Source organism: Tamandua tetradactyla, chromosome 1, assembly GCF_023851605.1.
Source record: "Tamandua tetradactyla isolate mTamTet1 chromosome 1, mTamTet1.pri, whole genome shotgun sequence".
NCBI classification, from domain to species: domain Eukaryota; kingdom Metazoa; phylum Chordata; class Mammalia; order Pilosa; family Myrmecophagidae; genus Tamandua; species Tamandua tetradactyla.
In genome coordinates, this window is record NC_135327.1 from 79,500,248 (window position 1) to 79,644,426 (window position 144,179).

The 144,179-nt window shown below is 38.2% G+C and overlaps 1 long non-coding RNA gene and 1 pseudogene across 4 annotated transcripts; one reads left to right on the forward strand and one right to left on the reverse strand.

The window, feature by feature from the left end:
• Positions 1-22,035: 22,035 nt before the first annotated feature.
• Positions 22,036-112,758, reverse strand: LOC143684986 (uncharacterized). 4 transcript variants are annotated; one of them, XR_013176313.1, is made up of 4 exons: positions 112,619-112,758; positions 105,109-105,225; positions 104,709-104,761; positions 22,036-22,144 (listed from the first exon to the last, which is right to left on the reverse strand). It is a non-coding gene; the product is annotated as an uncharacterized LOC143684986 (long non-coding RNA). The 4 variants fall into 4 exon arrangements; XR_013176312.1 differs by lacking the exon at positions 22,036-22,144 and adding an exon at positions 24,885-25,164; XR_013176311.1 differs by lacking the exon at positions 22,036-22,144 and adding an exon at positions 89,887-91,365.
• LOC143678521 (10 kDa heat shock protein, mitochondrial pseudogene) lies at positions 53,432-79,582 on the forward strand (annotated as a pseudogene).
• Positions 112,759-144,179: the final 31,421 nt, after the last annotated feature.

The following is a 144,179-nucleotide window of genomic DNA, read 5'->3' on the forward strand; positions in this document are numbered from 1 at the left end:
CACCTCATGCTTTTTCTTTTTTAAGAAAAATCTTCCATCTGAAATCTTGAAGGGATGATTGATTAAGTGGTTACTAGCTATCTCCAGATTAGAAATGGTCCTCAAGCTTCAGAGTGCATCAGTGCAACCTGGGGGTCTTGACAAAACACAGATTGCTGGGTCTCACTCTGATTTAGTAGATTGGGTCGGCGTCCCAGTATTTGCATTTCTAACAAGTTCCTAGGTGGTATGGATGCTGCTATACTAGAATCACATTTTGAGAACAAATCCATTAGAGAATCTTTTTACTGTTTCGTTTATGGAGTTAGTCATCTCTACAAGGTAATGGAGAGCATGGGTGCCACAGAGAAGTTTCCTTCCAAGTGAAGAAGATAACTGGTTAATATGGTGACTAGTAGAGTAACTAAAGATGACGGCTATGAAATGGGATTGAAAATTAAGGAACAATCCCAAACAAGGAGGCACATTACCAGATTTTATGTGTGCTTTCAGGAATGTAGTGGACATCGGTTCATTGTTTTGCCTGCCTGGTGTCTTTCCTTCTGTGTACTGTTTAAATAATTCTCTTATCAAAATTCTATTCTGTGTAGTTTGAATGCAAATGCCGTCCTTCCCCCTTTTACTTCCACTACGGGGTAGACACGTGACCCAGTCCTGGCCCACTATAATTCTGCATTCCCCTGTCCACGGTATCTGGATTGCGGATGGATCTATCACCCAAGTGGCCCAGTGAATGCTCTCTTTGGGTCTTGTTAGGATTCCTAGAAAAGAGGCCCTCCTTCCCTCTGAAATTACAGATTTGCCACCTTGTAGAAAGAGCCTGCTTGGGAAAGAAAATAGCATAAGAGGAAACAGAGCTGACAGGTGGAGGAAAACAAAAAGAGAAAGTGGCTGAGAAAAAGTGTGAGTGAGACTAAGTCCTCTATTTGAGCACCTCCTCATTTGTGGGCAAAGTTGTACTATGACAGCATCTCAGTGACAAATGCCAATGCATTTTTTTTAACATTTTTTATTGTGTAGTATAACATATATACAAAGCAAAGAAATAAAAAAGGAAAACAGTAACTTTCAAAGCACTCTTCAACAAGTAGTTACAGGACAGATCCCAGAGTTTGTCATGGGCTATCATATGATTCTCTCATATTTTTCCTTCTAGCTGCTCCAGAATATAGGAGGTTAGAGGGCTTAAATATTTTTTTATATTCACAATCGACTTTTTTCTTCTTTTTTGTGAAAAATTACATATATACAAAAAAGCTATAAATTTCAAAGCACAGCACCACAATTAGTTGTATTTCAGAGTTTGACATAGTTTACAATTCCACAATTTTAGGTTTTTACTTCTAGCTGATCTAAAATACTGGAGACTAAAAGAGATATTTAATGATTCGGTGTTCATATTCATCTGTTAAATCCTATCTTCTCTGTATAACTCCACCATCACCTTTGATCTTTCCATCCCTCTCTTTAGGGTGTTTGGGCTATGGCAATTCTAAATTTTTCATATTGGGAGGGTCTGTGACTAATGTGGGGTAGGGAGATTGAACTATCTGATGTTCTGGAGAGTCTGGACTAGTTTTCAGAACTTAAATGGACGAGGGACCCATCTGGAGGTTGTAGGTTTCTGAAAAGTTACTCTAGTTCATGGAACCCTTGTGGAATCTTATATATTGCCATAGGTGTTCTTCAGGATTGGCTGGAATGGTCCTGGTTGGGGTTGGCAGGTTATGATAGGTAGCAAGATCTAACCAAAGCTTGTGTAGAACAACCTGCAGAGTAGCCCCTCAACCCTATTTGAACTCTCTCTGCCATTGATACTTTATTAGTTAAACTTGCTTCCCCCCAGTGCATTTTGTTTTGACTTAAGCTATTTTATGTTGAATTTTGTCATCTTCAGCTTAAGTTTTCAGGCTAATACAATGCACATGATGAGATTTCTACCATCTTAAGAAGATTCTCTCCTCATAATAAGTTGAGCTTTTAAAACATATAAAGAACGAGGGTGATTTGTATAATGTGCAACAAATAAATGTTCCATTGGTCATATACTTTTGGGTAATACTTCAAATTCCTCTCTTGGAAACACATTTCACATATTGGCATATTTAAGAAAATAAGAAGTCTTGAAGTAAATGAACCGTTTAATTTCTCTGACCCAGCATTTCCCAAATATATTTGACATAAAGACCTTTTTTTTTTTTTTTTTTGGTGGAACTGCATATTCAATACTCAGAGTTTTCATTTTACTTCTGGATGAACTTGAGGCTACTTCAAGTTGTCTATAGATGAAATATAGCTATTAGCTACATATCGTTCCTCCAGAAAACGTATCATGCCTGCTATAGAACAAACACTTTGTGAAATTAAAAGTCATGCATCATCTTTCCTGGAAGGGTCTCTCTATAAATATTACTGTGTTTCAGCTGAGAATATGTAAGGTAAGTGACATGGTCACTCAAGTTCTTCTCATGTCTCTGTTTGCATCACTTTGCTCTTATCACAATGGCCAGAGCAAGTCACTAGCCAAGCCTACGTTCAAGGGGAGATGATGACGGGAGAAGCTTCAAAGTCACATTGCTAAATGTCATGCATACAGGGAGACATAAACTCACTGGGGGACATTTTTGCAACAATTGACCCCAGCCAACCGTATCTATGATGATATACATTCTTTCTGTAAAGAAACATACACACACATACCCATGCAGACTTCAGTATGAAATACAAAGTAACACATTAAAAAAATCATTGCACTCTCTTTGAATATGAGTCATTGTCATGTATCAGGGCAATGCTGATGGAAGAAAATCATAATTGCAGATAGAAACTAACAATTCATGCAAAAGAGAAGAAAAGAATTGCTGTAAGGAACTTCTGGAAGAAGAGAGGCACTTATTAGTTTGTTAGGGCAATGTTAATTTTATAACTATGAAATAAAGAAAGGAACAAGGGAAAGAGACTAGAGTCAAAGAGAAAAGAAAAGGGATAAAGCGTTGACTATGATGGGAACTGAAAAGGGGGAAATATTTAGAGGAACAGAGGGCCAGAGTGAGCAGACAAGAAAGAGAGAATGAGAGCACTAGGGGGAGAGAGAACCCTAGTCAGAGGTCAGACACACTAGAGAGCGTTTGTAAGCATTCAGACCTGGAAGGGTGGGAGGAGTTGGATTCTGGAACTTGCTTTCCTTCATTAGTTAGCATATCGTGGTTGAAATCAAAACCCAGAAGCAAACTCCCCATGGACCACAGCCTAATAAGTAGGTCTTTGAGGTCTTTTCTGCAAGCCACTGAATGAATATCCTCCCCTCTTTTATTATTTCCTCCTAAAAGAGAATTAGAAAAAGATGCTGCCTGCACATAAGCCCACAGTACAACTGATGGTAGCAAATGAGGTGAGCTGCTGCATTGCCAGGTTGTCAGTGATATAATCCAGGGCCTTTGCAGAATGACTCTGCCTATTATAGTTGGGTGGAATTAGGGCTTTTTTTTTTTTTTTTTAACCTTGTCTAGCTGTTCCATTAGGAAAACAATGAATAAAAAGTAATAGAAAAAAATACTACTCTCCCTGTACTTACTATGGGCTTCAAAATGATCTTGCGTTTAAGAACTGAACCCGTTATTTGGGAAATGTGTTTTCTTTCTTGAGACTTACTTTAATAGGAGAAAAATTTACTTTCCTCCCCATGCCCAATAGAAAGTCAGCACACCACATACCCAGGGATACCTAAGAAGGAAGTTTCAAATGCACACTGTTATAAAGATAATGTAGTGAACATTCTAATATACTCTGGCATATTCCTAATAGGCATATGGGATCTTGTGGAACAGAAGAACCAAGAAAAGAATAAGATGAATATTGCCCTGATGTGAGGAAACAAGTAGAGATTATGTCATGGGGATCAGACCCGTATGGCCAAGAAACAATGAACTCACGATGGCCAAAATCTTGTGGCTGATTTCATTACGTTTGTGGATTTTAACTTTTTTTGTTGGAAATAGTCCTTCCAGTTAGATTTCTAGTACAGCCTGCTTCTAGTTAGTGTAGGCATGAAACCACAAAATAAGATAAAACAATTCTACCTTCAGAATAGGGAGGGAGGGACGGAGTGTGAGAAGTGCTCTGAATGTGGGTTCATCCAGGAAAGAGGAAGCAACTGCGCATCTTTCCCCCTGAGGGGATTTAATTCATGGAATTGGTTATCCAAGTGATAGAAGAGCTGGGTGGTCAAACAGAGCAAGATGATTAACAACAGCTGGAAGCCTCCCTCGCTGCACAGTTGTAGAGCCAACGAGAGGCCAGCGGCTGGGGTTGTGCAGTGAAAGCCGGAGCTGATCACTGCTGGTAAAAGGAAGAGAAGTTGGGGTTGCTGTGTACCTCCTACCACTTGGCTAATGCTTTCTGTGTTAGCCGTGGAGATGCGCCATTCGCACCCCCCTTGGAGAAAGTTCCTGAAAGGAACCTCCAGCTGTCTGACCTTCAGATCCCTGTATCCACAGCAGTGGTCACGCCTCAGTGTCCTCTCCTACCGGGCTGTTCCCTGTCACTGACTGAACATATGGGGTTACTAGGGGATGGGCCATTCTTGCATGATGTAGGAATACCTGTAATGGGAATTCTTTGCTTAAGGACTCTCCATCACCCTACCCAAAACTTTCCTAGAGATACACTGGAGTATAGAGTTCCCCCTATTCAAGCCTCCTTCCAGCCATCTGCTCTTTCACTTGCGTCAGACTTGATCACAGTGGAAGTTTCTCCCAATCTACTCTTTTTTTTTATCAGATAAGTTGTAGGTTTACAGAACCTACAGAGAAAGTACAGAGTACAGAGTTCCCATGTAACACCCCTCACACAAAGTTTTCCCTATTAATAATAATTTTCATCAGTGCGGTACTTTGACACAATTGATAAAGCAGTGTTATTATAAATATACTGTTAATTATAGTCTACAGTTTAACATTAGGGTTCATAGTTTATGTTGTACAGTCCTTTTTTTTATTTTTACTGCAGTGACATATAGGCAATCTAAAATTTTTCCTTTTAAACCACATTCAAATATATAATACAGTGGTGTTAATTACATCAACAACGTGGTGCTACCATCATCACCTTCTATTACCAAAACCTTTCCATCACCCCCCAAAATCTCTGTACCAAATAATAATCATTAACTCCCCATTCCCTACCCCCACCTCAGCCCCTGTAACCAGTATTCTAGTTGGAAATCTTGATTGGGATTTTGTGTTGATCTGTAAATTGCTTTGGGCAGAACTGACATCTAAACAATATTTAGTAATGCAATCACAGAATATCGTTTCATTTATTTAGCTCTTCTTAGATTTTTTTTTAGCAGTGTTTAATAGTTTTGCATGTACAAATCCTTTACCTCTTTGGTTAAATTCATACCTAAATATTTTGTTCTTTTGATTGCTATTGTAAATGGAATTTTTCTTGATTTCCTCTTCAGATCGCTCATTATTAACATTCAGAAACAGTAATGATTTTTGCATGCTGATCTTGTACCCTGTAATGTTGCTGAATTCACTTATTAGCTCTAGTAACTTTGTTGTGGATTTTTCAGGAATTTCTCTATATAGAATCATGTCATATGCAATAGGGAAAGTTTTGCGTCTTCATTTCCAATTTGGATGCCTTTTATTTATTTTTCTTGCCTAATTGCTCTGGCTAGAACTTCTAGTACAATACTGAAAAACAATGGGGACAGCAGATGTGATCTTAGGGAGATATGTTCCTGATTTGAGGAAGAAAGCTTTCAGTCTTTCACCATTGAGTATGATGTATCAGTGGGTTTTTCATATATGTCCTTAATCAAGTTGAGGCATTCTCCTTTTCCTGGTTAACTGAATATTTTCACCAAGAAGAGGTGCTGGGCTTTGTAAAATACCTTTTCTGTGCCAATTGAGACAATCATGTGGTTTTTATTCCTTTGTTCTGATAATGTGGTGTATTACATTAATTGAATAGTAAGTCTCTATTAATGCATAACTGTCTACTTCTCCTCTCAAAGCTGTCAATATTTGTTTCTTATCTGCTTCATATATTTGGGAGCTCTGCCATTAGGTATATATATATATATATATATTTATAATGATTATGTCTTCCTATTGAACTGACCCATGTACCTGTATATAGTATCTTTCTTTGTCCAGCTTTTTACTTAAAGCCTATTTTGTCTGATATCAATATAGTTACTAATAGCTTTCCTTTGGTTACTATTTTCACAGAATATTTTTCCATCCTTTTACTTTCAGCCTACTTGTATCTTGAAATTTAAGGTGAGTCTCTTGCTAGCATTTACTTGGTCATGCTTTTTTATCCATTCTGCCAATCTCTGCTTTTAAAACATTTTTATTTTGAAATATTTTCAAACTTACAGATGCTACAAAAATAATACAATCTCCATACAAGTAATGCCAGTATATCCCTGCCCCTACTTTTCTTTTCTCCCTCTTTTTTTCTCCTGTTCATCCTTCTCTTCCTTCTCCCCCAACCCCCATTTCAGGTCATGTATAACTAATTTCAGTTTTCTGAACATGCCATTTCTCTTGTTTGCAAAACTTTATCCTGATAATCCCCTTCTTGGAAGCATGTCTTCCACACAATTCAACTTCAGCTTTGCCACCACAGCACCACCGTGACCCAAATCCTACAAACACTTGCGATCTCAACTTCCGTTGACATCTGCCTTCCTTAGCTCCAGATTTATTTAGAAGTTTGTCCTGTATTTCCCCATAGAATTGCACTTATCATTTTACTGCCTTTAACACACTGTACTCTAATTTACTATTCTGCCATTTTACCCAAGAATAGCTCCTTGAAGGTGTAACTAGCTCTTGTTTACCACTGTACCCCAAGACAAAGCACAAAGAACTGTTTCATTCATCTTCAGATTGAATGAAAAGCTATTGAATAAAAAAAAATGTTATTCGTCTGTAAAAATAGTAACTATTTGTCTATGATAATAATAATATTTTGCTCAGGAATTTATTTATTGAAGATAATTATTGACCATTTAAAATGACTATGCTTTTTAAAATCAGCTTTTTAGTTTGGGAATTGGAATCTTCCAAATTAAATCTTAAGCTTATTGAAAACCTTTCTAATAATGTTTGACATGGAAAAGTATCACCATTTCAGATAGAAAATTTGATAGAAGAAAAAGTGACTCAAAATTTTACAGTCTTTTCATTTGATGATTCAACTTAAATGTTTGGTCTATTCAAGTCTCCTAAGACATGATACCTGAGTTTTAAATATTTTAAAGGAAGAAATGAAATTGTTTTTGTGCACCCAAGGCCTAGACCCAAGATTAATGGATGGAAGATATAAACAGATTGACTGAGAATAAAATAGTTCCTAAGAATGAAGTGTATCTCAAGACGGAATGAGATGAGTCCTCTATCATTATAGTCATCCAAGGATAGATTAGAGCAAAAATCAGATAAGAGGAGGAATCATCAGATGATATTTAAGATCAGATGAAAATTAAGATAAGTTTAGATGACATCATAGACATACAATTTTAGATACGGAAAATATCTTAGATGTTGACCCTGAACCTTATGCATCGAAACTGGGGAAGAAATAACCCATAAGCCTTTGAATCTCTCTAGGTATGTAAGTTTGGTTAATAGCTAAAAGTTTTATTATTTTAAGACAAACAAAAATAGCTTTTACTGAGATTAACTCGTATTCCATTTAAAATAGTTTTAAATTATTTTCTTTAATATATTAAAGATAAAATGGATTTCACATCATGTCAGTTTTGCCTGCAGCTATTGAATGGGTGGGTGTCCTGTGGACAATTGGCAATGCCTACAATTGGGTCTTTGTCAGCCTGCAGCAAATTCATGGCTGAAAAGTTCATCTTCTTCCTGGTTGTTGCCCCTCTTTTCAAGCCTTGTGCCCACCCAGTCTCTCAGTGCTTTCAAGCTTTCACTATGACCCCTTGATGTTCCTACCGTTTCTCAACAGGCCTCTTTCCCTTCCACTACTCCATGAGAACAATTCCTGGTAGTCACTTTTCTTTTGTACTACAATTTACAACACCAGCAGTCTGGGAAATAATGACTAAGACATTTCCAAGTTCCAGCTGGGCTCTCCATTCCTGATTTTTTACTCTGTGGTATTCTTACTTTTGGTCCACCCTGGCTTCTTATTTGGAGAAAAGTACATGAATATAAAAAAGAATGTGCAGACAAAAAGAAATGAGAAGTGGTTTGAAATGGCCCATTACAACAGATCATCTAAACAAAAAGCAAGACAGTAATGGAGGAAATGAGGGACCCAGAAAAGTTATGTATATGACATACAAGTAAAAGGAGATTATACAACAAAGCCTGGGAAAATTTACCAAAGATAAATTGGTAAATAAATTACTTGTAAGATGTCAGACTAAAATTCATTCTTTGGAGCCCCAATGCTCCAGATCTTGCTCCATCACTCTTTCTCATCTAAACCACCTGTCTTATTCAACCATATCCTCCAGGCTCTACAAATGAATGGCTACCTAATTTCTGGCAAATCACTCCAGTAGAGTATTAATGATCACTGGTCCCTAATATATCATCCTCTCCCAGATAATATTTGCATTTTAAAAGGTACCTTCAGTGACTTAATCAAAATTCTAGGCAAATCTTTGGGAGACGTATTTGTGCCTTACATTTTGGAGGAAACTATTCACACTTAGGACTATTCTAATTTATGTTTTAGTCTTTAGGCAGTTTTTGAACCTAGAGCTAGGGATAAAGGTCGAAAATGTTCAATCCTAGATACGGTTGCTGGAGGGTGGCTAGTTAGGGATCTATTTTGTGTCCAGTGGTCACAGTTTAGCTTTCAGATTTTACAACCAATAATTTTGTAACCTTGGACATATTCTTGGCCCTTTCTGTGTCTTTGTTTCTTTCTTTAAATGGTTCTTGCCATAACAAAAAAAACCATTAGTATTTGCCATAAATTATTTGCTTCAGGTTGGAAATGTTCCACCGAGAAACACTATAAATCTGAAATATTTATTTACTAAGAAAGGCTGGCATTGTTCAGCTACTCGTTATGATGAAATTTAGAGAAATCGTCCTTTTGTTGATGACAGGGGCAGTGACATACAGAATGGCTAACAACAAATATTAGTGAGGGCTGAGCTATTTGCGAGTTGGCTTAGCTCTGTTATTTGGCAAGCTCTTTTTTTTTTCCTAACTGTTTAAGTCATCTTCAGTTTATAGAATCTTGAGCCTCTGTTTGTACTGTAGAAGCAACAGAATTTTATTTAGGTTCTAAGAAAATTGTGTTTTGAATAAAATCAGAAGCTATCCTGAATATGGCATTCAATTTTAAAGGATGGATATGCCATTTTAAGAGGCTCAAAGGGTGAATGCTGCAGTATTTTATTTTGAAGTGGGCAGCATAGTGTACTTTAACATAAAATAAAAAATAGCAAGTTATTTGCTCACTACCAGAGCAAGTTATTTGCTCACTGCCAGAGCAAATCTTTTAAAAAGAGACAATTGCCTGTTTAAGTTATGATTTGGAACAAGTTACTTATTGCCTGAAAATGTCCATTGGTAGAGCCTGGAGTTTTTAAATTAAAGTACACTGTAATTTGGCTCACAAACTTTCATTTCTTAATTTAATCACTCATTTTCCATTTTTAGCTCAACAAATTTTGATTGAAGATATACAAATATATTTAAAATAGCTCCTTTCCCAACTTTTTAATAAACTATTTATTGAAAACCCAGAAAACATAAACACTCATTATAACAGAAAAAACTGGAACTTATATACAGACCATTGCCACAATCTAGAAGGAATTTCTACCAATTAGAATGATATAATAAATAGTTTGAAATAAGGGACAATTGATTAGGCCACCAGCCAAGAATAGTGAGTGTCAGAGATTTGGTTCCATGTGGCTAGAACTACAACAAGGAGTGAATCCTGTCTAAAGCAGCACAGAACATCAAGAAACAAAGAAACACTCCAAGTCATAACTTTTTAAGGAAAATTGAATTTTGTACAGTACTGACAGTTGGTTTTGAATAACAAATACATTCACCTGATATTTGGTAAAGTATTTAAGAATTGAACATATTATCCAGTCTTAACTAAACAGATACAATTCACAAACTGCAATGAAAGTATTTTTTTGCTTTGCTTGGAGAAAGTCAATGAAATCGATTTGAAATTTTACTCATCTTGTCAACTGTGCCATTATTGCATTAAAATGAAAGCAGGTTACTCTGCAAAGGAGAAGCTAAACCTACTTATAATTATGCCTAGCAATCACCCCCAGAGAACCTCTTGTAGCTCAGATGTGGCCTGTCTTTCTAAGCCAAATTGGCAGGTGAACTCACTGCCTACCCCCTTACATGGGACATGACTCCGAGAGGGGAGTAAATCTCCTTGGCAAAGTGGGACATGACTCCCAGGGATGAGCTGGGACTCAATCATGGGATTGAGAAAGCCTTCTCAATCAAAAGGCATAAGAAAGAAATGAGACAAAATAAAGTTTCCATTTTGTGGAAATTTATCCTCCTTATTGTTTTATCCTCCTTATTGTTTATTTAATTTTTATCCTTTTTTTTATTCATCTGTCCATATCCTAGATAAAAGGAGCATCAGACACAAGGTTTTCATAATCACACAGTCACACTGTAAATGCTACATAGCTATACAGTTGTTTTCAAGAATCAAGGCTACTGGAATACAGATCAACAATTTCAGGTAATTCCCTCTAGCTACTCCAATACACCATAAACTAAAAGAGGATATCTATATAATGGATAAGAATAACCTCCAGGATAACCTCTCGACTTTGTTTGAAATTTCTCTTTAAATTTGTGGAAATTTAAAGATTTCACAGTAAAAATATTTTAAAAATAAGAAATAAAAATATAAAAGCATGCCTAGAAAGAAAAGGTAGCATATTCCTTTGTTTAAAATAGTGCTAGAAAGGATGAAGCAGCTTCTACAGTGACACATGTGATAGGTTAGGTTATAATATTTTCAAATTTTATTCTAATTATCATTATGAAATGTTGCCATAACAGGTTAGAATAAAGAGTTTTTAAGGTTTCTTCTTTTAAAATCATGTCATAAAATTCTGAGTTTAAATTATCTCTATGGTGATCCCAGACAAATCTTCTCCTAAATTCCTACTAAATAATTTTACAGAGAAGTTCCACTTACAGTGACAGCTATTTAGGTAATTTCAGATCAATACTTAGGCAGCAAACCAGCAAAAAACAGTGGGCAAAACAGTTGAAATTCTGTTTGAAAATATCGAAGGCTATCTGCATAATGTGAATTAGTGAGTTCAAAATCCAGAAAAAGAAGGAAATCAAGTGATTGCCAAATTCAAAACCAATGGCTAAAAAAGCTGAGAAGCTGAGAATGTCTCTTGGTAGACTCACTGAGACAAAGACTCAGAAAGAACTTCTTGAATCAGGACTCAAGAAATAAAGGCCCTGATAAAAACCCTAAATTTCCAGTTGCTCCCCTAAAGGGCCAACCCCCAGAAGTAATGGCATTATGTAAACAGTCTTTGAAGGACTGAAACCAAAGTTCAAATCTTCTGAATTTCTGTCCATGTAATCTGAGTCTGGTTTAGCTGCCACTCATCAAAAGGCTACATTAAAAAATAAAATGTAAGGTACAGACTGAAAAAACCTAGCATATATATGACAAAGGACTTCTACCTAAAATATAAAGAACTTACAGCCGAATAATTAAAATACAAGCAACCCAATTAATAAGCAAGCAAAAATTTAAATCAATACTTTGCAAAATAAGGAATACAAAAAGCCAACAGGCACATAAAAATGCTCAAAATCATGAGTCATTAGGGGAAATGCCAACAAAAACCACAATCTGATGCAATATCACAGCTTTTGGAATAGTTAAAATTAAAAAAAAAGATGGTGAAGATCTAAAACAACTGGAACTCTTCTGTGTATTAACTGGAAAACTGGACTTTTTAATAAATTTAAACATACATTATCCCTATACTCCAGAAATTTTACTTCTAGATATTTTCTCAAGAGAATTAAAACATATGTTTTCAAAAAGGCTTATATGGTGATAAATAAATCACGGTATATTAAATAAAAGTGAAAAGACATGGACAATTTCACCAGACTCTAAATCCTTAAAAACATATCTAATGTATAGCTTAGTATTAAAAAATACAATGATTTAAATTATGAATTAAATAAATGGGTTGAGTAATTGAAGATCAAATAGAAAAATAAGATGAAAAATACAGAGAAGGGGGTGAAAGATAGAGAAAAGTCAATGAAAAGGTCTAATATATATAAATTGAAGACCTAAGGGGAGAGAGAATGGGTCAGAAGCAATAATTGAACAGATAAAGGCAGAGAATGATCCAGAAGTATCAAAAGATATCAAGCTGCACATTCAAAAGCTCTATGAATTCCAAGATTAAAATAAATTATATGTCTTAAAATAAATTAATAAAAGCAAAAACAAAGAAGTAATCTTAAAAGTAGTCAGAGGGGCAATGACTTTTTGCTTCCAAAATAGCAACACTAAAGCTTATGGGTATATTCATAACAAAAACAAAAGATGGGAGAAGAAAATAGAACTACAACTTAAAAATTCTGAAGAAAAATAACTCTGTCTATATTTCCATGCTCAATAAATGTCATTATAAATAAAAGTAAAATAACAAATTATACCAATTACCAAAATCTATGGCAATTCACCACCAACAGATTTGCACTAGAAATAACGCTAGAGCTCCTCAGACAGAAATATCACAATCTAAGATGGAAGCATTGTAATAAAAGGTGTGGGAAGAACACTGGAAAAGGGTAAATATGTGGATAAATCTAAACAAATGCTGTTAATAATAATAACACCCAATGAGATTTTAAATATACATAGCATCAAAGTTTATGACATCAGCAAAAAATGTGGGTCATGGCAGGTGGGCAGTGAGTGTCAGAAGGCAGTAATGCATTTTATGTTCTTGTTTTGTCCGAAAATGAGGCATTTTAATAAATGTGTTAGTAAGAATTGTGATTTAATAAAAATAATTAAAGGAAAGAAATGAAACACTAAAATATTCCATATTGATTTTATTAAAAATAAGAAAAGAGAAAAACCAAAAATGAACAAAGAACAGATGAAACAAATTGGAAACAGAATTACACTAAATGTAACAGAACTAGGCTAGTTCTATTTAAAAGAAAGATTTTTCAAACTGAATAAAATAGCTCGAGATGCATTTGATAACAAGATATTCCCACTTGTTCCTCTTGTCCTTACGCCTCTGTTGTCGTATAATACACGTTTACATGTGGCACAAATGCCTGATATTTTCTTACTGTAATACTTTAAACAGTTATTTCTGTTTATGTAAAGGATTATGTCTTATTTTCAATTATTACATTTCTGATAATGTTCTTTTTTGTGTTATGTCTAAGTTTCTGACTTTAATCATATTTCTTCTTCCTAAGAACTTTCTCTAATATATCTTGTAGGGTAGGTCTGATGGCGAACAATTTCCTCTATTTTGTTGTTTATCTAAGTCTTTATTTTTCTTTCAATTTTTTTTTTTTTTTTTTAGCTTGGGCAGGCACTAGGAATCAAACCAGCGTCTCTGGCATGGCAGACGAGAAATCTGCCTGTTGAGCCACCATGGCCTGCCCTATTTTTCCTTTACTTTTAAAGGACATTTGACTGGACATACATTCTGTGTCAACTGATGTTTTTCCTTTCCTTGAAACACTTTAAAATTGCCACTCCAGTTTCTTCTTGCATTGTTTCTGACAAAAAGGCTGCCATAATTCTTGTCCTTCTTCTTTTGTGGGGAAAGTGGATTTTTTTTATTCTGCAATTTGAATATGATACTCCCAAGTGTGCCTTTTAAAAATTGTTTATACTGTTTTGTCTTCTGTGAACTTCTTGTATCTGTGGTTTGGTGACTGACAGTAATTCTAGAAAATTTTCAGCCATTTTCTCTTAAAATATTTCTTGAGCTCCTTTCTCTATTTCTTGTCCTTTGGGGATTCCAATTACCCGCATATTACGTTGCTTGATATTGTCCCACAGTTCTTGGGTGCTCTCGTGTGTCTTATTAATTGCTTTTTGTGCATTTCAGCTTGTGCAATATCTTTGACTTAGAAAAGTAAATTAAACAAGTAGAAGAAAAGAAGAAATAAGTGATCGTAAACCAATAAAACAGAAGGAAACGTTTAGTAAAGAAAATCAACTAAATCAAAAATTAATTCTTTAAAATGATTAATAATATGAATAACCCCCTAGAATGGACACAAGCACAGGGCCAAGATCCAGGCATGAGAGTGGTGCCCAGCACTTCCACTCTATGCTGTTTCCGAAATGAGTAGCATCATCAACCCACCTATAAGGGCAGCTGGGCAAGGTGGAGGAGCACGTGGATATGAGTGAGACTGAATATCTGCTCTATCTTCTCAGAGCCAACAGGGCCAAACTACATACAGCTTACTGGACAACAGGAATTAAGCCAGGTGATGTGTCCACCCATAACTTACCCAGCATCAAAAAACCAGAGACAGGACAGCAGGAAATTCACCTGCTGATCTACCTATTCCTGAGTACAAGTCTATTCAGGTCTCTTCAAATCACATGATCATAGAACCCATATACTAATACTGTGGAACCACAGAAGGAGATAGTATTCCTAAGATTCAGAAGCACAGACTTCTGAAATTCAGTTATTACTGAATTTAGAAAAATATTTGGCATTATCTCCATGGAATAGGAGTCAAAGACATGCTGAGATGTAAAGAAAGGATGGTGTGCTGGTTTGAAAGGAAGTATGCCCCCTAGAAAAGCCATGTTTTAATCAAAATCCCATTACATAAAGGTAGAATAATCCCTGTTCAATGCTGTATGTTTGAAACTGTAATCAAATCATCTCCCTGGAGATGTGATTTAGTCAAGAGTAGTTGTTAAGCTGGATTAGGTGACGACATGTCTCCACACATTTGGGTGGGCCTTGATTGGTTTATTTGGAGTCCTATAAAAGAGGAAACATTTTGGAGAAAGAAAGAGATTCAAAGAGAGCAGCACCACAAAGTAGAGAGTTCACAAGCCAGTGACCTTTGGAGGTGAAGAAGGAAAATACCTCCCGGAGACCTTCATGAAGCTAGAAGCCAGGAGAGAAAGCTAGCAGATGATGCCATGTTCACCATGTACCCTTCCAGCTGAGAGAGAGAAACTCTGACTGTGTTCAACATGTGCCCTTTCCACTTAAGAAAGAAACCGTGAACTTCATCGGCCTTCTTGAACCAAGGTATCTTTCCCTGGATGCCTTTGATTGGACATTTCTATGGACTTGTTTTAATTGGGACATTTTCTTGGCCTTAGAACTGTAAACTAGCAACTCATTAAATTCCCCTTTTTAAAAGCCATTCTGTTTCTGTTATATTGCATTCCAGCAACTAGCAAACTAGAACAGATGGGAATGTGTGAGATGAGAATGACTTATTGTACAATCTAACATGAAATAGCAAAAATACAGTTCTTACTGGAGTTAATAAGAGCAAAATGACACTGCAGAAAATCATGTCAGTAATGTCAAAGGCAACCATTAGCTCTCCTAGAATAGAGGAAAGGGACAAAAGAAGAAATAATGAATATGATAGATACAGAGAACAAAGATCAGAGATACAAACTAAAGAGTTATAGATATTCCAAAGGAAGTCTCTAAATCAACTGCAAAAGAGCTAAAGATAATACAAATGAAGAAAACATTTATAAACTGAAAAAACTCACAGACACAAATTTAAAATCTTGAATATAGACAAGATAAAGGCAAAGGTAATCACTGTGAGGTAAATACTTGAATTTTTAAAATAACTTACAACAATAATGAGAAAACTTAGAAAAAATAAAACCCACAAGAGAAAAAAAAAAGTCGCCCCATATTTCCCTTAACAGCAACAATAACAACAGCAAACACCAGAAAAATAACCAGAGAATTTTAAACATAGTTTTTATGGTTAAGCCTTAGAAAAATACTAAGACCCACTAATACCACAAAGAATTGATTTTTTTCTTTGTTACGAGAAATAGATGGAATTTATAGATTGTGACCATTGCTTTAAACCACTTATACAAGTATCTATGTGATTTCTCCCAAGAATATTTAGCTACAGGTTGCAAAAAAGTGGGGAAGAGGAAAAAGAAACAGAAACACACAAAATGCTTGCCAGTTTCCTGTTAAAAATTCATCTTTGTGATTCATTTTGCTAGCTTGTTTTATGTATTTGTTAGACAAGAAAGGGAATTTTGCCCTTTAATGCCCCCAATGAAGTAAACTCAAAGTAATTGCATATCTGTGCCATTGAACTCTCCCAAAGTATAGTTTTAAACAAGTTGAAGCCTAATTGAGAAGTTGACATTTGAGAAGAAGACTTGAAATGAGGGAGCAAGCCATGTAGATTGCAGACAGAACTTTTCTAAGTAGAGGAAAGAGCAAGTGCAAATGCCCTGAGATGGGAGCAAAATGGTGTGTTTAATGACATCAGAGATGAACGTGGCTGGAGTAGTAGAAGGAAAAGGGTAGGAGATGAGGCCAGAGAGGCGGGGGTGGGGTTGCAGCCCATGTTGGGCCTTGTAGGTCATCGTAAGAACTTTTATCTTTACTCTGAGTGAGAAGGGCACTTTGGGGAATGTACTGAGAAAAAGACATGATCTGTTTTATTTTTTAAAGGAATTACTCTGGACATTGTGTGGGAAATAATGGAGTGGGATGCAAGTAGGGCAACAGTGGATGTAGGAAGCTCAGTTAGGAGGCTTTTGCAACAATTCAGCTGAGTGATGATGAAGGTTTGGGCGAAAATGATAATGCTGAGGAGGGTTGAGAAGTGTCCAGATTCTGTATTTGTTTGGGAAGTGGAGTCAACAGGCTTTGATGGCTTGGATGTGGAAAATTAAAGGGGAATAAAGCTCCATACCTCTATTCAACAGTTCATAGACAACCCCACAAGACCAACAATAAACTGATCCCACTGTGTTTTTAAACTTTTAACTCCTTTATGCTTGCCTTTCCCTCCTTGCATGGTAGAGTTTCCATGGCCATCACTGTAAATGCTCTTCCTTGTCTTACACTCCCTTCATTGTACTCACTTGTTATATGTACATACTAAAATGTATATACTAGAATCCTATAGCCAGCCAAAGTATTAATGGTTGATAAAATGGAGTAAAGATATATTCACACATGTAATACTTCAGAACATCCATTTCTCATATAACCTTTTTCAGAAAGCTCCTGGAGGATGTGCACTAACATATTAAAGAGTGAATTCATTTGACTCACCTGGTTATATTTCATGCTTTCCCTAATGCACACCTGTACCCAAAGAGTTGACATGGCTAGAAAAAAACATGTGACAGTGCTTACTGATATCACTTTAAATTCATTACCCTCAACCTCAAGCTAGATGTTAGAGATACCAGCAAGCAGTCTCTCAATTCTGCGAAATATTTACTCTCCTATTTTCCTATATTTTTTAAACTTGACAACTTCCCTGTCCTCAAAATTCCAAATCCTCTGCCATGGCCTTCCAATTCATGACCTTGCTTGCTATATTCATGAGAAAAGAGAGGTGATATGAAAAGAATTTCCACAGGCTTCATCTAACACAAGTACCCAACTACCCATAAGGATGTCCACAGTCTCTGCCTTACTATTACCACAAATACACAGTTTGATTTCCTAACCAAGGCCAGATCTTACCCTCATACACTGACTCCCATCTCCTTTTGTCTATTCAAAGACTTCACTCATCTTTCTTTCCAACAACATCAAATTTCCCTCTCTATAACAATATTCCCACCAGCATACAAAGAAATTTTTGTTATATACCCTCCCCTCTCAAAATTCAATTTCTCTGTTCCTCCTCACAGCAGATCTCTTCAAAAAGTTGTCTCTTTCCTGTCTCCATGTCTTCTTTTCTCATTCTTCTTGAACTGACTTCAATCAAAATTTCATAGCCATCACTCTACCAAAATGGCCTCTCAAGATCCTCAGGGACCCCTACCACTTTGTCAAATACAGTGGTTAGTAGTCAGTCTAAATCCTAATCATTCCTGACATTATCAATAATCAACATTATTGAACACTTTTGCCTTGTTGAAATAGTTTTTCCACGTATTTTGGAGGATGCACTCCCTCTTGGTCCTCCTCATCTTTCATAGACAGGTCCCTGTCTCCTTTTTGGATTCTGAACTCCCTGACCTGTAAATGTTGGAGCACTTAGGATTCAGTTCTTTGGCTTCTTCTCCATCTGCATTCACTTCCTTGGTGATAGTATCTAGTTTCATGACAATGAATACTAACTATATTCTGGTGTCTATAAAAGTATATCTTAGACCTCCTCCTGGAGCTTCATATTTGCATATTCAATTGTCTACCTGACATCTCTGTTTGGTTTGGATGTCCAATTGAATTCTCAGACTTAATATGGTCCCACTCAAATTGCTGGTGTCTACTGCACCACCAAACCTACTTCTTTCACATTCTTGCCCATCTCAAGTGAAAATACCACTTTTCCAGTTGCTATGACAGGAAATTTGGAGTCTATCATAACTTCTCTTTCACAACATACTCCACATTCCTGAAAAAAACATGCTGTTGTAGCAAATGTAGATCCCACCATCTCAAAATATCTCACTTATCTCACTTACTATTATATCATGATTCAGCCTTCCTCTTCCAAATCCTCTTCACCATTCCCTCGATTGGAGAAGGAATGCAAAAGCATCATCTGCAGATCCCTTTTAAAATACAGAGGCTTGCTCCTCTGCCATCTCTATATTTAAAAAGCATTTGATGGTCATATTAGTTTGAAAATATCTCAGGTCTTTGAAAATCCTGGGAATGCTGAGGGAGGCAGTATCTATAAAATGATTGTTTTTGTTACAAAAATAGAGAGCTAGTTGTTGATTTAAGTCTTTCATGTATTGGTGTGAAAATCAGATGTTTCCACCAAACATCTCAGGTGAAATAAAAACATGAATTCATTTGCTCATACACATGTCAAAACCTTCCAACAAATATTTATTGACCACTCATGTGCCAGGCACTCTAAAAGAAGGTCTTTGTTAAGCTATAAGCAGGGAATGATAAACTGTGGCCCATAAGCCAAATCTGGCCCACTGCCTACTTTTGTAAAGAAAGTTTTATCGGAACACAGTCACGTGCAGTCATTTATATATTGTCTATGGCCTACTTTCACACTAGAACATCAGGGTTGAGTGGTTGTAACAGAGACTATATGGCCCACAAACAAAATATTTACTATCTGGTCCTTTCCAGACAAAGTTTAGTGATCCGTGTTCTAGGGAACATACCGTAAAATGAAGGCATTGGTTCCAGGACAGAGATATATTAATAACATTAGGAAAAATGCGAGGAAAGAAGCCTTGGGTGGCCGAAGAGTGGAGCAAAAGAGGTAAGAGCATGTTCATAGGGAATCCTGGTCAGACGAGTGCAAAAAGAGGATGATTGGCAATGAACGGCCCATCTCGAAGGAAGATGGTGACTAAAGACAAGCAACCATGAGGTGGCAAATATTGCATGCCTGTTGGAGGGGAGTCTTTTGAGACAGTCTGCCTGTAAATCATGTGGAAATCCTTGACAGAAAGAGACCTGCAAAGGAACAAGAGTGATACTGTAGCTGGAGAAAAATGTTTACAAGGGAGAAGCAGAATGCCTCATTTTTCTTCTGCTTGAGAAGAAAAACAGGTTGTCAGTAGCACAGTGATCAGAGGAGAGAGACTTAACTGCAAACCACAGCCTCTTGTTTCTCTGTCAGGGCCTGCCACTGCTCACTCTGTCCAAATCTGAGAGTAAACATACGTGTTCGTACTGGTCTTTAGGGGAACTAATCCTTTTGAGGATTATCTATTGGGGAAATGCTTAGGTTTGAACAAAGGGAGGTGATATTAAAACATAGCAGTGTCAATCATAAGTAGGCAGTATTGGGTAGGTTCTGATATGAGAAGAAACATGTAACACATCATTCAGACAGTAGTTTTCACAGGTGCAGGGACAAAGCAGAGGGACCTAGGGCCACTGAGGCAGTTGGTGCTCATCTATAGCCCACTGTGCCTTATCCTATAATACAACAGCCCAACTTCTACTGCCAGAGGACTCTTTCTGGAATTTGCAGCCTGCCCTGTCCAAGAGCATAACAGGTTGGAAGTTCCAGAAAATACCACCACCACCCCGCCCCCAACCCTAGTCATCCAGCTATGACTGAAGGAAGTAGGCCAATGCACTTCTCAATTCCTGTAGCCCTTAGGTGGAGTGACTCTGGGGTAGGTACTCCATGTTTCCCTCCCAGTGTTCCCCTGTGGGATTAATCTCCCATTTGTAACTGGCTTGAGAGCATGCCCTTTCCTCTTCCACTTTCATACCAGTGTTGGGATCACTTCAAATCATTGTCTCCAGGTCTCCTTCTGGGGAAATCCAAATTAAGCCTACAATGGAGGTGAGAGGCAACATGAGATAGGGCATCTGTATGAGGTTGTGTCTGAATTGTATTCAAGAAAGAATATTGAGTTTGTACTGAGAAAAGTCAAATTCAAGGTTATTGTTTGAGGAGCAAGATGAAGTCCTTAATATAAGAGCAAGTAATGAAGATCAAAGTAAGAAAGATGGAAAGCACTTGGAATGTTGTGGCTGAGCTGGTTGGGCTAATAGTTCAGTTTTGTGACTAACAGGCAGCAGTTTATTGGAGCTCTATCATCCTTTGGCCCTGATTTACGAACTTCTAAATAACTCATATGGACAGAAAAAGCTAGCCACCCATCACATGTAAATTCAATTCCAATAACTTTTTAGAACACAAAGTGAACACTTTGTATTGTTCTAGGAACTTAGCAGATAAGAAGTTGGATAAGTGGAGGTTTCTGCCCTCAAGTGACATAACAATCCAAATGGCTTTAGAATTTCAGTATCTTTTTGTAGGCATTAAAACACTCCTGTGAGGAAGCCAGGGGTGAATTATGAACATAATCCTGGAGAAGAGAATTGCTGAGAAGCAGAGTGTTGGAATGACCAACATTCACAGAGCTCATAAGAGGGAAAAGCAGGGCAAGAACCCAGGACTTCTGAGAATTGGTCCAGATCTTAATTGTGTTTTTATTTTTGTTTCTTTGCTACCACTTTGCTCCTTTGCAATTTTAGTGTTTAATTGAAGCACCAGAATTTCACAAGGCTTTAAATGGAAAAAACTTTCTCTTCCTAGTCAGTAGTGTGTGACAATTTCATTCCATCCAATTCAACATGTATTTCTTGAGACACCTATAGGCTAAATGAGGTGTTTCTAATCTAGGTGAGGGTAGATTAGATTCCATAAATTGCACATATTTATGGAATAATAAAGAAATAAAGTAGCAGCATGTATTGCATTTTATTTATAATGCCATGACAATGACAAATATAGATGTAGTATGATATGTGTCTCAGAGAGTTAGGACTGGTATTAATGAGATGGTACTGAGCCTATATGTCAAAAGTGACCCTAAGTGTGAATTGGTCTCCAGAAAAAGCTCACTAGAAGACTGACATCTGAGAAGACATGGATGGGTGGGTGGGATGTGGCTGGACATAGAGGAGAAGGGAGAGGGCTCCAAAAAATGGCAAGGAAGAAGGCAAAAATGTGAAGGTGAGCATCAAATTGGTGGAGGAAAGTGGAAAGTAATTGAAGAACATTTTTATAGCTATACTGCTGGATTTTTCATGGTTTTATATTTTTAACTATGATCAAAAATGTAAAAATTAAAAAAACAAATAACCATAAGTAACAATAATAATAAGGGAGGTCTTATTAGCAGGATTGGGTTTGAGGAGTGACATACCATGGAAATAGTTCAAAAATTGTGTCTGTTGGAGATGACCAGGAAATTTATATCTATAATTGTGCAATTTAAACATCTAATGCTGTAGAGAATGTACAAATTGATCATGAAAGTCTTTACCTTTTCAATCCTGGTTAAATGAAAGAAATACAGCATTTAGTGTAACAAAGTCTTCAACTTTGTAGATACAATATAAATCTTTTCATGTTTTATTGGAAATGGTATTCATCCTTTAACATAAAGCATTCTAAAAGACAAGAAAAAAATGCTGCAGGTTAATCTTTTGAATTAATTTTTTCTCAACAATTGGTAAAAGTTGGAGTCAGATATCAGAATAGAATTTATCTTCAAAGGAAGTTAAAGTTATTTATATTTCCCCATTATTTATTATAACTTCAGAAGTGAAAATTTTCTACTACTGTTTTAACAGAAAAATAATAAAACAATAATCATTCAAGAGAATTATAGACTCCATCCTCCATAACTGGTATCCATTTTTAAATAAAATGTTTTAAGCTTAAAAACATGTTTTGGAGGTGTACCTGCAGGATAATTCCCCTTATGTGGGTTTGCAGAACCAAAAGGTAAATACATGTGAAGTTGTGTTAATTATTGGCATGTTTCCCTTGATAAATTTTATGCCATTCTGCTCTCACATAAAAACTGTATAAAAATACGAGTGTGTCTTTTTTCAGCTCTTTCATGAGAGCGTGATGAGAACTTCTGATTTTGGATAGCTGGATATGTGAAATGATTTTTCAGTGTAGTGTCAATTTCAATTTCTTTTGGTATAAGTTCGGTTGAAAATATCTTCATGTATTTAAGGGACATTTTAATATCAACTTCTGTAAATTGCCTTTTTATGTCTTTGGCCATTTTTCTATTAGCTATTGATCCTTTTCTCAAGATGAAAGTTGTTTACATACTAGGGAGATTAGCTCTACATCTATGATACACACTGTACATCTTTTCACCCCACGTTGTCCTCTGTCATTGATTTTTGCTCTTATTTTTGGCATACAAAGTTTTTCTATTTTGTTTTTACGTAGTAGAATGTATCTGTTTTTTATTGCTGATTTTTTTTTTTAGTCATTATACAAGATTACTCACTGTGGCATTATTTGTAATTACAAAAGGTTAGAAACAACCTAAATGATTATCCTTAGGAGACTGGTTGCAAAAAACAACAATGACATAGCTATGCAATGGAGTACTATATAGTCCTAAAAAAGAATAAAGGCAGTCTCTATGCACTCCAAGCACATATGTAATGATCAGGAAGGTTTACTGCTGAGTGAAAAAATGCAACATGCAAAGGATTGTATATAGTATATTTTCCATGAAAGAAAAAGAGTAAACATGTATCAATATATTTTAAAAATAAATATTATATAAATATGTAAATATAAATGGTGTATATGCACAGACCACATATAAACACACATATACATATTTATCTTTGCCTACAGAAAACATGAGAAAGATGAGCCAGCTACTCATGCAAATGTTTACTGTTAAGAGGTGGGTGGAAACAGAGTGCAAGAGACAGGGATGGGCATGAAATTTTCTAGTGTATTTTTTATATAATTTTGAATTAGAGCCGTTTAAAAATTTACATAGTCAAAACAATAAATTTAATTTAAAAAGGAAACTTAATAGAACAAAAATAGAAAAAAAAGAACTTAACTCTGTTTCAAACAGATGTCCTAACTCTACCAGAAAAAAATTAATTCAAGTGACTTTAATTACATGGCTCTGATGGTACACCGTTAGGAGAATACATTCTAGGGACTTAGCAAGAAATCTGGAACTTAGCTAAGTAGATTTGTTGTTGGTAAATGTAATGCTGAAACAATTTTGCATGAATCATCAAATAGAGTAAATGAATAGCATATATTGAGATTTGGGGGATCAAGTTGTCAATGCCAGAGTATTGGAACATACACAGCCAGCATCTCCCTTATAGTATGTGACCAGATATGTTGACACAATTAGACAAATTCAAATTATGACGCATTCTACAAGACAACTGACCTGGACTCCTCAAAAATGTCAATGTTATGAATGAAAAACAAACAAATAATATAAGTGAGGAGAATAGTCCTAGAGCAAAGAGGACTAAAAGGACTAGACAACCCAAAACATGCATCGGCTCTGATTGGATCCAGAATTTGAACAAGAAAAAAATCCAACTCTAAAGCTGTCACGTCAACCATTAGAGAAATCTGAATGCAGACTCTTTTAGATAATATTATTGTATTGAAGTTAAATGTACTGCGTTTGAGAATGCTACTCTGGTTATGTACGAAAATGCTCCTATGTCTTAGAATATACTCATTGAAGTATTGAAGGGATAAGTTTCATAATGTCAAGAACTCTCACGCACATTTTGTGTGTGTGTGACTATGAGAGAGCAAGAGAGAGAATTTAGCAACTGTTAGCAATTTATGAACGTATAAATCTAGGTGAAGGATATATATGTGTTCATTGTTCTGGTTTTTTGTTTGTTTGTTTGTTTTGTTTTCCCAGCTTTTCTGTTGGCTTAAAAATGTTCAGAATAAAACTTAGGGATAATTTCAAAGAAGGCTGAGATAGTGAAGGCATGAGTTACTTTTTGCATATGCTGTTTTAATTCTTCTTGTCTTATGAAAGTGTTTTATTTTCATATTTACCCATATCAATCTTCATTTTTCCCAATAAAATGCATTTCCTTGGGTAAGTTTGTACATTGGAAAAGAAAGCTAAGTTACCACAAAAGCCTCTTAAGAAGGCTCCTAGTCTGTTATTGTATAGTAGTCCCCACCCACCTAGGAAATCAGTTTATGAGGATTCAGTACAAAATAAAATCTGAGATTTCATTAAAAACTTTTTAAGTTGATTCATTCTGATTTTCTGCACAAGATAGTCCACATTCCTTTGAAAATGTAAATTATTTTCTTTGAAAGAACTCAGTCTTTATTATTTCAATTTTAACAGCATTTCAGCTCATTCTTAAATTGCACCACATTCTTCTCATCTTTTGAAAACATTTTATCTTTGCTATCTTTTTGCATGCACGTACTCCGATACCTACTGCAGTGTCTCTTATTTTCCAAAGTTCTCTCTGACCCACTCTCTCATGAGGTAGGCCAAGAACGGTGAGACAAACTTTTTTTCCAAGACTCCTCCCCAGTTAATGATAGATTTAAGGGGGTAGGAAAATTCCTATTAATCAGTTTTCTCCATGAAGATTTCTCAGTTTTAACTTTTTCGTTCTTTCTTAGCCATCTGCAATTAGAACAGAGGATTACATATTTTAGGTAACTTCAATGTAAAATATTATTGGCTTAAATTTTTCCAATCAAGATTTTCTCTGGTTTTCAGACTTACATAGTCATATTTCAGCAATAGTCCTACCACAATAAATTTACTGGTAGAAGTCTCAATATAATGCATGTATTTGTTTAGACTTTGGCACTTCAGAACAGTCACCTGACCCGAAATCAGGGAACCAGTCATTGAAGCTAAAGATGGAGGATACAGCCTACCAGAATAGGATATTGAATTTTGTCAAATGATTTACAACTATCCTGAGCTTCTAATCCATTGTCTCTTGCTTTTTTAGATCAAATATATTGAAACATAATTTTCACACAATAAAACTCACCCGTTTTAAGTGTACCATTTCATGAATTTTGAAATATGTTAAGACTCATGAAACTACAATTAAAACCAAGGTATGGAAACTTTTCATCATTTTGGAAATTCCCTCATAGTGATGAGCCTGTTTAATCAACCCCTCTTCTCCACTCCCAGATCCTGGTCACCAATCATGTGTTTTCTGTCCCTACAGTTTTGTGTTTTTCAAAATGTCATATAACTGGAATCATGTGGTACTGATTTTGCATCTGGGTTCTTTTACTTAGCATATTTGAGATTCATCCATGGTTTTGCATGTTCCCATATTTCATTCCTTTATTTTACAGAAGAGTAATCCATGGTATGGATGAACCCCAGATTGTTTATCCATTCACCAGTTAATGGACAATTGGGTTGTTTCCAGATTTTCAGTTATTTTGAAAAAGCTGCTATAAACATTCCCACACGAGCCTTTGTGTGGACATATGTTTTCATTTCTCCTGGATAAATACCTGGGAGCAGAATGACTGTCACATGGTGTATTTGTTTCCTATTGCTGCTGTAACAAATTACCACAAATTCAGTGGCTTAAAACAGCCCACATTTATTCTTTTACAGTACGGGGAGCCAAAAGCCTAAAATCAGTGTTGGCAGGGCTGTTTTTTTCTGGAGGTTCTTAGGAGAGAATCCGTTGCTTTGCTTTTTTCAGTTTCTAGAATTGCATTCCTTGGCATTTTCAAAATTCTTTTTTGCTTCTGTTGCCACATGGCCTTCTCTCTTCCAAAGCAGTATCTCTCTCTTCGTTTCTCTTATAAACACAGTTGTGATTACATCATTGGGCTGACCCAGATAATCCAGGATAATCGACCCATCTCAATAGCCTAAACTGAATCACATCTGCCAAGTCTCCGTTTTCATCTCCAGTAATATATTCAGTGTTTGTAGATCAAGACTTGGACATCTTAGGGGGCTATTATTCAGCCTATCACCTATTATAAGTATGTATTTAACTTTAAAGAAAATTACAAACTCTTACCCAAAAGTAATGAAAGAGATTTTCAGTTGCTCCACATCCTTATCACCATTCAGTGTTGTGAGTTCTATTAATTTTATGCACTCTAGTAGGTGTGCAGTGTTATATCATTGCAGTTTTATTTTACATTTTCTCAGATCTAATGATGTTGAGCATCTCCTCATGTACTTCTTTGCCACCTACAGATGTTGGCTAAATGACTTTTCCAATATTTTTCAAATTATTTAATTTGATCGTTTGAATGCAAATGTTTTAACATTTATTTTGCAGTTATTACTCCAACCTGTGGCTTATCTTTTTGTTTTCTTAACAGTGTGTTTCAATGAGCAGATGTTTTGAATTTTGTGGAAAACAATGTTGCTATTAATTATTTTTTAGTTAATTTTTTAGTGATGTGAGGTGTGTCTCAAAGTTCATCTTCCTGCAAATATATATCCATTTGCTTCAGCATCATTTGTTGAAAATGATGCTGAAGCAATGGTAGCACCATTGAATTACCTTGGCTCCTATATTAAAAGTTAATGAATCAGGGGGGGCCGCGGTGGCTCAGCGGGCAAAGTGCTTGCCTGCTATGCCGGAGGACCTCGGTTCGATTCCCGGCCCCAGCCCATGTAACAAAAAACGGAAAAACAAAATACAATAAAACAAGAAAATGTTTAAAGATGTTTCCCTTTCTTCCTTCCTTCTATCCTTCCTTCCTTCTCTCTGTCTTTCCTTTAAAAAAAAAAAAAAAAAAAAAAAAAGTTAATGAATCATATATATGAATATCAATTTCTGAACTCTATTCTATTCTATTGATCTATATGTCTAGCCTTATGTTAATATATAGCATTATAGTGAGCCTTGAAATCACTTAGCACGTGTCCTGTAACTGCGCTTTTTCACGTTTGTTTTGGCCATTTTAGATCACTTGCTTATTTCTATAAATTTTAGAATATGCTTATAAACTCTAAGTCTGCTAACCTTTTCATTGGAATTGTGTTAAGTCTATAGATTATTTGGGGAAGAATTAACATCTAAGTCATATAGAGGCTTTCAAACCATGAAATAGCATATTACCCAAATTATTTACCTCTTTTAATTTTCCTCAATGTTTTATAGTTTTAAAACTCACACTTTTGTTAACTTTGTTCTTAAGTATTTCATCTTTTGGACACTATTTTAAATTGCATTGTTTTCTAAAGTCTCAATTTCTAATTGCTTACTCCTGCTACATATAAACACTCTCTAATTTCACTTACTAACAAGTTTCTTTTCTGGAGATTCCTTAGGATTTTCTATGTACATAATCATGACACCTGCAAATAAAGACAGTTTTATTTCTTTGTTTCCAATATGTATACTTTTTTGTTGCTTGCCTTGTTTCATTGGTTAGAAGCTAAAGTAAATTGTAGTACAAAAGTGATGAGAGCAGATGTTTTTTGCCTTGTTGCCTACCTTAGAAGTAAAGCATTAAGTCTTTCACCACTAAATATATGGCTAGCTGTAAATACTTTTAAAGATGCCCTTTATTAGGGTGAATAAGTTCCTTCGTATTTCTAGTTTCTATACCTAATTCTCATAAGTGAATATTGAATTTAATCAAATGTTTTTTTTAATTTTAAAAATTTATTTATTAATTAATTTAAAAAATTTAACAAGCATACTAAAACATTAACATGTGATCATTCCATTCTACATATATAATCAGTAATTCACAATATCATCACTTAGTTGCATAGTCATAATTTCTTAGAACATTTGCATCAATTCAGAAAAAGAAATAAAAAGAAAACAGAAAAAAAATTACACAAAAACAGAGAAAAAAAGATTATACATACCATACCCTTTGCCCCTTGCTTTCATTGATCACTAGCATTTCAAACTAAATTTATTTTAACATTTGTTCCCCCTATTATTTATTTTTATTCCATATGTTCTACTCGTCTGTTGACAAGGTAGATAAAAGAAGCATCAGACACAAGGTTTTCACAATCACACAGTCACATTGTGAAAGCTATATCATTATTCAATCATCCTCAAGAAACATGGCTACTGGAACACAGCTCTACATTTCAGGCAGTTCCCTCCAGCCTCTCCATTGCATCCTGAATAACAAGGTGATATCTACTTAATGCGTAAGAATAACCTCCAGGATAACCTCTTGACTCTGTTTGGAATCTCTCAGCCATTGACACTTAGTCTCATTTCACTCTTCCCCCTTTCGGTCGAGAAGGTTTTCTCAATCCCTTGATGCTGAGTCTCAGCTCATTCTAGGGTTTTTCTCAATCACTCGATGCTGAGTCTCAGCTCATTCTAGGATTTCTGCCCCACGCTGCCAGGAAGGTCCACACCCCTGGGAGTCATGTCCCACGTAGACAGGGGGAGGGTGGTGAGAATGCTCTTCGTGTTGGCTGTAGAGAGAGGCCACATCTGAGCAACAGAAGAGGCCCTCTTGGGGGTGACTCTTAGGCCTAAATTTTAAATAGACTTGACCTATCCTTTGTGGGGTTAAGTTTCATATGAACAAACCCCAAGACTGGGGGCTCAGCCTGTAGCTTTGGTTGTCCACACTGCTTGTAAGAATATCAAGAATTCAACTTGGGGAAGTCGAATTTCTCCCCGTTCTCACCATTTCCTGAAGGGGACTTTGCAAATACTTTTCCACTCACTGATCGAATCACTCTGGGATTCATCGGGGCATCACTCTGGACAAACCAACAAAATCTCATGTCCTACCCAAGATTCCAAGTACTTATGGTGTTCAATCAAGCTATCTACATAAGTTATCTTAGGAAATGCACTAGTCAAAATACAAATTTTGTACCAAATAAACATTTTTTGCTTTAGTCTCACACATAAGGTGAAATTTTAAAATATTAATTACCATCTATTTTCAGTACCTTGCAGTAATGACATTCCTTTGTTCTTCCACATGCATAAACATTTTTAAAATTTGTACATTTAGTCACTATTATTATACACTCTAGGCATTCCTAGATTTTACCATCTCAATCTTTAATGTCTTTCTTTCTTTCTGATTTCATTTATGCCCCCAGCTCTCGCCCCCCCTCTATCATTCTCACATGCAGCTTCATTCAGTGTTTTAACATAATTGTATTACAGTTAGGTAGTATTGTGCTGTCCATTTCTGAGTTTTTATATTCAGTCCTGTTGCACAATCTGTATCCCTTCAGCTGCAGTTACCCAATATCTTACCCTATTTCTATCTCCTGATGGTCTCTGTTACCAACAAAATATTCCAAGTTTATTGACTAATGTCAGTTCATATTAGTGAGACCATACAGTGTTTGTCCTTTTGTTTTTGGCTAATCTCACTCAGCATAATGTCCTCAAGGTACATTCATGTTGTTACATACTTCATAACTTTATTCTGTCTTAAAGCTGCATAATTTTCCATCATATGTATATACCACAGTTTGGTTAGCCACTTGTCTGTTGTTGGACATTTTGATTGTTTCCATATCTTTGCAGTTGTAAATAACACTGCTATAAACATTGGTGTGCAAATGTCCATTTGTGTCTTTGCCCTTATGTCCTTTGAGTAGATACCTGGAATGGTATTGCCGGGTCATATGACAATTCTATATTCAGCTTTTTGAGGAACCACCAACTACCTTCCACAGCGGTTGCACCATTTGATATTCCCACCAACAGTGGATAAGTGTGCCTCTTTCTCCACATCCTCTCCAGCACTTGTCACTTTTCTGTTTTGTTGATAATGGCCATTCTGGTGGGTGTGAGATGATATCTCATTGTGGTTTTGATTTGCATTTCTCTAATGACCAGGGAAGTTGAGCATCTCTTCATGTGCCTTTTGGCCATTTGTATTTCGTCTTCTAAGTGTCTGTTCAAGTCTTTTTCCCATTTTGTAATTGGATTGGCTGTCTTTTTGTTGTTGAGTTGAGCAATCTCTTTATAAATTCTGGTTACTAGACTTTATCTGATATATCGTTTCCAAATATTGTCTACCATTGTGTAGGCTGTCTTTTTACTTTCTTGATGAAGTTCTTTGATGTGTAATAGTGTTTAATTTTTGAGGAGTTCCCAATTATTTCTTTCTTTCTTCAGTGCTCTTGCTTTGGGTGTAAGGTCTATAAAACCGCCTCCAAATATAAGATTTATAAGATATTTCCCTACATTTGTTTCTAACTGTTCTATGGTCTTAGATCTAATGTTTAGGTCTTTGATCCATTTTGAGTTAACTTTTATATAGGGTGTGAGATATGGGTTCTCTTTCATTCTTTTGCATATGGATATCCAGTTCTCTAGGCACCATTTATTGAAGAGACTGTTCTGTCCTAGGTGAGTTGGCTTGACTGCCTTATCAAAGATCAAATGTCCATAGATGAGAGGGTCTATATCTGAGCACTCTATTCTATTCCATTGGTCAATATATCTATCTTTATGCCAGTACCATGCTGTTTTGACCACTGTAGCTTCATAATATACCTTAAATACCGGCAGCATGAGACTTCTGACTTCATTTTTTTCCCTCAGGATACTTTTAGCTATTTGGGGCATGCTGCCCTTATAGATAAATTTGCTTATTGGTTTTTCTATTTCTGAAAAGTAAGTTGTTGGGATTTTGATTGGTATTGCATTGAATCTGTAAATCAATTTAGGTAGAACTGACATCTTAACTATATTTAGTCTTTCAATCCATGAACATGGTATGCCCTTCCATCTATTTAGGTCTTCTGTGATTTCTTTTTACAATTTCTTGTAGTTTTCTTTGTATAGGTCTTTTGTCTCTTTAGTTAAATTTATTCCTAAATATTTTATTCTTTTGGTTGCAATTGTAAATGGAATTTGTTTCTTGATTTCCTCTTCAGATTGTTCATTACTAGTGTATAGAAACACTACAGATTTTTGAGTGTTGATCATGTACCCTGCCACTTTGCTGTAGTCGTTTATTAGCTCTAGTAGTTTTGCTGCAGATTTTTCAGGGTTTTCGACATATAGTATATCATCTGCAAACAGTGAGAATTTTACTTCTTCCTTTCCAATTTTGATGCCTTGTATTTCTTTTTCTTGTCTAATTTCTCTGGCTAGAACTTCCAACACAATGTTGAATAACAGTGGTAATAGTAGACATCCTTGTCTTGTTCCTCACCTTAGGGGGAAAGTTTTCAGTTTTTCCCCATTGAGGATGATATTAGCTGTGGGTTTTTTTATATATTCCCTTTATCATTTTAAGGAAGTTCCCTTCTATTCCTATCCTTTGAAGTGTTTTCAACAGGAAAAGATGTTGAATTTTGTCAAATGCCTTTTCTGCATCAATCGAGATGATCATGTGGTTTTTCTGCTTTGATTTGTTGATATGTTGTATTACATTAATTGATTTTCTTATGTTGAACCATCCTTGCATACCTGGGATGAATCCTACTTGGTCATGATGTATAATTCTTTTAATGTGTTGCTGGATTCGATTTGCTAGAATTTTGTTGAGGATTTTTGCATCTATATTCATTAGAGAGATTGGTATGTAGTTTTCTTTTCTTGTAATATCTTTGTCTGGCTTTGGTGTGAGGGTGATGTTGGCTTCATAGAATGAATTAGGTAGCTTTCTCTCCTCTTTAATTTTTTGGAAGAGTTTGAGCAGTGTTGGTACTAATTCTTTCTGGAATGTTTGGTAGAATTCACATGTGAAGCCATCTGGTCCTTGACTTTTCTTTTGGGGGAGCTTCTTAATGACTGATTCAATTTCTTTACTTGTGATTTGTTTGTTGAAGTCGTCTAGTTCCTCTTGAGCCAAAGTTGGTTGTTCATGCCTTTCTAGGAAGTTGTCCATTTCATCTACATTGTCGAATTTATTAGCATAAAGTTGTTCATAATATCCTGTCATTACTTCCTTTATTTCTGTGGGGTCAGTGGTTATGTCTCCTCTTCCATTTCTGATCTTATTTATTTGCATCCTCTCTCTTCTTCTTTTTGTCAATCTTGCTAAGGGTCCATCAATCTTATTGATTTTCTCATAGAACCAGCTCCTGGTTTCATTGATTTTCTCAATTGTTTTCATGTTCTCAATTTCACCTATTTCTGCTCTAATGTTCATTATTTCTTTCCTTTTGCTTGCTTTGGGGTTAGTTTGCTGTTCTTTCTCTAGCTCTTCCAAGTGGACACTTAATTCCTTGATTTCTGCCCTTCTTTTTTGATACAGGCATTTAGGGCAATAAATTTCCCCCTTAGCACTGCCTTTGCTGCATCCCATAAGTTTTTATATGTTGTGTTTTCATTTTCATTTGCCTCAAGGTATTTACTGATTTCTCTTGTAATTTCTTCCTTGACCCACTGGTTGTTTAAGAGTGTGTTGTTGAGCCTCCACATATTTCTGAATTTTCTGGCACTCTGCCTATTATTGATTTCCAACTTCATTCCTTTATGATCTGAGAAAGTGTTTTGTATGATTTCAATCTTTTTAAATTTATTGAGACTTGCTTTGTGACCCAGCATATAGTCTATCTTTGAGAATGATCCATGAGCACTTGAGAAAAGGTGTATCCTGCTGTTGTGGGGTGTAATGTTCTATAAATGTCTGTTAAGTCTAGCTTATTTATTGTATTATTCAAATTCTCTGTTTCTTTATTGATCCTCTGTCTAAATTTTCTGTCCATTGATGAGAGTGGTGAATTGAAGTCTCCAACTATTATGGTAGATGTGTCTATTTCTCTTTTCGGTGTTTTCAGTGTTTGCCAAATGTATTTTGGAGCATTCTGGTTTGGTGCATAAATATTTATGATTGTTATGTCTTCGTGCTGAATTGTTCCTTTTATTAGTACATAGTATCCTTCTTTGTATCTTTTAACTGTTTTACATTTGAAGTCTAATTTGTTGGATATTAATATAGTTACTCTTGCTCTTTTCTGATTGTTATTTGCATGAAATATCTTTTCCCAACCTTTTACTTTCAACCTATGTTTATCTTTGGGTCTAAGATGTGTTTTCTGTAGACAGCATATAGATGGGTCCTGTTTTTTAATCCATTCTGCCAGTCTATGTCTTTTGATTGGGGAGTTTAATCCATTAACGTTTAGTGTTATTACTCTATGGGTAGTACTTTCTTCTACCATTTTGCCTTTTGGATTTTATATGTCATATCTAATTTTCCTTCTTTTTACCTTTACTCATAGTCTTCCTTTCTACACTCTTCTCCACACCTCTCTCTTTTGGCTTTTCATATCTGTCTCTAGTGCTCCCTTTAGTATTTCTTGTAGAGCTGGTCTCTTGATCACAAATTCTCTCAGTGATTTTTTTTATCTGAAAATGTTTTAATTTCTTCCTCATTTTTGAAGGATAATTTTGCTGGATGTAGAATTCTTGGTTAGCAGTTTTTCTCTTTCAGTATTTTAAATATATCATCCCACTGTCTTCTCACCTCCATGGTTTCTGCTGAGAAATCTACATAGAGTCTTATTGGGTTTTCCTTGTATGTGATGGATTGTTTTTCTCTTGCTGCTTTCAAGATCCTCTCTTTCTCTTTGACCTCTAACATTCTGATTAGTAAGTGTCTTGGAGTACATCTATTTGGATCTATTCTCTGTGGGGTACACTACACTTCTTGGATCTGTAATTTTAAGTCTTTCATAAGAGTTGGGAAATTTTCAGTGCTAATTTCCTCCATTAGTTTTTCTCCTCTTTTTCCCTTCTCTTCTCCTTCTGCAACACCCACCACAGGTATATTCATGCACTTCATATTGTCATTCAATTCCCTGAGTCCCTGCTCCTATTTTTCCATTTTTTCCCCATAGTTTCTGTTTCTTGTCAGATTTCAGATGTTTTGGCCTCCAGTTCACTAATCCTATCTTCTGCCTCTTGAAATCTACCACTGTAGGTTTTCATTGTTTTTTTTTCATCTCTTCTACTGTGCCTTTCATTCCCATAAGTTCTGTGATTTGTTTTTTCAGACTTTCAATTTCCTCTTTTTGTTCATTCCTTGCCTTCTTTATATCCTCCCTCAATTCATTAATTTGCCTTTTAATGAGGTTTTCCATGTCTGCTCGTATATTCTGCACTAATTGTTTCAGCTCCTGTATCTCATTTGAATTGTTGGTTTGTTCCTTTGACTGGGCCATATCTTCAATTTTCCTGGTGCAATTTGTTATTTTTTGCTGGTGTCTAGACATTTAATTATCTCAACTAGTTTATTCTGGAGATTGCTTTCACTACTTTTACCTAGGGTTTTCTTGCTGGATGAATTTGTTGTCTATCTGTTCTTTGACATTCAGTTCAGCTTTTTCTGAACCTCTAGCTTAGGTTTTGTTTAACAGAGGAGAATTTTTCAGTTCTTGTTTTCTTGTCTCCTGCCCTGCTTGTATGGTGCCTTTCCCCTCCCCACCCCCCACCCTTAGGAGGGTCTACATTGGTATTATAGACACCACCCAGATTTTCCAAGACCAAACTGGCCTCCTATCAGGCGAAAAGAGTCACCTGCATCGGTTTTCCCTGGGGATGAGACCCAGCAAGTTGAAAGACTTTCCTGTGAAGTCTCTGGGCTCTGTTTTTCTTATCCTGCCCTGTATGTGGCACTTGTCTGCCTTCAGGTCCCACCAGCATAAGATGATGCAGTACCTTTAACTTTGGCAAACTCTCTCTGCTGGGAGACAGAGGAGAGGTTATAGACTAGTTTTAATGGCTTCCAATTACCAAGCCCTGGTGTCTGAATTCCTTGAGGGAGGGATTCCACTTGAGTTGGGCTTCACCCCTCCCCTGGAGAAGGCACAGGCTCCAGACAAGCCCTCAAATGAGCTTGTTTCTGCCTATACCTGGGGCAGTTGCAGCCTGACAAGTCCTGCCACTGTATCCAAAGGCAGTCAAGCCTTTGTAGAAACACAGCCACAAAAACCTCTGTTTCTTTTCTTTTTTTCTTTTTTCTGTCAGCCCAATGAGCGACCTCCACTTTGACCAGGTTCATCTGAGCTGGGGGCCTATTTTTACTAGTCAGAATTTGTTAATTAATTTCACAATTGGTGTTTGGTTGGGCTCAGCCCCTGCTGCTGTTAAAGTCTCTTTCCTTTCCCCTCTGGGAAGCAGCCTGTGGGGGAGGGGTGCTGGCCACTGTGGCTTGGGGAACTCACAGTTCTGGAGAGGCTCACAGCAGGTCCAACTGATCTGGACTGGGGTACGCTGTGTGTCTGGTCACTGATGTGTCCCCAGGAGCTGTTCTGTACTGTTTCTGGTTATTTAGTAGTCGTTCTGGAGGACGAACTAAAAAGCACACATTGCTAAGCCACCATCTTGGCCCCTCTTCTCTAGAAGTCTAAATTAATCAAATGTTTTTGACCTTGTATCCTTTTTGTTTGTTTGTTTTTTTGGCATAGGCAGGATCCAGGAATTGAACCAGAGTCTCTGGTATGGCAGGTGAGAATTCTGCCACTGAGCCACTGTTGTACCCCCAAAAGGAAGGTTTTTGTTGTTGCTGTTGTTTATATTTGGCATGAGCAGCCTCCAGGAATCAAATCTGGGTCTCCTGCTTTTCACACCAGAATTTAACCATGGAGCTACCCTTGCCTTCCTATATACATTTTTTCACATTTTTATTATTAAATATAACATACATATACAAAGAAAAGAAAGAAAAAGTAATAGTTTTCAAAGTATGCTTCAACAAGTACTTACAAGAACAGATTTCAGAATTTGTTATGGGTTATCATTCCACTATTTCAGATTTTTCCTTCTAGCTGCTTCAAAATACTGGAGGCTAGAAGAAACTTTTTTTCTTTTTTGTGAAATTAATATATATACAAAAAAGAAAAAAATTTCAAAACACATCACAACAATCACTTGCAGAACAGATTTCATAGTTTGTAATGGGTTACAATTCCACAATTATAGGTTCTCACTTCCAGCTGCTCTAAGATACTGCAGACCAAAAGAAATACTAATATAAGGATTCAGCAGTGATACTCATTTGTTAAACTCTACTTCTCTGCATAACTCCACCATCACCTTTGATCTTTCTTCCACTCTTTAGGAGTATTTGGGCCATGCCCATTCTAACATTTTCATGTTGGAATGGGCTGTTGATAATAGAGATAGGAGGATGGAACTAGTTGATGTTCTTATATACATATATTATTTTTAATTATTGCTGTGGTGAATTAAAGTGATTAAAATTTTTGAATTTGGAACTAAACTTTAATTTCTTGGCTAATTCACATTTGGGTCATGATGCATTATCATTTTCATGCAATGCTAGATTTAAGTTGCTAATATTTGTTAATTTTATGCATCTATGTTCATGAGAGGTCCAAATCAATGGTTTTCTTTTTCTGAAATATCTTTGGCTAATTTTGATATCAGTATAATCCTAGTCTTACAAAACAAGTTGGGAAGAGGTTCATCCTCTTGAATTTTCTGAAAAAACTGTATTAAATTGGTACTATTTCTTCTGTAATTGTCTGATAGAAATCACCAATATTGCTGTCACAGTATGGGATTTTACTTTTGGGAAGGTTTTTAAGTACAAATTCAATTTTGAAAATGGATATGGGGTCATTCAGGTTATCTTGTCCTTGATTAGCTTTCAATACTTTATATCTTGTAAGAAATTTATCTATTTCAGTTAACATATTTGTTATCAAAATGTTATTCATAATATTCTATTATTAACCTTTTATCATCTGTAATATCTATAGTGATGCCTCTTCTTTCATTCTTGATACTAGTAATTTGTGTCTTTTCCCTTTCTTGATCAGTCTGCCTATGTATTTATCAATTCCATTAATCTTTTGGAAGAACCAACTTTTGCTTTGGTTCATTTTCGATGTTGTATTTTTGTTTTCAATTTCATTGATTTCTGCTCTTATTTCATTGTTTTCTTCCTACTTCTTGCTTCAGACTAATTTGCTCTTCATTTTTTAGATTCTAAAAGTGGACACTTAAGTGATAGATTTGAATGCCTGGTGATTTTTTAAAAATTATATGAAGCTATAAATTTCCCTCTACAAATTTGGTGATAATTGTTACAGCAGCAATAGGAAAGTAGTACAGCTACATAGAATTACTTTGAAATAGATATGTACAAATATCAGGATGACTGCATTCAATGAAATCTCTCTCTCTCTCTCTCTTTTCACACACACACAAAGACTTCTTTGTGCCATGGATTTTCATTACAACTATATAATTCACTCAGATCAGGATACAGAACATGGCTTTTTAAATAGCAGGGTAGAGAACAGTATGTGTTTTATAATCCCAAACTATGAACACATGCTTATTTCTGAAGGTGCATAAAATATATTTATATAGAGAAATGTTTGAGGAAATGGTCACCAAACTGTTATTAGTATACAGCTCAATAGTGAGAATTTAGGTGATTTTTTCACTTTTACTTTTCATATATTGTTCATTTCCAATGAACCTGAATATATATGTATATAAAAATGTATCCATCCTCACACTAAAGATTTGGATGCTTTATTGTGTAGGTAATACAACAATGTTGTTTCATGTTGTTTAGCATTAAAAAGTTGCCTTTTATTAGTTTGTACAGTAGAACATTATAAATTGAAAAATGCTTTATCAATATAAGTTTTTATTATTATTACAATTATTTATGGCCAGGCAGAATTTAGAATAGGGAGACTTCAGAGCAGCATATTTAAAATGAAATTTGGACATTTTGGCTTTCTACCTCTCTTAAGAAGTTTTTATATGATGGCATGTCCTGATAACTATAGCCTTAATACCCTATTTTCTGGGTGACTCTTCTATTTGTATTTTTCTTAACTTCGAAGGTCAAAATAGAAATGTGTGGAGAATAAAATATTACACTTTTTCTTTTGTCAGCAAAGTCATTAAACTCGCTAGGACTTTTCTAATGAGTAAATATCACCTTGTAAACAAGACTTTAAATTAATTTCTTCTCTTTTCTCATTTTCAGTACTCGTTTGATTTTAATCTTTTGACTTATTTTCTATTGAGATTATAAAACAACCTTCCCAAATGACTCAAAGATGTGTTTTCTCTACTCAAAATCCTTTAAATACAATCATTAAAACTTTACACATTTAAAAGATATTTAGAAAACGGTTTCTGATTTTCACTATAGAACTGTTTCAGAATTTTTTCTATGCATTTGGTGACTGCACCAAGACAAAAACTATAACTGGTTTCTTCTATTCAAGAGATTTTAAAATCACCTAGCCAGAAATTCAGTACCTCTCTGCCTTGACTTACTAATGAAAAACATGAAATTATATCTGTTCTCCAAATATATTAAAAATAATTTGGGTATCAAAAGATATCAGGGTCTTCTTTTTTAAGGTGCTTTTGAAAAAGGTAGTCTACTCTATTGTTCTTACCTAGAGTTTTACTTCTTCGTTCTTTTTCTTTAGATTAACTTCCCCTAAGCTCAAGAACTTTTTTTATTTTTAAGGATTCTAACTACTTTAAGGCCTTTTACATTTTCTTAGATTAAAAAATTTTAAGTTACTACAACAGACAATGTGTTTGTTCTTATTGCTTCTGCTCAGAAGTGACGCACATGCCATCACTTCCTCTCATTTTTCTAGGGCAAAGCTATTCACACAAACATTCTTGAGTCCAATAATATTGGTACATATAATTCTCCTGCTGAAAAGGGATTGCAACTTTGTGCTGGGGTTTTCTCCAGTAACCTTACTCGGTGTCACATGAACAATCTTGGGAAAGTTCACTCTGTGGTACAAGCTAGTGGAAGGAAACCACAACCGCCAACAAATCTCCTCCAAACTCACTTTCTCTACATCCCAGGTGGAATAAAAGACTTAACTGCAAGGGGAAGGGTGACAGAAACTAGTGAGGACCTGCCTGAGGACATTGGCTGAAACTCACTGCAACTGTGAAATGCAGTGGCAGCCACCCCCGAAGTTCTTCCAGACCATTCCCAAGATCTCCCTCCCCTAGGGAACAAAAACTTTTATCTACCTGGAAAAAGGTAGCCAACCAGAGCCTGAAGGAATTTACAGAAACCTTCTGCAACTGATGGAGAAAAGTGAGAAAAATAAGCTCTCTCCTAGGAGTGGGAAAGGAATCTGTGCTAGATGCAGCAATGCATCCGGAAAAGAGGCCAGACCCTGAGAACCAGAATCACAGTGCTTGCCTAAGGCTGAGGCTTGGTCAGAACTTGAGAGTTTGTCCACTTCCTATTCCCAACCATCACACTAAAGTAAGAGTCAAGTACAAGTAACAGTGGAATGCACCTGGGAGAGCTGCAAGAGTCAGATTTTTTTGTGGAGCAGTGCAAAGGGATGATCTTTTGAAAGCCAACATTGAAAAATAAAAACATGCAAGTTCACCCACATCACAACATAAGGCATCACTAAGGGAATTCTCAAGACTCTGTGACACTGAGGCTAACCATTGCCACAACCAAACTTCAGCCCAAGCTAACTCTTGACTATATTAACACAGAACCTCATACTAAAGGCCTAGCAGTTGGAAAAGTTATGCTCATCTCCAAGTATAAAAAATACCTACTTCATTATCTTTTGTCCTACCCAACATGTCAGCTATTCAACAAAAAAGTACAAGCCAAAACAAAGCCAAGAAAAAAGCATAAAGAGGCAATGCAATCTTTAGTACCAGACCCAGATGTGACATGGATGGTGAAACGATTAGACAGGGAATTTACAATACTAAGGTGAATATATTTAAGGTGCAAATAGAAAAGGTAGACAATGTGCAAATAGATAGTTTCTTAGAAAAACTAAAAGAAAAGCTCAAATGGAAACTAGAAAAACACGGAAAGATGGATGAAGAATGTCTTTGATGGTCCAATCAGTGAATTTAACATAATCAAGTAAAGAATCAGTGAACTTGAAGTGAGGTCAATTGAAATTACCCAAACCGAAACACATATTCACCTAGAGTTGCAAAAAGGAAAAAAAGAACAGATCATCCAGAGATTTGGTATAATACCAAGCAGTCTAATATATGCATAACTGAAACATCAAAAAGGAAAGAAAGTGTGAAAAAAATTTCAAAATAATTGAAAAAATATTTATGGAGAATTTTATGAACTTAGTGGCAGACATCAAATCTTTGAATTCAAGAAGCTCAGAGAACCTCAAACTGTACAAATATACATATCAGGTGTGCAGCATAGCACCATTACAAGTTCTAGAGAGTAGTCCATTTTTTAGCCTCTGATCATGTGTAAAATCTCAGCTGACCCTACCTGTTTCAGCACCTCCCCTCTCTTATTGCTTCTAAGCATAGTTTTTGCCATGTGTGCTGCTGCTTAATTTTAGATCCTTGGAGATATATATTTTGTTCAACAACGTGTTTCAATTAAAAATATTTTATCTGTCACTGTTATGTGTATGTGGGGAAGAAAGAAGTGAGGAGCTCACTTTACAGTTGCAAGTAAACAAGCAATTACAATACAAAGTGACAGAATAATGGTGTATAGGAGTCTGAGGGAACCTACGCTATTCTCCAGCTAGGAAGCCATGAGGTAAATCTGAGAGAAGCTGACATCACTGCTTAAAAACTGATTAAGTGTTTTACCAAGGCCCAGAGAGTTAGGAGAAAATATCCAATAATGGGAAGCAGTTGGAATGAATGTCCCAGAACAAGAGATACTAAAGGCACATTTGAAGACCTGAAGAATGCTTAATATGGCTTGAGAAGAAAATGGGTGGGAGCTGGTAAATCGCTAAAGGTGAGGTGGAGAAGTAAACAGGCTCCATATCAATAAAAAATCTTGGAATTTTTCTTACAGATTTTCAGACTTATTCTGAAGTCATTAAAGGATTTTTGGCATGGTCAGAATTTTAGGTTAGGAAAAGTGTGGCTGTAGAATGGTTATAGAATGGAGGCGGGTAGAGCTGGAGGCAAAAATAACAGCTTGGAGGCTGTGTTGTGAGCTAGGTAAGAGGAGAGGGTTTGCACCACTCAGAAGTAGGCAGTGGCTATAAGGAGAGGTGGAATGATTCAAGATATTCGGAAGATGAAACAAGAAAACTTGAAAACTGATTATACTCCTGGGATGGGAAAGGATAAATCAATGGGCCATGAACAAGTTGTAGGTGTTGTTTGCTTGTTCTTGTTTGTTTGTTTGTGTGCATGGTCTGGGAATTGAACCCAGGTCTCCTGCATGAAAGATGAGCATTCTACCACTGAACCACCTGTGCACCCCAAGTTGCAGATGTTGAACAATTGGGTAGCATGCGGTGCCGTTCATTGAGAAATAAAACAAAGCAGAAGTTTACCACATTGGGTAAATTTTATAGGGGGTAGAGAGAGATGGAAAAAATAATGTTTTATTTTGATTATGTCACAAATAGAAATCACTTGGGAAATATATCATTTTAATTGGCTCTAGCTTCCATACTCACTTGTCATTCCTTAGGTTTCAGCATTCTGACCCTCCCTGTGTATAGCTATATCCTTTAACCAGGAAACTCCTCCCAGCCTAAATCTCTCTCAGAGGTCCTCCAAATGGGGTTTTCCTAAAATTGTTAAAAGTCCTATGCATATTCAATGAACTCAGGCTCCATTTCTCTTCAAACACACTATCAGCCCTATAAAAGATTTGTCAACACTATTCCTGGTGGTTGTGGGTCAATTTTTCCTTAGATAAGAGGTCAAGTGAGAAAAATAGAACATATTTATTCCTCTTGAAACAAAGGACAAAAGGGTCGGAGAAAATGCTTTTTCTGCTCCGTTTAACCATTCTGTTATGAGAAAGTTGTTCTAAGCCTACCTTGGCTCCGTCCAAATCCCTGTTTAGATACCAGAGTCATATCGCCCTGATCCAGCTACTCCCAGCCTGCATTAGCTCTACCCTCCACCGGTGTCTTGTGGTTGGGAAATGAATCACTCAGTCTCAGACCATTTTGACAGAGAGCTTAAAAGCAGTTCAGCAAGGCAAGTTGGGCGAGGTGTGTGGGGGCAGCCCAGGTCTGCCACGCTAGACTCAGGCCTGTGCAGCTGAACTGCCTAATTGGGTTCTTGCTCTCTGCAAACCTCCAAATACTGCTTGAGTCCCAGAGTTGGTGGCTGAATATTTTTTCTCATCTGGCTAATAAGATATTCCAAGACTCCAAAGCCAGAAGAGTTTGAGGAGGTGGGGGCGAGCCTCCTTCATTAACAAAGCGAGTTCTCTGGGACTTTTCTGCCTTTGAATTTAGGGAGACTATCCAAATTAAACTGTGAAATGGTTGTGAATATTGAAGGATCCCAGTGGAAAAAGCAGCCTCTCACCATGATGCACATGGGATGGGAATATCAGTATTAATGCAAATCCTTTCTTTGAAAGATTCAGATGCTGGGATTTTGTTCCAAAGTTTAGAGAAATATCACAGAATCAAGGGCAGCAAGAGATTATTCAACAAATCTCAGGATTTTAAGTGTGTTTGTTTTTGTTTTTCCAGCTGTCATGATACAGCTTCTTCTTCTTCTTCTTCTTCTTTTTGTATAAAATCAGGAAGTAGCTAGCATTGGCAGATGAAGAGAATTTGGGGAAATTTTCTTGTAAATCCTTAAATAAGGCATGCATTAGATAACAGTTAAGACTTCTATGCCAAGGTAGGGGTCTTGAGGTATTGTTTTCATCTTGAATAATATATTTCATGTCAACTAACAGTAAGCTCAATTTCTTACAATAATTATCCATGCTTAATGTTATTTCATATTAAATATACTTACAAAAAAATAGGAAATGACCTTCACTCTAGCAAAGGTTCTTTGAGCGCAGCAGTAATTGAAAGAAAAGTCCTAAATGGTTAGTTGCCTAACACCAAAAATATTTTCAATGAGCTTTGAGTGTGTCTGATTTCTTGAGAATTTAGGGAGCTTGAGGAAAAAAGTGAAGTAAGGGGGATGGGCATAACTGTCTAATGGAGAGAGTAGCTACCTCATCCCAAGCAGAGTGCTACCATGTGGAAATGCATGCCCATTCATGCCAATTATTCTAATACTTCTAAAGAAGTTGGAAATCCAGATTTACGTGTGAAATCTTCTATTTAAGAACATGCTGGCAAAATGCTCAAAAATTGATTTTTGTAATGACAAATGTACAGCTATATGATGATATTGTGAACCACTGATTGTACAATTTTGATGATTATATGGTACGTGAATATATAATACACCTCAATAAAATTGCATTTAGAAAAAAGAGTATGATGGCATCTATTTAAAATTGTGAATAATTTGCTTATGGCAAATGAGTTCCTGACATCTGATTCACAGGATTGAGGGTCGAGCTACATAAAATCATAAGAAAAAAAACTCACAAATCACATTTTCCAAGATTTCCTCTTTCTAAACTAAAGAAGCAATCAAAATTTTTTAGAACTAAAGGTTGAGAGTAGAACACCTTAAAGTGAACTTATGACATCTGTGCTGGTTTGAAAGGCTGTATGTACCCTAGAAAAGCCAGGTTTTAATCCTATTCCAATTTTGTTAAAGCAGCTGTTCCTTCTAATCCCTATTCAGTGTGTATGTTGGAAACTTTAACTAGATTATCTCCATGGAGATATGACTCACTCAAGAGTGGGTGTTAAACTGGATTGAGTGGAGACGTGTCACCAGGTAGGTCTTGATTAGTTTACTGGAATCCTATAAAAGAGGAAAAATTTTGGAGAAAGTGGGAGATTCTGAGAGAGCAGAGGATGACATAGTCATGAAAATCAGAGAGTCCACCAGCCAGCGACCTTTGGAGATGAAGAAGGAAAATGCCTCCTGGGGAACTTCATGAAACAAGAAGCCAGGAGAGAAAACTAGCAGATGACACTCTGTTCACCATGTGCCTTTCCATATGAGACAGCGTGGTAGTTAGATTCAGGTGTCAACTTGGCCAGGTGAAGGCACCTAGTTCTATTGCTGTGGACATGAGGCAGTGGCATGTGAACCTCATCTGTTGCAGGATACATCTGCAGTCACCTAGGAGGCCTGCCTGCTGCAATGAATGATGTTTGATTTAATTGACTGGTGCTTAAATGAGAGAGCTCAATGTAGCACAGCAAAAGTAGCTCAGCATACCTCATCTCAGCACTCACAACTCAGCCCCAGGCCTTTGGAGATACAGAAAGGAATCACCCTGGAGAAAGTTGTTGGAACCCAGAGGCCTGGAGAGAAGGTCAGCAGAGAGCACCCTGTGCCTTCCCATGTAAGAAAGAACCTCAGTTGAAAGTTAGCTGCCTTTCCTCTGAAGAACTATATGTTAATTAAATAAATCCCCTTTCATTGAAAGCCAATCCATCTCTGGTGCGTTGCATTCCAGCAACTAGCAAACTAGAACAGATTTGGTACCAGAGAAATGGGATGCTGCTGCAGTTTGCAAACATCAGACATGTTTGACCAGTTATTTTGATGGATAAGGGGAAGATTTTTGAGGAACTGTGAAGAGAATGACGGAGAAGTCTTGAAGTGCTTGAAGAGACTGTTGGTGTAAATGGAATCACTGCCGATCTGGGCAAAGGGGGACCCAAAAGTGACAAATTGGAGTTTGCAGAGTGAGAACCATGGAAGATCGGGTCTGAAGCCAAGAAACCTCAGCCAGGAGTGTGGACTCACCCATATACATGGAGAGGATGAGTCTCCCACCTCATTGCAGTGGAAGAGTTGTGCTGCCTCAGGCCTTGGAAAAGGTACAGGACACTCTTTGGGGACTGGGGAGAGCCTGGCTGCCACTACATGTAGGGGTTGAGTGTGTGCCCCAGAAATGGCAGAAAGCCCAGGTGCGGCCCCAATGCCTGGACAGGGTAGAGCTGAGAAGGAGGTGGTCTCCTCAGTGTCCCTCAAGGTTGATTCAGAAAAAGGTGGCCCACTGCATAAGCCCTTGAAAAGGGTGATTCTGCCACTTTCTAAGCTAAGGATAAATGACTTTCAGACTTTGAAATCCAATGGAGTTACCCTGCAGGTTTTCAGAACTGTTTGGGTCTTGCGACATCTGTGTTCTTTCCAATTTCTTCCTATGGAAATGAAAACATGTATCCTGTGACTGTCCCTCCTTTGCATATTGGCACCAGATAACTTGTTTTGAGATTCATAGGTACACATCTAGAAGAGAATTTTTTGTACTTTAATATTGTTTAAGGTGGTGCATGTAGTTGCCAAGTTAACAAAGGGTGGACATGTGGTAGTTAGGTTCAGGTGTCAACTTGGCCAGGTGAAGATGCCTCGTTCTGTTGTTGTGGACATGAGCCAATGGCATGTGAACCTCATCTATTGCTGGATAAATCTGCAGTTGGCTAGGAGGCATGCCTGCTGCAATAAATGATGTTTAATTTAATTGGCTGATGCTTAAATGAGAGCGCTCAACATAGCACAGCCAAAGCAGCTCAGCATACCTCATCTCAGCATTTGCAGCTCAGCCCCAGGCCTTTGCAGATGCAGAAAGGAATCACCCTGGGGAAAGTTACTGGAACCCAGAGGCCTGGAGAGAAGGCCAGTAGAGATCACCCTGTGCCTTCCCACTGAGTTAAGAAAGAACCTCAGTTGTAAGTTAGTTGCCTTTCCTCTGAAGAACTATACATTAATTAAATAAATCCCCTTTTATTGAAAGCCAAGCCATCTCTGGTGGGTTGCATTCCAGCAGCTAGCAAACTAAAACAGAGAGAAACCCTAACCATGTTTGCCATGTGCATTCTCACTTGAGAGAGAAACCCTGAACTTCATCAGCCTTCTTGAACTGAGGTATCTTTCCCTGGATTCCTTAGATTGGACATTTCTATAGACTTGTGTTAATTGGGACATTTTCTCAGTCTTAGAACTATAAATTTGCAACTTATTAAATTCCTCTTTTTTAAAAGCTGTTCCATTTCTGGTATATTGCATTCAAGCAGCTAGTAAACTAGAATAGCATCAAACTCAGAGTGGCCCCAAATCAATGAGAAGCCTATATAAGAAAAAAATTAATAACAATAAGCTTTCATAAACATAAACTCATCTATGCATACATCTTTCATTTCCCAGAGTCTTATTTCTATCATGCAAAAGTCAGAAAGAAGGTATTATATTTTGCAACATAAAACATTCAGGTTGGAAAGGCTATTGGCATTTGGTTAACCTCTCAAACTTATAGATGAGCAAACCAAGGCCCAATTTTGCTGAATGATTAGTCTACTCTGTCACTGAAACACTTACAGAGTTTCCCCTCAGTAACTCTCACTTTACTTGCTCCATATACTTGTAGAGTCCTTGAATCCAATCTATCTGCTTTCTCTGTACCCATCAATTCTCTCTTGTCTTCATTTTCTTCACCAAGTTTTTATTCCCTAGGTCATCGAGTCTGGCCAGATACAGTAATACAGCAATGTAATACACATTCAATTACTTCTCACCCCAATGCCAACTGGCTTCTGCCCCAGTACTCCACCAAAATTATTTTTACTAAGGTCACCAACGACAATCATACTGCCAAACAGAAGGCTACTTTTTAGGCTTTGTTTTTATTGATTTCTTAGCCACATTTGCCCCTAGTGATTACTTCATTCTCACTGATACACTTTATCCTTTGGCTTCTGTGATTTTCCCCTACTTCTCTTGGTACTCCTGCTCAGTCTCTTTTGTGGGGTTCTCTTTCTTTCCTTGGTCCCTAATTGGTGTCCTCCCATGTTCTGTCCCAAGACCACTTCTCTCCTCACTTTATAAAGTCATCCACTCTCAAGGACTTAGGTATCATCTATACCAGTGGTTCTCAACTTGGGGGGATTTTGACACACACCTCCCCCACACTTGAGGATTTTGGGCAATGTCTAGAGATATATTTGCTGTTAAAATGGGGGGGGGGGGAGGGCACTACTGGCAACTAGAGAGTAGAGGCCAGAGTTGGTGCTAAATATCCTACAATGTATAGGGCAACATCCCAAAAGAAAGATTTATCTGGCCCCAAATGTCAGTAGTACTGGGGTTGAGAAGCCCTAGTTTTCTTGATGGTGAATCTCAACTCTATTTCTCTAGAACAGAGCTAAATGTTTCCTGGCTCTCCTGAGTGTCAAAAACATATCTCTAACTGCCCACTAGGCTTTTCCACTAAATATACCACATGCACTTTGAACTCAAAAGTCAATCTAATTGTGTCCTTTTCCCCTAATAAGCATTTCCCCATTTCCCTCTCTTGTGCTCATTTTTTTTTTCAGTAAAGAGCTCCACCATCTACTCCAGTTGCTCACGCCAGAACTCTGAGTACTACCCTTGATTCATCCTTTCCCTCACCCTTGAAATCCCATCTTGAATAAAATTTTGACAAACTGGTTCATAAACCTGTATTTTGAATCTATCTACCTTTCTCTTTGAACTAGTTTCTGCTTATTTCTCCAGTCTTCTTGCCACTCATGCTCATGCCCCGTCCCCTCCTATTACAAACCTGCTTGAGATGGCCTATATTTTACTTGTACTAAATAGAATACAAATGAAATGTGTCATGCTTCTCCAGACTATAGAAATGCTGCAGATTCTGTTCTCTTCATCTGCAACAGCTTGGACTTGCCTACCATACCTTTCCCAGGATACACTACACCTGATAAACTCAGTTAGGTCTCTGTGCAGTTGTCCTCTCCTCCAGGAGGCCTGGACATCCGCTAATGACCCTCCTTCCTCTCCCCTCCTTCCCTAACAAAGCTTGTGCTATACTGTTTTGGATGATATATTAGTTTCCTAGGGCTTTTGGTAATAAAGTACCACAAACTGAGCAGCCTAAAACAACAAAAATGTGTTCCTCCACAATTCTGGATGCTAGAAGTAAAAAATCAAAATGTCAGCTGGATCCTGCTTCTACTGAAGCTCTTAGGAATAATCTTTTCTCATCTCTTCCAGTTTCTGGTGGCTCCAGGCATCCCTTAGCTTGTGGAAGCAGCCCTTGGGTCTCTGTCTGCATCCTCATATTAGCTCCTCCTCTTCTGTGCCTCCATGTCCTGTCCTCTTCTTACGAAGACACTGGTCATTAGACTTAGTGCCCACCCTAAATCCAGGGCGATTTCCTCTCAAAATCCTTAATTAATTATATATATTAATTATATATATATACAATACAGATACATTAATTAATTGTATATTTCCAAACAAGGTCACATTCTGAAGTTTCAGGTAGACGTGAATTTGGGGTGACACTACTCAACCCAGCACAGATACTTGACTATTGTGACCTTTGCATTACTGATGTCAGTGTCCCCTGAACTAGAGGGTGCTTTAATAAATGTTGAGTAAACAGGTGAAAAAATGAATATTTCCAAATTTAGGTCTTCAAGATTGCTCTTTCTCAAAAAATTTTAGAACACCTAGAAAATGTCTAAGAAAAATGAATTTAATTTAGGCAGGCCACGGTAGCTCAGCAGGCAGAGTTCTTGCCTGCCATGCCAGAGACCTGGGTTTAATTCCTGGTGCCTGCCCATGTGAAAAAAAAAAAGTAAAAATAAATTTAATTTAAGAAAAAAACATTTAGCATTCATGTCACACTTACTTTACCTATGTGGTTATTTATAGATATAGAATATGCAAAGATCTTGTGAAGAATTGAGTTTACACTTGAAATTGAATAAAATGTAACTGATGCTTGCTTTTAATCCTTGAGCTACAGCTCATTCCTAGGCTGGCATATAGCATATGCATTATAACTGAACTGCTATAAATTGTAGAATAATAAAAGAGAAAAGTTGACAAAACATTTTTATCTGATCCCTTAGCTCAAGAAAGGCACACAAACTGTTTACCAGCACATGAATCTGATCCTCATTTCTTAAATGTTCAGCACTGCTTACACTTAGCCTTCCAGATAGGATCATTCTAAAGCCACCCCAGAGAGCTTTCCTTGCAAACTGCGCTTAAGGGTGATATTCATACAAAAGTGCTAAGTCTAAGTAACTTCTACAGTTGAAAAAACAACACCCAAGGAAAGTGAAAAATGCAGAGTTAATGTGAATCCCTTCTACTGCAACCATACTCTTTGGATCTTCAGTACTGTGACCTTCTTGCCACACAAAAAGAGGTTATTGATGAGTTTCAACCTCTGCTATACTGGATTACATGTTTTAAAACAAATCCACTACCAGGATGTGGGCAGAGGGGAGGCAGAGAAATGCTACTCTACATTGTTTGAGTACCTCTATGGACTTAAGCTTAATTTTCTTGTCTTTGAAATATTTGGATTTAGACATTAGTAATTATTTGAATCTTTGTGTAATCAAAATCCCTCCATTGCAGTGTACCATATAGGTGAGATGAACTTCTTTCTGGTACAGAAAAGAAAGTTAAGTGGTCTTGCTTATGTCCCTTCATAGTCTTTACACAATGACTCTGAGAAAATCAAATGACTTCCTCTCTATAATTGATATATTTTCAAATTGCTAGACCTTCTAGATGTGCCTACTGGAATTTCTATTATTTGGCCTGCTGTCAAAGTGCAACATGCTCTGTGACATCATTAGAAAGTAGTATTAAAAAGGAAACTGTGAGATGCATATAGAAATATAATAAAATGTATTTAAACTGACAAAAAAAAAGGAAGCTGTGGGACTTTCATTGGCAGGTGCCACTGCACCCTTCTCCTCCTTTGAAAATGATCCAAAATGTTACATCTCCATAGTTTTCCAGAGCAAGAAAACAATTCCGTGAGGAGGGATAGGCTTCATTGATGGATTCCTCAAATTCTTTGATTGTGAGCCATTCCAGAATTAAAATAAAATACATTATTCATTCAAAGAATTTAAGCAAATCCATATTATATGTCAGACCCTATGCAAGGCTCTGTGTACATACATGAATTAAAGAATTCACATCATGTAGCAAAAGCAGACATGAAAAAATAATTATAATGTAGCATAACAAACACTATAGTAAGAACCAACATTTACTGAGGCTTTGTCACTTACCAAATACTGTTCTAAATGCATATGCATGTATAAGCCCATTTGTTCCCCATAATAGCCTTATGAGGTAGGTTCTATCACCTTCTTTCCACTTTATAATAAGTGCGATAGTATTTTGATATAACTTGGCTAGTACCAAATTATTCAATCAAACACTAAACCAGATATTGCTGTAATTTTGTAGATGTGATTAAAGTCCATAGATAGTTGACTTAAAAGATTATCCTATATAATTAGGGTCAGCCTAATTCAGTCAGTTGAAAGGTCTTAAGAAAAGAGCTGAGGCTTCCCTAATGAAGAAGAAATCCCACCTATGGACAGCAGTTTTCGCTTATGCTAAGAGTTCCTTCCAGACTGCCTGCAATCAAATAAACCAATGCTCACAGTAAATTTCTTAATATATATCTCCTATTGGTTCTGTTTCTCAGGTTGAACCCTGACTGATACAATAAGTGAATAAACAAAGCCAGAGTGGTTAAGTGACTTCTCAAAGTCATAGAGCTAATCCATGGAGGAGGAACATTTCAAGCTCAGGGAATTTGAGTGCAAAGCTCCTGTGCTGCACAACTTATATCCATGTTGTCTGAGAAATACAAGTTCAAAAGAGACCCAAAGGAAAGAGTTCTTAATTCTGATTAAAAGGGTGGTTAGTAGAGTAGGAAGCATCTCACAAGAAGATTTAAGGTGGAGGAAATGCTTGGCCTGGACTTTGATGGATAAACTGGACTTCCTGGGGTGACTAATATAGGCAGAGGCATGCAGGGCAGTAGCCCTGTGACTCAACAGGGCCAGAAGGCCATGCTGAAGAGTTTGGGTTTGTCCATAAGATAAATGGGATAGATTAAAATATACATACTTAAATGTACATCCATAAATAGGGACATTTCATGCCACCACTTGGAATTTTTCCATCCCATTTTTCATCTGTGAAAAGTCAGGTTCAATGATCATTAAAGGTTACTGTAAAGAATAAACTGACAATATGTATAAAGTATCTTGAAGTGAACTAGCAAAGATGGGTATTCCGTAAAACTCCAGTCCCTCTCTTTATCACATCAACTCTTCTCTCCCCTATAAAGTACCCTCCAACTGTTGCATGCTCTGATCCTGATGATAAATTAATACTCTTAGGAGATATTTCATTATAGTCAACCCCTTCCACTATGGATTGAACAGATAATGCAGAGAATGACCACCACATGCCAGGAACTGGCCTGGGCATGGGGGATATAACAATGAAGGCAGCAGACATGGTCTCCATGCTGGTTTGAAGCTGTTATGTACCCCAGAAAAGACCTTGTTATTTTAATCCTTTCTTCTGGGTGTAGACCTCTTATGGGTGGGATCTTTTGATTAGGTTGTTTCAATTGAGATGTGACCCACCAATTCCAGGTTGATCTTAATCCTTTTCTGGAGTCCTTATGAGAGAATAAAAGGTAGAAAAAGTGGAGAGGGCTCAGAGAAAAACACTGAGAGAACTGAGAGAGAAAAGCCCACAGAGTATCTTAGAGAGCCATTGAAAGCAGAATCCAGAAGAGAAGGACCAGCAGACGTCACCATATGCCTTCCCATGTGACAGAGGAACCCTGGCTTAGCTTTTCCTCAGAGAAAATTTCTTCCTCTTGACACCTTAATTTGGACAATTTCATGGGCTTAGACCTGTAAATTTGTAAACTAATAAATACCCATTGTGAAAGCCAACCCATTTCTTGTATAATGCATTCTGGCAGCTTTAGACAACTGAAAGTCTCTAACCTCAAATTGCTTATAATCCGGTTTGAATAGCCCAGTTTTAAGTAGGCTATGATACAAGATATGAAGGGAAGAATACATGGGACTAAGAAAGCAAACAGGAAGGGACCCTAACTCAGGTTGGAGTTGGCAGGGAAGTCTTCCTGGAGGAAGGAACAACTCAACTTGAAAGTGAAAATGCATAGGAGTCAGCTAAGTGATGTTCTATCTTCACTATCTATCTGCTTCTGGTTTATTCATGTCCTGGAGACTTGTTTTCTTCTGGCTGACCATTTTAAAAATAATCTGAACTTAGGCTCAGATGCTTAGCCAGTTGTCTCCAAAAATAGCATGTCTCCAATCAAAAGCCCCTCTCTTCCAACTGTCCTGAACCAGGTGGGCAAATTCCATCTAATAAAGTTCTGAGAGCAAAAAAAAAATAGTCATGAGAACTATTTTAAAGGGTAGCATTTACTGGGTGGAACTTTTGATTAAGTTATTTCAATTGAGATGTGACCCACCCGATTCAAATGTATCTTAAAGGTGATGGTGGCATAAGCAACCTCTAAAGAACCTCCAGTTATATATCCCTCAAAGATTGTCTGTGGATGAAAAGTTAGTGTTATTGGGCTTTTGGCTGGCAGTGCTCAGACAGTGAGAAGGGCCCATATAAGGAATCTGCCCCCTGCACAAGCCATAAGTCATAATAAACATGCTTGGACTCAAATTCACATCATTTCACATTTGACTTTGTATCTCCTGAAGCTGGGAATATGAACCCACTTGGTGTTTCAACTAAACTCCAACTCTCGCTTAGCTGGCTAGCTTCCAACTATAATTTGTTGTTATTTGGAGTGACAACAATAGTTTAGCTTCTGTAATAAAATGGAAGGCAATAATTAGAGTGGGAAGAGAAAGTGCAGTGATTTTCCTGTTATTTTCTAGCCACATTTATCCATTTAAATCTTGATTTTTTTCTTCCATGTGTCTTCTACTTTTTCTGTTTTGCAAAAACCAAATTTGATAAGGAGACTCAGATACTTTATATGTTCTTTGAACTAGAGTAGTGCTAGAGATTTATGTAAAATCCAGGTAGTTTTGATATTTGCAACAACATACCATGAATAAATAGTCCAAATGAAACTAAATATGCCAGCTCTTCAGAGAAACGAACAGAGGAAGGTCATAATCAGAGTGTCAAGGTTCATTCAATTATGGGGCCCAGGCCTTCAGGAAAAGCAATAGAAAATATTTTGGAGAAAGGATCCCAAAGATTTCCACTATTTGGTTTAATGAGCCTCACCTGAATGAGTGGGTAGGCCTGGGCCCCACTGCATGCACACAGGGAGACATGGCATTTATGGAGGTGCAGGTGAGTGGCCTTAAACATATGTTCTCATTTGGAGTTTCGGAAGTCCATAAAGGGTTGACACTCCTCAGAGGTGTCAATAGCATGTAACATTGCATCAAGTTGAGTGAAGATAAAAAGGAAATGTCCTTAAGTTATTCATCTTTCAAACAGGGCCAGAGAAGAGACCATTACTCCTTGATGGAGTCTGATCATCCCTGGGCATGACAGGCCCTCTAAAGACCCAGAGGCAACCAAAGGTGTCAGCAGAACTAAAGCAGAGATCCTAAATCTGCAGGAAGTCCTGGGAAAACATGCCTTTGAGGACACAGAATATCAGTAGGGCCTGGGGGGAACTTGCGAAGGGCTTGAGCAGAGCTCTGCAGAGCAGTGGTAGTTTCAGAAGAAGACGCAGCCATGAGAATCTGGAAGGACATCAGGACCGAAGAGTATGGAATGAGGGTTTCATTTGTATGCAATGAAGGGGTCCAGAGCCTGGATGCATGTGCACCTAAGTACATATGTGGGTATTGGGGGGTTGGATGATACAGAAACCATTTATACTTCCATCATTTCAACAGAGATAGATGAGGTAAGAGCCTGAAGGTCATGAGAGCTGACGGTCAAGGCTCTGAACAAAGGACAAGGGGACAATTTTTGGCTGAGCTTTGTCAGAGTTCTTACCCTCTCCATGGCAAACTTGTGCCTGGCAACATCAGAATAAAAACCCCACCAAGGGAGGGACAAGATTTTTCCTGGGGATAGGAAGTCAATCCTGCTCTAATCATATCTGACCTCAGAGGAAAAGAAACTAAAGGTAAGAGCCTCTTTACAAGAGGAGGAGAAAGAGAATCCTCCACTTGGATAAACCAGGAATGCACGACTTTTCTAAATCTCAAGGATATTTAATCAACAGTAACTCTCTTATTCCTACTACAATTGGGTCTTTCTTCTTGCAAAGGACAGAGAGAGACTCTGGTGACATCTCAGCTGAAAGAATGTAGGAGAATTAAGCTAGAAGTTGAAATAAATGCAGCATCTTTAGAGCTGGATCTCACAGAGAACAGGCACATCTGCAATAGGAAATCAGGTCTTACAGAGAACTAGAACATCAAGAACTATTTAGCCAGTTCCAGCAACCTAAATCTTGGGTTGTCTCTTTAGCAAAACATGTCACTGAATCCTGCTCCGGGCTCTTCCAAACTAGCATGTGGCTACTCAGGTCGCATCAGTATGTGTGAACTATTTCTTCTCACCTCAGGGTTGCTGCTTGCTTGTGGCTGTTACTAGATCATGATTTCTATGTATTAGCTTTTAAACTGTTTATAACTTGTTCTCCAGCTGTCTTCTAGAATCTGCTGTTCAAACTTCCCAAAGTGAAGATCTGAACACTCAATGGGGAAGTTTGAGAACCATCAGCAACTAATCCGAATCCATTCAGCCATGGCCAATGAGGGCAGCAGGGTTACACCCTTTTTGTAATGAACTCTCTGAAGTTACTGGCTTGTTCAGAAGGCAACTGTGGCCAGGTCAAACACTCAGCATGTCAAGGCTTTTCCATTACAAAGAATGTATAATATATAGGTACGTAGATATTGTGGAGAATTAAATGGAATCCACACACTTAGAAAATACTGTTATATTAAGAGATGCCATCATATTCCTCTTAGGAAGAAAACTATATTTTTCTAAAACACACATGGGCACACACAGATGGACAGTAAAAGATTATATTCCAAGGGATTTTGGTGTGGATAGAACCTCTACAATCATCACAGAAAGGAGGAATTTTTTAGTTCTTCCAATGATGAGGTGAAGGAAAGAAGTGAGTGAAATTACCAAATGGACAAAATGTTTAGCGTGAGTAGAATTTTGTGAAACTGGGGAAAGGGTTGGGTTCACATCTGGATTAATGAGGAGAAGAAACAAATCAATACACGCAGATGCAAAATTAGAGGGTATAGAGGAAGTACTTTGAAAAAAGCAGTATTATATTGAACAACTCGAGAAAGTAATAGACTTTTTTAAGCAGAATAATTTAGCGACCAAGTACTGATCACTCACTGTGTATCCAACACTCTAGGAACCCTTTATATTCCTTGTCATGGGTAGTTTTCTTAACCCCTTGAGGTACATAAAAGGGAAAACAGAGGCTTAGTGGGGTTACCTCACTTCAGCGAGGTCACACAGCAAGTAAATATTGCTGCTGTGTCATTTGTGGCACTTAAGGCTCTTTACTATGCAAAGCGACTCTGGCTATCTTTTTTTGTTAATGTTACAAAAGTTACTTTGAGTGAAATATACAAGTAGCAAGTGAGCATTTTAATGAGTTTTGATTCACGTGTAAACCCTTGTAGCTGTCATCACAACCAAGATATTGAACATTTCCAATGACCTCAGAACCCATAACCTCAGTTCCCTCATGCCACTTCCCAGGCAATCCACAATTCCCATAGGCAAAACTGTTTGGAATTCTAACATGTTAGATTTAGTTTTGCTTATGCTTGACCTTAATATAAATGGAATTGTACATTGTGTACTCAGTCAACATATTTATGTGAAATTTAGACATGTGGTATGTATCAGTAGTTCATTCTTTTTTATTGCTCAGGTATTATAGAGAGAGGACCTGAAGAAGTGATCTTGTAAGTATTGATGAATTCTGGGGATCACCTCTGAACTGTCCTATGTGCATCCGATGTTAAATAGCATACCAAATACTTTGAGAATTACAGTAAGGGCTAGACTACCACCCAGGTCCCAGACTGGTCAATATGAATGGCATGCACATGGGACAAATGTGAATTGCACTGCAAAGACTTTAAAATCAGAGCTTATATTAAAGCCTCAATTCATAGAAAGCTGACCATAACTTGCAGACTTAACCAAATCAGGTTGTTTGGCTGAAAAAAACAAAAATAACATAACTCTATTGGAATGAAATAAAACTCAGAGTCTCATATATGGCATACTCAAAAAATGCAGGATACGATTCAAAATTACTCATACCACAAATAATCAGGAAAGTCTCAGCTCATATGGTAAAGGACAGATGTCAATGATTTGAGAACACAGATGTTGGTATTATTTGAGAAACACGTTAAACCAACTGCTGTAAACACACACTAAGAAGCAAGGTTGAGCACTCTTGGATCGAATGGAAAAATAAAGACTCAGTAAAGAAATAGAAGACATATAGAAGAACTGAAAGTGAATATTAGAATGAAAAATATAATAATCAAAATTTTAAAAGTACCCTGAATGGGTTTCATAGTGGATGGAATGACAGAAGAAAGAATCAGTGAATTGAAAGATAAATCAACAAAAACTATCCAACCTGAACAGCACAAAGAAAAAAGAAATAGGTTGACAAAAAGAGGAACAGAGACTCAGGGACTGATGGGAAAACACCAAAGGTCCAAAATTTGTGTCACTGGATTTCTAGAAGGAGAGGAGAAAGAGTGCAATGCAGAAAACTATTAAAAGAAATAATTTAAACTTCCTAAACTTGTTGACAGACATAAATGCATAGCTTTAGGAAAAGCCCCAAAAACTTATGCCCAGACATCACATTCAAATCAATGAAATCTAAAGTCAAAGAAGAAAATCCTGAAACTAGCCAAAGGAAACAACACATTAGTTAAAGATGTATAATGATCAAAATCTGGATTTCTCATCAGAAATGATTGAATACAGAAGGAATCAGTAAACATATCCTTCAAAAATGAGGTGAAATTAAGACATTCTTAGATAAGAAAAACTAAGAAAATTCATTGCCAGCAAATTTGTTCTAAAATAATTACTAAAAGAACTTCAGAAAGTAGAAGGGAAATTATACCAGAATATCAGTCATGAAGGAAGAGTAAGAGAAATGGTATGCCCAGGTAAATATAGTTGAATATACTTCTCTGGGAATCTTTAAAATATGTTTGAATGATGATGGCAAAAATTATAACATTGATGAGGTTTTCGATGCATATAAATGTAATACAGAAGACTACTATAGAAGCCTATACGGTAGTCAAATTTCCTACATTCCATTTGAAGAAATAAAATACTGATCTAAGTATACAATGAAAAATTAGATGTGCATATTGCAATTCCTAGAACTGTTATAATTATACAAATATAGAGAGCAAAAATAGGTTTTTAAAATTGAATATTAAAAATATTCAAATAACCCAAAAGGAAACAGAAAAGGAAAACAAAGCAACAAAAAAGTAAACAAATATTAAAATAGATATAAAAAGTAGACATAAATACAAACAGATTGATGATTACATTAGATGTAAATGGTCAAAACCCAGAAAATGGATTTGAAAAAATTACAAAACTAAAAGTTCTCTAAAGGATGCTCACTTCAAATATGTAAGTCGGTTAAAAGTTAAAGGATGTAGAAAGATATGTTACACTAACCAAAAGAAAACTGGGTGGCTGTATTAATATCAGACATATTAGACTTTAATGCAAAGGAAATTACCAATGCTAAGGAGGAATATTACATACTGATGTCTTCACCAGGAAGACATCAAAATCCTATCTACCTAACAGAGCTTGATAATACATGAATCAAAAAGCCAAAATAACTGAAAATAAAATAGAAAAATCCACAATTATTATTGTAGACTTCAAAACTTCTCTCTCAGTGATTGAGGGAACTGTAGGCAGAAAATCAGAAACTAGGTCTAATTGATATTCAGAACTGATGTGTGAGGGGTTCTATAAACATCATTAGCCAACTGGTCTAGGATATACCATCTCTCTAAGTGCATGTGTAACATTCACCAAGATAGACCACATCAAGGGTCATAAAACAAGCCTTGATGAAGTTAAAAGAAATTAAATAGAATTAATTTGATTAATTAAATCAAATAAAATTTGATTTAAAATTTAATAAATTATTATATGAGAAATATAATTATTTATTATTTTATCAAATAAAAGCAAATTTATTAAATTAAATTAATTGATTAATTAAATCAAAAATTAAATACAAAGTATGCTATCTGACTTCAGGAACTTAAATTAGAACTCAATAACAGGAAAATCTCCAGACACTTGGAAATAAAACAATACTTCTAAATAATCTATGAGTCAAAGAGAAGATCTCAAGGGAAATTTAAAAATATTTTGAAGGGAACAAAAAATAAACATACAGTATATCAAAATTTGTGGGTTGTGGTTTAAGTAGTACTTAGAGGAACTTCATAGTATTAAATGTGTACGTTATAAAACCTCAATAATAAATCTGAACCACTATTTGAAATGCTTTCATAAAGTTTTGTAACCCTTATGGAAAGAGGTGGAGGGAATTATTATTTGTTGAGTCCTTATATTTCGCAAAGTCCCAGCTAGTCCTTTGAGAATTACAGTAAGGACTAGGCTACCACCCAGGTCCCAGACTGGTCAATATGAATGGCATGCACATGGGACAAATGTGAATTGCACTGCAAAGACTTTAAAATCAGAGCTTATATTAAAGCCTCAATTCACAGAAAGCTGACCATAACTTGCAGACTTAACCAAATCAGGTTGTTTTGGCAGTGGGGAGGCCAATGAGGCATCTCCGACACTGATTTGTCTGTTACAAGAAAAAGTTTAATGTGCCATGTGGTATCAGAGTCTATTCTGTGTACAACCATGCACAAACCAGTATGGAGTTATTTATTTATACTGACTACATGCCAAATGTTCTCCTAGGAACTGGGAGATGGAGAGATAAATAAGACATGCCCATTCTGAGCCTAGACCCCAAGAGGCTGTCTATGTTTCTTCTGCATCTCTGCCTTCACCTCCTTAACATGCCCGGGCTAGCCTGCTTGAAAATGAAAGTTCCTGAACCAGGGGGCCAGTCACCCCAGCCAGCAGCCAGCTATGAATATGAGTGACATCAGCCAAGATTACCAGAGCTGGCCACCCCAGATGCATGATGAATAAATGAGTATTGGAGGCTGCATAGATGCCACTGATATAGCAACTCTTCATAATCCCCAGACAGCACAGAAGCAATCAGCAGGAATATGACTGCAAATTCTAAATTATTTTTTTCTCTATACCATATTAAAATCATTTCCTTGATTTCGCAAGGTCCCAGCTAGTTCTGTCTGGTAAACGTGTTGGTGGCAAAAGCTGTAAAGGGTGGTGGCAGCTGAAATCTCTTGCCCTTAAATAGCTGTCAGTTCAAAATTATAAACAGTAAATACTGTGAAACCTGTCTTAAACCGCAGCCCAGGGGAGGAGCAGAAATTGGATGCTTCATAGAAATGATCTTTAAGTAAAGGTTGAATGCAATAGCCTTGGGGATATTTTCAAGTGGTGGCTCAAGATGCAGAATTGTCTGATGGGAAAATTTGCCAGTCTGGGCTTCCCAGAGTTTGTCTGCTCAGAAACACATAATGAAATAGAGAGCTTCGGAGTGCATCTCAGTGAACACAGAGAGGCTTCAAAAAATACAAAGTATTTGAGACCATCCAGGAAAATCCTCTACTTGTGGATGCATTAATAGGATTTTAAAAGATAATGGTTTCAGTGAAAATGTGAACTTTTTCTCAAAGCCTCCATTCATTTCACTGAGTAGCACACGGAGTCTTTGCAATAAATCCTTTCCAGAGAGAGTGGTCTGCCTCAGACCTGTGCAATTTGGGATGTTAAAAGTTCAGGAGTCCTGTTGAACTCTCCTGAAAGGAGGTGGGTAGTAGCTATGCTTGGCACAGCTTGGGAGGGAGTCACTCTGCAGAGAGGATGTCCTTAACCGGATGCCTTTTGAGTACAGGGCAGCTGAAGCCCTTGCAATGAGACCAAGAGGCCCTGAGTTCTTAGGGGAAAAGCTTCTGCAGTAAGAATGGATGCCTGGCTGTGGTTCCCAGATGCCATAGTTTCAAAAACCAAACTGGAATGTGGATAGCCTGGCGTATGGAAAGCATCTACTCTTCCTGTGGTCAGGGCCAGAATTGAGAATGAGGATGGTAAGCAGAGGTTTTCCATAAACATGGCTCCTTCTCAAAGCACTTTGGGGCTGGTTTTCCAGAGGGCAGACATTCCTAGACACAATGCAGAACCTCAGATTCACCCCCCATCCCGCCCCCACTTCAGGGCACAGCCCCCATCATACCGGCAGGACAACCACAGACATCAATTTTCCTTCTCCTCTAAATAATACCTAGCTCTGTGGAAACCAACCAGACAGCCCTAACTTTGTGAGAGCAGGGCTTCCAGGGAAGGACTGTGTTCCAAATGGGCTCTCCCTCAATATGCCCTTCAGGAGCCTTCCATTACGGCCACCTCAATACCACATGCTTCCAGCCTTCCTAGCCTCTGAGAAAACAGTGCTGATAGTTCCAGGCCTCTCTCCATACCTGAAGGAAGCTTGCCTCATCCTGTGGAACCACAGCCAAGTAACCAAGCAGACTTTTAGAATTCTGTTCCCAGAGCTCCCCCACCTCTGCTGAACATTTATAAATCACTGAAAGATTTTCTTTTTAATTCAATAGGTATCAGCATCACACAGTATCATTCCAACAGTTCTTATCATGAAATCTGTCCATTTCTCATAAAAATACTTAAGAGTTTATGCAAAATATTCAGTATTTGTTATATTTATAATGGCTTAGGTTTCACTGGGTAAGTTGAGTGCTGATCCTTAGCTTGGGACCTGTAATCTTGAACTTCTCATTTTTGAGACTGGGAAGGAAAGTGGTCGTCCACCCTGTTAAGAGAGCAAACTATAAATCCTGCTCAGATGTGAATCTGCCTCCACACTCAAAGCTGTTTAATACTCTGTGCCTCTGGTTTTCACAACCAAAAAAATGTGAAAATTAGGACCCACACAGCTACACCCTCCCTGGCTGCTGGATACCCACATTCACAAGCACCAGTGTAACATCCCCAACCTGCACCTGTACTTGCCCTGAAACGAATCACTGCACTGTTGTGCTCACCCCATACCCTTCTTCCTACTGTGTATATATCCCGCAAACACAAGGCCTTAAACTACTGAAAGAAATCAACTCCTGAAGTAAACCAATCAAGATATTTAAATGCAATGAAAACAACAGAAGATCGCTAAGCATATCACAATGCAGACAGATATAGCCCTGCCTAATGACCAAATTAAAACACCAGAGGAAACACAGATGTTGAAACAACTAATCAAAGATGTTCATACAACTCTACTTAATAAAATAAGTGGGGTAGCAAATTACATAAAGGAGATCAAGAAGACAGTAGAAGAGCATAAAGAGGAATTTGAAAGAATAAATAGAAAAATAGCAGATATTACAAAGATTAAAGACTGTTGACCAAATAAAAAAAAGAACTAGAGGCATACAACACCAGATTTGAAGACATAGAAGAAAGAATAAGTGATATAGAGGACAGGATAACTGACTTTGAACACTCAAAACAGCAAATGGCAAAAAAGATGGAAAAATTTGAATTGGATCTCAGAGAAATGATAGACAAAACCAAGCTGACAAATATAAGAATCATTGGTGTCCCAGAAAGAGAAGAGAGGAGTAAAGGGTTAGGAAGAGTAGTTGAGGATATAATGGGGGAAAACGTCCCAATCCTTGTAAAGGACATAAATACACAAGTCAAAGAAGCTCCATGAACTCCAAACAGAACAAATCCAAATAGACCTTCCCCAAGACACACACTAATCAGTCTGAAAATCTGAAAGCAGCAAGAGAAAAACAATCTACTACATACAAAGGAAACCACATTAGACTGAGATCAGACTACTCAACTAGCACCATGGAGGCAAGAAAGCATTGGTATGATAAATTTAAGAGCCTGAAAGAGAAAGACTTCCAGCTAAGAATTCTGTACCCAGCTGAATTGTCCTTCAAAACTGAGGGAGAGATTAAGTTTTCACAGACAAACAAGTCCAGAAATAATTTGTCAACAAGAGATTGGCCCTACAATAAATACTAAATGGAGTTCTGCTGGCTGAAGGAAAAAGACAGAAGAGGGAGATCTGGAGGAAGGTACAGAACTGAAGAATACCAGTGAAGGTAACATAAAGGATAAAAAGAGAAAGAGGGAAAAGAATATATAGATCTAACAAATAAAATATAAAAGAGAAGATGGTGGATTCAAAAAATCCATTTTCAGTAATGACTTTGAATGTTAATGGACTAAATTTACCATTAAAAGATACAGATTGGCAGAATGGATTAAGAAATATAATCCAGCTATATGCTGCCTACAAGAGACTCATCTTAGACACAAGGATACAAATAGATTGAAATGGAAAACGATTTTCCACACAGGTTTTAACCAAAAGAAATCAGGAGTGGTTATACTAATATCAGAAAAAAATGGACTTTAAATGTAAAGACATCATAAGAGACAAAGAAGGACACTATATACTAATTAAAGGGTCAATCCACCAAGAAGATATAACAATCATAAATCTTTGTGCTTCCAATCAAGGAGCTCCAAAGTATATTCGATTCCCTAGTGCCTGCTCATGCAAATTATATATATATAAAAAATTATATATATTAAAAACAAAAAAGAATTATGGCTACTGGAACACAGTGCATCAGTTCCAGCTATATCCAGCTATATGCTGGGAGCATAGTGTGGGAGCGATAGATGCTTCAACAATAATAGTAGGAGACTTCAATACACCACTTTTCCTATAGATGGAACAACCAGAGAGAAGATCAACAAGGAAATAAAGAAGTGAAATAAGTTGATAAATGAATTAGACCTAACAGACATATATAGGACATTGCATACCAAAACACAAGGATATACATTCTTCTCTAGTGCTCCTGCAGCATTCTCCAGGATAGATCATAAGCTGGGGCACAAAACAGGTCTTTATAAATTTAAAAACACTGAAATTATTCAGAGCACTTTCTCTGATCACAATGGGATGAAGCTGGATCTCAATAATCACCAAAGAACGAGAGCATTCACAAATACATAGATATTAAATAACACACTCTTAAAAAAACAGTGGGTCAAAGAAGAAATTGCTAGAGAAATCAATAGCCATCTGAAGATGAATGAAAATGAGAGAACAACTTATCAGAACGTATGGGATGTGGCAAAGGCTGTGCTGAGAAGGAAATTTATTGCCCTAAATGCCTATATTAAAAAACAAGAAAGAGCAAAAATATAGGACCTAACAGCTTACCTGGAGGAACTTGAGAAAGAACAGCAATCTAACCCCAAAGCAAATAGAAGAAGAGAAATAACAAAGATTAAAGCAGAGATAAATGAATGGAAGAATAAAAGAACAATAGAAATAATCAATAAAACCAAAAGTTGATTCTTTGAGAAAATCAATAAAAATGATGAGTCATTAGCAAGACACACAAAAAAGTGAAAATTAGTAGTACTTGTGTTATAGCTATGTGTTTGTAAAAAGTTTATCCATACTATATTGCTAGTAGCGTATGTAGTAGTATATGCCAATGCCTGGCATATAATGAGCATGTGAGGTTAAGTAACTCTTATAATCATTTTTTTAACTTTTTTTTAATTCTGAAATATAACATATATACAAAAAAGCAATACATTTCCAAATACATTTAAACAAGTGGTTATAGAACAGATTTTAAAGTTTTGTATGTGTTACAGTTCCACGATTTTTCATTTTTTCTTCTAGTTGCTCCAAGACAATGGAGACCAATAGAAATATCATTATAATGATTCAGCAGTCATACTCATTTGTCAAATCCTGTCTTCTCTGTTATACTTCTCCTTCTCTCTCTCTCTTTTTTTTGTGAAAAATAACATATATACAAAAAAAGCAATTAATTTTCAAAGTAGATCACAACAATTTGTTGTAGAACAAATTTCAGAGTTTGATATGGGTTACAATTCCACAATTTTAGGTTTTTATTTCTAGCTGCTCTAAGGTACTGGAGGCTAAAAGAAAGCATCACTATAATGACTCAGCACTCATGCTCATTTGTTAAGCCCTACCTTCTCTGCATAACTCCACCATCACCGTTGATCTTTCTCCCACTCTATGATCATTATTTCTAGAATACTATTGCTACTATTAAAATATTTCTTTGGAGTCAGCTCTGAATCATTGGCCATATAGTTCCTAGCACTGCAATAACAAATTTCCACAAATTTGGTGACTTAAAACAACAGAAATGTATTCTCTCATGGCTTTGGAGGCCAGAAGTCCAAAATTAAGGTGTTATAATCTCTCTGAAGATTTTAGAGAGATTATAATCCCTGGTGGTTGCAGGTGGTCTTTGGCTTTGGGCTGCCTAACTCCAGTCTCTGCCTCTGTCTTCACACAGCTTTCTTTTCTGAATCTAAAGTTTTCTTCTGCCTTTTTTTCATAAGGACACGTGTCATGGGATTTAGGGCAAGTCATAAATCCGGGATGATCTCATCTCGAGCTCCTTAATTACATCGACATAGACCCTTATTCCAAATAAGATCACCTTCACAACTCACTGCTCTCCCCTCCCTACATGGGGCATGACTTCCATGTAAATCCCTCTGAAATCTCTCTGGCAACGTGGAACAGGACTCCTGGGATTCGCCGGGACCCGGCATCATGTGATCGAGAAAGCCTTTTGACCAGAAGGGGGAAGAGAGAGACAAAATAAATTTCGGTAGCTGAGAGATTTCAAACAGAGTTGAGAGGTTATCCTAGAGTTTATTCTTATGCATTATATAGATACCTCTTTTTTAGTTTATGATGTATGATGTATTGGAGTGGCTGGAAGGAAGTGCCTGGAACTGATGCACTGTGTTCCAGTAGCCATAATTCTTTTTTGTTTTTAATATATATAATTTTATATATATATATAATTTGCATGAGCAGGCACTAGGGAATCGAATTTTTTAAGATTTTTATTGACGAATCCCACACACATACATTCTATCCATGGTCTGCTATCAATGGCTCACATAGCTGCGTATTCATTACATTAGAAAATTTGCATCACTCCGGAAAAAGAATTAAAAAGGAAAAAGAAAAAATTCATACACATCATACCCCTTACCCCTCCTCTCATTGACCACTAGTATTTCAATCTACCCATCAGGCCTTGATTCTTGAAGATGATGGTACAAAGACATAACTTTTACAATGTGGCCGTGTGGTTGTGAAAACCTTGTGTCTGATGCTCCTTTTATCTATGGTATGGACAGATGGGTAAAAAATATGGATAAAAAATAAATAAATAATAGGGGGGATAAAGGGTAAGGTCAATTGGGTAGATGGAAATACTAGTGGTCAGTGAGAGGGAGGTGTAAGGTGTATGGTCTGTATGAATTTTTTCCTTTTTCTTTTTATTTCTATTTTAGAGTGATACAAATGTTCTGAAAATGATCGTGGTGGTGAATACACAACTATGTGATGATAATGTGAGCCACTGATTTTAGATCACATATGGACTGTTTGTGTGTGAAGGCTTAAAAATAAAAATATTTAAGAAAAAGTGAAAAAAAATCAAGTGGGAGTATTAAACTTTTTTAGGTAGAGATGTGTCTCTGCCCATTCCAGGTGCTTCTTGATTGGTTTTACTGGAATCCTTTAAAAGAAGCACTTTGGAAAAAGCTTAAGAATGAAAGAGAGAAAACCACAAGATTCTGAGTGAGCAGAGAATGCCACAGAACCATGAAGCTGTGAGTTCACCAGCCGGTGACATTTTGAGAATGAGGAGAGAGCCACAGAACCACGACAGAAGAGCACGAGAACCACGGAGCCCACCAGCCAGCGACCTTTGGAGATGAAGAAGGAAAATGCCTCCCGGGGAGCTTCATGCAATAAGAGGCTCAGAGAGAAAGCTAGCCGATGCTGCCATGTTTTGCCACATGCCCTTCCTGCTGAGAGAGAAGCACTGAACGTCATTGGCTTTCTTGACCAAGGTATCTTTCCCTGGATGCTGTAGATTGGACATTTCTATAGACTTGTTTTAATTTGGACAATTTCACAGCCTTAGAACTGTAAACTAGCACTTATTAAATTCCCCTTTTTAAAAGCCTTCCTGTTTCTGGTATATTGCATTCCAGCAGCTAGCAAACTAGAACAAATGGGTATGGTCAAATATTCCTAAAAGAGTGGGAAAAAGATCAAAGGTGATGGTGGAGTTATATGGAGAAGGTCAGGTTTAACAAATGAGTATGAGTGCTGAATCATTATGTAGCCTCCAGTATCTTAGAGCAGCTAGAAGCAAAAACCTAAAATGATGGAATTGTAACCCATAGCAAAATCTGAAATCTGTTTTACAACTAATTGTTGTGATGCGCTTTGAAATTTATTGCTTTTTTGTATATGTGTTATTTTTCACAAAAAAGAAAAAATAAAGATAAAAAGGAATTGTGTTTCATAAAATGTTGGCTTGAAGGTTTATTTCAAGATCTTTTTTGGTAATTTAAGTATGTAAAGTATGCAGGAAGTGTTTTTGGTAAGGAAAGAGAGAGAACTTTTTCCCCTATAGTAAAATAACTGTTGCAGAATGAGAAACAGGAATGTGTAGGACAAAATGGATGGATATAAAAAGTTGTAGAAGTCTTCTTGGAAGTAAGTTTTATTGGTTGTGGATAAGATTGGCTAATATTTTACAGTTTTATAAGATTTTTAATAGTTTTCTTATCAGATATATCTTCATGCAAAACAAGAATTTGTTTTTCACTCTGTTGAAATGACAATGTTTTCTTGGGTTATTTGTTTGTTCTTAGTGAGAAGCTATAAAAGGTTTTTAACCATCTGAAAAATCTGCCTAGATGACAAAGATTCTATGTCTTTTCAGAACGATATATTTATTGGTATGTATGTTAACTAACCATCTCCTTCCTTATTGTTTAAGACAATACCTCCTCACTTAAAAAAATTTCTGTTTAAAATCATGTTAACTCCTCTATTTACTTTCAACTTTTGTATCACCTTGATTAAAGAACTACAACAGCACAAGTCTATGAAACCATACTACACAAACAGCAAACCATAAATTAAGCCATAGGTTTAACTTGCTAGTATAATTACAGAAATGTGCAATCATCAGCACCATGGAGGCAAGAAAGCATTGGTATGATAAATTTAAGAGCCTGAAAGAGAAAGACTTCCAGCTAAGAATTCTGTACCCAGCTGAATTGTCCTTCAAAACTGAGGGAGAGATTAAGTTTTCACAGACAAACAAGTCCAGAAATAATTTGTCAACAAGAGATTGGCCCTACAATAAATACTAAATGGAGTTCTGCTGGCTGAAGGAAAAAGACAGAAGAGGGAGATCTGGAGGAAGGTACAGAACTGAAGAATACCAGTGAAGGTAACATAAAGGATAAAAAGAGAAAGAGGGAAAAGAATATATAGATCTAACAAATAAAATATAAAAGAGAAGATGGTGGATTCAAAAAATCCATTTTCAGTAATGACTTTGAATGTTAATGGACTAAATTTACCATTAAAAGATACAGATTGGCAGAATGGATTAAGAAATATAATCCAGCTATATGCTGCCTACAAGAGACTCATCTTAGACACAAGGATACAAATAGATTGAAATGGAAAACGATTTTCCACACAGGTTTTAACCAAAAGAAATCAGGAGTGGTTATACTAATATCAGAAAAAAATGGACTTTAAATGTAAAGACATCATAAGAGACAAAGAAGGACACTATATACTAATTAAAGGGTCAATCCACCAAGAAGATATAACAATCATAAATCTTTGTGCTTCCAATCAAGGAGCTCCAAAGTATATTCGATTCCCTAGTGCCTGCTCATGCAAATTATATATATATAAAAAATTATATATATTAAAAACAAAAAAGAATTATGGCTACTGGAACACAGTGCATCAGTTCCAGCTATATCCAGCTATATGCTGGGAGCATAGTGTGGGAGCGATAGATGCTTCAACAATAATAGTAGGAGACTTCAATACACCACTTTTCCTATAGATGGAACAACCAGAGAGAAGATCAACAAGGAAATAAAGAAGTGAAATAAGTTGATAAATGAATTAGACCTAACAGACATATATAGGACATTGCATACCAAAACACAAGGATATACATTCTTCTCTAGTGCTCCTGCAGCATTCTCCAGGATAGATCATAAGCTGGGGCACAAAACAGGTCTTTATAAATTTAAAAACACTGAAATTATTCAGAGCACTTTCTCTGATCACAATGGGATGAAGCTGGATCTCAATAATCACCAAAGAACGAGAGCATTCACAAATACATAGATATTAAATAACACACTCTTAAAAAAACAGTGGGTCAAAGAAGAAATTGCTAGAGAAATCAATAGCCATCTGAAGATGAATGAAAATGAGAGAACAACTTATCAGAACGTATGGGATGTGGCAAAGGCTGTGCTGAGAAGGAAATTTATTGCCCTAAATGCCTATATTAAAAAACAAGAAAGAGCAAAAATATAGGACCTAACAGCTTACCTGGAGGAACTTGAGAAAGAACAGCAATCTAACCCCAAAGCAAATAGAAGAAGAGAAATAACAAAGATTAAAGCAGAGATAAATGAATGGAAGAATAAAAGAACAATAGAAATAATCAATAAAACCAAAAGTTGATTCTTTGAGAAAATCAATAAAAATGATGAGTCATTAGCAAGACACACAAAAAAGTGAAAATTAGTAGTACTTGTGTTATAGCTATGTGTTTGTAAAAAGTTTATCCATACTATATTGCTAGTAGCGTATGTAGTAGTATATGCCAATGCCTGGCATATAATGAGCATGTGAGGTTAAGTAACTCTTATAATCATTTTTTTAACTTTTTTTTAATTCTGAAATATAACATATATACAAAAAAGCAATACATTTCCAAATACATTTAAACAAGTGGTTATAGAACAGATTTTAAAGTTTTGTATGTGTTACAGTTCCACGATTTTTCATTTTTTCTTCTAGTTGCTCCAAGACAATGGAGACCAATAGAAATATCATTATAATGATTCAGCAGTCATACTCATTTGTCAAATCCTGTCTTCTCTGTTATACTTCTCCTTCTCTCTCTCTCTTTTTTTTGTGAAAAATAACATATATACAAAAAAAGCAATTAATTTTCAAAGTAGATCACAACAATTTGTTGTAGAACAAATTTCAGAGTTTGATATGGGTTACAATTCCACAATTTTAGGTTTTTATTTCTAGCTGCTCTAAGGTACTGGAGGCTAAAAGAAAGCATCACTATAATGACTCAGCACTCATGCTCATTTGTTAAGCCCTACCTTCTCTGCATAACTCCACCATCACCGTTGATCTTTCTCCCACTCTATGATCATTATTTCTAGAATACTATTGCTACTATTAAAATATTTCTTTGGAGTCAGCTCTGAATCATTGGCCATATAGTTCCTAGCACTGCAATAACAAATTTCCACAAATTTGGTGACTTAAAACAACAGAAATGTATTCTCTCATGGCTTTGGAGGCCAGAAGTCCAAAATTAAGGTGTTATAATCTCTCTGAAGATTTTAGAGAGATTATAATCCCTGGTGGTTGCAGGTGGTCTTTGGCTTTGGGCTGCCTAACTCCAGTCTCTGCCTCTGTCTTCACACAGCTTTCTTTTCTGAATCTAAAGTTTTCTTCTGCCTTTTTTTCATAAGGACACGTGTCATGGGATTTAGGGCAAGTCATAAATCCGGGATGATCTCATCTCGAGCTCCTTAATTACATCGACATAGACCCTTATTCCAAATAAGATCACCTTCACAACTCACTGCTCTCCCCTCCCTACATGGGGCATGACTTCCATGTAAATCCCTCTGAAATCTCTCTGGCAACGTGGAACAGGACTCCTGGGATTCGCCGGGACCCGGCATCATGTGATCGAGAAAGCCTTTTGACCAGAAGGGGGAAGAGAGAGACAAAATAAATTTCGGTAGCTGAGAGATTTCAAACAGAGTTGAGAGGTTATCCTAGAGTTTATTCTTATGCATTATATAGATACCTCTTTTTTAGTTTATGATGTATGATGTATTGGAGTGGCTGGAAGGAAGTGCCTGGAACTGATGCACTGTGTTCCAGTAGCCATAATTCTTTTTTGTTTTTAATATATATAATTTTATATATATATATAATTTGCATGAGCAGGCACTAGGGAATCGAATTTTTTAAGATTTTTATTGACGAATCCCACACACATACATTCTATCCATGGTCTGCTATCAATGGCTCACATAGCTGCGTATTCATTACATTAGAAAATTTGCATCACTCCGGAAAAAGAATTAAAAAGGAAAAAGAAAAAATTCATACACATCATACCCCTTACCCCTCCTCTCATTGACCACTAGTATTTCAATCTACCCATCAGGCCTTGATTCTTGAAGATGATGGTACAAAGACATAACTTTTACAATGTGGCCGTGTGGTTGTGAAAACCTTGTGTCTGATGCTCCTTTTATCTATGGTATGGACAGATGGGTAAAAAATATGGATAAAAAATAAATAAATAATAGGGGGGATAAAGGGTAAGGTCAATTGGGTAGATGGAAATACTAGTGGTCAGTGAGAGGGAGGTGTAAGGTGTATGGTCTGTATGAATTTTTTCCTTTTTCTTTTTATTTCTATTTTAGAGTGATACAAATGTTCTGAAAATGATCGTGGTGGTGAATACACAACTATGTGATGATAATGTGAGCCACTGATTTTAGATCACATATGGACTGTTTGTGTGTGAAGGCTTAAAAATAAAAATATTTAAGAAAAAGTGAAAAAAAATCAAGTGGGAGTATTAAACTTTTTTAGGTAGAGATGTGTCTCTGCCCATTCCAGGTGCTTCTTGATTGGTTTTACTGGAATCCTTTAAAAGAAGCACTTTGGAAAAAGCTTAAGAATGAAAGAGAGAAAACCACAAGATTCTGAGTGAGCAGAGAATGCCACAGAACCATGAAGCTGTGAGTTCACCAGCCGGTGACATTTTGAGAATGAGGAGAGAGCCACAGAACCACGACAGAAGAGCACGAGAACCACGGAGCCCACCAGCCAGCGACCTTTGGAGATGAAGAAGGAAAATGCCTCCCGGGGAGCTTCATGCAATAAGAGGCTCAGAGAGAAAGCTAGCCGATGCTGCCATGTTTTGCCACATGCCCTTCCTGCTGAGAGAGAAGCACTGAACGTCATTGGCTTTCTTGACCAAGGTATCTTTCCCTGGATGCTGTAGATTGGACATTTCTATAGACTTGTTTTAATTTGGACAATTTCACAGCCTTAGAACTGTAAACTAGCACTTATTAAATTCCCCTTTTTAAAAGCCTTCCTGTTTCTGGTATATTGCATTCCAGCAGCTAGCAAACTAGAACAAATGGGTATGGTCAAATATTCCTAAAAGAGTGGGAAAAAGATCAAAGGTGATGGTGGAGTTATATGGAGAAGGTCAGGTTTAACAAATGAGTATGAGTGCTGAATCATTATGTAGCCTCCAGTATCTTAGAGCAGCTAGAAGCAAAAACCTAAAATGATGGAATTGTAACCCATAGCAAAATCTGAAATCTGTTTTACAACTAATTGTTGTGATGCGCTTTGAAATTTATTGCTTTTTTGTATATGTGTTATTTTTCACAAAAAAGAAAAAATAAAGATAAAAAGGAATTGTGTTTCATAAAATGTTGGCTTGAAGGTTTATTTCAAGATCTTTTTTGGTAATTTAAGTATGTAAAGTATGCAGGAAGTGTTTTTGGTAAGGAAAGAGAGAGAACTTTTTCCCCTATAGTAAAATAACTGTTGCAGAATGAGAAACAGGAATGTGTAGGACAAAATGGATGGATATAAAAAGTTGTAGAAGTCTTCTTGGAAGTAAGTTTTATTGGTTGTGGATAAGATTGGCTAATATTTTACAGTTTTATAAGATTTTTAATAGTTTTCTTATCAGATATATCTTCATGCAAAACAAGAATTTGTTTTTCACTCTGTTGAAATGACAATGTTTTCTTGGGTTATTTGTTTGTTCTTAGTGAGAAGCTATAAAAGGTTTTTAACCATCTGAAAAATCTGCCTAGATGACAAAGATTCTATGTCTTTTCAGAACGATATATTTATTGGTATGTATGTTAACTAACCATCTCCTTCCTTATTGTTTAAGACAATACCTCCTCACTTAAAAAAATTTCTGTTTAAAATCATGTTAACTCCTCTATTTACTTTCAACTTTTGTATCACCTTGATTAAAGAACTACAACAGCACAAGTCTATGAAACCATACTACACAAACAGCAAACCATAAATTAAGCCATAGGTTTAACTTGCTAGTATAATTACAGAAATGTGCAATCATCAGCACCATGGAGGCAAGAAAGCATTGGTATGATAAATTTAAGAGCCTGAAAGAGAAAGACTTCCAGCTAAGAATTCTGTACCCAGCTGAATTGTCCTTCAAAACTGAGGGAGAGATTAAGTTTTCACAGACAAACAAGTCCAGAAATAATTTGTCAACAAGAGATTGGCCCTACAATAAATACTAAATGGAGTTCTGCTGGCTGAAGGAAAAAGACAGAAGAGGGAGATCTGGAGGAAGGTACAGAACTGAAGAATACCAGTGAAGGTAACATAAAGGATAAAAAGAGAAAGAGGGAAAAGAATATATAGATCTAACAAATAAAATATAAAAGAGAAGATGGTGGATTCAAAAAATCCATTTTCAGTAATGACTTTGAATGTTAATGGACTAAATTTACCATTAAAAGATACAGATTGGCAGAATGGATTAAGAAATATAATCCAGCTATATGCTGCCTACAAGAGACTCATCTTAGACACAAGGATACAAATAGATTGAAATGGAAAACGATTTTCCACACAGGTTTTAACCAAAAGAAATCAGGAGTGGTTATACTAATATCAGAAAAAAATGGACTTTAAATGTAAAGACATCATAAGAGACAAAGAAGGACACTATATACTAATTAAAGGGTCAATCCACCAAGAAGATATAACAATCATAAATCTTTGTGCTTCCAATCAAGGAGCTCCAAAGTATATTCGATTCCCTAGTGCCTGCTCATGCAAATTATATATATATAAAAAATTATATATATTAAAAACAAAAAAGAATTATGGCTACTGGAACACAGTGCATCAGTTCCAGCTATATCCAGCTATATGCTGGGAGCATAGTGTGGGAGCGATAGATGCTTCAACAATAATAGTAGGAGACTTCAATACACCACTTTTCCTATAGATGGAACAACCAGAGAGAAGATCAACAAGGAAATAAAGAAGTGAAATAAGTTGATAAATGAATTAGACCTAACAGACATATATAGGACATTGCATACCAAAACACAAGGATATACATTCTTCTCTAGTGCTCCTGCAGCATTCTCCAGGATAGATCATAAGCTGGGGCACAAAACAGGTCTTTATAAATTTAAAAACACTGAAATTATTCAGAGCACTTTCTCTGATCACAATGGGATGAAGCTGGATCTCAATAATCACCAAAGAACGAGAGCATTCACAAATACATAGATATTAAATAACACACTCTTAAAAAAACAGTGGGTCAAAGAAGAAATTGCTAGAGAAATCAATAGCCATCTGAAGATGAATGAAAATGAGAGAACAACTTATCAGAACGTATGGGATGTGGCAAAGGCTGTGCTGAGAAGGAAATTTATTGCCCTAAATGCCTATATTAAAAAACAAGAAAGAGCAAAAATATAGGACCTAACAGCTTACCTGGAGGAACTTGAGAAAGAACAGCAATCTAACCCCAAAGCAAATAGAAGAAGAGAAATAACAAAGATTAAAGCAGAGATAAATGAATGGAAGAATAAAAGAACAATAGAAATAATCAATAAAACCAAAAGTTGATTCTTTGAGAAAATCAATAAAAATGATGAGTCATTAGCAAGACACACAAAAAAGTGAAAATTAGTAGTACTTGTGTTATAGCTATGTGTTTGTAAAAAGTTTATCCATACTATATTGCTAGTAGCGTATGTAGTAGTATATGCCAATGCCTGGCATATAATGAGCATGTGAGGTTAAGTAACTCTTATAATCATTTTTTTAACTTTTTTTTAATTCTGAAATATAACATATATACAAAAAAGCAATACATTTCCAAATACATTTAAACAAGTGGTTATAGAACAGATTTTAAAGTTTTGTATGTGTTACAGTTCCACGATTTTTCATTTTTTCTTCTAGTTGCTCCAAGACAATGGAGACCAATAGAAATATCATTATAATGATTCAGCAGTCATACTCATTTGTCAAATCCTGTCTTCTCTGTTATACTTCTCCTTCTCTCTCTCTCTTTTTTTTGTGAAAAATAACATATATACAAAAAAAGCAATTAATTTTCAAAGTAGATCACAACAATTTGTTGTAGAACAAATTTCAGAGTTTGATATGGGTTACAATTCCACAATTTTAGGTTTTTATTTCTAGCTGCTCTAAGGTACTGGAGGCTAAAAGAAAGCATCACTATAATGACTCAGCACTCATGCTCATTTGTTAAGCCCTACCTTCTCTGCATAACTCCACCATCACCGTTGATCTTTCTCCCACTCTATGATCATTATTTCTAGAATACTATTGCTACTATTAAAATATTTCTTTGGAGTCAGCTCTGAATCATTGGCCATATAGTTCCTAGCACTGCAATAACAAATTTCCACAAATTTGGTGACTTAAAACAACAGAAATGTATTCTCTCATGGCTTTGGAGGCCAGAAGTCCAAAATTAAGGTGTTATAATCTCTCTGAAGATTTTAGAGAGATTATAATCCCTGGTGGTTGCAGGTGGTCTTTGGCTTTGGGCTGCCTAACTCCAGTCTCTGCCTCTGTCTTCACACAGCTTTCTTTTCTGAATCTAAAGTTTTCTTCTGCCTTTTTTTCATAAGGACACGTGTCATGGGATTTAGGGCAAGTCATAAATCCGGGATGATCTCATCTCGAGCTCCTTAATTACATCGACATAGACCCTTATTCCAAATAAGATCACCTTCACAACTCACTGCTCTCCCCTCCCTACATGGGGCATGACTTCCATGTAAATCCCTCTGAAATCTCTCTGGCAACGTGGAACAGGACTCCTGGGATTCGCCGGGACCCGGCATCATGTGATCGAGAAAGCCTTTTGACCAGAAGGGGGAAGAGAGAGACAAAATAAATTTCGGTAGCTGAGAGATTTCAAACAGAGTTGAGAGGTTATCCTAGAGTTTATTCTTATGCATTATATAGATACCTCTTTTTTAGTTTATGATGTATGATGTATTGGAGTGGCTGGAAGGAAGTGCCTGGAACTGATGCACTGTGTTCCAGTAGCCATAATTCTTTTTTGTTTTTAATATATATAATTTTATATATATATATAATTTGCATGAGCAGGCACTAGGGAATCGAATTTTTTAAGATTTTTATTGATGAATCCCACACACATACATTCTATCCATGGTCTGCTATCAATGGCTCACATAGCTGCGTATTCATTACATTAGAAAATTTGCATCACTCCGGAAAAAGAATTAAAAAGGAAAAAGAAAAAATTCATACACATCATACCCCTTACCCCTCCTCTCATTGACCACTAGTATTTCAATCTACCCATCAGGCCTTGATTCTTGAAGATGATGGTACAAAGACATAACTTTTACAATGTGGCCGTGTGGTTGTGAAAACCTTGTGTCTGATGCTCCTTTTATCTATGGTATGGACAGATGGGTAAAAAATATGGATAAAAAATAAATAAATAATAGGGGGGATAAAGGGTAAGGTCAATTGGGTAGATGGAAATACTAGTGGTCAGTGAGAGGGAGGTGTAAGGTGTATGGTCTGTATGAATTTTTTCCTTTTTCTTTTTATTTCTATTTTAGAGTGATACAAATGTTCTGAAAATGATCGTGGTGGTGAATACACAACTATGTGATGATAATGTGAGCCACTGATTTTAGATCACATATGGACTGTTTGTGTGTGAAGGCTTAAAAATAAAAATATTTAAGAAAAAGTGAAAAAAAATCAAGTGGGAGTATTAAACTTTTTTAGGTAGAGATGTGTCTCTGCCCATTCCAGGTGCTTCTTGATTGGTTTTACTGGAATCCTTTAAAAGAAGCACTTTGGAAAAAGCTTAAGAATGAAAGAGAGAAAACCACAAGATTCTGAGTGAGCAGAGAATGCCACAGAACCATGAAGCTGTGAGTTCACCAGCCGGTGACATTTTGAGAATGAGGAGAGAGCCACAGAACCACGACAGAAGAGCACGAGAACCACGGAGCCCACCAGCCAGCGACCTTTGGAGATGAAGAAGGAAAATGCCTCCCGGGGAGCTTCATGCAATAAGAGGCTCAGAGAGAAAGCTAGCCGATGCTGCCATGTTTTGCCACATGCCCTTCCTGCTGAGAGAGAAGCACTGAACGTCATTGGCTTTCTTGACCAAGGTATCTTTCCCTGGATGCTGTAGATTGGACATTTCTATAGACTTGTTTTAATTTGGACAATTTCACAGCCTTAGAACTGTAAACTAGCACTTATTAAATTCCCCTTTTTAAAAGCCTTCCTGTTTCTGGTATATTGCATTCCAGCAGCTAGCAAACTAGAACAAATGGGTATGGTCAAATATTCCTAAAAGAGTGGGAAAAAGATCAAAGGTGATGGTGGAGTTATATGGAGAAGGTCAGGTTTAACAAATGAGTATGAGTGCTGAATCATTATGTAGCCTCCAGTATCTTAGAGCAGCTAGAAGCAAAAACCTAAAATGATGGAATTGTAACCCATAGCAAAATCTGAAATCTGTTTTACAACTAATTGTTGTGATGCGCTTTGAAATTTATTGCTTTTTTGTATATGTGTTATTTTTCACAAAAAAGAAAAAATAAAGATAAAAAGGAATTGTGTTTCATAAAATGTTGGCTTGAAGGTTTATTTCAAGATCTTTTTTGGTAATTTAAGTATGTAAAGTATGCAGGAAGTGTTTTTGGTAAGGAAAGAGAGAGAACTTTTTCCCCTATAGTAAAATAACTGTTGCAGAATGAGAAACAGGAATGTGTAGGACAAAATGGATGGATATAAAAAGTTGTAGAAGTCTTCTTGGAAGTAAGTTTTATTGGTTGTGGATAAGATTGGCTAATATTTTACAGTTTTATAAGATTTTTAATAGTTTTCTTATCAGATATATCTTCATGCAAAACAAGAATTTGTTTTTCACTCTGTTGAAATGACAATGTTTTCTTGGGTTATTTGTTTGTTCTTAGTGAGAAGCTATAAAAGGTTTTTAACCATCTGAAAAATCTGCCTAGATGACAAAGATTCTATGTCTTTTCAGAACGATATATTTATTGGTATGTATGTTAACTAACCATCTCCTTCCTTATTGTTTAAGACAATACCTCCTCACTTAAAAAAATTTCTGTTTAAAATCATGTTAACTCCTCTATTTACTTTCAACTTTTGTATCACCTTGATTAAAGAACTACAACAGCACAAGTCTATGAAACCATACTACACAAACAGCAAACCATAAATTAAGCCATAGGTTTAACTTGCTAGTATAATTACAGAAATGTGCAATCATCAGTTGTGACAACTATTCCACACCAATGCAGGATGTTGGTGATGGAGTGGTGTAGGTGGGGACCCTGTGTTTTATGCATGATTGTTCTGTAAACCCACAACTTCTATGATAAAGGGGGAAAAAAGACCAAAGGGTGATTCCAATTGAAAAATTTTGGTTAAAAAAAAGAGAATAACATGAAATAGTTGTTAATATGCATTTCCTTATGTCAAATAGGCTTGCAAAACACAGTGAACCTCATTCACCATGAAGATTCACATTCAAAATCTTAATTAGCAAATTATAGACTCTGAGTTTCATTCTTTTAAACCTAGTATTTCCCACATTTATTTGAGCATAGGACATTCTTTCACAGCAACCCATTGAAATCCTTTTGAATTATACATATATATTTTTTGCATGGGCAGGCACTGGGAATCAAACCCAGGTCTCCGGCTGAATAATCTTTTGTAGACACATTTTGGGGATGTGCTACACATTTAACTCAAGGGAAAAAAGGAAAGATGTCTGAATTAACATCTATTTGATACATTCTATCAAAAGTGGTATTATATAAAGAGCTACTGGAAAGAACACAAATGATCATTCTAAATTGATAACACTGGTCCTCAGACCACGCAAGGTAATTAACTGAAAAAAGTTAGAGCCATTGGAATAGTTTAGTATATATAAAAGAAAAATATATTAAAAGTCAATGTTTTAGATATGATATCTATAAATCCTTAGCACATATCATGAAATAAAAACATGCTTTTCACAGGAATAAAAGAAAACGAACTACCTAGAAATTGCCTTCAGACTTGGTTCCTGTTACCTGTGTAAGGCTCTCCCTGATTTGCCATTGCCTATCCTGTGTTCACGTTCGATATCATACCTTGCCTCTAATGTACTGCAGTCATTTCTTTGCCCATGTCTTTTACCCACTACACACACACACTGTCAACTCCTCATGAGCAGGGAGTATGCTTTGTTCATCTTAGCACTGCCAGCACATAATACAGTAGCTGGCTAAGAGATGCTCAACAAGTGTTTATCCATTTAATTGATTAGTCAACTATATGAAAATGTAAATATCTCTTTTTAAGTCAACTTCTCTGACATAATCATTTTATCTGCTACTCTTCTACACTGTTTTCATTTTTACTTTCATATGATGCAATATTTTTACAATTAAAAAAAACTCTCCTGTAAAATCACAAGGGTGAGACCCTTATAGAATGGAAACTATTGCTTCATTTCTTTGAAAACTAGAAATATTCAAAATCAATTAAGGGGCATTGGGCAGCTTTTCCCCACAATCTCCTATCCTGAGGTATCTTGCCTTGTGGTGGTGGTTGTGAAAGCAGAGTTCAAGTCAGGGCGATTGAAGTTAAGGCAGGACAGGCATTTGGAAAGTTTCTTCCCCTCTTTGACCGAGTACCTGTTGAAGGAGTACAGCCAAAATTGTAACCAAAGAAGTATTATGCTTCCAGAAAAATCTCAAGGAAAAGTATTGCAAGCAACAGTAGTAGCTGTTGGATTGGGATCTAAAGGAAAGGGCAGAGATGTTCAACCAGTTAGTATGAAAGTTGGAGGTACATTTCTTCTCCCAGATTATGGAGGCACCAAAGCAGTTCTAAAAGACAAGGGTTATTTCTTATTTAGAGATGCTGACATTCGTGGGAAGTATGCAGAGTGAAATAGATGACTATTGAAATGGCATCATATAAAGCTCCGCCTATTCCACTGAGGTTCTGAAAACTTCCATCATGCAAATAATTTCCATGTCTCTCTTTTATAATAAACTAATTATAGTCCAGTGTCTCTAAAATTTAATTTTGCTGTACTGATATGAATATTTCTAAATAAAAATATGTAAATGAAAAAATCAATTAAGGAATCAGCACTATCAGTTGTCTGATAAGACAAAAATCTGTCAAAATTTTATGTGTCACTGTACAGCAGAATTGTTTGATGCATGACTTTGGAGAATCAGTCCAGGTTACCCAGAAATGATCTAACACCAGAGAACCCTGTCTCCCAGGGGAAGGGGCTACACCCAATCTGGTCTCTCTCAGGACCACATCTCCAGGCTCTGGGCTGCTGGCATTTCCCTTGACAAAGTGGGGATTTTTACCCCGTTTTATCCCTCTAAATAGCCAGCATCTAAACTCAGACTGCCTGATGCACAAACCCCAAGTGTTTAGCCCCTTCCCACTATGTGATGCCCACTTGCAGTCCATTTAAAGGGGGAAAACAACAAGGTAAAAAACATTCCTTTTCTAAGAAAGCTCCAGGCACTCTGGTCCAAACATGAAAACAGATAACCTGTGCACCTGCTGACCTTCTACCCTCAGTTCCAGGCTGCCCACAAGTGGTTCCATCTCATGTCCATCCATGGACCATGTCATTCTGGTGCTCAAGAAATTGGACTATGCAAATAAGGGTGCATTTAGCTGTGCAAAATTGTTTGGACACTTTAGTAAGAAAATCCTGTTTTGGTTTCCCAGACTGCTATGACAAATACCACACACCAGGTTGGCTTTAAAAATGGGAATTTATCGGCTCATGGTTTTAAGGCTAAAAGCCTTGCTCCCTCATGGGGTTGGTAACTTTCTGGCTGGCCAGCAATCCTTAGGTTTTTTGACTTTGCCTTCATATGGTAATGTCCTCTCCTGTTTCCTCAGGGATCCATTAACTTCCTGCTTCGGTCTCCCCGCTGTGGTTTTCTTTCAATGCATCTTTATTTCTTTGGCTTCAAAAGGACTCCAGTAATCAGATTAAGGCCCATCTTCATTCCACTGGGGCCTAACTAAAACAACATTTTCAAGAGATCTTGTTTACAATGGGTTCACACTCAGAGGAATGCAGACTAAGACAAAGAACATATGTTTTGGGGGGTACATAATTCAACCTACCACGATGCTATTATCTCAAAAATTAATTTTATTTCTGGTTATATGTGCCCTGAACTCAAGGGATTTGTTTTACCTTGATTTATTTTGCTTTGTTTCATTTTGGTAGACATTTTCTAGGGAACTACCAGTTTTCCACTAATGAAATCCTTCTCTTCTGAGACTTTAAAAGGGATTTTAAAAATGATGGAAACTGTAATGTTCCTATTTTGTAGAAAGGGAAATAGACATTAAGTTTAGGCATTGATTACTAGTAAGTGAACTAGGTGACTTCATTTTGGCTTCTATAATCTCTCCTGTAATTTGTTTCACACATGAATAAGGAACAGGGCATTAGAGTAGAGTCTTCCTTGATCAATCAGTGAGCAGAAAATATTAATAAATTTTCTTTTCCTCCAAAGTAATGTCTTCCATTCTTACCATGGGCATTATCCTATAGTAAATGCACATTAAAAAAGCAACTCAAGATTGATAGTTCACCTACTGGCAGCCATTCAGTAAGTATATTTAAGAGATTTAAAAGTCTATTTTGGCCTGCCATGAGGGAGACCCAGGTTTAATTCCCAGTCCATGCACTTCCAAAAAAAAAAAAACACAAATAAACAAGCAAAACAAACAAAAATTCAACAAATGGTTCTGCAATACTGGATACTCACATGGAAAAATTAGGAAATGTTGTAAAGAAGGATTTTATAAAGCTTAACAATAGCTAACTTTTCTTAGGTAAAGAAGGGTTTTATAAAGCTTAACAGTAGCTAACTTTTCTTATGTAAAGAAGGATTTTATAAAACTTAACAGTAGCTAACTTTTCTTATGTAAAGAAGGATTTTATAAAACTTAACAGTAGCTAACATTTCTTATGTAAAGAAGGATTTTATAAAACTTAGCAGTAGCTAACTTTTCTTGCCTAATTTAGCTATTTACATGTATTTTAGCTTCTGAATGATAGAAATATCTAGCAAAAGGATTTGTGTCATTTTATATTCACTACTATGCATTTGGTGTGAGTTAAGGATTATAAAGGAAAGAGTTATGGGCCCCATAAGGCTAAGAAAAACAACTCGGGACCTTCCGGGGTGGTTACCTGCCTCTCGCAACCCCCATGACTCCTTGCACCAGAAATGCTTGTTGTGAAAATGATCGTTACCTGCTTCTTGCATGAAGCAACACCTGTGACCCATGCTCGACCCCCACCCCCCTCCTCCTCCCCCTTAAAAAGCTTCCCCAAACCCAGGCTAGGGGCTCTCTGTTCCTGCGTGTTCAGTGAGCCCCACACATGTGTGGTAAATAAACCCCTTGCGTGTTGCATGAGAGAACGTCTCTTGGAGTTCTCCTTTGCGTGGAAAAACTCTCGAATTCTTACAATGTGACCCTACCACACAATATACCAAAAAAAGTCTACTTTGACTACAAGTAATCTGAGAACAAATTTACTCATTTGCCTGAATCCAGTAATTCCCTATGAATCTTTAGGATATAAATTTTAATCATTCATGGATGCTTCATCTGTGAAGACTCACATATTGACCAAAAAGCTCATACATTTAACAGCTCTACAAGTATATTACATCTCACTTGCCTGTTTACCTAAATTAAGCCATGAACCCCTTGGGACTATTATGAGTGGGAAGCTGTCTTAGTTTACCAGGGGTGTTGCAACAAATTAGCACAGACAGATTGTCTTAAAAACAGGAATTTATTGGCTCACAATTTTGAAGGCTAGAAGTCCAAAATCATTGTACCAGAAGGATCATGCTTTCTCTGAAGTCTATATCTTCTAATGGTGACTGGCCAGCAATCTGTACTCAACTCTGCCTCTGTCTCATGGCTGGCTGCCTCCTGTCAGTTTCCTACTACGTCCAAATTTCCTCTGCTTATGGGGACTCCAGTCATTTTGGATTCAGGCCTATCCTGATTCAGGTTGGCCTCATCTTAACCAATAACATCTTTAAAGGTCCTATTTACAAATGGTTTCACATTCACCTTGACTGTGGGTTAAGACTTGAACATGTCTTTGCAGATGATACGATTCAACCCATAACAAGGTCAACAGTTGAATGATGCAGGAAAGATATAGAAAGTAAGTTCAGTGAGATCAAAGTGGGGTCAAACATTGCAATAGTAGTAAAGCACAGGGTTTAAAGGAAAATAGGAATAAGGCAGAGCTAGATGTCCTTACTCTGAAAAGAGGTATCTCTCCTACAGGTCCCAGAGAAGAGCTCAGCAGAGGTAGTCAGGGCTTAGGGACATGCTTTTGCTATCAATGAGAGGCAGGTAGATTCAGATCTCTAGGGGCATTTGTCAATACTCCCCTCACACACATCCATGACACTTTAACTGGCCCAGTGGCTACTATAAAAATCCCCTGAGAATGGTTACAATTTGAAAAAAAAAAATTCAGGCTAAAGGAAATTTGTGTGAATTTTTCCTTTACTTTGTATTATACTTTGTTTCATATAAATAACTAAGATGATACTATTTCTTGAAAGGCAGGATTTAGCTCTTCTTTTTAGGCAAGTAAATGTCAAGAGATCTTGGCTTTTTTATTGTGCTAAAATTCAATGAAGCAGATGCCCCTAATATGATCTCTATAGGGTGTACCAGCTGAGGTTCAGCAAGGCAAGTCCAGTGAATCCTTCCACTGTGATAATCTCTGCCTGTCCCTTCTTCCCTCTCCCATTCTTGGCCATTTGCACTCCCATTCACATGCACTCATCCACACTCTCAGAGCTGCTTCTGAATACAGCTCCTACCACTAAGCAGGAAGCTTGTCCAGTCTGAGAAACCAAGTTCTTGTCTTACATTCCTGCCTAGTGAAAAAATTCCAGACCTTTTTTGGAAAGGCAGAGCTTGTTTTATATCCAGATATATGGACTTGTCTAGAGAGATGGATACCAGACACCTACTACCTGATGCCTTGCTGAGACTTTCTATAGTACTTTTCTTATTTTTTCTATTTGTATCTATGGTTGATGAAAATGTTTATATAACCCCTTCACAAACAAGTATGTGAGAACTGATCAAAGCTTCCTAAAATTATCTACTTGTGATTTATAAAGCTGATAAATGAACCATTTGGAGCATGCAATGTACTAGAAATCCAGCTGGCAGAGTCACATAAGATACAGATGGTAAAGTAAATGTAAACAATGTTGACATTTATTACATATAATTTCACCTCACATATACTCAGTTCAACCTTACTATCCTACATTCAGTTTCAGATTGTGATCTGAATGGACATCAACCAAGAGTCTTCCTGTAAAGAATGTCAAAGCGTAGGAAAAAAAGGAGCATTCCATAGTTGTTATACTACTTCTTGAAATTTAAAATTATGAGTTGACTTTGGTGTGGGGGAAACATGAAATAACAAGATGGTATTCATCACTGTCATGGCAGGTGAAGTTTATGTTGAAAATCCAAGCAGAGAGATTCCAGCTAGGTGAGCAATCATTCCAGTGGGGTCCAAGGATGCAGGTCTGTGTCAAATATGCTAGGAATGTGAAGAACCAAAGGATGAGTACCCGGAAGTTCCTAAGGAGCACCATGGCAAATTGCTCCTGCTATCAAGTCCAAAGACCAAGTGTAGATACAGAAAGAAGACAAAACCAGGAGATCCAGGAATAGGGAGCTGCAGAAGCCAAGCAGGATTTGAGGTGCAAGAGAAATATTGACAGGAGAGAATTGAACACAACAGCATGAATGCACAGGGGTGTACAGCCAGATCTTTGTCTTGATTGACACTCAAAGCACAGTGCACAGTAGTTTGGATGAGATTAAAGTCCAGGTGTCGCAGCAAGCAGGTGGACTTCCATCCTCTGCCCTGAGTTCTCATCGATTCTTGTCCAACCAGTGCCAGAGAGAAAGATGGCGTGACTTCCAGGTGTCAGATTCTACTATGAAATGGGAAACTGAAGTCAGCCTTTGGGTTGTGGTCAAGAACCACATGTCAGCAAGGAAGCTGCTAATATAACATCTGAGAATGTGTGATAGAGAAAACCAGGGTCCAGAGGAAAATCTGAGTTCAAAATCAGCAGGAGATGAAAGAACTAAGGAAAACACCAGATGAATATAGGACAAAGTCACTGAGTTAACCTTCAGCTAAGATAAGAAAGAGGAAATTTCCTTTCCCTGATATTGTTAATGATTCCTTCCTTTTCAAAATGTGTCTTCCTTTGGTTAACAGGTTGTAACTCTCATCTGACAATGCCACCATTCATGCATTATTTCTCACTTTGCTTTATGAATTCCAGTTGTATTTTAATTTTCTCCAGCACCCAACGTTAGGCCTTCCACTTACCTCACTTTATACATACACCCTGGACAATTTCATCCATGTAATACCTCAATTACTAATTATCCCCAAATTTCTATCTTTAGATAAACCATTGTACTGAATTCTACACCTGCATATCAAACTACTGTGGCTGACCATAGTTACTTCATAATTAACATATTCAAAATTGAGCTCTCACCTTTAACCCCCAACTATGGCCCCTTCTAAATTCCTCATCTTGAGTGACTGTTCCCCATTCCTTCCATGTGTACAAGTCAAAAATCTAGGACACATATTATGGTTGTCCCTCTTCTCTTCCAATGGCCTTTTCCAGTCCATTCTACCTTCTTCCTGTGCCCTCTAAACACCCCCTCTATTATCATTCAGCACTTCTAGTTCCACCTTTCTCAGGTTCATCCTCCACCCTGTCACCTGGGTGGTTTTGCAGATATGAAATGTCACCTTCCCATCCATTTGCTCAAAATTCTTTAGTGAGTTTGTATTACCCATGGGATAACAATCCAAACTCTTTTCAACAAACTCAAGGCCCTTAAAGAGCCAAATGCTACGACTTGCCTTATCTTATCTTCACTTACACCCCCTAACCACACCCCAAATGTAGCTTAATCAAACCATGCCACTCTTAGTAGACTGACTGTACATTTCCCATTCTTTCAAATACATGTTTATCACCCTCCTCCATGTGTCTGGAATACCTTTACCCACTGGGCCACTGAGCAAACTCTCAGCCAGGATCAGCTACCTAATTGACAGGGCCCAGTATTAAATGAAAACACGGGCCCCTTATTTTTAAAAAAATTATTAAGAATTTCAAGACAGCAACAACAGAGTACTGAACTAAGAGATAGACCTTTCTAAGTGTGGTGCCCTGGGAACAACCACCCAGCTCACACACAGTCCAGAAAGCTGGCCTTGTCCTCAGCTCAATCTTCTCTTCATCTGAAACTTTTCGCTTTTTCTACCTAAGAGGTTTAGATTTCTTTTGCATCCCCACTACGCTTTATAGATGCCTCAGTTTCAACACCTGTAGTATTTTCATTTTTGGTTTCTTCCCTGGGCTGTAAATTCCTGAAGGCAGAATGGGGTCGTGGTTATGCTTTTGATTTAATATCTAGCATAGCGTTTGATAGATACACAAGATGTGTTTGTTGACTGAATGAGTGAGCTACTCCAGCTCCTGCAATTTGTTTTCTGTAGGAGGCTATTATTATTTCATTGCTATTCAGTTTCATTTATGCTCAATGAGTTTTCTGATTCTTTTGTTTTAGGAATAGTTTCTATTCCTAAAGACTACAGGTGCCACAAAGCTTCAATAATAGAATTTCTAGAGAGTTGTACTTAAATAAAGGGCCCATATCCATAACAGAATATTTTGAGCATCACTTAAACATGAACATTGTAAAGAGAATTAAATAATAAGTAATCATTCTTTAAACATTTATATTTTCCTTCATGTGCCTTAATGCATGCATTACAAGTTGTATTTGACAGATGGTTTGAAAACTTTTTGTTCTTCTGAGAAAGTCATGCAACTATGATAAGACTTAGAAGAAGGCTAAACTTTGTTCAGTTTCTCCTTTACAGCCCTATGCTGTCTATGCTGTTCATGCTGTCCCTGAGATTGGTGCATTTGAATTCCTCCTCCACCTCCAAGTGACCATTTTTTCAAAGGATATTTTGTCCCAGGGGGCAAATATGTAGAAAGGTACATGCAAAGTTCCTCTGAAGCAGGGATGGGGTTGAGATGAGCAAAACTCTTGATTTTCAATTCTACCTCCTTCCAATGCCTCACCAAGCAAGTAGTCTTGGAGACGGGAGAGTATATTTTTATACTTGTGTGTGTGTGTGTGTGTGTGTGTGTGTGTGTGTATAGACACTTTTTTTTTTTTTTTTTTTTGCATGGGCAGGCACTGGGAATTGAACCTGAGTCTCCAACTTGTCACATAAGAACTCTGCCACTGAGCCGCCGTTGCCTGCCCAGGTGTAGACATTTTGATAACAGTCTGTTCGGGACCCATCACAGCAACCTAACCCACTAAACTTCTACTTGACATTAACTAACACTACTCAGCTAGTCAACCATTCTGTATAGAAAATCAAGTGATTAGCTGTGTGACATTTCCAAAGCTCAAAGACAGGTAGGAGTACAAGCAGTAAATAGTGATCAGAGCATTTGACATCTAGGTTTTAGGATATCTATCCAGCCACTTATTTTTCATAAGAGTTGGCAGATGCTGTAGAGGACAAGCTGTTTGATCTCAAATGTCTCTAATTTTGAAAAAAATGCCTTTAAAAATCTTGGAAATGCTAAAGTGAACAATTTCCCAGTGGTTGCAAATCCAGGAATCCATCTGAAAACAGTCATCCAAAACGTGGGCTAAATGTCCATTTCATAACCATTTATATGAGCCAAACACTGTAAGCAATTTAAATGTTCAAAACTTTGAAATTATTAGTCAAATGAAATATGATGAAATTCCATTTGCTGGATTATCAGGCAACAATTTAAAAAGATGTTTATAAAATGATTTTTTTGTTCACATGGACAGGCACCAGGAATCGAACCCATATAAAATGATTTTTTGAAACTTGGAAAGTTGTTCGCATTATAATGCTAAGTTAGTTAGGAGGCTTTAGCAATGTCTGTGTCACTTGGTCTCAACTATTTCTTAACACACACAAAGAAAAGAAACAAGGAGAAAAATATATATAAATTTTAAACTATGATTATTTCTCTGAGATTACTGGTTATTTTCTTTCCTTTTACTCTTTTGCTATCTCCATATCTTTTTCAATAAGCATGTATAACTCTCATAATAATATAAAAATATTGAAGATTTATTTAAAAAGTGACAGTCCCAAGAGAGTGTTTAACTTCATTGTGGTCCTATCGCACACACTTAAACCAACATGACTCTGAGAATGGAGGGGCTCTGAGTTATCCTAACAAGTTACACAGGCCAGCGAGAACCAGAGCTGAGAAAATTCACAGAGAAACCTGATAGAAGCCAAATTTGCAGAAGAATGACCGAATGGAGATAGATTATGGTTCGGAAAAGTCATAAAACTCATGGTGGATTTGTTACAACTTTGCTAAACCGCTTTCTGGAAGCCTGGAGAAGCACTGCTTCTTTGCTTAACAGAGACTAAATCTGTGATAAAATTCAATATTGGGATGTAGCAAAACACACAGGGAATGAAATACATTTAACGTTTTTGGTTGCAAGTTTCAGAAACTCACTGAAGTTAGCTCAACTGAAAGGGCCACTTAAGAGCACACATTGAGTGACAAAGAAGAGGGACTCTAATGGAGAGAGTGGGGAGGAGGGAAGAGTGGGAACTATATAAGATCAAGTCTCAGGAATGCTAGACCTGAAGGCTGGCCTCCAGTCTCAAGATGTTCTGAAGATTTCAGAAGCAGGAGGACACGCCTCTGTTCTACTTCTCTTGTATTACTACAGCTCAAACAGTCTGTGCATCTGTTTTTTCCATTCTGGCACCGACTAGCGTCTGTGCCTCCTCCTCTATCCGCTTTCTTGACTGCATATCTTCTGTGTCTGCTCTTGCTCAGTTCAGTTTGCATCTGGCCTGTTACAGCCGCCCTGAATTCCCTCAGCTATATGGCATTCCGTGAGCTTCAATGCTCTGCTGACTGCCTCATTTTCTCTGTCTTCCTAGTTCAAGAAGGAACTGAAGTGCCTCAGCTCTTCTATTTACAGTAAATAACTTCACAAGCCCCTGACAAGTCTATGTGACAGCTGCTCTGGCTTCATTGTAGCCCCTCATCCCTTAAACAAGACTTGTTCACCTGTCACTGCCCACTGGGCAGGATCTGTGGGCTGGGCAGTTTCGCTTAGAAAAGAGGGCAGTAAAAAAGGTATGTTGTAGGGCCACGGGGTGGCTCAGTGGCAGAGTTCTCCCCTGCCATGCCGGAGACATGGGTTTGTTTCCTGGTGCCTGCCCCTGCAAAAACACACACACACACACACACAAAAACAAACAAACAGAAAAGGTATGTCGTAGGGTCGGCACCTGAGGCTGTATTCCTAAAACCCTGTAAGCAACCATTAGCTGAGGACTCCTGATTGCCTGATGAGCATTTAGGGTTCATCATCATTCCATCCACATATCAGAGTCAGAATTCTTTCCTCTAAACATTGTCAGACCCACAGAACAAGGTGGCTGCTTAAACTAGTCTGTGCCTATTGGCTAAGAAACGTTAATGAAGTCTTTATGCACAGGGGAAAAAAATATGTGGTTTACATATTTGGCAAGGAACCAGAATATATTCCTGACACTTTACAGAAGAATGTTATGTAACAACAGAGTATTCCCTGGGTTGGTCGTAGTAGCAAAAGGACTGGCAACATCTAGACTGCTCTAGATATTTTTAAGCACAATTTTGCCTAAACATAAATTAGTTATTTTAGATACTGATGCCTATTTGTTCAGAACCCAAAATAAAATAATGAACATCTGCCTCCTTGCTTCTGCTACTATTTAGATTGCAAAGCTATCAGCAAAAATGAGTGGTCACAACTATGTGATAATACTTTGAGCCATTGCTTGGATACTTCGGATGGATTGCATGTTTTTTTTTTGTGTGAATATATCTCAATAAATTTGCATTAAGAGGGAGGGGGCAAAAGATTGAACAAATAGCTCACCAAAACATATATAAAGGGCAAAATAAACATATGAAAAGATGCTAAAAAAAATTCTCTGTTCTGTTTTATAAAGTATGGAATGTGGGAGTTTTAAAGAATGTCTCTTACCTCACTAGTTTCTTGTTTCTCAGAAATGAATTTAAAGTTGATACACAGCTGGACAGGAAAATCACAACCTTCATATCTGGAGATGGCTGGATATCTACTTTTTGACTCTTGGCTAAGATAAAGTCAGTGGGATACACTATGTGCTGCTTAAGGTCTGAAACTCCTCTGGCGACCTCCAAGGGTAGCTTCTTGACTGATGGTTAGCGACTGACATAACGGGGTTTGACAAGTCTGGTTTGATTACTTTGAATTCTTTAAAGCCTAGATTACTCTCAAAGGTCTTGGGAGTTCAAGCCAGAGACTTAGCCCCATCCTCTCTGCAAGAAGAAAAAGGCCCTGGGGAGTTTGGGTTGTTGAAATGTCTCTAGAACTTATGATGCTTGCCTGCATCCTTTTTCTCTCCCTGCACTATATCCTTTGCCTTAAGTAAAAGCCTTGCATAAGTTTTGAAGAAAAAAAAGGAGTGAAAATCTTGCCTTTGGCCTCTAAACCTGGTTGTTGAATGAAGAGTCTGGGATGAAAAGAGCTGAAAGGAAAAGATGGCTTTCACCGTGGGGCAATGCCAAATTTGCAAAAGAACTGGGACCTAATGGTTCCTTCCAAGTCATTATCAGCTGTCCTAAATGTCTCTTGACCCCCGTTTCTTTTCAGGACTCATTGGGAATATTCAAACTGTGATTTGATACTTGAGGATTGGCGGGAAGGAAGTTAACATTTACCAGGCCGGTACAACACCAGAAGCCTCTTGCACACATTATCTCATTTAAATCTCATCAGAATGCTAGGAGTTGGAAGTGATGTTTCCCACATTTCAGGAGACTGAGGATTAGGCTTTTCACAGCTTCATCAGGTGAGCTGGTATTAAAATGTCCATCTGGTCTTATTTCTCTTTGCCTTCAACTTGATAATTATGAATGTATCCTAGATATTAATGGAGTTGGCATCAAGGTGTGCACAATATTATAGACTGTGGATATATTCTGTGCTGCTTGGTGATGGGGACGAAGGCAAGAGTTTAATGAGAAGCTGCTAGAAGTATATTTGGCACCACAAATGAATAGAGGGGGTCATTTTGCAGATGGTGATCCATTCAAGCCATATCAGCTCATGCTCGGCAGCAAGTCCTCTGAGTGTCACTTCTCATTGCCATCCATTGTTCAGTTCTCAATCTGTTTCTCTCCCAAATTTCTAATTTTACTGAAGTCATCAATATCTATGTGTTCAGACCCCAAATAAGGTAAAGAGCATCCTAATATATCTGAGAAGTTCAGTAATAGCAGGAAATGACTTTCTCTTCCACTATAATTGCTTTTTATTAAATGCCTGCTTAGAAAAATCAAGCTTTCTTCTTTGTATTCATGTAATAAGAAGGTCTCATAAATATCTTGGGCTTTAGGCAGGAAAGAGCTAACTTCGAAGTTGACGCTACTTGATATTTCCCCATCTTTCAGAAGCCCTTTACTTAGCAGTTGCCTCCTGTACCCATAGCGAATGCCTGTGGCAGGAGAAGACAAAGGTAAACATTTTTCTTTTTAGACATTATATTTTTATTTTTGTTTTTATTATTATTAGAGAAGTTTTATTATTATTAGAAGAAGGGTTTACAGGACAATCATACACAAAATACAGCATTTCCATATACCACCGTATTATTACATGTTGCATTGATTTGGTACATTTGTTATAATTGGTGAAAGCACAGTTTTATAATTGTACTATTAATTACAGTCCATGGTTTAACTTTGGATTCATTGTCTGTGTAGTGCAGTTCCATGGATTTGTTTATTTAATTTTTATGCTATCACCATATAGGCAACCTAATATCCTCCTCTGAACCACATTCAGCTATATACTTCAGTGCTATTAATTACATTCACACTGCTGTGCTACCATCAACATCATCCATTACCTAAACATTCCCATCTTTTCAAACAGGAACTCTAATTCTAAGCATTAATTTATCATTCCCCCAAAAATCATCCCACCCTATCCCCTAGTAAACTACATTCTAAATTCCAACTCTATGAGTTTGCTTATTCTAATTATTTCATATCCGTGAGATCATACAATATTTGTTCTTTTGTGTCTGGCTTATTTCACTCAATGTGATGTCTTCATGGTTTATCCATTGTTGTCACATGAATCAGAACTTCATTCCTTTCTACAGCCAAGTAATATTCCACTGTGTGTATATACCACACTTTGTTTATCATTCATGGATTGATGGACACCTGGGTTGCTTCCAGCTTTTGGCCTTTGTAAATAATGCTGCTATGAACACTGGTGTGCAAATGTCTGTTTGAGTCCTTACTTTTAATACCTAGCAGTAGGATTGCCAGGTCATATAGTAATTCTAAATATAACTTTCTGAGGAACCACAAACTGTCTTCCGCAATGGCTGCAAGGAAAACATTTTTAACTACACCAACGTTGAAGTTGTGTCACTCATTGTTTCATAGTCACTTACAGGAAATTTTCTGCACTCAGACACACACACCTGCACCTCCATGAATTTCCTTCAGAAGTGAAGTTAGGTGGTTGCATAATGCTTGCTATCCTCTTAGAAATTTCATGGAAGGGGTGAAGCCTGCTCATGCCTCTTTGTTATAGGTTAAAGTCAGAAACAATGATTGACAATAGTAAGAATTGGCAGATCTACCAGAGAATATTTAAGGGTATATGCATAGAAAGTCAGAATCCACTTAAAGTCTGAATAAAGTTTAAGTTGAAGGAAACATGCAAGGTTCTGAGTCAAAGAAGATACTTTAGATCTGTGTGCAATCACTCAGGTCAAGCAGAAGGGACACAAAGAAATGACAGTAGGTGAATGAGAAGAAGTTGATGATAGTCAGACTGAGCAAAAAAGCACATGGAGAAATAAAATCTGTATATTAAGTAGCAAGCACCTCAAGGTTCCAACTGGGCAGGAGAAATAAGAAGGTAGGTTTCTCTAACAGTCTCCTTTGGCATGCAATGTGCAAGTTGGCACGGCAGTCCTTAGACCTGAGCATACATCAAAATTACCTACAGGACTTGGTGAAGCTTAGATTGCTGGGTCCCCTCCCCAGAGATTCTGATTCAGAAGGTATGGGTTGGGAAATAAGAATTTGCTTTTCTGACAAGTTGTCAGGTGATGCTGATGCTACAGGTCCAGGGACCACACTTTGAGAACCATGGGGTTCACAGACCACCAAGGCATAAGGGTAGGGGATGCCTGCTGGTCTTGCACAGTAGCCAGTCACTTCTTGTTCTAGCCCCTCTCGTGCTATGGGCACACAAGCGCTGATAGGCAGCTAAGGCTGCCCAGAGTAAGACATTGACTCTTACTTGGTAGAGTTTATTTCTGGAGGTAGACCTTGAGCAAAGCAAAATATTCCATGTGATTTTTCTTTTTTTTTTTTCCTGCTATATTTCTCTTCCACTTCCAATAAAAAGTAAGAAAGCGTGTAATAAATAAGGCACATACATAAGGTTTAAAATGGAATAGGAGAAGATAAACACACAGAAGGGAAAGAAAGCCAATGTATATGAACAAAATACTCATAGAGGTCTGAGAATAAACATTAATTTCAGCTCTGAATTTTCAAGCAACTGAACGGCAAAATAGGATGGGTTATGTAATTCTCAACATTTAGCAAACATATGGAGAATAGATTTTCAAGAGCCACCCAGATAGGTGGATTTTAAATCATAAGAAGGAAAGTAAAGGGCAATTTAGGATGGCAGTGGAAATAAGAAGACAAGTTAAGAGAGGGTAAAGAAGTTGGTTGAGGATAAATGAGAGCTAATTTTGAGGATGAGGAAGCAACAAAGTAACACCCAACAGATCCACTGATAGTACCTGTTAGCTTTTGAAGACCTCAGGCCTTCATGCTTATTGCAAAACCAGGTGCTGGTCTCCTGAGGTAAGAGGAAATAAAGACTCTTGTGTTGTTGCTAGGTGGCTAGGAAAACCAGACCAACCAACCTCACTCATAAATGTAACAGCTGATGATACAACAGGGGAGCAGTCACAGGTCTGGAAAAAGACCAGAAAGAATTCTCCAGAATCTTGCACAAAAATTTTGCCATAAAACAAGCACTAAAGCACTTGTGAAACACCCAAACAACACACTCATGCAAAACAAATTCAACCCTTTACTCTGCTCACAGGGTTTGTGAGAGGTTTCATGGCTCCCATTCCAACTCTTATCATACAGTCAGAATTTCCAACCTACTAGGACATTTGGCTAAGTCTGGGTCTTACATCTTCCATCAAGGGACTCTCTTTTGCCAGCAAGGGTGGAGTGGCTGAAATGGAACACACCAATCAGGTCTTTTCCATTCCCATGTCTGTGGTCTTCTTCACGCTCTCATTATATGAATCAAAAAACTCTTGAGACATATGGTTATACTCATCCCGACATGCTTTTGTCCTCCAGAGGCATCTTTCTCAGGAAAAAAAAAATACCAAAAAGCACAGTACCCTAAATAAACTCCATTTGCTTTGGAATCATCAGGACAGGGAAAGCAGCTGAGCAACTTCTACTCTGGCGCAAAGTCACGAGGCACTTTATTATCAACTATTGGGATAAGTTTCTAGGGAAAAGGTATGTGAATCTAACTTTTTCTAAACTGGACTTATTATTTACTTTTGCCTTACTATCAAAATCCACCATAAGCTTCTCTTATCATCTTTCACATAAATAGACAAGACTCAGTAGAAAGAAGAACATTCCTCTGGGCTGCTTAAGAAGCAAATAATTTTTCAACTGTTTCATCCCCTTCCTCTCCACCTTCTTTGAATAAATATTTGGGAAACACAATCCTGTGGTCTGGCAATTTGCAAAGATATTCTTTGTCCTCACTAAGACAAAACAAGATGGACGAGGTTAATGGAGGATATGAGTTATCTTGGATAATCAGTTGAAATATCTACATCTCTTATTCAAGGCTTCCTTTGATTTATCAATGTCATATTTCACATTAAGGCCCCACTGTCCATTTTCTTCATTTCCTTTCTAATTATCACTTTCCAACTCAGTAATTTGCTGTTATATAGTTTCTGAAACCTTGCATCTAGTTTGTTCAGCATCTTGGGAAGTGATGAGAAAAGTGGACTCTGTTAGAAAAAACACAGGTAGGCTCTTTGTTCTTTTCATTAACTCTTTCTATCCCTTTCCACTTGCTAGAAAGTCGATCCAGGTTAGTAGCTCATGATATAGGAACCCGAGAGTAAGCAGTTTTTCTGAGATTCTTGGGGGAAGGGTGAGAGAGAAAGGAGGCTCTGGAATCTGGAAGACCCAGTTTTATCACTTATCTTGTGGAGAAACATGTATGAGTTCTTTGACTTATAGGATTGGTAGTTACCTTATCTATAAGCACACATTTAAAATTTAAAAACCCACCTCGCTGGATCATTGAGCAAAAGAGAGAGATTGCATATCATTTCTCACAACTCCACTCTTTCTGCCCAGATACAAGCCACTATCATCTCTAAACTGAATTATTGAAACAGTCTCAATAGCTGGTCTCCCCTTTGCAACCCTCCCCCAAACCAAGTCCATTCTTAGCACAGCAGACTCTGATAATTTTAAAACATAAATCAGAACATGTTGTACTCTGGGCAAACCCTACAATGACTCCATGTTTCTCACAGAGTAAAACCCAGCATCCTTCCAGTGGTCTGACCAGATACCTTGGGATCATCAATCACAGTTTGTCTAACCTCAACTCCTACCACTCTCTCCCTTGCTGTTCTGTTCAGCCACACTGGCCTCCTTATCATCCTTGAATGTCTCACATGTGATCCTGCCTCAGGGCCTTTGCACTGGCTGTTTATGGAATGTTCTGCCCTCAGTCACCTGATTTTAGCATGGCTGTGATGGGCAGTTCCCTGAATGCTACCAGACCCTACATTATAAGCATGCTACTGCATTCCACTGCTTGGCTGCCTTAGGATCTCCTCTGGAGCCTCCAAAAGACTACAAAGTCTAGGTCCAGGTGCAACCCAGATATGCAGGGAAGTTAATGTGCAGGGGACATCCTTAACCAATGGGAATGGGATTTGGTGAATAAATGCCATCCCAACCTGTAGTATATATAATGGAAAAGTTGGCTGGTAGTTGTCATCAGTTTATGGGGAAGCAACCTCTGAATCTTTGGAATTTCCTATGATAGGAGTGTCTCATCTTCTTCACAGTGGCCCCAGATACCTGATAGTTCATGTGTTAGTGAGCCAACAAGAAGGAGGGTCCAGCCAGACCTGCAGGCTTAGGGTAGGGGCTGGCCCCAGTAGAAAGCCCTATCATGTGACTAAGGGGGTGGAGCTTTGAGCCATGTCATATTGTCCCACCTCCCCAACCTCTGGGATTGAGTTTAAACACATGGACATTGATTCTATCATTCTCAGTGAGACCCCATATAAGCTCAGGACACTTGAAGCTCCAGAGAGTGTCCATGATTAATAAGACACATCTCTGTGCCAGAAGGGTGATGACTCTACATACTCCACATAGAGAGGACTCAGAACTTGCTTTTGAGACACTCCTAGATTTTACCCTTTGCATCTCTTCTTTTGGTGAAAAGAAGAAAAGTAGAATGTTTCAAAGAAATACTGACTTTTTTTTAATAGATTGCATCACACATCTCTTTTTGGCTTGATTAGCATTGGAGTGCTTTCTATATTTCCTGAAATCAGACAAAAAAGTCACTTTCTCCCCATCCCAATTGTAGCTAATTTTGAGAGTAGACAACCAGTGATACCTCTTATGATAGCAATTTGGGAGCAGAACTGAAAGCATGTGTGTCATGTCAAGGCTTGTCTCTATAAATGTATTCATGAAATTTTTTCTTGCTCTTGTTAGTTCCAGAATCACCAGAAAGTGCTCACCTTGGTTCACCACACCTGGCACATTTACACACACACTGAGAGTATTTATTTCACTCTGTGGACTTTTATGAGCTACAAAGAGACCAGCAGTTTTCCTTGGCATCTCAGAGATCTCTGCAAGGAAAGGGAGGAGGTTGGTTTCATTGTTGCTGGGAATGGATCTCTTGGAGAAGAAAACCTCCATAAAGAAGATGGAGTAAAAGAATTGTTGAACTAGACATAGTCTTGTCTGGCTCACTGTCACTCACTCCCCACTTTTACATTCTGCCCCAAATCTTAACCATTTCTAGAAAGGTGCCTCACAATTGCAAGAGTCCTGGGACCGATCTTTCAGCCATGGTGTGGTGTTGGCCACTTTGTCTCTTATCCTAATCTGGCTCCCCATGGCTGGTAAGGAGCTCAGGATGGCATGTGAGCACATTCCCCTTCTCCCTGCACTGCTTCCCGTGGGCAACCCCCTGAATTGCTCTGTGCCCATGACACACTATGCTGAAACCACTTTGCTAAGGTAGGTAGAATCTCTGCCTTTGCCCTTCATTCCACACCCTGGCATATGGCCCTAACATCTCACAGAGACAGCACCGGGCAGCTACACATCCACCTTTGCTGCTTCTAGCTGCGTGCCTTCTAAGACCCACTCACAGTCTAGGAGCACTGGCTGAGGAGTGACCTCAGAGACTGACACCCTGCTATTTCCAAACCCCTTCCTTCAGGACCATATACAAACTTTCACTAAAAAAAATATAATTCTCTCCTTCTCTCCTTACCACCATCTGCAAAGCCCCCGTGGTTATACAATCAACCTAATTTCTCCTTATTTGAAAGCCCATGATTTGTAAGAGCCAGATCAAGCAATACTCCAAGAATGACACCATAATTGCTCTGCCAAATATAATCCTACTTAAAATCAATAACATCTAATAATGCAATATTACCTTAGAGGTGTACAGCATTTTAGAGTTTATTAAAAGGTCTTCACAGACATTATACCATTTGATTTTCCATTGGCACCAAAAGGAGAGTATTCCCTGATATCCACAAATAAATCAAAGGGCAGAAATTTGCCAGATATGACCATGGTCAATAGTTAATGAATGAAGGGCCTGAGACTAGAATTTGAACCTTCACAAGCTTATTCTAATGCTCTATCAAAATTGTTGTCATTCTCTCCAAGCCCCCCTGATAGTATATTGCAAAATGAGTGAGGTAACTTTTACCTAAGATGGATGAGAAATCCCCACGTGAAAGTGAATCCCAGGTGACAAGTGATGAAACAAAGGCCCTCTACTGTCTTTCCTTAAAATATTAGCTCTAATGTGCCAATTTGTTACTATAACAACTCAGTTCATTCTTCCAACAATACTATGAGGAAGACTATTATCTGTATTCTACAGATGAGACCTTATGAGGCTCAGAACAGATAAGTCAAAGTTTCTCTAAATTCGGCCCAACAAGCACTTGCATCAGAACTCCTTGAAGATGTTTCCATGGCAAACTCCTGGGTCTCACCACAGAGCTGCAGAGTCAGGACCTGGCATGTGTGTGTCTAACTAGTGTCCTTGGAGGCTCTCAGGCACACTTGATTTTGGGAAATGCATGGGCTAATGAGAGCCATGAGGAATTTTGTGAATAAGTGGTAGAAACTGAATGCAAGCTCAGATACTTGAACTTCAAAACTTTATTTCCTTAATGGACCACTTTGTTGTTGATGCTCCAATCCAAGAATCTGCTTATTTATGTACCCCAAACCTTTGTGAATGTCAGTCTTCTTTATTTAGTGCTTTAGTTTCCTATGCTACTTAAAGCAGATACCATGAAATGTGTGGCTTACACAATGGGGATTTGAGGCTGAGAAAATGTCAGAATCAAGGCATCATCAAGGTGCTGCTCTCTCCCTGAAGAAGAATGGCTGCTGGCAATCCTTGGCTCCTTTGCCACATGGCAAGACATATGGCGGCATCTGCTGCTCTCTCCCTTCTCTTCCAGGTTTGGTTGGTTTCAGCTTCTTGATGGTGTTCTCTCTCTTCTTCTCTCCCTTTTTCCCTCTCCTTCCCTCTCTCTTTATTCATTCCATATTTAAAGGACTCCAATAAGAGGATTAAGACCCATCCTGAATGAGGTGGGCCACACCTTAACTGAAATAACCTCTTCTAAAGGTCCTGGTTACAATGAGTTCACACCCACAAGAATGGATTAACTTTAAGAACATGCTTTTCTGGCAAACCTACAGTCTTAAGCCACCACATTCACCATACAGGATTTTGCCATGGCCCCTGCATTGTACCATGTAAGTTGGCACTGCCCAGAGACACATGGAGGCCCTGGTGGTTCATCATCCCCTGCTTCACCTCTCCTTCATCTCTTTCATTCCCTTCTCATCCCCAATACTATGCAGCTCTCTCATTCACATGGAAGATAGTAAGAGTTTTGATTGCTTTCAGAATTTTCAGAGCCTCATATTTTATGCCATCTTCTTCCTAAAGATTTTAAGAACTTTCTCATTAAAAAAAAATATTTTCAAATAATTGGGTTGTTTCATTTTAGACATATCTTTCCAAGATATGATACTGATTTTGTCATGCTCATCCTTGTTCAAGAAACAATTATTACTTATACATGATAATAATAATTAACATTTATTGAGGCTTCCTATATGTCAGGCATCATACTAAGCACATTTCATATATTTTCTCACTAGATCCTTCCTTGGAGGGATACTGTTAGCACAACCCATTTTGTGGATGAGCACAGTAGGTCTCAAAGAAGCTTAACTAAGGTTAACAGGATTTGAACTCAAATAATTTGACTCCACCTTACGCTATTCTACCCCTCACTGCTCAGGCAGTCCTCTCCACCTAACACTTTCTGCTGTTACTCATCCGCTCCTCAGGTCATCCTCCTCCATTACACCCTCATCCTCTCAAATACTGACCCTGCTCATTCCCACTTGCTGATCCTCCAACTACATCCCATTCTGGTCCTTAGCCTATACTGGTACATATTATTTACGAGCAGGAACAGGTTGGGTTCCTATCATACATCTTACTAGGAGGGTAAGAGGTACATGATAACCATATCTTGAATGAATGAAGGCAGCCCATCTGGAAAGAACTCCTGTATTGAGAAACAACAGATGGAAGAGATGTTCCTTCTATCTTTGGCTCTGCTACTCCTAAGAAATATGCCTGGGCAAGTCAGTCCATCTCCCTAGTCTGCAAAAAGAAGGGTTGGGCTGCATGATTTCTGAACTTTCGTCCAGCTCTAACACTCTCTAAATCTAAGTTCTATTCTTCCGTAAAGACATTCCTATAACTTTAGCCAATACCGTTCGTTTCCAATACAGGTCTGTATTTCAGTACTAAAATTAAGGTTCAATTTGACAGAAATTTCATGTACTACTTCTAGATATGGAGAGCAATGAAAATGTTATTTGAGTGCCCCCAATGTAGTTATTAATGGGATATTTTGTTTGGAGCAATGGGGCAAAATATTTGAAACATTATTGTCACTGAAAATCTAGAACACATGTATAATCTTCAAGCATATAAATTTTTGCTCTTTATTAAATATACATTTTTTGCACTTGATTATATACTCTCCTATATTCTCTATTTCCAGTGAATTTTATTTAGCAGATAGAATCCTTAAAGTGAGAAAATATTTGATGTGCTTTTTTGTATCTCCACAGCTCTTAGCCCAATGCAGTCTCATAGTAGAAGCACAATACATGCATATGTTCTTTAAAAATGGTAAAGCTAGAAACACAATATGAAGCATATGGGTTAGCATTAAGTACTTGATATAGTCAATAGCCTAGAATTTCAAGAAAGGGATAACTTCAGTCTAATCGAGTTCAGAAAATATTCAACAAAAAATGGCAGAGCACACAAGTCATCTTAGAATTTTCATATTCGTTCATTCATTCACTTAGTCATTCATTCATTGCCACTGTGATCCTGCTGTGACTTTTAAAAGATCATCATATATAAACTGAAAAGTTATCATTAAATTCATTTTTCCCTCCTGATGCTCACAATAGACTTGTATCTAAAGCTAAAGAGAGAAGGAGGTGCTAGAGAATTACCTGTTTCTAACCACTGATTCATAGAGTCATTGAAGGATCTTGTGTCAAGGGGTAGTGCAGACCATCTGGTTGAGAATTTGAGAACTAAAAGGACCCTTAGAAATGACAAAATTAACCTTCCTTGTTGTGCAGAGGAAGGAAGTGAAGGCCAGGGCAATAGGCAAATTGTCCAAGGTCTCACAGTAACTTAGAGACCAAGGCAAAAGTGAGAATAAGCACCATGACTTGGTGCCTTTTCCACAAGTTACACTGACACTTTAAAAAAAATAGTCCCATAGAATATTTATTTGCCTGGAGTTATTTCTCCCCACCATCTACTCATTGTGGTTTATATGAAGTTGAAGGCCACTAAAGAAGGGTTAGTCTTTTATTCCAGAGAAGGGTGACCAACTCATCCTGGTCTACCCAGGACTTTCTGTTTTGGATGCATGAGACCAGGATAAACTAAGACAGTTGGTCACCCTAATCCGGAGGAAGTATGTGTTCCAAAATGTGCAGTTTCCTACAGAACTGCAGATCATTCTATGTTCCCTAGAGAGAGGCTGCCTGTCCTTGAGCTAGTTAAATGCTCTACCTATATGGCAAATGACCAGCCATGGGCAAATCAACACCTACTGTGGGAAAGGCTTTGCCAGGCACCTCTGTTCAGGTTGTTTGACACACAAATCTCAGGCATGAAGATGTGACCTGGATACCTGTTCCATATAACAGAGGTTCAAATCCTGGACACCTGTTCCATATAACAGCAGTTCAAAGCCTGGTTGTCACAAAGAACTGGGCAACCTTGGGTTAAGTGTTTAATGTAACTGTGCCTCAATTTCTTTTTCTGTAAAGTGGTGGCAGTAATAAAACCTAATTTTACAGGTAGCTATATTCTTCCAAGCACTTAGATGATCTACCTTTTGGGGTTAATTTGATGATCTCAAAGCACTGAGGACAGTGACTGCCAAGCAGTAAGTATTCAGTAAATTTTGGCTTGTGTTATTAAATCCTATGCTTCCTACTGCCTCTGGACTCAGTTTACTCCCTTTGGCAGACCCTACTGGCTGCTTGCTCAATATTTATTCTTCTTTCTTTCTCACTGACAGATCTTTTTTAGTCAATATCTCAATGAGTCTGGCTTAAATGCTCCCATCCAAGAATCCCTTGCAGCCAGAGTTGGTCATGTCCTTCAAATCTGGCCAATGATATGTGAACTGAAGACACTGAGTAGGGCTGCTGGGAAAACTTGTTGAAGGGATTAAACTCCCTCTACATTTTTTCAACTCATTGTCTTCTGCTCTCCACTAGGGTAGCCAGATAAAATATAGACCTTATACTTAAACTACTCATTCTTTGTCTAAAATGGAAGTTTAGCTAGGTATTTATATTTGCTATACCCACCACCATTCCCTCACCCTTCCTGGAAGGTTGACATCACCCCTGGAAGCATAGCTGCCATCTTGAGAGTATCAGCTAAGACAAGCTAAGGATGGTGATGGAGAAAGATTGAGGGAACTAGGTCACTGAAGGTCTCCTGGGGCCACTCTAGCAGACTGGACTGATGAAGCCACTGTTCCTATGGTATGCAGCTGAATACAGGCCCTGACTGATAAACTTCCTGGGGTTCAACCTGTGTTTCTTGAGAATTACAGAATGCCTGTAATTCAGGCAGAATTGAGTGGTTGAGACAGAACCAAATTCTCCCTTATCTATTTTCAGATCATCTTCTATGACTCTTTCTAATATTCTGTCACCTGAATGTGGTACATTGCCTGAGTCAAAGTAGAACTCACTGACCTCCCCTCCCAGAAGGGACAAAGGGATTCTAACATATTTAAAACATAACTTTGTAAATATACCCAGATATCCTATCCTTAGTAAATAAGAACGACTGAGTTATCTGGTTATGAGTAACATTTAAAAAAATAATTTTCAATACATTACTGTAGCTGCTGAAATTTATATCCTAAATTCCTTATTCTGAACTTTTAAGAAGGTAGAAACTTTTTCCCCAGAAAATCAACTTATCCACTAATTAAATGTTAAGCCAAAATTTTAAAAGCATCAGTGTTAAGGATGCTAAGCTACTGGCCCACCTAAGGCACCTACCTTTCCAGATTGGCCCTCTGGGGACTATCCCAGTTCAGATACTGAGATCAAATCCCAGCTCTTTCCCTCCATAAATGTATCCTGCACCAGGTACCAAGTAATATTCCCAGAACATTAATCTCGGAAGACCACTGCCCTGCTTGGGGACCTCTCTAGCTCTCCACTTTGCCTCCCAATATCTGGTTCCTTGTTTCCGGAGAAGCAGCTCCATGATTTGGCTACAGCCAACAACGCACCCTCGTCGCCCAGGACAGAGGCTCATTTCCAGGTCCTCTCACATTCTCACTTTGGCCCTGATACCTGTGCTGGTTCTAATGTCTTTCTTTTGCCCATGCTGTCAGCGCCTCCTGGAATGCCCTCCCTTCTATCGGTTGATTCCCATCCTGCCCTCCATACAGAATCAGGCTTTCTGGGCTGCTCCAGCTGCAATGACATCTCTCAGCTGTTAAATCATATTCCCCACTGCCCTGACTTGCAACTCAGCAGTTCCCTTTGTATGCTTTGCATTTACAACCAGATTGAGGAGACCTCAGCACCTAGCACAGCGGGACTTGCAGAGGACATGGTCATGAAGCTCTTATTCAATGATAAGTTCTTTGACACATGCAGAGAGAACAGAGAGTAACTATGGGTCAGTAACTTTCATTGGCAAAAGCACTTACTCTTATCCAGGAGAAAAATCTCCCCTTGTCTATTCTCAAAAGGTTTCAGTTCCCTACTTGCAGCAGGTACCTAACACAGAGGGTATCAAAACACAACTGCATCCTATAGTCATGGATCACATCCCTCACATCATCACGGCTCTGCCGCAACTGGACACCCACTGTCTGTGTCTCCAACAAGTGCCTTTTATCAATCATCAAGGAGCTTCCAGAAGATTTACTCAGCCCCTTATTTAAGAGTCTTTCCTTTAGATCATAGGTTAGCAAACTGTAGCCCATGGGCCAAATCCAGTCTGTTGCCTATTTTTCTAATTATGTTTTATTGGGATACAACCGTACTCAACCATTTATGCATCGTCTATATCTGCTCTTATGCCACAGTGGCAGAATTCAGTGGTTGAGACAGAAACCAAATAGCCCTCAAAGCCTAAAATATTTACTACCTGGCACTTTCCAGAAAAAATTTTCCAAACCCTCCGCTAGATGGCCGTGGTCATGGATAAGATGCTTACTCATGGGAGAGTTTTGATTCACTGTTATCAAATATGATACCTTTATTTGTAATATTACTTTTTCTTCCAAACAACATTGTTATGCATGGACAATGAAAGACATGCAGCTTTTGGCAAGCCAAGAAATGAGGTCAATTGTTTAATAGAAAATGAGAAGCAAGGGGAATTGGTATGCTCTTGATCTGCACTTTCATAAGAAGCTCTCTCCTTCTGGTCAGAGTTGAATCAGATAGTGATAGATCACAGCAAAGAATAGTGACAAGAATCTTTCCAGCCTATTTAGAACCAGTGGACCAGTCATTGCCAACAAAATAGCAAGAGTAAAATCATTAGGTTGCTTGTAATCAGATGGAGTCAATGTCCCAACAGATTACTAACTGATCACCTTCCCACATCCAGGTCTAATAGGGGCAGCTAGTGTACAGAATAGAAAACTGCACATTAATAAATGCAAACAACTCATCCATGGATTAAACAAAACAGACACTTATTTCACTATAACATAAAAATCCAAAGGAAGGCTATTCAGGACTGGGTTGGTGACAACATGATCTGCAAGGTCCCAGGCTCCTGTTTTCCACTTTACCAACTAACTTGCAGCTTCAAGCTTCAACTCACCTCATGGCCCAAGATAGATGCTGTAGCTCTAGCCATTATGTCCCATTTGCAGGCTAAAAGAAAGAAGAAAGCCAATGTGCAAAAAAGGCATTTCCCAGCTGAGTCAACTTTCACCCAATACCTCAGCTTACATTTCATTAGCCAGGACATAGTCATGTGTCCCCACCTGGTTGCAAGGGCAACTGGGAACTGTAGTCTTTAAGCTGAGTAGTTGGGTTTATAGAAAAAAAATTAAATGCTGTCAGTAAGGAAAAGGAGGAGGGCAATTAGCACATGAAATTCTTAGTAGGAAACTCACTCCCTTTGATTTACTTTCAAGGAGGATTCACTCTGACCTTTGTGCTGTGTCTACCCAGAATGAGCAGCTACAAATAAAAGCGGTTTGCAGTAAAGTACTCACCATATTACCATATGTTTTTTCCTAGGGGGATGATCGCCGGCATTTGATTAATGCCATGTCCAGAGTTGAGAGAGGAGATTGTTCTCTTCCTGTTCTCCTGCTCCAGAGAAAGAAAGTCTGAAAAAGCCAGAAGGACAAACATTTTGTGGATTTGAACCTCTCCCATTCATCAGAGTTTTGGCCTCTTTGGAACCCATTTCCCTCAAGGAAGAGGAGAAAGAATATTTTGTCAGTGCTTTCGAAATGTGGCACGCCCCACAACTTCTGCATCCATACAGGGAGTGCAGTCTGAAATTCCTCCCCATGCCTTCCAACTAGTCGTTTTATGGCATTGCAGTGCAATTTAGTAACAGTTCCTGCCCAAGTACCAGACACTTGCTGTGTAAATAAGAAGCTAAAATAGATCTCCTGGCCAGGACAAGGGATGTTACAAGGTAAGGAGCAGGGATGGAGAGGGGGGATGTCTGTAAGGAAAGGGAGGACACAGCACTCAGTCAAACATCTGCATGTTATTCCAACTGCGATTTCTGCTTCCTTTCCCCGGTTAGAACATCCCTGTGTGTCTTTACCGAAGGTGATAAGAAGCCTCTCTGCCCCCTAGGTAACAAGATGCCAGGGAAAGCCAGGGAGTTGGAGAGGAAATAAACAAAACAAAGTAGGTCCAGCAAAGCCCCAACTGTTTCAAGAAGCAGCCAACCTCGCAAAGAGGCCAACTGCCCTTGTGGTCAGGAGAGACGCGTGCAGGATGGTGGCATGGAGGAATGGAGACTACATGGGGTCACGGATGGAGAACAGGCTGCCCCTCACCCAATCCTGCCACATACCTTGGGCTGCATTCAGGGCTTTTTGGGAAAGGAGCAAGGGAGTCCTCCTTGAACTAACCGTGCCTCACTGGAGGGGCAAGATGACAACTTTCACAGGGACCCAGGATGCCTTGCCAGGCCTAGCCTTGCCTCTCACTGCTGCCTGCAACACCTAAGCCATTGTGAGGGTATTGCTGTCTCTCACTGCACTTTCTCAGTCTGGCACTCTTCCTACTTGAATAGAATTAAAAGGAAGCTGCTTTACAAAGTAACCTCCAGCAATGTCAAAGCTCAGTGCTGTAAAGCTGAGAGCTCTGTCCCTCTGTGCTCCCTGAGAGGTGTACCTTTTCCAGGTATGTTGTGCATGCTTCCTTCCCCAGGTAGAGGCTGTGTCACAGCATATTGGCAGCAATATTGGATCTTTTACCCAAACTCTGGCTGTATTTGAAGCCATTTGTCTGATGTCTGTCGTCTTTTGCCAAGTGGTCTGTTAGTCTGCCTCCTCCTGTCCTGCAGTATCCACAGCTCAGGACACTTTTGTGCCGGACTCCAAGGAGACCAGAGCAGACCATGACCACCGATATGCTGAGCCATGTTCTCTGAGCTCAGTGCCACTCCCCATGGCCACATAAGTTTGGACTGAAAAAGCACAAAAAACAGAACTGCACCATGGGCCCACTTAGCGGCAGATTCCAGGCTGTTTAGCAGACAAGCAGCATGGGGACATCCTTGGCTGTTTGTCCTAATGGATGAGCCCTCACTTAAGTGGGGTGCTGAACCTTAAGCAAGTCTCGACCCAGGTCCTCTCGTGGCGGCCACTGGCAGACACTGAAGCCATTTGATGTCTGCCTCCTCCTATACATGAAATACAGGCATCGATCCAACCAGTGAGAAAATTTCCCACATTTGGATTATGATTGAAGTTTCGCTCCAAGCATTGCACTTAGAAAATTATAGCTCTATGTCAATCAGTAATTTACCTCCAAAGGGCGCATAGCTCACTCCTTCCTCTCTGGAAGCATCAGATCAGGAGGCAATTTTTAATGACTGATAACATGATTTCTATTTTTATTGAGCTATAATTCAAGAGTAAAGTATTCATCCCCATTTTTCTGGCAACGCCACTTTGGATATATCCTTAGAAAGAGAATTCGGAAGTAATAGACCAGTATCTTCTCTCTTACGAAGTTTCACATCTTTCAAATGATGAAAAGCTTTATTATTCAAGGAGCAAAAATTTGGCCTAAAATAGATAAGAGCTGTTCCCAGAGTCCAGTCTAGACTTCAGTCTTTCCTTGTCGGTCTCCAAGGTGCTAGAAGGAGAAAAGAGGAGAAAGAGTCGGGAATACCGGAGAAGAGTTCTCACTGCCCAGAATGAAGACCGCCTTTATAGCTTGAGAGCTGTCTTCAAATAGATCTCAAAAAGCAGATCTAGACATTAGAAGGAAAAATACTTAGGTCCATGTTTAAGAACTTCTAAATAATGAGGTTCTCTGGAAATTGTTGGGTATCCTTTAGAACATTAAACAGACATATGCCCTGCCTGGTGTAGCTTCCAGATTAGAGGGAAGAGGATGATAAAGAGATCAACAAACACGTAAATCATACTCATCAATTGCAGCAAGTGGCAGGAATGAAGTAACCTGGTATGGAAGTACTTAATTGCTCTGAGCCGGATAGGCCAGGTGGCCCTGCCATCTCTTTCTCTGCCCAAGGCCTTCATACAGGCTCCTCAGACCTCCAAATCCTCCCCACCTCTCCCCAGCCTTCAGGTCTAAACTAAATGGCCCCTTCCTCAGGGAAGTCCTCCTGACTCCATTTTCTAAGTGTGTCCCCCATCCCTCTTTACTCTCTAGTTCCACGCCATGTTATCAGAACTAGATCATTTAACTTTGGACCCGTGGCTCTGTTTTTTTTTTAATACTTGCCCATAGAGACACATATAATGTTTATTCTAAAAATAATGAGATTGACAGTTCAAATAATTCTACTCAAGCAAATAATAAGAAACACTCATTCTCACACATAGACAAAACAACCACTCTGAGATTCAGATCATTCAAGGGTTTTTCAGCCTAAAAGGATTATTTTGACTAATAACCTTAGAATATACTGTATATGAAATTCTAACTTCAGAATTCCCTTCACGCTACAATAATATTTATGATGACTGACATTTTGACTGGAGTGGGACTTTTTGTCTAAGATGATTACATGTCATAGATGCAAATAACCATATAATTGCTCTAATGTGAGCTCAGTTTTAATCACAATACCAAGGTTTGATCTTGAGCAATTCATCAGACCATTTTCCAAGAGAGAACATATAAAATGATAAATTAGACTATTAGAACCCACTTCATACTTGGTTATGGGCAATAAAAATTGGGTATCAGTTGATAAGACATGAAAAAGACCAGAAATCCTACCTACAGGGAATTTCATATGCTTCATTTGCAAAGTACAGAATACGGTGCATATCTTAGAAAATGGTGTTCAATCTTGATTTTTAAAGAAAAACTGTTCTATTAATCGAATGAGAAAATTAAATACTTATTATGCTGTGGTAATGAAACCACTAATTCCTTTTAAAGCATGACTATTATTTTCTAAGCACACCCACCCAATAGTTTTCTGGCTCACAATAGATAACCATTTACTTATTTTCAGTTTAAATTTTATGGATCTCTGTTTCTTTTTTTCTCCCTTATGCATTCTGTACACATGTTCTATATTTTAACTCAGTCCATTTACATTTATTGTATTAACTAAATAATTACATTTATTGTATTAACTAATAAAAAGTAGTCTTATTTCCATTGCCTTGTTTTGTGTTTTATACTTCGTGACTGTTCTCTCTCTGTTACTCAGTCTTTTGCCATTTGGAAAAATGTTTTCTAACCTTTTGCAATTAGTAATTTTGAGATATATATTCTGATTTTATTTATACTTAATGGTTCATTTGAGTGTAAATTTGAAAATACTCTAGTCTGTACATTTCTCCTAGGAATGAAGTAGCACTGTGGACCCTTTACCACTAATAAACAAGATAAGCAAATAAACAGCATTCTTTTCCTCTTACTTTCCTCCTTCCTAGTTTCTCCAAAATAGGGGATGATTCCGCTGACTATGATGATGATTATTTTTATATTCTCCTTATTATCATTATTATTTTACATTTCCAATCAATTTTCTAACCATATTTACAATAGCACTTATTTAGACAAATTGATCTCTGCCTTCAATAAAGCTACATTTTCCAACTGTTAGCTGTTTAATTTTAATTCATTCCTCTATCAGTTGGCACATCTTTGAGTACTTTATGAAATGAATACACAGGTAGTTGCAGAGTTTTTCCTATAGTAAATCTATTTTCAGAAGCCCACATTCCTTCTGCAACTAGACATAGATGATCCATTTCTTTTATTTTTTTTTCCATCAGCTCTAGCAGGGAATTGACTGATTGATTGATTGCCTATTTATTCAGGCATGAATGACCAGTTTGGGCCCACCATGCCTGAAGTTTGCCAATATTTTCAATGCAGACAGTCAATTGATTCCCATCAATAAGGATATGGATGATTTGGAATCTTCCTTTCTGATCCTGAAACTGGAAGTCCTGCTTCATTTACAGAATTCCATCCACATTTTAGTTTTTGAAAATCAATTTTACAATATTACCCTTTTGAATGGTTGAGAGACCTGTTTCCTCAGCTAGGCCATCTTTTACCAGAAAACCCAATTTATTCCTAAATACTTTGATAAAGCCTGTATTCCTTTCCTTTTCAGAGGCAGGCTCATACTGCAATTCCCACTCTTCTCTCTGTTTTCCTCTCTCGTCTGCTCATCATTGTCAGGGTCCCATGACTGGTTTCTAACTATCTCAGACCTGACATTATTGCATACCACAAATGGTACTCTTCAAATGAATATCAAAAAGTACTAAATGAAAGAGTTTGGTTAGAATCAATGACCTTAGCTGAGACAGAAAGCAGTTGCTTCACCCTTTATTTGGTGAAGGCTCCAAAACTCCAGGATACATAACTCAGTATGACTGGGTGGAAATTTCCCAGTGCCTTTCTGCCTAATCCAGCTTGTCTATGCCGATTCCCATTCAATCTTTAGTAGGTAGACATCACTCCTGGCAGCTAGAAAATCATTAGCCTGTATTCTCAATTTCCTGTACTATGGAAGTTTTCATCTCTCTCTCTTCATTTCCTTAATTATTTCAGCAGAAAGTTGGACAGGTAAATAAAGTGCTTCTCACTAACTGCCATCCTATCCTGAACATAGATTTTCATAGAAATTTTAATGAAAAAGAGGGTATTCTAGTTTGCTAGCTGCTGGAATGCAACACACCAGAGACAGATTGGCTTTCAATAAAAGGGGATTTATTTAGTTAACGTATAGTTCTTCAGAGGAAAGGCAGCTAACTTTCAACTGAGGTTCTTTCTTACGTGGGAAGGCTCAGGGTCATCTCTGCTGGCCTTCTCTCCAGGCCTCTGGGTTCCAACAATCCCAAGGTGATTTCTTTCTGCATCTCCAAAAGCCTGGGCTGAGCTGTGAGTGCCGAGGTGAGGTATGCTGAGCTGCTTGGGCTGTGCTACGTTGAGTCTCTCATTTAAGCATCAGCTAATTAAATCAAACATCATTCATTGCAGCAGGCATGCCTCCTAGCTGACTGCAGATTAATCAACAGCAGATGAAGTTCACATGCCACTAGCTCATGTCCACAGCAATAGAACTACGCACCTTCACCTGGCTAAGTTGACACCAGAATCTAACTACCGCAGAGGGAGAACACATATTAGTCATACCATCTAAAAGATAAGTTTGAACATTTGACTTTCTTCAGAATAGAGACAGCTTATATAAAAGTAAAATAAAAAAAAAAAGTGCAAGCAGAAACTTGTACACAAGTGTTCATTGCAGCCTTAATCACAGTTTAAGGTGGCCACAACCCAAATGTCACTCAAAGTGAATGGATAGGGTGGTGCAATGGTGGCTCAGTGGCAGAATTTCCACCTGTCATGCCAGAGACCTGGGTTCGATCCTGGTGCCTGCCCATGCCAAAAGACAAACAAGCAAGCAAAAAAAATGAATGGATAAATAGAATTGGCATATCCATACAATGGAATATTATTCAGCCCTAAAAAAGGAATGAATTTCTTATACATGCTACTACTCAACAAAATATTATGTTCAGTGAAGTAAGCAAGACACAAAAGGACAAATATTGTATGATTTCACTCGTATGAAACACCTAGAATAGGCAAATTCATAGAGACAGAAAGCAGATTAGTGGTTGTCAATGACTGGGGTGGGGGGGTGGGAATGGGGAGTGAAGGTCTAATGGGTGTAAATATTCCTTTTGAGGTGATGAAAATGCTGTGGATTAAGTAGTGGTAATTGTTGCATGACATTGTAAATGCAGTGAATGCCACCAATTGTAAATTTTTATATGTATTTTATCACAATAAAAAATAAATAAAATAAACAAAAACAGGTGATGGATTCTATGATCCTGCCCTTTTCCACTGGCCATCAAAGTGGTTAAGGGTGCGTACCTGGGGAAAGATGATTATTTCACACTAGGGGCATTTCTCAACAGAGAAGGATTAACCAAAGCAGCAGCTGGTCTAACAAATCAAGGCTGTTGGAAACAAAGGAGAGGGAGGTGTTGGAAGCAGGTCTTTGTCTAAGAAGAAGATGCAGAGCAAAGCTCAGGACAGGCTGTGGCTGCTGAGTGCTTGTTTTCAAATCCTAGCTCCCCTGCATATTAACTGTAGGTCTGAGGACAAGGTAACATTTCTGTGCCTTGGGTTCCTTACGTGTAAAGGCAAGATTTATCCCAAAGGGAAGCTGTCAGGAAAACTGAGATTATCCATGTAAAATGCTTAGACTAGCAATTGGCCAACCATGAAGGCTCATTAGGGTGAGCCAACACCAAAACTTTATGTTGGTGTTATCCTCACTCATGTGTCTTAAACATAGAGTGATCAGATAAAGACAAAGCAGAACAAACTAGCAGACATTCACTTGAGCAACACAAGCAGGAAGGAAGACTGCTAGTTCCCAAATGTCAGAGCAGCTCGGGGTGCAGAAGCCTGGACTGGGGGCAGGGTGGTTGACACTGCAGGGAGAGGAAGACTTGGGTTAGAAGTCACAAATCTTCACATTTCCTGAGGACAGGAATGTTGCCTTGTTTTTCTTGAAATCACTGTATTTTCTGTATCCAGCTTAGAGACTTTATATAGCAGCCGCATGATAAATATTCCTTAGATGAATTTATTAATGGAACGAAGTAGGAACAGGACCAGAGGGAGAATGGAAACAGAGACTAGATAGCAGCAGGATTAATATTCAAAATAATAGCCTGCATCATTTATTCACCACCTTAAATGGTCCTGGTAAGGTAGTTTATATATCAATTCATTTTGAATTCTCATCAAAAATCCCATATTCTAAATGAAGGAACCAAGGGTTAGAGGAGTTAAGAGACTTGCTCTGTGTCCCTTCACTAGAGTGTGTCCAAGCCACCAAGTAAACCCAGCTGGCCTGAACTTGAAACTCAGGCTTCTTCTACAGATCCACACACCTCTCAGACTTAGCTGCAATCCTGTGAAGACAGGGTGGAGGGCCCTGAACCCAGGACAGGAACCTGGAGCCCGGAGACCCCTGAGTGACTTCATAAAGCAAAGGCTCACCTCAGAATGTTTGCTTCAGACAATGGGAGAGGAAGAAAATTCAGGGAAGAAAGCTGCCTGGAGATTCATCCCCCAGGTGCAAAGGAACTGAGATAATAAGATAATTCAAATATTCCACTTTGCCTTTTTATTAGCCTGGGGCAGGGTCCAAAGGGACAATTATGATGACAGTCAAAGAGGCAAATAGGGAGTCTGCACATTGTTGGGTCATTGAGAGGAAAGAGATCATAGAGAACCAGAATGTGACCATTACTTTATAGGATTTTAATCCACTCTAAGTTAAAAGTCATAGATTTAAATAAAACCATGTGAGTGTTGCAATGTAACATGCATCTACATGCTGCATTAATAACCTCCCACTTTCAACCTCCCAAATGTCCATTCTTGACCATCTGACCTTTTTGGTTGATGACTCAATCAAGAAAGGCAAGCAACTCAGCTGCCATGCATCTCTGTGAAATAACACATATTTGCATCTTGAGCTAAATCTTCTTGTAAACACTGCGAGACTCTGGAAGAGGGTAGAGGTAAAGAGAAACATGCCCTCTTGCAGGGCCCTATTGGGCTAACACAACATGTCACCCTCACAATCTTTCCCTGGGACTGGGGTAAGCCATGCTCTAGGACCACCAGAAGATCCACAGTTGCCCCACAGAGGGAGATACTTCCCAGCTACAAGCACTAAAAGAGAGGTGATGGCATCAACTCTGGTTCTAGAACCTTATGGGTCACCCCCGCCTATCTTTATGTGGCTGCAGTCGTGGGAGCAATCCTGCCAGCTCACTGGGACTCACTACCACTTCTTTCTAGGTGAGAAGGTTAAGGCAAGGTTGGCAAGGCCTAAGCCAGGGAACTTGAGAGGGCATCACCTACCTACTGGTTTGTTAAGTACATTCTGTAGGAAACGGGGTCAGGAATGAGCAGGATCTCACCTACTGCCCCATGGGGCAGTTTCAAGGAAATGTAGGTGTTCATTAACTTGCCTGGCCCACGGCCACTCAGAGAACATGTGGTAACTGGATGAACCTAGAAATAATGAACCTCACAAATAGGAGTCTAAAGCCAGGAGTTTTCATTAGGGATGGCAGAGACTCCTGAAATGAAAGACACATGTAGACTGTAGCATTAGGAGTCCCCATTCCAGGCAACCAGACTCTAGAGGGTCACACGGGTCAGAGGTCAGAGGAGGCTCTCCATCAAGGTGATGTCAGGAGCAGGACTTGGGGAGATGAGGGCAAGGATGAGCCAGCACAGGAGGGGACAGGGCCAGAAGAGCTGAGGAACTGCAGCCAGCTCCCATTAAAGACTTCAAGCCTCAGAAAATATCAAAGTGTGGTCCAAGAATCAACTTTATAGGAATTACCTGGATTCTAGGATCAACATTTAGATTCCTACATCCCACCCCAGATCTACAAAGCTGAGTCTTTAGAAGTTAGTTCAATTTGAAGGCCCATGGCCAAAGAAGGAAGGAAATACTCATGCAAATTGACCGCAGTAAAATTGTCCTTTATTCTGCCCAGGCCACCACCTCAAGGACTAGTCCTCAGGGCCTGGAATGAACCAGGACAAAACAATCTCAAAACTAAGAATCCACTTAGTTCAGTACAAGACTCACTGCATCCTGGTCTTAGTCCCCTCTGCTCACCTGCTGTGCTAATGAGTCCTGTGTCGTTAATCAGCTCCCCTCGTGGGCCAAAGAGCTCCAGCTCATCCACGATCACAGGCCTCAGGTTTGTAGCTGAAACTGGGGCCTATGCCCAACACCCACCTCAACTCCTCAGCTTCATAGTTCCTTGGGGTGAGAGCTACTGGGACGCTCCCACTGCAGGCTCCTGTCTGTGCAGCTAAGTAAACAATTACAGGCCCAGGCCAACTTCAGCTCACCAGCAGTCCTAAAAGGGCAGGGAAGAGTGTCTGTAGCCTAACCTCAATTTCCAGTGTACCCAGAATTAAGCTGTCCTGAGATACCTGGTGTGGGGAGATAGCTCCTGGGTGTGGGGCCTCTAGTGCCAGGCATATTATAAACACTCAATGAAAAGTCTTTTAATGAATGAGGTTGTGATTCTCCAAGTCACAGACTACCTGGTCCCACCATGGCAGCCCAGTACCTGGGATGGTGACTGTCTCCCTCTATGAGATCTGCCCAGTCGTCTGTTGGCTCCATGACAGACAACCTCCCCTAAACCACAGGTTGATTAAGTAAGGCCCTGATAAACTGTCTCTTTCTATTCTCCTAAAATCTGATTCTTGCTCCACGTGCTCCCACCCCCCATCTAGATGCAGAATAACATATAGTAGGGATCAGAAAACTTTTTCCATAAGGGGCTGGAGAGTAAACATTTTAGGCTTTGTGGGCCATGCTGTCTCATTTGCAACCCCTAGATTCTGCTATTGTAATACAAAAGCAGCCATAGACTGGATGCAAACAAATGGTTATAGCTGTGTTCCAATAAATCTTTAATTACAAAAACAGGCAGCACTCTCTCTCTAACCTAACTCTGCAGGTGAACTCATTGTTCTTCCTCCTACATGGGACATGACTCTCAGGGGTGTAAATCTCCTGACAGTATGGGACAGAACTCCCAGGATAAGTGGGGAATCATAGGATTGAGAAAGTCTACTTGACCAAAAGGGGGAAAAGAGAAATGAGACGAAATAAAGTCTCAGTGGCTAAGAGATTTCAAAGTCGAGAGGTTATCTTGGAGGTTATTCTTATGCATTATATAAATATCCCTTTTCAGTTCATGGTGTATTGGAGAGGCTAGAGAGAAGTACTGAAATTGTTGAACTGTGTTCCAGTAGCTTTGATTCTTGAAGATGATTATATAACTATATAGCTTTTACACTGTGACTGTGTAATTGTGAAAACCTTGTGTCTGATACTTATCTGATGATGAGTAAAAAAAATATATGGATAATAAATAAATAAATAATAGGGGGATAAGGGGTAAATAAATTAGGTAGATGGAAATACTAGTGGTCAATGAGACAGAGGGGTAAGGAGTATGGTATGTATGAGTCTTTTTTCTTTTTATTTTTTTTTCTGGAGTGATGCAAATATTCTAAAAAATGATCATGGTGATGAATACACAACTATGTGATGATATTGTGAGCCACTGATTGTACACCATGTATGGACTGTACATGTGTGAAGATTTGTCAATAAAAATATTTTAAAAAATGAAAACAATAGGCAGCAGGCAGTTTGGTCCACGGGCCTTGGTATACCAACCCCTGACAGAGGTTAGAAGTGAAGGCTCCAAAGACAGACAGGGTGGATTCAAATTCAGGCTCCATACTTACCAGCTGTGCAGACTTAGACAAATTACTTAACTCCTCTAAGTTATACTATTAATATATACATCATGCTATTGTTATAAGGTGAGATTAGTGATTAAGGGAGTTTCCAGGCACATAGTGAATGATTAATAGATGATGTGCTAGTACTATATTACTGTGTTAGCTCTTTCAGAACAGTGAGAATTCTGCCTCACATCAATTTCATCAAATACTTCCTAGCAATTGACTGCTGCCCAAGGGGTCCCCTGACACTAGCTCTTGCCCAACTTATGCCTGCATTTGTTTTACTCTCTGAACATTGTTTTATTAATTGTTCAGTTATCCTGGCTGGAGTTAACCTCTGTGACTGGGTTGTATTCTGTAATACTAGGTAGAGCTCTTCCCATCTCCCATGCCCCCTACATGCCCAATACTGCCACTTGGTGCCAGCATGCCTCAAGCATAAACCACTGCCCTTTGTGACAGCTTGGATAAAAGAACAGGACTAAACGGGCTATGATGTCATCTTCCTATATTGGTGCTTCCCAATAGCATTATGAGGAGTGTCTATTCTGTAGGACATTAATGAGTACTTGCAAAAGGGAAAAATGCTCTATGGCCAAATAAGTTTGGAGAGCACAGAGGTAAAGACAGTTTATAATGTTTCTTTACTACAAAACTTCTCAGGTGCTTTGATGGGCCAATAGACTTGGTTGTGCATCTTCAAGAGAGGAATCTAAGCCTCTGCAGCATTTACAAAATGTATTCTGACATGGAACAATTTTCAAGGACTACCATACTCGATCAAAATTCTGAGGATCACATTTTGGGGAAATACAATTGTACACCAAGGGCCATGCCTCTCTGCTCTCTGAGTTGATTGATGGCAAAGGTTAACAGACCAAGCACAGTAGAGAAATCTTTAAAATCCTTATGTTCCGTTCTCATCACAACTCACTCAGCACATTTGAACCATTGGACCCTGCTCTCCTGCCTGGCGGTGGGGGGTGGGAGGCCCAAGCCTCTTCCTTCTGTCAACCAGACCAGCCAGATCTATAAAGAATTCCTTAGTTTGTGAAATCCAATGCCCCTTCCTTCCTCAAGCCACCCCAGTCATTCCAGTCAATCTATATCTTTCCAAATGTTCTCCTCTTTGACTCTTAAAAAAGTTCAAAGTGGCCCACAACTCATGTCAAATGGGCTGACTGGCCTGCAGTTTTCTTGTTTGTCCCCACGGGCTCCTTTATAAAACCATGGCTTTATTGGCCTTGGTCATCTCATCTCCTTAGAGGCCTTTTCTGAACTCCGTGAACTTATTTAAACACCCCCAGGGCTTCTCCTCTTTCCCTCGGTCCCTTCTCTGTGTGCCCAGAGCATGGTGGGGCTGACCTAAGGAGGCACTGTGGAAATTCTAATTCTTTCCAGCAATTCCCAGCGCTGCTGTTTGCATTCTTCACTCTTCATGTACGTCCACACCATCACAGCCTCTGGCCTTGTTGCATGGGGGGGGGGGGGTCCCAATCTTTGTCTCAGTGGGAGCCGGAGCTGAGACCCTTCTTCTAACGGACCCCCACTCCTGCTGCTGGGCTAATATTTAGTCCCTGACAAGTGACTTCCTTTTTTCTTTTCTGTACTGATGATCAGGGGTAAAAGAGCTTGTCACCAAACAATATCTGGGAAGCACCTTGAAGTCTTCTGATGAAAGGTGCTATTGAGGCACTACTATTTTTTTTTTTTTGCATGGGCAGGCACCAGGAATCGAACCCTGGTCTCTGGCATGGCGGGTGAAAATTTAGCCTGCTGAGCCACTGTGGCCCAGCCAGTACTACATTTTACTATTTCTACAAACAAAGGGAATAAAAGCACGTTGCTTCATCTATTTCTCCTGTGTGGGCTCGGCCTCTGTAATGACCTGGCTAGAGGGCACTTACTCAGAAGGCTGCATCTACAGGCAGGGGGCTGCCCCACCACCCCAGCGGGCTTTCAGAAGGCTCTCCCAGAGCATTCATTTTGGCAAATCTGTGGTTGAGACACACTTTGGGATGGAGTAGTTGTCAGGTTGTTGATATGGGGAAATTGACCTTAACCCCGAAGAATTTACAAATCCATGAGGCAAGTTCGTGCCAGGCCCTCCCTATAGCCACAGCACCCATACTGGCGGGATGGCTGTCTTTCCCAGGCACTAAGCTGGGGTCCTCAAAAGGGCCCCTGGGAGGTAGTAGAGGGCTCCACCTCCTGGGGATCGAAATTGGCCTTGAACTTCTCGTTCATCTTTTCTCCTCCCGCAAACCACTTCAGTCCCCTCATTTTCAAATTGAGAGGGTTGATAACATCTGTGGTTGCCAGAGTACTCCTTCCAGGCTTCCAGCTCTGCAGGGAACCTTTAATGCCCTCAAAATGGTCAGGAGGAAGGCTGCTGGGCAGGGACGGGGGTTTGCTCTGGACATCCCGCCCCCCTCCCCCATTCCCATCAGATCCGCTCTGCCACTGTCCATTTATACGTTTGAGTTTCTCCATTTATTTGGTGGACAGGGTAGGGGGAAGGTTTCTTCTGTACAAAAAATAATCAGATTAAAATATTTCTATGATCTCTTATACTCTGAAAGTCTGCTGATCTCCACATTATGCTTCTCTCACTCAACTGCAGACTCCAAAGCCCAGCTTTTCACTCCCCACGTTTTCTCAGTTTCTATCCATCAATAAAATCATTAGTATTTATTTATGGGAATGAAATAAAGGTATGTTGTGTGTGTGTGTGTGTGTGTGTGTGTGTGTGTGTGTGTGTAACCTAGTTATCTGGTGGAAATAGCATTGCATCTTTTATTATCTGGGTTGCAACTGTTATTTTGCTGGGATTTATTGTATTTCCCCATCAGTTATTTTCACAGTGTTTGCTTTAGTCCTTCTACTTTTACAGGCATTCCATGGGCCAATTCCTACCAGGTCAGCAAGGGTTTGACTCTGATATCCCACCTGGCATCGAGCCAGAAGTCACTGGCCCCACAGGGCGTCCATGCTTACGCTTAGAGCATAGCCACATGCCTCAACCTCCCCGTGAGTTTCACTTTTAAAGGGGTTCCCGCCCCACTCAGTCTGGGGCAGCGGTGCTCCTTTTTTGTACTTTCCTTCTCTAGGGGGTGCACGGGGAAGGAAACCTGGTCCAGCTCGGTGCTAAACCTCTTCCTGAAAGCCGTTTCTGAGGAATGCACGGGAGGCTCATTCAGCAGCCCTAATTCATCTCCTCTCGTTCCTGTTGCTTAACCTCCACCCGGCACCAGTGCCTCTGATCTGCTCGCTAAGTGCTCCTTTTCTAAGCCTGGAAGAGTTCAGATCGCTGGCCTCTTTCTTCCCTCCTGGGAGCCTGCTGCCTCTGTCAGTTGATCCGTTTGGATCAGTCAGAACTTTTAGAAATGCTGAGCAGCCTCTCCCTGTGCTCCTTTGACTCCCCCCAACCTAACCGCATGCCCCTGGCAGCCCACAGGACTTTGTGGACACTGACCCCCGTGGGGCTCTGAAATGGACACGAAACTGACTTGAGCAGACAGATTTCCCTGCAGACTCTGTGTCTGGTTTTACAAAGGACCTTCCCCTCAGCTCCTTAGGGACCCCATATATTATTGCACCTCCCTACTGGAGTTTTACTTCATCCTCAGAATCCTCTGGCTCTGAAATCCCTTAGCAGCCCCTTTTTTTCACTGAAGCTTTAAGAGAGCATTTAGGAGTGAGATCAATCCCTGCTGCTCTCTCAGTGTTCCTCACCCCAATCACAAGGCACCCAGTCAAGCAGGATGGGTGGAGCAGTCTACACTCTAAACCTGCAAGCCTGCAAATCTGCAAACCTGCAAACTACACGTGGACCCTCTGGCCCATCAAGAGCAGAAAGGAGAAAAGCTCATGGCTGCAGCTTCTGAGTGAGATCCCTCTCCTCGTGGCCTCCATCTCCCACTTAACACAAAAACCTCCCTTCCCCACCCCTACTCAACCCCCCCCCCCCCACACACACACACACACACACGGCCCCTTACACCTGGGCACAACCTGATGTCTGTGGTGCCTCATTTGTCCAGGCTCTGGGGAGTAGCTCCTTTGGGCTGTGAGCCCATGCAGTTTATGGGCTCCTCCCCTGCGAAGGTCTATAAAACAGAGCTATTCGTCAAGAAGTTTCAAAGCCACGCTATGACCCCTGTTTTCTTGTTATTTCCTCACGATCCTCTCTTGTCTCCCAGCTCCAGGCCTTCCACAGGTAGATTTCTCTTAAGAGCTGGGAGTCTGAGAGCAGTACTTTCCCTTCCCTGATTCTTGTCCTCTAACCAGGGCCCACCATGGCTCACTGCTGGGCTGGAGTCTGAGCAGCATCTGGCTTGGGCTGGTCTGTAAAGATCTGGAATCCAAACAGTCTTTAAAGAGTTATGACTCTACGAACTGTGGATGGCAACATTTTCTGGTATTAACAGTTCCAACTTTACCATCTGGCTGTTTTCAGAATGAAAGCTGAAGATTACTGTCAACATCAATTAAAATCAGGTGGACTTTTCTTCTACTCCATTTTGCCCCAATGGTTTCTCACACAGCAAAAAATCTTTACTGTGCATGTCCTTTGAAAGGTGGCACATAAATCCTGGTGGCTGGTGAGAGCTTCTGTCAGCCCGCTGCACTCTCGCTGGAGCTCGGTGAACCTCATGAAGTTTACGCGCAGTTTTCTGAAGTTTAGAGGCTCTCTGGGGTCCCTTGGACCTTCAGGGCAGGAAATGTCAAGAGACTCAGCTTCCCTGCAAGATGTCTGACGTTTCCTGGTTCTAGCCTAACCAGAGCTACTTCAAAAACAGTTTTGTGGAATGTCTTTCTTCAGGGCCCCAGCAGAATCAGAGGCCAACTTGCAGAGCAAGAAAACCAAGTGAGGAGATCATGCTCCAAACATTCCCTGTAATTCCCCATCCAAATATCTTCCCCTACATCTCGTCTTTTGTGTCTTTTTCCCCACCTCTTGCTCTCTATCTGGTCAATATTCAAAAAATATTATCTCAGTTTGAAATATTTTCTTTCCTTTCGACTGTGTCCCTAAATGCACATTTATATAACCATACTTATATTTTCTGAAAACTTCTTTGAATTGCTCTCCTCAGTTTTGTGTGTGTGTGTGTGTGTGTGTGTGTTTTTCTCCGCAGCCTCTCCACAAATGTTAATCTTCAGGATTCATGAAACGTCAGGACTGTCCTCCTTTTGTAAAGACATCTGAATTTAATTCAGATAGGCTGTTCTAATATTTTCGTTATTCTTTTTCTAATACCTCTGCTATTTAAACTACAGCTGTACCATTGCTAATTGAGTGACCCTGGGTAATCTGCTTAAAACTGCTGAGCTTCTGTTTCCTTTGCCTACAGAATGGGGATGCTACATCTTTGCCTTTTTAAGGTTGCTAAGTGGATTAAGGAAGATAATGGCAAATAAGCATGAGCAAGTGGAAAGGTTCAGCTGTTCACTTAGTCCATGTTCCATGATATGGGAAAAAGGACCGAGGGTATGAGTGGTGGCTGTTCATAGAAGGGAAGCCCTCTTCCTCTTGGAGAGTAGAGGAAGGGATGGTTGCTACAAGACTGCAGATGTGTAAGTGGTGTCGGAGCACTACTGCTTGTAATACCACCCACTCCTCAGTCGTGGGACCCAACCTTCGTGGGTTCATGGTCACAGGTGGCTCATTCCATTTTCTTAGAATGACTCTATGTCATCCAGTGAGCCTGTGGTCTGGATTTATCCCTGAGTAACTGCAATATAAAATTCCAGTGTTTGAAGAAGAAAACCATTATCTTAAGGACATCTATCCTACTCGACTTTTCCCTGCAACACCACCCACAAAACAATAAGCTTCAGTAAAAGGGGAGAGAGAGTTGATAACTTTGAAAGAGATGGGCAAAGTATGACTTATTTCCTCAATAAAAACCAAATAGAAGGGGTGCAAGGGTAGTTCAGTGGTAGAATTCTCACCTGCCAGGCGGGAGACCCAGGTTCAATTCCCAGTCCATGCACTTCCCAAACAAACAAGCAAAACAAACAAATAAAAACTCAACAAATGGTGCTGCAATAATGGGATACTCACATGGAAATATAATGAAATGTGGCCCGGCCATGCAGCATACAAAAAAAAATACTTTGGAGGAATTTAGCATAACCACATTAGTTGGGCTGCTAATTCTGCCCTGGCTGTCACCTGCCTCATTTAGCTACTCCCAAGTCACTTGCTTCTTGAAGATCTATGGTAGTGCCAGTTCTGCCTCATTCCATTCAGCCCTGGGACCTTACCTGAGCTGCCTGGGAGACCTTCCATTGTGGGTGCTAACCACAACTGGCCTCTGAGCTCCTTGGAGCCAGCCATCTTTCAGAGGAATTCTTCAGCTGAATTTCACAATTTCAGCAGAATAGATGAAGTTTTTGATAGTTCATTTATTTCCTTGATGTATTTCAGATGTCTTTTCAGACACAGTGCCGGGTTACTCCTGTTGGTAGTCCTGAATCGGATATTAGGAGAGGACACTTCCTCGACACCCATTATTGAGATATGCATTAATTGTATTTGCACACAGTCATGCAGCCCAACGACCTTCCGAGCTCCTAATTTTTCTACTTCATTAAACTCAACGGGTGTGCTGAGATTCACAAATGAGACAGTTATGAATGCACTTGCAACCGCGTGGGTCTGCTTAAAATCAGCATGTGCATCCCTGCACTCAAGAATGTGCAGAAATCATCTGTGACGAGCAAATTAAGGGAAATCTTAATGGTTTAGTTGAACACTCCCTTTTCCAGATTTTACATGTTTTGATGCAAGTGTTTTTTCTGCTCATGTTGGCAAGTCTGAGTTCTAAGTTTCTAAAGAAAGTGTCTGCACTTCAGCCCCTTGCCCAGACACAAGCTTTAGGAGAGAGAGCACATTGAGAGAGCCTGAGGCCAGCAGGACCCAAGAATGGGTTGAGTGAACACAAAATTCTGGGTGTGACTGTTATCATTTCCTGTTTCCCATGGGACACCCACAAAATCACCGGGATACTACTGTCTCTGGTTAATCCCCACACTTCCCTGGTTGCCACAGCCACCTGCACCTCAGGGCAATGTCTCTGCCCTAGTAAATAAGTTTAACTTATGGAGTTAGACAAATATAGATTCTAATCTGGGCCCTGCTGTTTACTAGCTCTGGGACTTCAGAATGTTACCAACTCTCTCAAGGTCTTCATTTCTTTATATGTGCAATGGGTTAATAGCTATTTTAGGGACTTGATGTGTCCAAAAACCTTCAGGGCAATTTTGATGCTTGGTATACAGAGCAAACTCCATAAATGGGGGCTTTATTATTAGGGCCAGACTGAAAAATAGCCATTGTCTGCAGTGGAATCTACTGATTCTTCTCTTGGCAGGGGTCACCTCTGTCTTTTTGGTCTCTAGATTATACTATTGTGCTTGTTTTCTGTGCTGTGTAACAAGACCATCAACACAGTAGTTTAGAACATATTTATTCTATCACGGTTTCTAAGGGTCAGGGATCAGGCATGGCTTAGCTAGATTCTTGGCTTAGGGTCTCACAAAGCTGCCATCACCATGTCCGCGGGCTGGGCTGTGTTCTCATCCAGAATCCACTGGCAATGGATCGGCTTCCAAGCGCACTCAGGTTGTTGGCCCATTTTAATTCCTTGCAGCTGGCAGACTGAGAGCCCTGACTCCTTACTGGGCCAGCAGGACCCAAGGATGGGTTGAGTGAACACAAAATTCTGGGTGTGACTGTTATCATTTCCTGTTTCCCATGGGACACCCACAAAATCACTGGGAGACTACTGATGTATGGTCACATCAGCCACTATCACCCCAAACACCAAGGGCCTTCATGGCTCCCAGAGGCACTCATGGCCTCCTTTCTCCATCTTCAAATCCAACAAGCGTTCGTTTCAGATCACACCACACTGGCTTCCTCTCCTGCCTCTCTCCTCTGTGATTAAGGATCCCTGTGATTACATTGGTTACACCTGATATTAATCCAGGGCTACACTCCTATTTTAAGGTTAGCTGATTAACAACCTAATCTATGTGCAATCTTAATTCCCCTCTCCTATGTAAATTAACATATTCACAGGATTCAGTGATTAGGAAGCGCATATCCTTGAGGGTTCACTTTTCTACCTACTACACCTGCTGAATCCAGGCATAGAATCCAGGAATCGCTGGTATAGAAAACTCTCCAGGTGATTCTGAAGCACATCAAGTTTGAGAGCCACTACATCAACAGGATCTGAGACAATTAATTTGTAGAACACAAGTGTCAACACCTGGTGACTAGAATGGGGTAGAAGGCAGGGGAGTGCTGTAATGGTTAAACTGTGTTAAAATATTGGAGTCCATCAGGTATAAGCAACTAGGATTCTTTTTCTGGTTAAGTTTTTGAAATCTCTATTCTTTCCACAAAAAAGTGAGGTGCAATCAGACCCCTCTCTCTATGGCGAAGCAGGGCAGGGAACTCTAAAGAGATGATGCCCAGGAGAATTAGCCACAGTCACTGGGGTTTTGCAGAGATGGCGTTGAAGAAGAAGACAAACCTTATCAATGCATCTGATGAGGATGTAAGCCATGAATCACTGCAGGAAGAAGAGCTCAGAATTCTTTGTAATTAGTAATAAAAGCCTACGTGCAATGGGAGGTTTCCAACTATGTGAAACTAAATGGAGGGTACACACCGGGGGCTGTAAATCAGATGATGCTGTACTGGGATAGAAATATTTACTTTAGCCATACTCAGCCAAGTTATTGGCAAGCATGCTCTAACAGTGTGATTTGGAGTCAATCATACTGGGTACTACACATGGTTGTTGCGTATTTTATGGGGTAAACATCTAGGAAACTAAAGAATGTGCTTTCTTTTTTTCTAAGATCACATACCCATTGACTCATGGTAGCCACTTGCTACAGGGGAGAAGGGGAGAGTGGGAAGGGAAGAGAGATTGGAATTTGTAACTGAATTGATTCAAAATTTCAGCTCTGATCTTCAAAATACAGAAAATATTCAAGAAAGTTATTTTCTCCCTTTTAACACATTAGGAGTTAGCAATGGAGGACTCAGATCATAAAGTAGTTTTTATGGGGGGAAATTATCTATTTTCTATTAAAACCCACCAGCTGACCGCAGAGCCTCCAAAGACCCTTTCACCATATGGTGACATCAGCCACTATCACCCCAAACACCCAGATGCCCCTCACAGAGCAGGAGACAAGTTTAATCACCAAATTACCTAAAGGACAGCTCAAAGCATCAACCCACACTAAGTTAAAAAGAGGTAGGTTTAAAATCTAATTTGTTTATACCAACCAAGACTTACTATATTTGCAAGTGATGGTGAAATGGATGGTCCAACTTAGGTCAATGCTGCAGAACGGTGCCAAGCCTGGGGTGTTGGGTTGAGAATTCTGTGGTTTTGGGTCATTTGGCAGTGAACACCCTGAGTGGGAGGGGTAGGTGGTGGCCTCTGTGCCCCATGGTTGCCATCATGGGGCATATGCTGCATGACAATCTTAGTGAATGGATACAAACAAAAATTCACAAAGATTGGCAAAGAACCATCCTTTCCCTGGCCCTGGAAATGAGTCTCTTAAAGGAGATAAAGTTAAATATCTGACTCTAATTTGGGTACTTAGCAATTGTGACAACTGATTATCAATATTATTTTGAGACTGAGCCTAACTTGGTGCACCCCATCTTTCTTTCTCTGCTGCAATGGACATGGACGGCAGACAAAGAGAGGCAGTGAATTTCCAGCAACTGTGGGCTTAGTGCCTTCATGGGGCAGAGTCCAGGCTGGCTTCTGCAAATTCTGCCAAAGCAAATTTGATGCAGACAAGTTCTAAAATGTTCTATGCCATTCTGACCAGCAAGCCTTGACATGTGTGTGGCTTATATGTCATACAGGTTAAAATGTGTGTGGCTTATATGTAATACAGGTTAAAATGACGAGCAATGGCAAAATGCCTTCTCTTCCCCATTGTGATAGGAAAGCAGATGGCCTGTAAGAACTACATCCCTCCCTTGGAATGCAATGCAGTTACACAGCAGGAGCTCCTGGAGCTCGGGGCCTTCTGAACAAATGCCTTATGAAGGTTCAGCAATGCTGCAGGGAGAATGGGTTGATAAGATTAGGAATTTTTTAGAGGCTGCCTCTTCAAACTATTGCATCATCCCAATTATGAATTGAATCTCTGATCACTGAGGAGCGGTAGGGAAGGATCAAGGAAGCCTTTTCCTGCTGGTCACACCTAATGTGAGCACTGCACCATATTTCATGCCAGTAGTAACAAGATGAAAATTATTTTCTTCCAGTATAGTTGTTGGAATTTTTTTTATGTTCTCTGGACATTAAACCTAAAAGAAAAAAAAATGACCGAAAGGATGTTTTCATGAAAGAAATAGTTTGCCAAAATGTGCTAGTTAACTCTTGGTAGGTCAAATTGCAAATAAATTGTTTCATGTCTGACCTATTAATGAAAGCATATTCTGGGACTATTTTTTTTCCTTTGTGTTCATACAAAATCTATTATTCACTAATGTTGCAATCAATTTTAGAGATCATTTATTAATTATTTCCCTTAATACCATGGTTTAATTTAAACAATATACAACACACACACAAACACACACACATACACATTCAAGACTTGATTAGATAGAAAAGTTGTGGCAACCAAATTTTCGTCTTGTCTTTTTTGAAGAAGCTTTTCTTTCTGAACCTGTCCCTTCTTTAGTTTGGCTCAATGTAATAGTTAATTCATTCTAGAGAATTCAATACATTCTGTGTAATTATGATCTTCATTTTTAGTATTAGTACAACCGTTATACGTTATACATCTAATGAATGTATAATAGACCATCAATTAATCCAAATACTTGGAAATGGGATGCTCCTTCCAGTTAATTGAATTTGTTGGTAAATTCAGGTTTCAATGGCAAATCCTTTTGTTCTTACCCTTGTTAAGAATCCCTCTAAAATGCATTAGTTCACATTAGTAACTACAGCACACTAAGGTTGGATATTTGATATTCGCAAAAGATTGGTCCTTTATGTGCCCTGTTTTTTTTATCACTCTGAACACCAGCTTTCCTTACAGAGTTTTGAAAATGTGGTGATGGCAGATGTCTTGAACCTGGACTGTGTATGCCTCTTTCTCCTTAAAATTTAAGCAAAAGCAAAATATCTCAGTTAATTGGACGCCTTCATTAGCTGGATTTCTCCTTAGAGTCTTTTGCTTGGGTAGTTTTTGCAAGTTCAAAATCACAAAATAGGATTTTTTTTAAGGTAAAGAAATTCCCAGGTTGTGTCTCAAAAGCTTTCAAACAGGCACATCTGTGGAGGAAAGCCTCATTCTTGAATCCTTTACAACCAAAGCTAGAATTACAGCCAGCGCAAACGTGAGTCACGGTCTCAGACAGGTGTTTCCATTCTTTCCAGTTGCTTCTCTCAATAGGGAGTAAAGTAGAGTCTATAAAACAGGAGCAGGAATTTCACTGAGGTGGATTCAAGCTGGACCATAAAATGCCCCCAGGCCTTCCTGTGTGTACCTTATCTGCTCGGAAGCCCTCTACAGAATATTCTAGAAGTGCAACCAAAGACATCAATATGCTTTAGCCTGTTGTGTGAGTGTATGTGCATGCATCTTAATACATTGTAACGGATTGAAATCCACACAGTATTGTTGAACACCCACTTTATACTTTCAACTCTACTATGAGAGGTTGAAGGGATTTGAAAGTGGTTATAAAAGTTTGTTGCTGCCCTCAGATATATTAGGGTTTTTGGGGTAAAGAAAATGGGTAAGTGTCAATCCATAACATACATTTAGGTGCTGGAACTATGCCTATGTTAGACAGATACATAGAAATCAGGGTGAGGAGTCCTTAGATTTACAGGAAATCTCATAGCTAAGTTTAAAAAAAAAAAAGCTATCTTTTAAAATGGGCATTGGATCACATACCTCCTCTGCATAAAACCCTTCTGGCGCCATTCCTGTTTTAGATAAATTTTGGATTCGACAAGTTCCATATGTGTTCTTCCATGGAGAACTAATTCAAATTCCTCTTGGGCCACCAGTCCCCTTGTTCCCGCAATGTCTGGCAATGCTGGCTTTTTTTTTTTTTAACTCTCCTCCAAAGTGCCAGGATTCTCCCTAGTTTGGAATCTTCTAGAATGCTATTCATTCCACATAGAAAGTGTCCACCCTGTTTGCCTTGTTAATTTCTACATTCATACATCACATAAAATGTCACCTTCTTAAAATCCTTTCTCAATAGCCTACTCCCTTCATCCAATTAGATGGCCAATTTTACATTCAAACTTCTTCATCAAATTTCTCAGAACTTGTAACTAAATATATTTTTGATGATTTCATCTTTTGTTGCTCCTACTAAACTATAAAGGGGCCACATCATCTTTGCTTACTACTGCATTTTCAATGCCTTGCACATTCCCAAAAATGGGAAGTAGTCAATGAATATCTGCTGAATGAATGAATAAATGAGTAAATGAAAGAACCCATGGAATTATGTGAATCACAGTCACGCATATGTTATGTCTTAAATTCCACTGCCATCGACAATACCATAATCAAGTGCCTTCTATCACTTATTAATTTATTCATTAAATATTTGAATGCCTTCCCCGTTAGATAATGTTTTAGTGCTAAAGCTGCCAGAATGTAACACAACAGAGATGGATTGGCTTTTAATAAAGGGGAATTTATTTAGTTAAAAACATATAGTTCTTCAGAATAGAGGCAGCTAACTTTCATCTGAAGTTCTTTCTTACACAGGAAGGCACAGGGCAATCTCTGCTGGCCTTCTCGCCCATCTTCTGGGTTCCCACAGTTTTCCTTTCCACATCTCCTAAGGCCTGGGCTAAGCTGCGAGTGCTGAGATGAGGTATGCTGAGCTGCTTGGGCTGTGCTGCATTGAGTTCTCTCATTTAAGCATCCAGCCAATTAAATTAAACATCATTCATTGCAGGAGGCACTTCCCCAGGCCAACCGCAGATGCAATCAGCAATAGATGAGTTTTATAGGCCAATGACTCATGTCCACGGTAACAGAACTAGGCACCTTCACGCAGCCAAGTTGACACCTGAACCTAACTACCACAGTTAACATGTCAGATATTGGGAGTTTCAGCAGGAGCAGAGCAGACTCTGGGGCTGAAAGAGCATGGCTTGAGTCCTGGCTCCACAAGTTACTAGTTGTGTGAACTTGATTAAGTCCATGGGGCTAAGTTTTCTGGTATGCAAAAACAGGATATTAATACCTGCTTCATATGGTTGTTGTGAGACTTATGGGTTCATATATGTCAAGAAATTGGGGCAGTGCCTAGCACTTGGCATGTGTTCGCTTCTACTGGTGAGCAAGGTCATTGCATCTGGGATGAGGTTGACATCCCTCGTTATGGCCATGGAAGGAACCCTACACTGGGACTTGGGAAATCTGTGCTCTCATTCTCGCTGAGGCTCCTGGGGGCTAGAAATTGAGCTGGGTCTGCATTTCCTCATTCTCAAACTGGGGAAAATAATAGACTCAGCCTTGCAAACTCAGAGGCTTATCATGAGTCTCAGTAAGATCATGTAAACTGCAAAACACAACGCTAGTGTAAACTATAATTATTTCCCATAGACAATTTCTTTATTTCATTTGGCGTGTATTTGAAAACATATGGTGTTCTGATATCCTCCATTCTTTAAGTGCTCCTTCTATTTTATTTGAGTATTTTATGTTTGAAACTTCATTTATTATGCTAAGGTGCTTTTCATCTTTTACTAGTGTTTTTTAAAATTTTTTGTATAAATCAAAACGAGGAGTGATATCCTATCTGTAATAACTGACATCACAATCTTTTGAGCTTGAAACAGGTTGCTGAGCTAGATTTGCAATAAAATATGTCTATTATCTCAGCATTTCTCTGTACAATCTCTTATTATTGTTATGCTTATTGACAGTAATAGCAGTCTCCTTTTCTAAAATTGTGCTAAGAATTTCAAGAGAAATAGGTCACTGTTACCCATTTCTCAAAAAAGTTAAATTTTAAAAGTTTGTAATATTCCTCCTGGGTGATATGGAAAATGCATAATTTCTCAGAAGCATTAGGAAGGGTGAGGCATTGAACTATAAGCCTTGTTTTCTAGAGAATTTGGTATTTTCTTATTGGGCTATACAATGTGTACCCCCAATTCACCAGTCATGCAATGTCAAGTTTTGAAGTTTTTTTGTTTTGGGTCTTCTTTTTTTTTTGGAATTTCTTTCATATTACTAGAATACAAGAAATTTGAAGTTGAACACTTCTAGTCATTTTCAAGCACCCTCAACACTTATATAAGTACACGATATAATGTACTAATTATACATAAATAGACATGTATAAAGTAATTGTTCTAGTTTTAAAACTTTCTGGCCTTTTGTTTTGAGGCATAGGATATTTAGCTGCTGAGAAATATCACGCTGTTCTTGGTCTGTTCACCATCTATCACCTTGTTTTCTGGGCTAGAAATGCTGGGTAGGTGGTTAAGGGTTCCCACTTGTACTAAAATGTGTCCAAAAAAGTAGAAATCTGGTATTATATTATTATTGGCATCATCCTCAATATTTATAATAATCCCAAAATAATAATCATAGCAACCATCATAATAATGACCTAAATAATACCCATCCATTAATTCGGTGATTCACAATCTTAACCATCCTCATATTATGTATAATTATGATGAGGGTGGTGAAAATTCCTATTTCCAGCTGTTGAGTATGCAAGGAATGCAGAACTCATGGGAGAAAATGAAAACAAGAAAAAAATTCAATGAAGCTTTCTTTTCCCTTAAAACCCTCAAGAAGTTATTTTTTAAAAAAGTTAAAAGTTGAAACTTTATTTTGATTTATACACTTGTCTGCCCGATCTCAGATGGGAAGACATATATTTTTAAATTTTCAAAAGCCTCTTATTTGGGCAGACCACGGTGGCTCAGCAGGCAGAGTTCTCACCTGCCATGCGGGAGACCCAGGTTCAATTCCCGGTGCCTGCCCATGTTAAGAAAAAAAAAAAGCCTCTTATTTGTGAGACTTAGTAACTCTCAAATTTCCAACAAAAACATTTTTCGTCAACTCCAACCTAAAACCATCAAAAGCAATCTTTACATGAAAGCAGTGCCGACTCTTTATGACAATGTTGGAGAGCTGTGTTTGGTCCCATCATTTTAAGAAACATCATGTCCTAATGGGCTAGGAGAGGAAAGACAGCTTTTCCTCTTGGCTCCACCTGTGGCGAGATGTATGCGCTTATACATTTTATCTGTGAACAAAACAAAAAAGATACATTTATACTTTCAGATGCTGAGAGACTTTCTAAGCATGGCATGGAAATGAGAACCAGTATTGATGGATTTGACTCTATGAAAACTTTAAACTTCTACAACAAAGAGGATATAATAATGATACTTAAAGACTTTTTTTCTCTTTTGCATGGGCAGGCACCGGGAAATGAACCCCGGCCTCCGCGAGAACTCTGCCGCTAAGCCACCGTGGCCAGCCGGATACTAGAAGACCTTTTAAAAGCTGATTAAAATAGTTGAAAAATATAATAGACAATGTGTTGTTATCCACAATATACAAATAATTTTAAAAATCACTATAAAAGAGCAATAGGCCAATGGGGCAGAAAAACAATTATTATGAACTAGCAATTAGGATAAAAAAAAATGATCAGAAATACAAATGACGAAGACATTAGAAGATACTCAACCTACTAAAAATGAAATAAATGAAAAATAACATAATTAGGTACCATTTTCACTTACTGGTTTGAGATGTTTTCAGTGATAATACATGGTGTAAGGAAATAGTGAAAGCGCATTTTAGTACAGCTTTTTTAGAGTGCATACGCTTTGACTTAGAAGCCTAACTTCTAGAAATTTATTCCACAGAAATAGTCACATAATTTGAAGACACTTGCATAAGAATGTGCATTGAAGTTTTTCTTTGAGTAGTTAAATCAGAAATCACCTACAGATATGTACAATAGATGACTAGTTAATTTGTATAGACACTGGGATAAGATCAGACTCATAATATGCACCTGTTCTAGTAAGGAAAATTCATGTCAACAGAATAAAAAGTGATACAGTTTTGAGTGCAATAGGAAGCTTCATAGTGCCGTATGTCTTCATTATTTGAAAATACACATGACCATAAAATGTATGTTATGTATCTCTTGTTTTATTTATAATTAGAACGCATTGCTTATTTCATATGGACAAGTATCTCAGAAATGATCTAATCTGAGCAAAGCACACAGCAGCTCCTCTTCTCCCATCTTAGCTCCCAGCCCCAAATTTCCCACCCAAGTGGAAAAAATCACATTTCCTTCTGTGCCAGTTTTTTTGCCATTCAGTGAGAATACAGCAGTGAGCAAAAGACAAGGTTGCTGCCTCACAGTACAGTGAAGAAGATGATAGCTAAACAGGAAATCACAAGTCAGTGTGAAATGAGCCACAGTCAGGGAAGACGGAGGGAAGACCTTCCATGCGCTGAGAATGCTAAAGGGCTTACTCAGGTTTAGATTTATGGACCATTCAGAAATGGCAAATTCTCTAATCGGATTAGCATAAATATCGCGAATGATGCCAATAATAATATAACACGATTTAATTCTACTTTTTTTCCTGTTTTCTATGATTAAATAATTCTTAGACGTGTGTCCTCCCTTTGAATCTTCAGAGTAGTTCTTCTTTTTCTTTTCAATTCATTATTTTTACTCAGAATCCCTGTTGGCTCTGATAATAGTATGCCTCTGTTCATATGGGAACATAGAGAGGGAAAACTTAACGTGAGGGGGGGAAGGGAGGTGTTCCTTCAGGAACAGGACCTCAGCTGAGTTGTAACAGATGAGATTGAATGGTCCAAGGAAAGACGGAGATTTACGTATTCATAATTATAATTTAGATGGATGACTCTGACAAGCATGTGGAGGAAATGTTCAAATCAGAAACACTAACGAGGTCCCTGCTGAAACAGTTATAGTAATGCTAGAGCAGAGTAAAGCCTCAAGAAATATATTAAAAGGTTAAATCACAAGATCTGATGTCTGATTATATACATTCATAGAGGAAGAAGGGAGGTCTCCAGTGTGACTAGAACAGGCTTAGGGAGGTTGACATGCTAAATTTTACATATTTCAATATATTGCCTTGACAGTTTGCATGGGATTTCCAAGTGGAGGTGTCTATGCCAAACCCAAAGCGTGAGGGAGTGCCGGCTTAAAGAGACATATTTGGAAATATTTTGGGGTATTCTGAAGCTCTTCATCTATAAAATAAGCCAATAAGGCCTAGCTCATGGGATTACCATGCAGATTCTAAGAGACAAGGACTACCCAACCCCAGATGGATTTCCATGGCCCTTTAGACATGATGTCTTTAGTTTTCATTCTGGCTTTTGCAATCTCTTTCCCTCCATGGCCTCTACCTCGGCTTGTCACCATGGGTGCTTGATCCTCTTGCTACAATGGGTTGAAGTACCTGCTGTTGTAATAGCCCCTTCCATCCAAATTGGTATTGTGGTCACTAGATAGGCATTTGTCCAAGTGTCCCCACTTGCCAATAAGGGGCATTTGGGCTGTGCCTAGCATGGAATAAGAGATCAATGAAGAGCAAGTTGTTTTATGCCGATGAGACACTAGTCTCCTTATCTGTTCTTCTGGTGCATTTTACCAGGCTGTGGTGCTGGCAGAAACCAGGCACTGATTCCCTCTGTTCATCAGAGCTGGGTCGTGGGATGAGGAGAGAGAGAAGTCTTAGGTGGGAACTATAAATAATCAGGCTGATATCTCTAGGCAAAAGTGATTAAAGATAGAATATTATGTTACTGATGGACTGTGATTTTGAGAAGACTTTGACTGAGGGTCAAAGAAGGCTTTTGGGGATAAATGATCCCAGGTCTTTGATCTTTATGGTTTCTCTTGTGCTTTCCATGGTGAGCTTGATCTGCACACAAGAGGTTGCACTGAAGAGCTTCTTAGTGGCCTCTAGGTTGTCTCAGCCTCCTGTGGCCATGGGGGAAGCTACTGAGGCTCCAGAGTAAGGGGCAGAAGTACAGAGCAGAGTTCAGGACAGGGATGCAATCTGTGTTTGTGGCTGATGATGGTCAGCATCACTGCTATAGCCATGGCACTAGAAAAAGGGCTTATGATATGTTTTTCAAAAAAAAGGTTTTCCTTATCTCCTGAGAAACCAGGAGAAGGGACAGGAGCAGGTAGGAAATCAGGAAAAGTACAGAAAATAAAACATTGAAAATTGAAACCTCTAGCAATGGTTATAGACCTGAGTGTCATTTTCTTTTAAGTTCTCCTCATTCTAACCCAAAATGAATGATTCCACCCCAGTAAGAACTCAGCAGGGCTTTTTACACATGCAAAGGTTTGTTTAATTTTTTTCTATTGCTTTGTAAAAGTACTTCATAAAATGGTTATATCTTTAATTGGCCAAGACTTGAGAAATTTAAAGTTACATACAGATGAAAAGACAATTTTTCTCTTAAATATTAATTCATTTAGTTTAGTAGATTAGAATATAGACATCAGTGAGTATTATGATATACCCACCATACAGTATTACATATGGTATTAAATATATAATTATGAATATAATTTATATATAATATGTAATGTATTATATTTTATAGAAATGTATTATATTGTAAACACTTAATAAATTTTCAAAACTGGAATCTGTCCTGGCTCCAAAATTTACTATTTATTTGACCTTAGACAAGTATTTCACAACTTATCTAGTTTCTGCATCTTTAAAATGGATAAATTAAAATCCTTATCTCATAAGTATATCATGAGAAAATTTGTATGAATTTACTAACAGATAGTGAAGGCTCAAAAAAGTTAAACTATTATTGTCATTTTCTTTATTCCATAGTAAATGGTGTGGTTGAATTATGAAATCAGATTCTCTCTCTCTTTCCCCATGTCCCTTCTCCTCCCCATTCAAAATACCTTGAAATTGTAGAAAAAGTAAAACAAATTTTACTTACATAAGTAATGAGTGTGTCAGAATGTGCAATGTTTAAAACATCTAGATAACCAAACAGTTACTATGATCGTTAATAAACAATTACAAATAGTTGCTTCGCATGCAATTACACACTGCATCTCCCCTGTGTTAACACTTGGTGTACTTTCCAAAATAGCCATATGTGATTCTGACATTCTACCTATTGAATTTAGAACATAACTTGAAAATTATATTTGGATGGACGTGTATGGTATATGAAGATATCTCAATAAAAACATTTAAAAATTTTTCCAAAACATTATTTTGTTTAAAATCCTGTATAGAGTTTATGGAAAAAATGTAGATGTTTCTTATATATGCACCTGATAAAAAAATAAATTGAAAGATATATGTATTCTATCATTTGGAAATTAAAAATAAAAAGATATTCTAGGGCCGTGTGATGGTGGCTCAGTGGCAGAATTCTCGCCTGCCATGCCAGAGACCCGAATTTGATTTCTGGTGCCTGCCCATGCAAAAAAATATTCTACTGGAAAAACATTAATTATAGAGATATTCTGCAAATTCTATAATTTCAAAATAAATATTTTTTGAAAAGCACAAACAATAACAGAGTGGACCGAGTTAATGAATGCAAAAATACAGATAAGTAATTCACTAAATTCATACAATGAAAGGAGAAATAATTTGGAAATATGAAAGAAGATAACTGACATAGAGGACATAGGGAAGAGCCAATGAACATCTAATGGGCATTCCAAAAGGTGAGGATAGATGGAGCGGAAGAAAGGCAATTGAAAGAGACAATTTTCCAGAATTTTCTAGAAGTGCATAAATTCATGAGTCCTTAAATTAAAAGGTTATATAAGGGCCAAACAAGTTAAATCCACATCTACTAAACTCCATAATAAAATTGTAGAACTTCAAATCTTTGATGCAGTTAATAGAAGAAAAAAAGATAGGATGTCAAGGAACATAGAGTGGGTGAAGAATTCTCTAGATAATCGGTAACGGCAGAAGAAATTATAATATCTTCAAAAATATATAGCAAACAATTATATCGCCCAGTATCAAGGAGGAAATAAAAGTATTAATAGCCATATGAAGATGAGGATTTTACTCCAAAAGATATTCGTTGACTAAACTACTAAAGAAGAGTGGAAAGCAAAAAAAAAATGTGACAAAAGGAACCACAAAAATGATGATAAATTGAAATAAGTATTGATAGCTAAAGCTGGTAATAATTAATAATTTTGATTAGTTATAAAATAGAATAAAACTAAATTTCTGGATATTAATAACAAAAATATTGAAAGTGAAATCTGAAGGAAAGTTAAAGCATTTTCATTTCCTTTTCTGGGAAGAAGCTAGAGATATTGAACAACTTGGACTTCGTTATAAAATTTAAAATTTCATTTACAATTTTAAGACTCAATGCCAATCTCTAAAACAATAAAAATAAAAGATATAACCTATAAAGTAGTAAAGGAATAAAAAGGATAAAGACTACCCCTTTAATTTATAAGGTGTTGAAGATGAGAGAAGAAGTGAAGAGAAGGCACAATAAAAAGGAAATTCATAATAAGATGGTAGAAATAATTTCAAGTATTGGCAAATAAAACAAATATAAAGTAGCACATAAAAAAAAGATTGTTTTAAGACTGGGGAAATTGAATAGAACTAAAATAGCAGTGCAACAAAATCCAGTGATCTGTTTACACAATAAAAATATAGGTATCCAGAAAGATTGAAAAAAAGGGCAATTAAAAATCTATACATAGATTATATCATTTATGAACATAGTTGTAAAACTCCTAATTAAAACATTAGTAAATTGAGTCCCACAGGAGAAGAAAAATAATGCATCAGGACCAAAAAGAGTTTATCTTAGGAATGCAAAGCAGGTTCAACATTAAGAAATCATTAATATAATTGACCCCATTAATAGATTTTTAAAATATATATGTTCATTTTAATATTAAAAAAATTTCAATTAATTCAAGCCCTACTTTTTATTTTTAAAAATTAGCAAACTGTAAATAAAACAAAACTAACCTAGATAATAACCCATGATCAAGCATTCAGGCCTGATGACACAGTAGAAAATAAAATACTGAAAAAATTTCTTATGAGAGATAGACCAACTTGACCCCTCTCCCACCTACTGTATAAAAGACATTGAACTCATAATTCTGAGTTCCTTTGATATGTGGGTTTCACCCTCCTCATTGCCAAATTAGCCCCCAATTTAGGTAGAATCAGTGAATAATAAAGAAGTCACTGGAAGTCTGCATCCACCTAGTTTGATTATGTATCTCCTTAGAGTGCTTGTTTTATAATTTGGTAGGAAATTAAAGTGAAAGCAAACTTGAACTGAATCTAATCTTGTATTATTTATGCTCTTGATAAAAATGTAGATACTTTCTCTCTAAATTGAAGAAAGCTTACTATTCAACAGTATCCCCAGAAGACCTAACCAATGCATAAGACAAGTAAAAGAAATAAGAGATACGAGAATTGAAAGGAAGAGACAAAATTGTCATTATTGGCAAACAACATACATAGAACTGTTGAGAATGTATCAATCACAAAACTATTAAAATTAAATAGCTTTTTAAAGTTGCTGGCTTTAAAAGCCACATCACATAAGTCCTGAAACTTAGAGGGCCCAGCCTCTCCAGAACATCAGCTAGTTCCATCTCCCTAACCTATATTATTATTATTTATTTTTATTTTTATTTTTGCATGGGCAGGCACTGGCAAATGAACCCGTGTCTCTGGCATGGCAGGCAAGCAATCTGCCACTGAGCCATGGTGGCCCGCCCTCCCTACCCCATATTATTGACAGCCCCTTCCAACATGAAAAATTTAGGATGGTCATAGTCTGAATACCCCTAAAGAGTGGGAGAAAGATCAAAGTGATGGCAGAATTATGCAGAAAATGTAGGGTTTAACAAATAAATATGATTGCTGAATCATTGTATTGATATTTCTTTTAGTCTCTAGTATCTTAGAGCAGCTAGGAGTAAAAACTTAAAATTGTGGAATTGTAACCCATCCAAGCTCTGAAATCTGTTCTACAACTAACTGTTGTGCTGTCCTTTGAAATTTATTGTTTTTTAGTTTTTATATTATTTTTCACAAAAAAAGAAAAAAGTCATGATAAAAAATATATATTCCTTCTAAACTCCAATGTTCTGGAGCAGCTAGAAGGAAAAGTCTGAGATGATGATATGGTGGCCCATGACAAACTCTGGGATCTGTCCTACAGCTTACTAGTTGAAGAGTGCTTTGAAAGCTATTGCTTTTGTATTTCTTTCTTTGCTTTGCATGTATGTTATATTATACAATTTGAAAAGTTTTTAAAAAATTGATGAGGGCAGTGCAATGGTGGTGGGCAGTGTGATGGTGGCTCAATGGCAGAATTCTAGCCTCTCATGCCGGAGGCCGGAGTTTGGTTCCCCGAGCATGCCCATGTAAGAATTAAAAAAAAAAATTTTAGCAAAATTTTGATGAGGCAAAAAAAAGGTGCAAACAGTTCTTGAGCTGAGGGAAGGTCATATGTGGCATAGTAGAGATATGAATATGACTATGTTTCATTAATTTAGATTAAATTAAACTGTAATCTTGCTCTTTTAAGCTTCTTTTGTCTCTCTCTCTCAAAAAAAGGGCCACAACACAATAGCAGCTCTATATCAGAAATAATTAGTTAAATCATAAAGGAGGAAAAGAATCCAATTCACAACAGCAATGGGAAAAAATCTTTTAAAAATTGTATGCAAGACTTTAATATTATATTTAGGAGAATATTTTAAAGCACCAATGAAATTTAATGAAAGACATAAAAGAACATTCACAAATGGAGGGAATCAATATTGCTTGGATGTTAATCTCTCCAAACTCAAATGTGAATTCAAGGCAGTTTCAATCAAAATTCTAACAACATGGTTTCAGGACATTGGAATAATGTTCCAAAGTTTATACAGTAGAGGTTGGAGCCAAAAAGAGCACAGAAATTCTGAGCAAAGACAATTTCTCATTCCCCTTTGTAATTGCCCCCTCTTCTCTCAACACTCTCACAGTTCCTGCTATTGCTAGGCAAACACTGATCTGTTTTCTATCACCATAGACTTGTTTGTATTTTCTAGAACATTATATAAATTTAGTCATACAATACACATGTGAGTAATGGATACATGCATCTTTACAGGGGGCATTTTCGTTTGCTAAGCTGCTCAAAGCAGATACCATGAAATGTGTTGACTTTAACTATGAGAATTTACTAGCCTACAAGTATCGAGTTTTGAGGTCTTGAAAATGCCAAATCTAGGTATCATCAAGGCAGTGATTTCTTTCTGAAGGCCAGCTGCTAGTGATCCTGCACGTGGCAAGGCACATGGCAGTGTCTGCTGGCCTCTCCTTTCTCTTCCAGATTTTGTTGCTGTTAGTTTCTTGCTTCTATGGCTTCCTCTCTCTTTGTTTGAATTTATTCTCTTAAAAAGGACTCCAGTAAGAGGATTAGGACCCACCCTGAATAAGGTGGGTCACACCTTAACTTAAGTAGCCTCACCAGAAGATCTTATCTTCTACACCCACAGAATGGATTAGCTTTAAGAACATACTTTTCAGGGGTACACACAGCTTGAAGCCACCACAAGAGATGATAGATATGTTCATCATCTTGATTTGATGGCTGGTAATGGTTTCAAACGTGTATATATGTCAAAACTTATTAAATTGTACACTTTTAAGATATGTGCAGTTTATTGCCTGTCAATTATATCTCAGTAAAGCTAAAAATATGCAAAGGATAAGAACAGGAATTTATTAGTGAAGTATCACTAAATAGTCAGCAAACAAATGAAACTTCATACGCAATTAAGCACAGCCCATTGAAACAACAGTGATAACTACTTCACACACTTAAATTTAACAAAAGAAATATGTGTGAGAATATCATGTATTAGCTAAGGATTTAGAGAAATGAGTAGTTATTAATACTTGGGTATGACTACTACAACCTAAGACAGCAAGCTAGCAATTTCCATTTAAGTTAGAAATGCATGTCCTCCAATACTTCCAGCTATATTTTTTAGAGAATTCTTTCACATTATTATCCAAGGAGATTAGGATGCATTGCATTTTTGTAATACTAAAAAGTTACAACCTACATAAGGGGAATGGATGAATAAATAATGGTATAGTCATATGCTGGACTCTAGAAATAAGTTACAATGAATGAGCTATATTTAAACATATGCTGAAAAAATCCCTTACATTTACATAAATTTAGACGATGACAACTGGACCAGTTCAAATGACAGGAAAATAAGGAGATTTTTTAACAATAAATCAATGTTGGATAACTGGCTATCAAATTGAAAAAAAATTCCCAATCATGAGCACACTTGACAATAAATACAAAATGATTCAAAAATCCATAAATATATAACCCTGTATTTGTGAATAAAATAACTAAATTGAGAATGGAATATTGTATAACTGCTTTACTGGCAAAGGTTTTCCTGACCAAAATACAAAAATCAGGAATTAAAAGGAAATGGTTGGATGCGGCAACACGTAAATAAAAGTTACTGTATTTTTTGCCTTATGAAATTGAAATACAGGTGACCAGGAGAAGGAAATTTTTACAATATATATCAACTACAAATCTATTTCCATAATATGAAAGAACCACCTACAACCCCAAAAGAAAAAAGTACAATAACTGATTGCAAAGTAATTTCAAAATTGAATCTAAAGTAGAAGTGGACAAAAAAAAAAATTTATGAAAAGGGTTCAGGTTGGATTTACAATTAGCATTAGAATTAGGGTTGGGATGAGGATTAGGGTTAGGTTAGGGTTAGGACTCAAGAGCAGTTGAGGTGTATTCTCAGGTTTCGCTGCAAGCCCCTGCTATTGCAGTTCTCTGCATTTCTGAGCCACCTTAGAGGGGCACCCAGTCCTGTAGACTCCAGACTGAAAAGTAAACGTGCCAGGCAAATAAGCATTCTCATACAGAACTTAAAGCTGCCAGATTTGGAGGAGGGGATTCATTAGTTTTGCCTGGAGAAAATGGTATGTTTCCACCTGCATTTCTTTTTCTCAAGGACTTCTTTGTTAGGAGAGGATTTGCGGTAATTGGTCAGGGAGGGCATTTCCTGACTTTCTTGGAACGTTGTCCCGCACCTGCTCTGAGCTCCATAGGCTGGAATGGAAACTTCCCATAAAGTCTTTCCATTGTGCAATCTATAAATCACCCTGTATGGCAATATTAAACCTAAAATGCCAGCTTCCCACCTGGGAGTGCTTGGGGGTGACCCCTCCTCCGTGTTCTTCCTTCAGCTGTGTATGAGGGTTACTTCCCTCCTTGAAATACTAGTTGGCTAATGATAAGGATCCTTTTGCTTCTTTTACCCCTAAACCCCACTTTACCACTTCACCACCACCATTAGACAAGGTTGGGATTTATCGTAAATATATTCTTATAGCATCTTGCCCTTCTTCTTAGCTGGAGTTGCTAGATTCACCACATAGAAATATAAGGTGCCCAGCTGAATTTGAATTTCAGATAAACAACAAAGTTTTTTTTTTTTTGAGTTGGAATCATTTTTAATATTTAAATACAAAAAGTGATTTAATATTTAAATACTTTTTTTTAAAACACAAAGGTGTAACAGCCAAAATGTGCAGAGGAAATGAATTTCTGCTCTGTCCTGCAATCTCCAACCTATGGTCAAGGCTACTGCCAGCTTTCCCTCCTCCTCCCCGACTCACCCAGGGATTGAGAATAGCCGTTTCACACTGCACTACAATGTATTTTGTCTGTTTATCCTTTCCCAACATCTCTAGTCAAAAAACAAGAAAACGTCATTAATGGTCAGGGTTTCCTCCCTCCACTGGCATCCCTTCCTCCCTCACGGTGGGATAGTCAGGGATCTAGTGCTTAGGAGCAATTTAGTGAAAGGGGTGGGTGGCCAGAGCTGAGTACCCACCGCATGCTGCACTCTAGTATCAGAGTAAATCAAAGGACAGTGTGAAAGGCACACTTGCAAGCTGGAAATCTCTGAGTAAGTAGGAAGACTTCTCACTAGATTTAGATAAGATCAGTGTGCCAAGGTTAAAAAAAAAATCCAAGTAATCAACAGTTCAAACGCTATTAAATTTCGAATTTCTCCCACCGAGGCAGCTCTAATATAGAACCAACAATCTAGATCTTTCCAGGAAGTGAAGGTAGAGCCCCTGGCATTCTCCTGACAGCCCTGTGTTGGGTCCTAGAAGTATCTGCCACTGCTGCAACTGCTAAAACAGCAGGAAGCACCAGGATCAAAAAGGAAGTGGTCCCAATCCACAAGGCTGACCTGGGAAACCTCCTTGTCGTCCTCTTCCAGCTCCTCTTCAATCTTCTCAGCATCAACTTTTGGGAGTAATTCATCCAGGGAGAGCGGAGCCCCAGGGCCGGGGGCAGGGGTGGCGGCATCCCTGGCTGTAGGGGGCACCGGAAACAGAAGAGAACAAACAACTTTTTAGTATAAATAAGTACGTTATTCATCTGAAAATCAAATTTTGTCCCTTGCACATGGTTCCATTGTAATTAATGAAACAATTGTACAATTATTTGGGCAGCATCTGTCTTCCCCTAGTAGACTATAGGCACCACTTGGGTAAGAGTCTCTCTGGTTTAGTCACAATCATATTCCCAGCACTTTTCCCAAGGTGGGATTCAAGGTGGAATTTCATAAGGTGTTTGGGAATAAATGAACGTCCACTCGGAAGGTCAAGGTCATCACGCATTCTGGTAGAATATGACCCTCTTGACTGCTCTGTCAGGGACCAGGGTCCTCTTACCCTAAGAATCAAGCCAGCTGGTGGATTTGCCCAATATTGGCCACCTCTGAAATAAGTTACGCTATTAATACATAAAATAGAAGGAAGAGAGATGTGTGTGATGATGACCTTCTACCAAGTCAATCTGTATGCTAGGATACTAATAAAAACACCTGGAGTAGAGCCCATGTCTCCCTGCCTAGTAGGATTGAGTAGGAACTAAATACATCACCACCTCATGCCCAGGGGCAGTTGATAAGAAACATTGGGATAGAGGGTTAGAGCTCCTTCCCTCAGTTAAAAGAAGAAAGTCCATCTTTGATTTGTCTAAGTACCAGGTGGAATTCTGCTGCACCGGGTGGAATTCTGCTCTCCGCCCCTTCAGCAGGAAGAATTCTGAACTGCCCAGCACCAGGTAATTGGAAGGGACCAGCTCACCACAACCCAGTGCAGGGAAGGGAAGCCTAGTGTGCTGGTTTGAAAGGATGTACGTCCTCTAGAAAAGCCATGTTTTAATCTGAATCCCATTTCATAAAGGCAGAATAATCCCTATTCAGTATTGTATGTTTGAAACTGTAATCAGATCATCTCCCTGGAGGTGTAATTTAATCAAGAGCGGTTATTAAACTGGATTAGGTGACGACATGTCTCCACCCATTTGAGCGGGTCTGATAAGTTTCTGGAGTCCTATAAAAGAGGAAACATTTTGGAGAAAGAAAGCGATTCAGAGAGAGCAGAGAATGCTGCAGCACCATGAAGCAGAGTCCACAGCCAGTGACCTTTGGAGGTGAAAAAGGAAAATGCCTCCTGGGAAGCTTCATGAAGCAGGAAGCCAGGAGAGAAAGCTAGCAGATGACACTGCATTCACCATGTGCCCTTCCAGCTGAGAGAGAAACTCTGAATGTGTTTGCCATGTGCCTTCTCATTTGAGAGAGAAACCCTGAACTTCATCAGTGCTCTTGAACCAAGGTATTTTTTCCCTGGATGCCTTTGATTGGACATTTCTATAGACTTGTTTTAATTGGGACATTTTCTTGGCCTTAGAACTGTAAACTTGCAACTCATTAAATTCCCCTTTTTAAAAGCCATTCCGTTTCTAGTATATTGTATTCCAGCAGCTAGCAAACTAGAACAGAGAGTAAAACCTCATCCCCTGACCAAGATGTAGTTTAATAAAGCCAGTGAACTTGCTGCCACTGATCCATCCAGGACAGGGCAGAGCAATATTTCTATCCAGGTGCTTGTAACAAATCTAAATGTGAAGTGGAACCACAAGACAAAACCACAGGGGAAGCACGAGCAGCTTGGAGGTGATGTTTGAAGATACAGAACTAGAGGCAGGAACTTCCCTCTGGGTGACTAGGCTTTGCAGGTGACAGCAGGGGATA